Below are 144,179 nucleotides of genomic sequence, written 5' to 3' on the forward strand. Positions count from 1 at the left end.
TAAGATGCACATACACAGTATAGAGTCCCGGTAGTCCTCATAGTTTTAAGCATGGACCCTGGCAAATTGTAGACGGACTTTTATTGTTCATGGGCTTTAAGGGAGAGAGGCTTCCTTTGTGGAGGACACTCATGAATGCCATTCATTTGCAGTGTACACCGTGTCGTGTCATGGAAAACACTCACCCTAGTTTGGCTTTCTACTTCTTCAGCTAATAGCAATGAATTTGCCTGTCGATTTTCTTCTCATCAGAAGATGCTTTTGTTTAGATGTTAACTTCCATCTGACTGATAAGAAAAGCTTTGCTGATCTTCTTGTAGACTTCACATTTTTTGTAAAGAAATTATTTTCTTTCTCAGAAATGTCTTGTGACATTTCTCTTCTATGTGGTACCACTTACCCTTCTCATCAGAGGACGCTTTTGTTTAGGTGTTAACTTCCATAGTCGGCCTGGACGTCTCTGTAAGATGGTTGCAGTTCCATCTTTGTTATAGTTTTGCATCACTTTTGCTACAGTATTCTGACTGATAAGTAAAGTTTTGCTGATCTTCTTGTAGACTTTACATTTATTGCAAAGAAATTATTTTCTTTCTCAGGTTTTGTGACATTTCCCTTCTATGTGGTGCCATTGCTGATAGCATGAAATGGGAAGGAGTTTTCTTTATTAAGTAACTTCCTTTTACAGACACCTGTCTGCTGGACATCTGTTTAATGAATAATTACACTTACCTGTGGTTCAGTTCTTGTTAATTAGAATTTTGTTGTCTAAACTTAGCTTTTCTCTTAAGACTGTTACTGGGATGTTCTCATTTTTGAAACATGATCTTGAATGAGTTTGTTAAGAAAATTACTTTTTTGGGGTCTGCAAAATACCAAATCTTGTTTGCATTCAATGGCTCAAATTTGCGAGAGTATTTTGTAGTATGGTATCCCATATAAAATGATGATTCTGAAAGGAAACTACAGGTTTGCTGACAAATCTATTTGGGTGTACTGATTTATGCTAAACACTGTATATATATATATATATATATATATATATATACAGTACAGACCAAAAGTTTGGACACACCTTCTCGGTTAAAGATTTTTCTGTATTTTCAAGACTATGAAAATTGTACATTCACACTGAAGGCATCAAAACTATGAATTAACACATGTGGAATAATATACTTAACAAAAAAGTATGAAACAACTGAAAATATGTCTTATATTCTAGGTTCTTCAAAGTAGCCACCTTTTGCTTTGATGACTGCTTTGCACACTCTTGGCATTCTCTTGATGAGCTTCAAGAGGTAGTCACCGAAAAAGGTTTTCACTTCACAGGTGTGCCCTGTCAGGTTTAATAAGTGGGATTTCTTGCCTTATAAATGGTGTTGGGACCATCAGTTGTGTTGTGCAGAAGTCTGGTCAATACTCTGCTGATAGTCCTACTGAATAGACTGTTAGAATTTGTATTATTGCAAGCAAAAAGCAGCTAAGTAAAGAAAAACGAGTGGCCATCATTACTTTAAGGAATGAAGGTCAGTCAGTGCGAAAAATTGGGAAAACTTTGAAAGTGTCCCCAAGTGCAGTTGCAAAAACCATCAATCGCTACAAAGAAACTGGCTCACATGAGGACCACCCCACGAAAGGAAGACCAAGAGTCAGCTCTGCTTCTGAGGATAAGTTTATCCGAGTCACCAACCTCAGAAATCGCAGGTTAACAGCAGCTCAGATTAGAGGCCGGGTCAATGCCACACAGAGTTCTAGCAGCAGACACATCTCTTCAACAACTGTTAAGAGGAGACTTTGTGCAGCAGGCCTTCATGGTAAAATAGCTGCTAGGAAACCACTGCTAAGGACAGGCAACAAGCAGAAGACACTTGTTTGGGTTAAAGAACACAAGGAATGGACATTAGACCAGTGGAAATCTGTGCTTTGGTCTGATGAGTTCAAATTTGAGATCTTTGGTTTCAACCACCGTGACTTTGTGCGATGCAGAAAAGGTGAACGGATGGCTCTACATGCCTGGTTCCCACCATGAAGCATGGAGGAGGAGGTGTGATGGTGTGGGGGTGCTTTGCTGGAGACACTGTTGGGGATTTATTCAAAATTGAAGGCATACTGAACCAGCATGGCTACCACAGCATCTTGCAGCGGCATGCTATTTCATCCGGTTTGCGTTTAGTTGGACCATCATTTGTTTTTCAACAGGACAATGACCCCAAACACACCTCCAGGCTGTGTAAGGGCTATTTGACCAAGGAGGAGAGTGATGGGGTGCTACGCCGGATGACCTGGCCTCCACAGTCACCAGACCTGAACCCAATCGAGATGGTTTGGGGTGAGCTGGACCACAGAGTGAAGGCAAAAGGGCCAACAAGTGCTAAGCATCTCTGGGAACTCCTTCAAGACTGTTGGAAGACCATTTCCGGTGACTACCTCTTGAAGCTCATCAAGAGAATGTCAAGAGTGTGCAAAGCAGTCATCAAAGCAAAAGGTGGCTACTTTGAAGAACCTAGAATATAAGACATATTTTCAGTTGTTTCACACTTTTTTGTTAAGTATATAATTCCACATGTGTTAATTCATAGTTTTGATGCCTTCAGTGTGAATGTACAATTTTCATAGTCATGAAAATACAGAAAAATCTTTAAATTAGAAGGTGTGTCCAAACTTTTGGTCTGTACTGTATATATATATATATATATATATATATATATATATATATATATATACATATATATATATATATATATATATATATATAAACCTTATAAGTTTGGTATCACAGTAATCGTACTACTGACTCTGAATCATTTTGTCAGTTTGTTTTTACAACACAATACACACTGTAAAATGAAGGAACCCAAACCTGGCATTTTTTCTCATTTTTCAACACATTATATGATAAAATGAATGGTGTTGTTCAAAACTACAACACTAAGCGTCAGCACACTGTGATTTGCTGATCTGTAAGATGCGTTCTTTGTGCTGTGAAAATACACAGCTGTGATATCTCACCAAATATTCATAGTGGGAACTTAAAATTATGTTTTTCTGCCATGATTAAGGATGGTTTGGATGTATGAAACATGTTGACCTTTTATTTCTATCTTTGTGGAATTAAGGCTGCATGAACCAGTCACCAACCATTATCTGTATATGTACAAATATTAAGTGCTACTGAGTGCTGTAGGAAAAACTTAGAATAGTGAGGTGATTTGACAGTCCTGCCACAAATAATCTGTTTCTACTGCACACTTAAAATCTCTGATAGTGGGAATGAACCTGATTGCCTGCAGTAGTGCACTCCTGAGAGCTGGTGCAGCAGAGAAAATGTCTTGGACATGAGAGTGGGAGGTCCTGATTATGGAGGATGTTAATCTTAGCTCATTGGAGTGTAGATATGGTAGAGATGCAGGACTGTGCAGCAGTGTGGAGAGGTTTGTTGATGAGTGTAATGACTGGTACAGGGTGGATGCACCAGTGTAATTGCTGGACAGAAATATGAGACTGACTGCTGCATTAAGGATAATGAGAAATACATTTAGTGAGAAGAAGAGCAATTAGTGAGTTACAAGTATTTGTGAATTCAAGACAAAAAGGAATCAGAGCAACAGTAACAGATTTTACTTTTTTTTAATTAATAATGGGATGAATAAAATCGTGAACATTGTCAATAGAATAAATCAAAGTCAGGAAGATAGCCGAGGTCAGATACCAGGTGATCAGTAAATGACACGTCAGACGAGCAGTATGAATACCGCGGAGCCCGATGACAGAGGCGTTACTGAAACTTGTCCAGGTTGACCAGTCAGAAGGCCACAGGTAGATGGTGAAGGTCCTTCTATACAGCTCCAGCAGTGATGATGGATCTGCTGGACTTCAGGGCGCTGGATGCTTAGGTGTCCCGTCTTTTAGATGGTTTTAGGGCAACAGTGACAGCATGCAAATGCGCGAGCAGCCCTGGATAATCCACGCCGGCAGGATGATAAGATCCGGCGGAAGATGGAACCTATGAGAAGAGAAATAAATATAATGTAAGTGATGGGACTCCATATTACATGATAATGCTGTGCAGTCACTGTGGCCGGACGGCAGAGGAATATTATCATACAGAGGTCAGGGGTCATTGTCAGCAATCATACATGTGACAATCCCATCACTGACAGATGACATCTACTCCACATGAATTATTCTCACTGACATCACACAACATGGAGTTGATTCTCACACTTACCTCGTCTCTTTTTCCCATTTTTTCCATTTTCTGAGTTTTGTTGCTCCATACTCAGATTTATTGCCGATTTTCTTTCTTCATGAGATGGAAATTCTGATGAAAAATTAAAAAAAAAATCAGTAACAATATATTCTTAGAGGATCTGCTTTGTCATAATATGGATAACATAAGAGACCTATAGTATTGTATAAAACCATGTGGGAATATTTGAGCCTTGAAGTCAACATTCACATTGCTGGTGCTGTAGACATGTACATACCTGGCAATGGGGACGAGGGTGGCAAGATGGTAACAGCATCGTCTGTATTACATACAGGAACAGATACTTTCTGCCTGTTTGAAGAAGAAAAACATGTAAATCTCAAGTAAACTCCGTATAAAAGGGGTTGTCTCACTAGAAGAACACCGACTATAAGGCCTAGTAGGACATATGACTGTCATAGTGGGGAAGGTCTTCTGCTCAAGACTACCTTTTATAGAGAGCTGAGAGGAAAACAACTACCAAGAATGGCCGGCATTTCATACTACATCTCTCCTACAGTGAGGGCAGCACTAAAAGTGCATGACCGGCCACAATTATGGGCTGTTATCTCCAACAATTCCGAAAGCTGAAAGCACAATGACCCATAACCATGGGGCGGTGGATGCTACATTTGATATTATGGTATTTATGTCCTATATTTGGTGTTGTGCACATATATCAGCCTGGAGCTCCCAGTAATGACCCCATAATCTACTCACATTTCTGAGATGTTTGTGTTCGATTCTGGTGTACACTCTGGAGGGGCCTTGGGATCCTCGTTGTTCACCATCCCGTTAGTGGTGGTAGAGTGCTAAATGTGGATAACAATAAGTTATTAAATATACATACTTTTTAATTTTATAGATCCTTTTTTTGTACATATTTTGGATTTATCGATCACATACTTACTTTAGAAAGCCTCTCAGAAGATGATGATGCAAATATTCGGAAGATAAAGTTCTCATCGTCCTCACTTGTGCCCTCCTTATCCTCTGAGATCAGATGGTTGTTTTCATCAGAGTGATCTACAAGACATAGGTAATGAAGGATTGTTAGAGGGTGTCAGTATAACACAGTCGCTATATCTCACTAGGTTAATAGATGATGCAACGTAATATACAGAATACATGAAAAAAAACTCCTGTACAAAATTAGGGAAATAGGGATACAGTACGAACCCATGGTCAACATAGCTGAGATCCATGAAACATGGATAACATAGTAGACCAGAAAAACCATGTGGAAATATTTGAGCCTTGAAGTCAACATTCACATTGTTGGTGCTGTAGACATGTACATACCTGGCAATGGGGACGAGGGTGGCAAGATGGTAACAGCATCGTCTGTATTACATACAGGAACAGATTCTTTCTGCCTGTTTGAAGAAGAAAAACATGTAAATCGTAAGTAAACACAGTATAAAATGGGTTGTCTCACTATAAGAACACTGACTATAAGGCCTAATAGGACATATGACTGTCATAGTGGGGAAGGTTTTCTGCTCAAAACTACCTTCCATGGATCAGAACACAACTACCAAGAATGGCTGGCAAGTAATACTACAGCTCTCCTACAGAGTAGGCAATGCTAAAAATGCATGACCTGCCACAATTATGGGCTGTTATCTTCTGCATTTTCTGAAGCCAAAAGTACAATGACCGTTAACCATGAAGCGGTGAATGCTGCATTTGATATTCTGATATTTATGTCCTATATTTGGTGTTGTGTAAATAGATCAGCCTGGAACTCCCAGTAATGAAGTAATGACCCTTTATAATCTACTCACATTTCTGAGATGTTTGTGTTGGTTTCTGGTGTATACTCTGGAGGGGCATTGGGATCCTCATTGTTCACCATCCTGGTAGCGATGATACAGAGCTAAATACGGATAAAAATAAGATATAAAATATTTTTTTTATGTACTTTTAGAGTTGTTTTACATTTTTTTTACATGTTTTGGATTTATTAATCACATACTTACTTTACAAAGCTTTTCAGAAGATGACGTAAAATTTTGGAAGTCAAGGCTCTCATTGTTCTCACTTGTGCCTTCCTCATCCTTTGAGACCAGATGTTTGTTTATATCAGAATGATCTACAAGAAATAGGTAATGAAGTATTATTAGAGGTTGTCAGTATAACACAGTCACTATTTATCACTAATATTAATGGGAACAGATGATCACATATTAGGGAAGATGAGACAAACAGTCGCTTAGTCTAGATGACGTCTCCTTCTACTTACTGATAAATAAGCTGGTGTCTGCGTCTGAAACAAGCTGAGGAACATACTCCAGCTCCTGGCTCAGAATGTTGTCAAAGTCCAAGTCACTCAGGAATGGATGAACCTTGATCTCAAATGCTCCTCCTAGAAAAAGAAAAACAAAAGTGATGCGGACATAGTCAGGGATGGCTCCATATCTGAACAGTTTATCGTAATCTGAACTAATGACAAAACTGAGCCGACATGAAGGAAATAAACTGAAAGTCTTAGTGTGGAGAACTAGAAATACAGTAGATGAGCTGATAGAGAAATGCTGATCTTCATGGACATGAGCGATATGTCCTTGGTCTAATAAGGGAATATTAATACTAGTATATCTGTTACCTGTCCCAAGTCTACGCACAGGATTTCTTCTGAGCAGCTCAGTGATGAGATTCTGAGCATCCAGGGGTGGAGCGCGATCACAATTCCAAATTAGTTCTCCTGTTACATAGAAAATTACAGAAAATAAAACCTCTTTACTGGACTGTAACTTAGAGCAAAGGAAATAACTAAACAAATGTAACCAATCAACGCAATGATCGGATTATTCTACTCACCAATGACAACCCTTTTATAAAGCTCAGTGAGGGAATCAGCATCAAATGGTACACATCCCAGCAGGAATTTATACAGGATGATCCCCAATGACCACCAGTCAACAGGTCTTCCATAGCCTTCTTTCAGGATGATCTCTGGGGCTATGTAACATGGGGTGCCACAGAACTGGAAACCAACAGAACATAGAGATGAGAATCGATGAAACAATTATTATGACAAGTTATCATCGTTAAAACACAATGCAGAAGATAAAATATTAGTGGAAAAGTTCTCTAGAAAGGAAGAACGTAGAGAAGAGACAATAGTGTGATGAGATTTGCAAATAACAAGCTAAGTTCTTGTAGGTGATGCTGACCTCACGGTCCTGGAACTCTCTGGAGATGTCCACTGCTAATTCCTTGTAGGTGTTAGTTTTCGGTATCATTAGACCAAGTTTTGAAATCCCAAAATCGGTAACTTTAATATGTCCAGTAGATGTAATCAGGAGGCTGCAAAAGAGAAGATGGTTTTAGCCTCACAGACTGAATGATAATAAATGACAACTTTCCCCACTTTATTATACTACGGGGGCACTTACTTTTCCGGCTTCAGGTCTCTGTGCACCACACCGTAACTATGCAGGTATTCCACGGCAAGTACCGCCTCTGCAAAGTACAAGCGGGCCATGGGGACAGAGAAAGGACCCCTGGTGCTTAGAAGGGTCCCACAGTCTCCACCTATAGAAGAAAGGAAATATGACCAGTGAGGGGTTTATACAGCAGATGACCATGATATACCACAAGCAGATAACCATGATGTATAATGAGCAGTGAGCGGAAACATCCTGGGGAGATCACACAGATAATGGCGTACATAGAAATCACAAGACCCCATATCAAAAGTTGTAATTGCCCCCCACCCTAAAAAATAAAAAAGAAATATATTTATATCCCTGTTGAAGCAGCTTGGTGTTCTCACCAGCAATACAACTTTTATGGCCATTTTAGAGTATGATGCTCCCAAAAATGCCCACACCCACACTCAATGAGTATGGTATCCCCACAGTGAATCCTCCTAAGGAGGCCACCACTTAGAAGGAGGCCAGCCACAACCCCCTACTCGGTGTGATGGCACCCACAGCAACCCTCCCACTCAGGATAATGGTTCCCACAGTCCCTCACACAATATAATGGTCCGCATAACTCCCCACTCAGTATGATGTCCCCACACAGAATGGGGGCCTCCATACAGAGTGAGGACCCCCACAGCACCCCACTTAATATGATGACCTCCACTCAGCATTCACAGTCCCCCCATATCTAGTCATACGGCCCCCTTTCAGTATTTTGGCCCCTACTAGCCACCTACTCAGTATTTTTGCCCCCACCAGCCCCACCTCCTTGAAGAAGCAAATACCGCTGAAATTGTGATGACAGGTGGAGGGATGCTGCCCACTGCTGAGCGTCGACAGACCCCCTCCGACTGATGAGCCCCATAGCGCCCCTGCACCAAGATCAATGAATTTACGAGCATCTTGGTAATAGATAACCTATAGTAAATGCTCTGTGGGGAAGTAACCAACAATGTCCTAATGATATGAGCAGTGATAAGATGAAAGCAGACATGGGCTGAATATAATACAATAGATGTGTCTTACCTCCTACATACTCCATGACCATACACAGGTGAGATCTAGTTGGAAAGGAGCAGAGCATGGAGACCACAAAGGGACAATCAGCAAATGTTAAGATGTCCCTCTCCAGAAAGGCCCATTCCAATCTCTGTGCAGTATTTAGGTTCCGCTTAGCCATTTTCTTCATAGCAAAGGTCTGGTGTGAGTCTTTATGATGCACTAAGTAGACGGCCCTGGAGAGAAGGAGAATCCATCGGTTATAATAAATCCTTATTAATAATCCATATATAGAAATCATTATATGTTTAATACTGGTATCCTGGTAACATTTCTCCTTGCGGAGAGTGACATGTTAAGCTTGTCAAGGTGAGGAGACTTTTAAGCCTCAATGATCCTCTGGGAAATATGCAAATTGTCTCTTCAGAGAGGAAGAGAACTAGAACTCTAGTGCCACCTATAGGAAGTAGTAATCCTAAAAGTCAATATCGACCCTTTAACGAGCCTTATCACATGACATGGAATAATAGCCATAACCAAAATCTCAATTTTCGGACACTATGTTTTGGGGTACAAGCACTCATCAGTGCAAAGTGTGAGATATGGTTTGGCTGGGTAAGAGGCATCTGACCGGGATCCAAGCGGTAACGTTTCTCCTTGCGGAAAAAGCCATGTTAAGCATGTCAAGGTGAGGAGACTTTTAAGCTGCAATGCTCTTCTGGGAAATATGCAAATTGTCTCTTTTCAGAGAGGAAGAGAACTAGCACCCTAGTGCCACCTATGGGAAGTAGCAATCCTATTTCCCAGAGGAGCATTGTGGCTTAAAAGTCTCCTCATGTCCGCAAGGAGAAATATCAACCCCTTGGATACCGGTCAGACACCTCTCACCCAGTCAAACCATATTTCACACTTTGCACTGAAGAGGGGCAGTACCCCAGAACACAGTTCCTGCAAATTGAGATTTTGGTTTTGGCTATTATCCTAAGTCATGTGACAAGGCTTGTTAAAGGGTCGATATTGACTTTTAGGATTGCTACTTCCTATAGGTGGAGTTCTAGTTTGCTTCCTCTCAGAAGAGACAATTTGCATATGTTTAATACTAGAAGTCTGGCCGACACTATAAATCCACATCTAGAAATACATAAAATAGCACTACATAGATCACCTATTGGAGGTCTCCACAATGCCACTTCTGCCGGAGCCATCACCCAGGTCACATTATAGATACGAGAATCTACTGAAATTCTCTTTGGGCAGATTCGCTATAACTGACCAAATACAATTTAGTGCAAATAAAATTGGTCCAAAATGAATGTGCTCCAGGGCTCTCTTCTGCTGCTGAGGCCAGTGATTGGGCCCACATGGTCATGGTGGAGGGTGTAGATGTCATTGACGTCAATATGGTGTCACCCTTCATGTGACCATGTGTAGCCAACTTCTCTGATCAGCTTCATAATGGAGCCCCCCCCATCAAAACAAAGATCAGAGTGGAGAGCAGAAAAGCTCAGGTGGAGGAGGCAGCATAAGAACAGATGAGAGTCTAGCACAGGCGAATGTAATAATATTATATTATTATATATTATATTATATGTAATTATATTATTTAAATCGCTTTCCTTACAGTTTGATTTGCTACAGATCACATAATTTCCCTATGATAACACTGAATGGCAGAGTGCAGGGGCAGAAGCATTGTCATAGGGAACCCTGAGAAATGTGGATTATGGCAACAGAAAACTCACCCAAAATTTCCACTGCTGATGAGTTTGGAAGTTTCATAGTCGGTCATATGCGGCTTTCTCGCCGGAACCAATGAATCCATCACGCTCTATAAAAGAATAAGAAATAATACTGATTTATTGAAGATGCAGGAAAAAAGTTACAGATGCAAAAACTTCTCCCCCCATATTATGTCCCAGATGATTTACACTGATATGATGTTGGGAGGATACAAACCGGACGCTGGGCAGACATGGCGCTAGCACCCAGCACACCCAGGCAAGTGCCGGGGCCCTGAGTAGGCGGGCCTTGCTCCCCCCCCCTCAATGCTTGCCCAGGACCACGGCCGGCACAATACTTACCTCTCCACAGCTGGTGAGCAGTGAGGTGAGCATTTGATTTTTTTTTTTATGTATGGAGGTATGGGGCATTATATGGGGGGAGAAGTGACATCCTGCATGGGGCATTATATAGGGGGGTGACATCCTGCATGGGGTATTATATGAGGGGGAGAAGTGACATCCTGCATGGGTCATTATATGGGGGGGGGGGAGTGACATCCAGCATAGGGCTTTATATGGGGTGAGAGGTGACATTCTGCATGGGGCATTATATGGGGAGTGACATCCTGCATGGGGCATTATATGGGGGGAGTGACATCCTGCATGGGGTATTATATGGGGGGAGAAGTGACATCCTGCATGGGGCATTATATGGGGTGAGAGGTGACATCCTGCATGGGCCAATATATGGGGTGAGAGGTGACATCCTACATGGGGCATTATATGGGGGGGTGACATCCTGCATGGGGCATTATATGGGGGGTGACATCCTGTATGGGTCATTATGTGAGGTGGGACATCCTGCATGGAGCATTATGTGGGGGGGGGACATCCTGCATGGGAAATTATATGGGGGGTGACATCCTGCATGGGGTATTATGTGGGGGGGATATCCTGCATGGGGCATTATGTGTGGGGGACATCCTGCATGGGGCATTATGTGGGGTGGGACATCCTGCATGGGGCATTATGTGGAGGGGACATCCTGCATGGGGAATTATATGGGGGGTGACATCCTGCATGGGCCATTATGTGGGGGGGCACAGCCTGCATGGGGCATTATGTGGGGGGCACAGCCTGCATGGGGCATTATGTGGGAGGGACATTCTGCATGGGGAATTATATGGGGGGTGACATCCTGCATGGGCCATTATGTGGGAGGGGGACATCCTGCAAGGGGCATTATGTGGGGGGGGCACAGCCTGCATGGGGCATTATGTGGGGGGTCAAAGCCTGCATGGGGCATTATGTGAGGGTCACAGCCTGCATGAAGCATTATGTGGGGGGTCAAAGCCTGCATGGGGCATTATGTGGGGGGCACAGCCTGCATGGGGCATTATGTGTGGGGTCACAGCCTGCATGGGGCATTATATGGGGGCACAGCCTGCGTGGAGCATTTTATGGGGTCCATTATTCTATATGGAGCAATATATGGAGCTCATAATACGGTATAGAGGACTATGTGGTGCCATTATACTGTGTGGAGGACATTACTGTCCGGTCTGCACTGTGAGCTGTGAGGATTCGCCGCTTTCTGAGTTATTGTGGAATTTACAATAGATATCGCTCATGTAATGTAAGAAGTGAAATCTTCGGCCTTGTACTATATATATATATATATATATATATATATATATATATTTATCTGCGGTATCTGTGCATCATGAATCGTGGTATGTGTTAAAGGGGCCACTGAGACTCTTTCGCCCAGGGCCCACGAAATCCTGGAGCCGCCCTGCAACGGTCATCATACATTACTATAACATTCTGGATAATGTGGGAGATCACACAGAGGAGGACTTACAGGTAATCTGTCACCAGGTGTTTGCTATGTATTCTGAAAGCACCATGATGTAGGGGCAGAGACCCTGATTCCAGTGATGTGTTACTTACTAGGCTGTGTGTGGCTGTTTCAATAAAATCAGTAGATTATCACTAGAAGACTATCTGTCTAGCCAGGTAGTCCTATTGCTCTGTACCCCTGCCTCCACCACTGATTAGCAGCTTTCTGCCTATGCACAGTGTACACAGAAAGCTGCCAATCAATGGTGTGGGCGGGGTTATACAAGACTCAGCATTCAGAGCTCTGCAGCAGAAAAAAATAGTGATTTTATCACAACTGCTCCACCGAGTAAAGTAATCAACACATTGAATCAGGGTCTCTGTCCCTGCATCATGCTTCTCTCAGACCAAATAGCATAAACCTGGTGACAGATTCCCTGTAATTCACATGTAATTAACACCATAGGGTCATCTACACTTAGAATAGAGACGTCCCATGGTTGTATGGGGGATAATACTGGACGAGTCATTCACACCCCATGATCTGATGACACACACGCATCCCCCTCTATGATACTTACGGATTCTTGGATCTCCGGGATCTCACTAATTCCATTGTTAGGATTCAACAGCTCAGTTGTTTCTAAAATAATGATGAAGAAATGAAATGTATTAGAGGATATTATTCCTACATAGATAATACAGCAATATAACGGAGAAATGACAAGATGTCTGTAAATGGGATTAATACTCGTTATATGGGGATTCTAAATATGAGAATATACGGGGAATCCATAGATAAATGTAATGTAAATGATGGAGGAACCCCTTCATAAATAACAAAAGACTGACCATCACTTCCGAAAAGAAAATGGGTGTGAACAGGTGCATACTAAGAGTAGCCATCCAAATACATAACTAACAAAGTTGCACTCTGTAACGCTATAGCATGTAAACATGAAATAAATGAAATTTGAATTGCATTACTGCTGTATAAAATAGGATAAAAGGAAGATACTTAGCGCATAATTTGGCCAATTCATGCATGGCCAGCAGCCACGGCAAGGCGACCTTCTTTTTCTGGGTGCATGCCAAGTAGCCACGGCAAGGTGACCTTTTTTTTTGCTGGGTGCACGCCCAGCAGTCACGGCAAGACGACCTTCTTTTGCTGGGTGCATGCCCAGGAGTCACGACAAGGCGACCTTCTTTTGCTGGGTGCATGCCCAGCAGTCACGACAAGGCGACCTTGTTTTGCTGGGTGCATGCCTAGCAGCCACGGCAAGGCGACCTTCTTTTGCTCGATGCATGCCCAGCAGTCACGGCAAGGCGACCTTTTTTGCTGGGAACCTATCTCCACCCATCAGCCCGGGGTGGTTTTAATTACAACAGGATCCTACCTACCCATATAAATGTAGGCTTCAGCCTAGGAGATGATTCACATTAGGAGAGGATTCCAACAAAAAGATCGCCTTGTCATTGGCTGCTGGGCATTCATGAATTGGCCAAATTATGTGCTCAGTATCTTAGTTTTTTCCCATTTTCTAGAGCAGTAATGCAATTTAAATTTAATTTATTTCATGTTACTTGCTATAGCACTGCAGAATGGACCCTCCAGCACATGAATGAGGAAGCCCCCACCCACGCTGCACATATGAGTGATGGTAAGAGAGCTGAAACATAGGAGAGATTTGCAAATTAGCCTGGAAGTGCACTGGGGGCGTGTCACTGCACTTGGATTTCTTCTTTCACGCCCCCAGTGCACTTCCATTCTAATTTGAATATGGTGTCTACTTTACATTTCTCCTGACTGGCACATTGGATTTCTACAAACAATTATTATTAGGGGACAATGGCCTATACCGTCACACCACTACTTCTATATGTAACAATGTGCTGCCAGGTTCCCATTACACAGAGTAGAGAGTAAATCTAACATTATCCTCCGTCCTCTGTAATATCTGGATATTCCTTGTAGAAGGTCGGGTGATCGCTCACCTGTAATCAGATCGCTGTTCAGCTCCGGCTGACTCCTATTAGGGTCAGGGATTTTCGGGGTCACATTTTGCCCATATTTGGCGTCGCCTCCTGTTGTTTCCTGATAGATATAATATATATAATTACTATGTGGAAGATTTCACTAAATCACCAAATACATAAATCATGAAGGACTAAACCAACATTTACAGATGCACCAATTGTAACGATACAAATCCCGCGCCATCTTCAGACCTTTTCTCAGAAAGTCTCCTCAGATACGGTGGATTAAGATACGTCTATTAATATTGATCCTTACCGGGCGTTCCAATGAGCGTTCTAGTATAGACAGGACTTTTTCGGCCAGTTCTTTAAAGACAGCCAAATCTTCAGTCTGAGATCTTTCTTCAGCCTATAAAGAAGGAAAAATGGAAAGGAGAATTTTGAGATGAGAGCGATCAGAATGGAGGCGGAAATTGTATGTGACATCGGTTCTCTGTCTGCAGATACAATGACTACATACTGTATTTGGGGACTCGTTGTGTTTTACCGTATTTTATGGACTATAAGATGCCTTTTTTTCCAAAATTTTTGACCTCCCTTCTAACACTCTCGCACCCCTCCAATCTATCCTAAACTCTGCTGTCTGACTAATCCACCTGTCCCCCCGCTATTCCCTGGCTTTTCCCCTCGCTCCGCCAATCCCTTCACTGGCTCCACATTACCCAGAGACTCCAGTTCAAGACCCTAACCTTGGCATGCAAAGCCACCCACAACCTGTCTCCTCCATATATCTGTGACCTAGTCTCCCGGTACTTACCTGCACGCAACCTCCGATCCTCACAAGATCTTCTTCTCTACTCCCCTCTTATCTCCTCTTCCCACAATCGCATACAAGATTTCTCCCGTGCATCCCCCCTACTCTGGAACTCTCCACCCCAGCATATCAGACAGATTATTAATAATAATAATTGTCTGAATGTAGCTTACCAGGGGGGTGGCTGTGGTGGAGTGAGGTCACAGGAAGTAGGGTCACTGCTGCAGGAAGCCAGCAGTAGAAGTGGGGCGCTCCTGCGGGCCAGCGGGGTGTCCAGGAGGTGCGAGGCTGCGGGCCCTGGGCTTCAAGGAAATGTTAGCGGTGATTTAGGAGGGGAGTCCCCGCTCTGCCCATTGAATTTCTGGCGGTGGGCTTCAGGCAAATGGCCGCTGGAGGCAGTGCATGTGCAGATTTAGATCTCGGCTCAATGAGGAGCTGAGATCTCAAACTGCGTATTGGCCATCTCCAGCAGCCTACTTCTTGAAGCCCACTGCAGAGAAATCAATAAGCAGAGCAGGGCCTCCCCTCCTGAATTACCGCTAACATTTCCTTGAAGCCCAGGGCCCGCAGCCTCGTACCTTCTGGACACCCCGCTCCTCCCAGCTTGGAGCCCGCAGCAGCTCCCCACTCCTACTGCCGACTTCCTGCAGCAGCGACTCTGCCTCCTGTGACCTCGCTCCACTGCCACCACCCCCCCTCAGTAAGCAACCGAAAATTCGGACTATAAGACAGACCCCCATTTTATTATAATAAATGTTTTTCCTATTTACCTCCCAAAAAATTTTGGTGCGTCTTATGGTCTGCAAAATACGATATATTAGAAGAAAAAGCTTCTATCCGTCCATTATTATCTGTTAATATTGAGATGTTCTGTGCAGAGTGTCCGCCACTTACCTGGTGTAGTAATGTCCTGATGTTCTGAAGTAAATCCGTCAGATAGTCTGACGTTAGACGACGTTGTCGGTGTTTGGTCAGGCAATCCTTTACTAGCTCCATCACCAGCCGGTGAGTGAAGCTGAGGACGCCATCGGGTGGTAGAAGCACACTGTTAGGACGATTGATCATAAGGATCATCAATAGTGCTTTTACCTGAGGAATGTCCAAAACAATTCCAGCCATAGTGAAAAACTGCAAGTGCTATCAGTCACTATAGAGCCAAGAAAGGCACGGGTGAGCCTATGTGCATTGCATATATAGCGACTGTGAGCAGTGATGTCACCATCACCTGTGATGTCATCACGGATTCTTGTGATAGAATCTTCACGGAGCAGCTCTGCGCAAATAGAATGCGGCCTGGTAATATTTAATGTGAAAACACCATACAATTAACTACCCATGTTATCATGGCCGTTCTATTTTATATCCAATTAGAACACAACCAGGATAAAGGTGTGTTCACAAGTTGGATTTTGGCAGTATTTTTTTTCTACCTCATAAATCAAAGGAGGCAGGAAAAACGCTGCTTAAAATTCAGGTGTTTTTACTTGTGTTTTTTTTTCCATTCATTTGAATGGGTGAAAAATGCTGCAAAACCTCTGAAAGACTTGACAAGCTGCAGATTTTAAAAAAATGCAAAAAAAACAGCATGTGAATGAGATTTCAGAAATGTCATTCACTAAGATGGTGCTGTAAAACACAGCATTTATTGCTGCAGAAGAAAAAACAGTGAATACACCCTAAAGATATCCTCAGTCATATTATGGGAAATATTGTATATTTCGCATTTATTATCTCACGTGTTTTTCTTCACCATAGAACTTTTAAGGCTGTGTGCCCACTATGCGTTTTTTAGGCGTTTCTGCAGCGTAACTTTCGCTGCGGAAACACTTAAAAAACGCTTGGTGATAGGTCTGCAATGGTCCCCAATGATAATCCGCATGTGCTGTGCACATGCCGCAGAGATTTCCGCTGCGGATTATCATTGCGGAAAAATCCGCAGCACGTCCTTTAATTTTGCAGAGTCGCTGCGATTTAGCCGCCATTGACTTAAATTGGAACGCATAACATCCGCATGACTACAAATACACATGTGGATATTATGCGACTCAATGCGTGGATGGTACCCGGGTCTGGAGATGAAGAGACTCTCCTCCAGACCCGGGTACCATAGTACCTGTAGTTAAAATAGAATTAAAATAAAAAATAAACATATACTTACCTTCTGATGGCCCCTGTCTGCTCCCGGCGGTGCTGCTGGCTCTTCGGCTGCTCGCGGTGGTAAAAGGACCTTCCATGATGCCATTTAGTCATGTGACAGGTCACGTGACCGCTGACATCGGCGGTTGCGTGACCTGTCACATGACTAAATGACGTCATGAAAGGTCCTTTTACAGCACCGTGATCCGCCAAAGACACCGGACGCACCGGAGAAGGAGATCGAGGACCATCGGAAGATGAGTATAATGTTTTTTTTTTATTTTTCACCATTATTATTCTTTTTTTTCATTATTGATGCTGCATTTGCAGCATTGTAACTTGGTCACACTATATAAATCCATGACGGTTGCATGGAATTATATAGTGTGACCAAGTTGTCAAGCACTTTTCCAAGTGATGCTAAAATCACTTGGCAAAGCGCTTGACAACCCAGGGAGATGCAGAAACGCTTAGGAAAAATCCGCAGCATTTCTGCATCGTGGTCATATATCCTAACTCATTGGCGAACAGTTATACAAGGCTATATTCACACTAGACGTTTTTTTAGCGGGCTTTTTTATGCAAATTTTCAGCTGCGTTTTACAGTACCAACAAAGTCTATGAGATTTCCGAAATCTCATGCACAAAGCTTGCTTATTTGTCCTCAGTATTTTGTGCTTTCCATGGCTTTTTGCAATAGAGTATGTCACTTGTTTCAGCGTTTTTCACCCATTAAAAAAAAGGGTGGTGGAAAAAAATGCTGAAAAAAAGCCTAGTGTGAACATTTTGCTGCGTTTTTAGTGAAAAAAGCAAGTATGTGACACACATTTATTCTTGTGATTTTCCCAAGTTTAAACCATCTTGTCTTGGTCACCTGAGATAGCAGCTTGGATTATTACAGTTTAATTAAATTAGTGATGCCTACAAAGTAAACATTGGTTGAGCTAGGTGTGAGATTGAACAACACGTGTGGCCCTGGGAGGTGTGAAAATGAACAATGCCTGAGCAACTCAATGGCAAACCATAATGTGAAAGTAAATAGTGTCCTACAAATTCAATGCACTGCCAGGGTCTTAGATAAACCATTCCAGACCAATTCACCCCCCACCCGCCCCCTGTTACATTTGTAATGTGTACTTTTTCATGAACATATGTCTTGCAATGGTGACCTGTTTTCATGTGTCTATGGTGGAAGCAAAGCTGAACTTTGGGATCCTGAAAAACGCACCAAAAATGCACCAAGAACCACTGCAAAAAAACACACCAAAACCTGCGTTTTTGACGCTACTTCTTTCCTGCCAAGAGATTATGTTTTGCTGCAGAAAAAAACACCTAGTGTGAATATAGCCTAAGACTTACTCTGCCAGCATTAATAGTCAATATTCTGTATAAAAATAGGACTCCAATCCAGGTATTCAGTTTATCATAAACAAGCCTGAGTTAATCTGCCAAATACACATAGTATGCTTTCTCATAGGTGAAATATAAATCCTGTTAAAGGTCCAAGTTGCAGCAGTTAAGTAGAACAAAACAGACCTCTTCATTCTTTGTAGGTGGAAAAACTTTCGAAATTATCAGTGTATCAAGTACTTATACTCCTGACTGTATATAGTATAATTGCCGCACTGCTACATACAGGTGCTTCTCAGAAAATTAGAATATCATCAAAAAGTGAATTTATTTCAGTTCTTAAATCCAAAAAGTGAAACTCATATATTATACAGAGTCATTACAAACAGAGTGATCTGTTTTAAGTGTTTATTTCTGCTAATGTTGATGATTATGGCTTACAGCCAATGAAAACACAAAAGTCACTATCTCAGTAAATTAGAATTAACAAGAAACACCTGCAAAGGCTTCCTAAGCATTTAAAAAGGTCCCTTAGTCTGTTTTAGTAGGCTTCACAATCATGGGCAAGACTGCTGACTTGACAGATGTCCAAAAGGCAGTCATTGACACACTCCTCAAGGAGGGTAAGCCACAAAAGGTCATTGCTAAAGAAGCAGCTGTTCACAGAGTGCTGTATCCGAGCATATTAATGGACGTGGAAGGAAAAAGTGTGGTAGAAAAAGGTGCACAAGCAACCGGGATAACCGCAGCCTTGAAAGGATTGCTAAGAAAAGGCCATTCAAAAATTTGGGGGAGATTCACAAGGAGTGGACTGCTGCTGGAGTCACTGCTTCAAGAGCCACCACACACAGACGTATCCAGGACATGGGCTACAAGTGTCGCATTGCTTGTGTCAAGCCCCTCATGACCAATAGACAACGCCAGAAGCGTCTTACCTGGGCCAAAGAGAAAAAGACCTGGACTGATGCTCAGTGGCCCAAGGTGTTGTGTTCAGATGAAAAGTAAATTTTGCATTTCATTAGGAAATCAAGGTTCCAGAGTCTGGAGGAAGAGTGGAGAGGCCACAATCCAAGCTGCTGGAGGTCTGGTGTGAAGTCTCCACAATCAGTGATGGTTTGGGGGGCCATGTCATCTGCTGGTGGAGGTCCACTGTGTTTTATCAAGACCAAAGTCAGCGCAGCCGTCTACCAGGACATTTTACAGCACTTCATGCTTCCCTCTGCCCACAAGCTTTATGGAGATGGAAATGTCATTCTCCAGCAGGACTTGGCCCCTGTCCATACTGCCAAAAGTACCAATACCTGGTTTACACACAACAGTATCACTGTGCTTGATTGGCAGCAAACTCGCCTGACCTTAACCCCATAGAGAATCTATTATAGAGAATCTATGGGGTATTGTCAAGAGGAAGATGAGACCCCAGACCCCACAATACAGATGAGCTGAAGGCTGCTATCAAAGCCACCTGGGCTTCCATAACACCTCAGCAGCGCCACAGGCTGATCGCCTCCATGCCACATTGCCGCATTAATGCAGTAATTGATGCACAAGGAGCCCGACCAAGTATTGAGGGCATTTACTAAACATACATTTCAGTAGGCCAGCTTTTCGGATTTTAAAAACATTTTTCAAGCTGTTGTTATGAAGTATTCTAATTTACTGAGATAATGACTTTTGTGTTTTCATTGGCTGTAAGCCATAATCATCAACATTAACAGAAATAAACACTTAAAATAGATCCCTCTGTGTGTAATGACTCTACATAATAGATCCCTCTGTGTGTAATGACTCTATATAATAGATCCCTCTGTGTGTAATGACTCTATATAATAGATCCCTCTGTGTGTAATGACTCTATATAATAGATCCCTCTGTGTGTAATGACTCTATATAATAGATCCCTCTGTGTGTAATGACTCTATATAATAGATCCCTCCGTGTGTAATGACTCTATATAATAGATCCTTCTGTGTAATGACTCTATATAATAGATCACTCTGTGTGTAATGACTCTATATAATATAGGAGTTTCACTTTTTGCATTGAAGAACTGAAATAAACTAACTTTTGATGATATTCTAATTTTGTGAGAAGCACCTGTATATAGTATGAAGCCCCACTGCCCCATATGTGTATGTATAATTTGATGCACATGACTCGCCCCCTGGGCCGTGGGGTACACGGAACCGGGCCTTCTAGTGTACGGTGCTGATGGGGGTAGTAGTGGCAACCCGATCCCGTGGCTCAGGGTGGTCAGACCAAATGGTGGCAGTCTATTTATCAGTGTTTTGAATGTCCGACTACGCCACCAGTGGATTGCGATCAGGGATAACCTCCGCTGCGAGGCAGACTACTGAGGCTGGTGTTGGTGTGCAGCACAGGTGTAGGATAACTCCCCACGGGAAGAGTGTAGCCTCAGGGCAGTGTAGGTGGATGTTGGGGGTGATAGTGCAGGCCGCAATAGTAAGAGTTCAGAGTCCGCTTCAAACAGTTCAGGGTCTTTATTGTAGATATTATTAATGACCCAACAGTACCGGTTAGGAATGGGCCTGGGTGTCTGAGAGAATTCGGGTGAGCCCCACTGGTCAGGGTGAGTGTGTAGGCCTACCGTTTTCTCTATGCTCTTTCTGACTATCCCCCTTTTCGTGGTGTAATAGCCCACGTCCCTGAGCTGGCCGTGTACTTCTCGCCTGTATGGCATGCGACTAGGGCCTTGGGTACCTGTTGCTTGCTCCTCGCTGTACAGGTCCCTCTGTGTGGCGGAGCCTCCAGGCTTCTTAGGCCAAGGGACCTGAAATCCCTCGCAGGTTGGTTCTCTGCTGCTGGGCTTGTAACCCTGACAGCCCCGGACCCCAATGCCCGGTAGATTGGTTCTCTTCCAGGACCGGCTCTCGTCGCCTCTGTCCCTGGCTTGCAGTTTCTCCTCTGCCTCACGGACTCCTCAGCTACAGCTGAACTGTCCCTCCTTCTCTGGGACTAGTCTCACTCCTGAGCTAGGTCTTCCAGTTCTCTCTAACCCTGCCCCCAGTTCCAGCTTTTATAGGGGCAGCCAGCTCCCCCTGCTGGCCTGGGACAGGAGGTGCTGTATGCTAATTGTCCCTAACCAGGGGACCACCCTCCTGCTCTCAGACACAGATTATTGTTTGTGGCATCCAGGCCTGGGGTGACACATTCTCCCCTAGTAAAATGTAGTACTCCGGACTAAACAGGAAACACAAATACAGGGTATAAATGACAACATAACATATATACAAGTATATTTTGTCCTTGAGGTCACGGCGCTTCCGTGACCGGGTGTCCATTTCACCCAACAAGGTGAAGTTTTCCACGGTGTGGGGACCTGTTTTCATAAACCCCAATTTCCTGGCCTTGGGCGTGGCGACAAGGCTGAGCTGTCTACTTTGGGCCACAAGGAGGCCACACCAGACAGATTTTTCTTCCGTGGCCATCTTCGAAAGAGGGCACCAAGTGCAACTATCTACAAGATAGTTCCGGTTATTCAGCGTCCATAACCTGTTAGTCCATGAACTAGAAAGACTGGAAAAACATAATTAGCAACCAGGCAACAAACATAAAACATTTACAATATACAGCATTTAGATCTTCCAGCGAGCTGGTATTTGCCCCCTAGTGCTCCGGGTTGACCTGCGTAACCCACTGTCTGGTGGTGGTCTAACCTGACTTTCCCCACTAGCATTCAGGGTACAGCTACTAGCTGGGTTTACAGGCAGTGCAGGCAGCTATCTGCGGGTCCTTTGGCTTACCGCAGGTATGGCAGGCTCACTGTCAGCAGAGGGTTGACTCTCCTGGGCTGCTGGCATGGGTTCTTCTGCCTCTAGGGCTGCTTGGTCTTCTGATTCCTCCTGCTCTCCTGTAGGTTCCTGCTGGGTTGGTTGAAGGAAGTGTAGGACGGGTACCACTATTGCATCATTTATCCGAGTCCAGGACCGGGGGAACTCTCCAAGAACTGTGCTGATCATTTCTTTCTTGTCTTCTGCGGGTTCAAGGTCATCTTGATCTTCTCCTGCACTCTGTAGTTGCTCGGGGCACCTTTTTAGGTGGTGTCTGGAGACGGTGCTAGTGGTTTCTCCTCCAACCTTGGTAATTACACATACCTTCGGGTTGTTGTGGTTGGACTGCAGTACTGTGTACGGGTCGCTCTCCCACTGGTCATCTAGCTTGTGAAGCCTTCTCTTCCGCTTCAGGACCTGCTCACCAGGTTCCAGGGGACCAGCAGGGGCGTGTTGGTTGAAGAGCCTCTCTTGCTTTTCTCTCGCTTGAGCCAGACTCCTCTCCACACTCTCCTGTACCTTCTTGTACTGTAGCTGCCGTTCCGTATCCCAGTCCGCGTCTGGGGAGGTGTCCTCGGGGGTCAGGACTCCCATCTCCAGGTCTATCGGCAGCTTACCTGGTCTTGCCCTCATCAGGTAAGCCGGGGTGCAATTTGTAGCATTCACCGGGATATGGTTGTATAAGTCTATCAGGTCTGGCAGCTTCTCCGGCCACAGGCTGCGTTCTTCCAGGGGCAACGTTTTGAGGAGATCAATGACGATATTATTCATTTTCTCACACAGCCCGTTGGTTTGTGGGTGGTAAGACGTTGTCCGAATCTTCTTACAGCCGTAGAGGTTGCAGAACTCCTGGAAGATTTCAGCCTCAAACGCTGGACCTTGATCTGTCAAGACCTGTTCCGGATACCCGTGTGGATGGCAGAAGTGTTGTTGGAAGGCTCTGGCCGCTGTTTGGGCTGTCAAGTCTTTAACAGGAACCACCAGCAGGAACCGGGAATAGTGGTCCACTATTGTCAGGGCATAGACGTAGCCCGACCGGCTTGGAGCCAGTTTCACATGGTCCAGAGCTACCAGCTCAAGAGGCTGCCTGGTGACGATGGGCATCAAGGGCGTCTTCTGGCTGGTACCGCCTTCCTTCTGAGGTTACATGGGCCACAGTCCCTGCACCACTTCTCTATGGCCCCTCTCATTCCGACCCAGTAGAACCGCTCTCTCAGTAGGAACTCCAGTTTCTTCCACCCAAAGTGTCCCGCTCTGTCATGGTAGGCCTGCAGTACCATTGCTGCATCTCGTCTCGGGACCACTACCTGCCAGGTCAGCTCGTGCGTCCGGTGGTTGACAAGCCTTCTGCACAGCTTACCTTCGTAGAGGAATAGCCTGCTTTTCTCCTTCCATAACTGCTTGGCTTCCTCTGGAGCGTCCGAGCCAGGGCTAGCGTCTGCCTGGGTCAAGAGGTCTTTCACCAGGCGAATTGCAGGGTCACTATCTTGCGTTTCAGCCCAGCCGTGGTGAGGTAAGGAATTGAACATGACAGTGGTCAAGTCTTTGTCTCTTACAAGGTGGGAGTACTGAGTGGCCCCGTACCGGTGGAATGCAGGGAGCTCTATTTCCTCCAACTCGTCTGGATCTTCTCCCTCATCGGGCAAGTGGGGCATTCTCGATAGGGCATCTGCATTGGCATTGGCTCGGCCTGCCCGGTACTTGATGGTGAAGTCATAGTTTGCTAGCCGGGCCATCCACCGCTGCTCTAGGGCACCAAGTCTCGCATTGTCCAGATGTGTCTACGGATTGTTGTCCGTGTACACAGTGAACTTCACAGAGGCCACGTAATGCTTGAAACGTTCTGTTACGGCCCACACCACTGCCAAGGACTCCAGCTTAAAGGAGCTGTAATTCTCCGGGTTTCTCTCGGTGGGCCTCAGCTTCCGGATGGCGTACGCGATCACCCTTTCTCTGCCCTGTTGGTTCTGTGACAGTACGGCTCCCAGCCCCACATTACTGGCGTCTGTGTGGAGGATAAAAGGCTGGCCATAATCAGGGTAGGCCAGGTTCTCATCCCCCGTGAGGGCCATCTTCAGCTGGCGGAAGGACTCCTCTTCCGGCTTGTCCCACTTGAAGGGTGGCTTTTGGCTTCTGGTCTTAGATTGTCCTATAAGGAGGTCCTGCATAGGGGCTGCCATCTTGGTGAACCTGGGGATGAACCTTCGGTAGTAGCCTACCAACCCGAGGAACTGCCTCACTTCTTTTATGTTAGAGGGGCTTGGCCAGTTCTTTATTGCCGTGATTTTGTCAGGGTCGGGGGCTACTCCTTCTGCACTCACCACGTGTCCCAGGTACTGTACCTTCGGCTTTAACAGATGGCACTTGGAGGGTTTCACTTTCATGCCAAAGCCTGCCAGGGCCTCGAACACCTTGGCCAGGTGCTTTAGATGGTCCTCGTAAGTCTTCGAATAGACAATCACGTCGTCCAGGTAAAGTAGGACCGTCTCAAAGTTTCGGTGCCCTAGACAGCATTCCATCAGCCTCTGGAAGGTCCCGGGTGCGTTGCAGAGCCCGAACGGCATATAGTTGAATTCACTTAATCCCATCAGGGTGGTGAAGGCGGTCTTCTCCTTATCAGCCTCTGCCACAGGAACCTGCCAGTACCCACTAGTAAGGTCCAAAGTAGAGAAGAAATTAGCTGATTTTAGTGCGGCCAAAGACTCCTCTATTCTAGGCAACGGGTATTTATCTTTATGGGTGATACGATTGACTTCTCTATAGTCCACGCACATTGTCATAGTACCGTCTTTCTTTTTTACCAGAACCAAGGGGGCTGCCCAGGGGCTACAACTGTCTCTATTGACCCTGGCTTCCTTCATTTCTCTCAGAATGCCCTTTGCGTTCTGATAGTGTGCGGGGTGGTACAGGTCTGTATCTTTCAGCAATTGGTGGGTGGCTCCCCGTGGGGATGTGGTGTTCTACTCCTTTCACTCTGCCGAAGTCTAGCGGGTGCTTACTAAAGATTCTCTCGTACTCTTGAACCACCCGGTAGAGTCCTTGTTTTTGGTGCAAGGGAGTGGAGTCAGCACCCACGTGGAGTTTCTGGCACCAGTCCTCCTTGGGTTTCTGGGAACCATTACCCTCCGCCTGGGGAGATGGAGGCAAGGGTTCCACGGCCCTGACAGCATTGTGTTCAACAGTATACAATTTGGCTAGTGTAGCGTACCGGGGCAAATGTACTTCCCTTTCCCCAATGTTTAAGATCCGGACGGGCACCCTTCCATGGCGGACATAGACCACCCCCCGGGCTGTCAAAATGGTGGGCCTGCTGTCTGAGTACACGGGTTCTACCATGGCTTGGTAGTCTCTCCCTCTTAACCCGATTGCAGTCCGACACCAGATCATTTCACTTTTGGGGGGCATAGCAATGGGGAACGAGTCGCTCATCCTCACGCTACCGATCTCACCACCAGACAGTTCTACCTGTTGCCATCTCATCAGGGCTCTTATCTCCTTCTGGAGGACCCTCTGTTGGCTGGAGCTCGCATTCATCGCCACCTGCTGAAAAATTACAATTACTTCTGAAAGACAATTTTCAATCACATTAGTACCCAAGGTTATTTTAGGGTGACTTTCTCGATGGTCAATGTCCACAATGATCACTCCCTGTGCCGGCAGTTCAACTTTACCAATCTTAATGGTCATCTCTCTGAACCCCACCTGCGGCACGGGTTGACCATTGCTGGCGATGATGCTCAAGTCATCGTCTGGATAACGAGTTATATCAGTGTCACTCCAGTACTGCTTGAAAAGTACATAGGGGATGGTAGTCACTTGGGACCCGGTGTCCAGCAGTGCACTCATGGGGATACCGTCCAGCACTACGGGTAAAACCGGGCGTCCCCCTACGTACTTATCACGCCAATTAGATGGGCCTGATGACCTTATGCCTGGGGGTTGGCCCTTTGCCCCAGGTCGGACCCATTTAAAGTACAGTACCTGGCTACGTGTCCCGGCTGGCTGCAACGGCGGCAAATCGGCTGTCCATCCTCAGTGTAATGATCGGCGGGCCTCCCTCTGAATGACGGGATCCTCCTCCGTCGACGCCACGGGACATCCTCCGGACTGGAAGCCAGCTTGATTGGTCCTGACAGGTCCATCTGTAACAACTGTACGGTCCTGGTCAATGCAGCAACACTCTTTGTTAGTTCTTGGACCTGATGGTGGAGGTTTGCAGGCGGGGATGGATTTAGGGCCTGCGCATCAGCCCCCACAAGGTTTGCGGGATAGGGCGCCGCCCCCTGGTGGTAAGGGATGGCAGGGCGCCGGGAAGCTACAGCGCCACCCGGTGCAGGTTCTCGGAGCACCTGGATGGCCCTATCTTTGAACTGTGCAAAAGTCAAATCGGGGTTCTGTAGGGCCATGAGGCGCAGCTGGGTTCTGTGGGCGCTGGACAGCAGACCTTCTATGAACTGGTCAGTCAATAGTTTATCTGTATCCTGCACGCTGCCAGGGTCAGCTTGCTTAATTGCCCCTTGGCTTCCTGTAAATTTAGGGCATAATCTCGGATGCTATCTTGAGCTCGCTGCTTACATCCATAGAACCGCATTTTGATTTCTGCTGAGGTACGGGTATCAAAGGTGTCCCGTAGACGGGTCAGAACCCCCCTTACAGTCCTTTTCTCCTCAGCTGTCCAAGACTTTACCTCCCGCTGGGCCGCACCAGTTAACTGCCCTATCAGTATGCTTACCTTCTGTTCTTCTGTCAGGGGATAAACTTTGAACAGTCTATACAGCCTTTCTTTAAAGTCGCCCAAGGTATGCGACTCGCCGGCATACTGGGCATCCAGGCCGCTCCGGGGATATAGGCAGGGGTGGATTAAGAGTAGCAAGGGCCCCGGGCAGTTTAGAAGGCGCGGGCCCCCTCCACACACCTGATTTATCACGTGACATGTCACATGATCCCCTGTGATAGATCATGTGATAGTTCACAGGAAATTTATTTGGCATAATATTAATTGTGCTGCCTCATCTGAGAGCAGCACAATATTGGGGCAGATACCCTGATTCCAGCGATGTGTCACTTTTTCAGCTGCTTGTTGTCATTTTGAGAAAATCACCGTTTTATCTGCTGCAGATCTAGCAGCTCTCTGAATGCTGCGCTCTGTATAGCCCCACCCACACCACTGATTGGCAGCTTTCTGCCCATGCTCAGTGTACACAGAAATCTACTGATCAGTGATGGGGGTGGGGTCCTACAGAACTTACTAGTCATCTAGTGATAATTACCTTCTGACAAATCAATGATTTTATCAAAACAACACTAAGCAGCCCAGTAAGTGACACATTACTGGAATCAGTGCCTCTAACCCTACATTATGCTGCTCTCAGATTAGGTGGCAAAAACCTCATGACAGATTCCCTTTAAAGGAGCTGTAAAGACAAAAAAGTTTGTATTAAAAAAAATACAAGCCATTTGTTAAATTAACTTTTTTTTTATTGTTAATTCACATTAGACTGTATCTTCAACACTTTTGTCAGCAGGTCTTATTACAGACTCTGAATAGGGCAGCTCTCTCCCTCTCCCTCAGCAGAAAGTCACAGCATGGTTAAAAAACGGGATCTTTTATGATTTTCTCATAATAAATAAAAAAGGACATGCAAGTCCTCCAAACTATTTTCCGTTTCTCTATAGGGAAGGTCCTAAATCTTTCTTGTTCTTTAGTTGATCACATGTCAAAAATGCAAAGCATTTACTATGAACTCGCCTAAAAAAATATACACTTGGAGAGTAATATCATCATTTGCATGTAAATATTCCTTGACTCTAAGGGCTCGCTCACACTGTCGTATAACACGGCCGAATGCTATGTGATGTTTTATCGGATAGGACTTGGCCCTATGTTATACTATGGGACAGTGCGATTATTGGCATGAGAAAATAATCTCATTCGATATTCGGACCATGTGCACCCATACAAGTCTATGGGTGCACGTAAAACATTGGACTGCACTCGGATGTCATCCAAGTGCAGTCCGATGAACACTCACAGAGACTATGGAGAAGATGGAGAAATTAAGTTCTCCATCTTCTCCATATCTGTGCTGCGAGAGAATCGGATCACACTCAGTTGAAGCTCTGACAGAGTTTGAGCCCAGTGTCATTAGCATAATTGGCCCTATTCTCTTGCATGAGAGAATATATGGCTTAGTGAGTGGACCCTAAAACTGAATAGTAGTGACGGACAGGCACCTCACAAGCGGGATCCATGTAGCTCTCAGATGTTATGTAGGTAGGGCTTCATTCCATGGGGTAGGGTTTAATTTCAAGGTATATAAAAAAAATGGACTTCAAATGAAAATTAAATGAACACATAAAGCACTAATTGAATTATTTTTTTCGTATTTATGTTTGCAGCCCCTTTAAAAACCCTTTGAGGACCAAGGCACATATATGTCCCATAGTTTTAAACTGGAAAAAAATTTGATTGAATAAAATTTAAGGTCCTCAAAGGTTTAAGTAGGTCATAAATTCATATGAATACTTGCTCATACAATTGCACATGCCAAAAGATAAAGAAGAACAGAATCAAAAATATGACATTAAGTGGAACACTTACAGGTATTCAAGGTGAAAGAGACCAGCAAAGGCATCGTCTCGAATGACAGTAAATGAGTTAGAATTCAGCAAGCTGAAAATGAAGACAGCAGGTTAGAAGCGAACCAGACTTTATGGTGCTCAGAATTAGTCAAGCAGAATTTATTGACTGCTCTTGCAAAGCACTGAGACTCCCGCTGTGTATAGATGGCGCCGTGCGGCCTTCCGCTGTGTATAGATGGCGCCGTGCGGCCTCCCGCTGTGTATAGATGGCGCCGTGCGGCCTCCCGCTGTGTATAGATGACACCGTATAGATGGCTACGTGCGGCCTCCTGCTGAGTATACGTGTATAGATGGCTATGTGCGGCCTCCTGCTGAGTATAGATGCCTCACGGCGCTCCCCCCAGAGACAGCAGGAGGCCGCACAGCGCCATCTATACTCAGCGGGAGACCGCACGTAGCCATCTATACACAGCAGGAGGCTGCACGGCGACATCTATACTCAGCGGGGGGCCGCACGTAGCCATCTATACACAGCGGGGGGCGCACTTAGCCATCTATACACAGCGAGGGGCCGCACGGCGCCGTCTATAATGCACGGAGCCCCACCAGAGACATCAGGAGGCCGCACGGCGCCAACTATACTCAGCAGGAGGCCGCATGCAGTCATACACACACACAAACATATACAGACACGCATAAACACATTTGAAACACAAAAATACATACAAACAGACATCACACAATGACATCTGCCCACACACACACACACAAACAGACAGACATCACACACACACACCTGCCCACACACACACACACCTGCCCACACACACACACCTGCCCACATACACATCTGTGTGTGTGTATGTATTGTGTGTGTGTATAATGTGTGTGTATGTATACTGTGTGTGTATGTATAGTGTGTGTGTGTGTGTATAATGTGTGTGTATGTATAGTGCGTGTGTATGTATAGTGTGTGTGTGTGTGTGTGTGTGTATAATTTGTGTGTGTGTATTTTTTTTTTAAGTTAAAAACAAGTAAAATGCTTGTGGCATCAATATCAAGACTCCAGATATAAGGGCCTATTCACACTGAATTTTGCAATGCATTCATCTCCTCTTTCCAGGCTTCTATCTAAATCCCTGAAAATTGGCATTCAGATGTGCCTTGACATAGCCATTGATTTGAACAAAGGCAAACCAAGGCTAAAGTCTGAATCTTTAGGCTCCATTTTCTCTGCTTTCAGATGTCTCATTTCAGACAGCACAATCCTGAATTTCAGGGATTCAGTTGTAAGCCTTGTGTAAAGACCTGAATGCAGCGCTGAATGTAGTGTGAATAGGTCCTTACATCCTACACCACCTCAGGGGATTGTTGTTATGGAGTATTGCCCCTGGGTGGCCGCAGTTATGACCACCACCAGGGCTCGCGGTCACCCACCCTAACTTTGGTATTCTGGGGAGCTGGTATAATGAATATCTGAGAAGAGCCCTAGAGAAGCAAGAACATTGGACAACCAAGAGGTGGTGGCCTCAAGTCAGGTGTAGTGTTCAACAGGGCAAGACTTTCTAACCTGCCCCCCCCCCCCACACACACACATATACACACACCTGCCCACACAGACACACACACACACCTGCCCACACACACACACACACCTGCCCACACACACACCTGCCCACACACACTCACATATACACACACACACACACCTGCCCACACACACACACACATATACACACACACACGCCTGCCCACACAGACACACACACACCTGCCCACACACACACACACACACACACACACACCTGCCCACACACACACACACATACACCTGCCCACACACACACACATATACACACACACACACACCTGCCCACACACACACACACACACCTGCCCACACAGACACACACACACACCTGCCCACACACACACACACACCTGCCCACACACATACACACCTGCCCACACACACACACACACCTGCCCACACACACACACACACCTGCCCACACACAAACATACCTGCCCACACACAAACACACCTGCCCACACACACACACCTGCCCACACACATACACACCTGCCCACACACACACAAACACCTGCCCACACACACACACACCTGCCCACACACACACACACCTGCCCACACACACACACACCTGCCCACACACACATCTGCTCACTCAGACACCTGCCCGCAAACACACACACACACCCATATACACACACCTGACCACACACACACCTGCCCCCCCCACACACACACACATATACACACACACATATACACACACACCTGCCCACACAGACACACACACATATACACACACACACATATACACACACACACACACACACCTGCCCACACAGACACCTGCCCCCACAGACACCTGCCCACAAACACACACACACCTGCCCACACACACATCTGCCCACACACACACACACACACTCACAATCCCCCGGCTCAATTCCTCCTGCCTGCTCTCTCTCTTTTCCGGTGCAGCACTGCAGGCCGGGGCGCACTGTGTGACGTCACAGCTAGGAGACACAGCCGCGCACAGGGCCATGTCTCCTAGCAGTGATGCGGCCGGGCCAGCACAGGGAAGTTAACTGCTGCAGTGCTGGCCCGGCGGATGAAGAAGTAGCGGCGGCCGCTGCTGGGGGAGCGGTCCGGGCCCCCTCCTCCCGCCACTGCTACCGCTATGTGCCGCGGCGGCCCGCACATATAATGAGGGCAATCCGGATTGCCCTCATTATAATCCGCCTATGGATATAGGGCATGGAAAACGGCATCACAGCTGCAGCGGCTACGCTGGTGGTAGAGGGTCCCTCCGCGTCCGACATCTTCCTCCCCCCTAGTTAACTGTGGCCTACCTTCTGGCGATCCTCTTCTGTAGGCCGCGGCTCCGCTCGCGATGCTCTGAGCGAGGACCTTGCTTTGCTCGGTGATGACGTCGGCATCCGCTGGATCTCCTTCCAGGACCTTGAGCAGCGTCTCAGCGTAGGCGTGGCGTCCCGAAGATGGCGCCCGATGGCAGGAAACGCTCCGATTGGCGGGAAATGGCCCTGAATGGAGGGAAACTTCACTCAGATATGTATAGAGTCTTTTCCAGGCACGCAATACCCGTTTGTTGCGGGTTGGTCACAATTCTGCCAACTACGCCAAAGCTGACTCGCCCCCTGGGCCGTGGGGTACCCGGAACCGGGCCTTCTAGTGTACGGTGCTGATGGGGGTAGTAGTGGCAACCCGATCCCGTGGCTCAGGGTGGTCAGACCAAATGGTGGCAGTCTATTTATCAGTGTTTTGAATGTCCGACTACGCCACCCGTGGATTGCGATTGGAGATAACCGCTGCTGCAAGGCAGACCGCTGAGGCTGGTGTTGGTGTGCAGCACAGGGGTAGGATAATTCCCCACGGGAAGAGTGTAGCCTCAGGGCAGTGTAGGTGGATGTTGGGGGTGATAGTGCAGGCCGCAATAGTAATAGTTCAGAGTCTGCTTCAAACAGTTCAGGGTCTTTATTGTAGATATTATTAATGACCCAACAGTACCGGTTAGGAATGGGCCTGGGTGTCTGAGAGCATTCGGGCGAGCCCCACTGGTCAGGGTGAGTGTGTAGGCCTACCGTTCTCTCTATGCTCTTTCTGACTGTCCCCCTTTTCGTGGTGTAATAGCCCACGTCCCTGAGCTGGCCGTGTACTTCTCTCCTGTATGGCTTGCGACTCAGGCCTTGGGTACCTGTTGCTTGCTCCTCGATGTACTGGTCCCTCTGTGTGGCGGAGCCTCCAGGCTTCTTAGGCCAAGGGACCTGAAATCCCTCGCAGGTTGGTTCTCTGCTGCTGGGCTTGTAACCCTGACAGCCTCGGACCCCAATGTCCGGTAGATTGGTTCTCTGCCAGGACCGGCTCTCGTCGCCTCTGTCCCTGGCTTGCAGTTTCTCCTGTGCCTCACGGACTCCTCAGCTACAGCTGAACTGTCCCTCCTTCTCTGGGACTAGTCTCACTCCTGAGCTAGGTCTTCCAGTTCTCTCTAACCCTGCCCCCAGTTCCAGCTTTTATAGGGGCAGCCAGCTCCCCCTGCTGGCCTGGGACAGGAGGTGCTGTATGCTAATAGTCCCTAACCAGGGGACCTCCCTCCTGCTTTCAGAAACAGATTATTGTTTGTGGCATCCAGGCCTGGGGTGACACACACACACTGCTCTATATTTAGTATGATGCCCCCACTCCTCCATATATATAGCATGATGGTCCCACTGCTCCATATACAGGTGCATCTCACTAAATTAGAATATCATCAAAAAGTTAATTTATTTCAGTTCTTCAATACAAAAAGCTGTCTTTCAGCTCATCTGCATTGTTGGGTCTGGTGTCTCTCATCTACCTCTTGACAATACCCCATAGATTCTCTATAATAGATTCTCTATGGGGTTAAGGTCAGGCGAGTTTGCTGCCAATCAAGCACAGTGATACTGTTGTGTGTAAACCAGGTATTGGTACTTTTGGCCGTGTGGACAGGGGCCAAGTCCTGCTGGAGAATGACATTTCCATCTCCAAAAAGCTTGTGGGCAGAGGCAAGCATGAAGTGCTGTAAAATGTCCTGGTAGCCGGCTGTGCTGACTTTGGTCTTGATAAAACACAGTGGACCTACACCAGCAGATGACATGGCCCCCCAAACCATCACTGATTGTGGAGCCTTCACACTAGACCTCAAGCAGCTTGGATTGTGGACTCTCCACTCTTCCTCCAGACTCTGGGACCTTGATTTCCAAATGAAAATTGGAACTCTAGGACCTTGTGGAGTGTGTCAATGACTGCCTTCTGGACATCTGTCAAGTCAGCAGTCTTCCTCATGATTGTGGAGCATACTGAAACAGTATTGAAGAACTGGAATCAATTAACTTTTTGAAGATATTCTAATTTAGTGAGATGCACCTGTATATACTATGATGGTCCCACTGCCCCACATACATATAGTATAATGGCCCCACTACTCCATATGTAGTATGATGGACCCACTACTCCAGATATATAGTAGGATGGCTCCACTGCCCAATCATTTAAAAAAAAAAATAACGTTTATTCTCACTTAATCCTGATTCCCTACATCACGGCCTCTGTCTCCTCTTCCATGGCGGGACAGCAGAGCAGAGCGATGCAATGATGTCACCGAGCCACCTGCGTGAGTATGCTGACATCTCGTTAACCGCAGGCCTATGGCGATCTGTGGCATATGAAAGAGATAGTGATAGGGCAGGGAGCTTGTGTCTCACTACTTTATCATGCGACGCCTCTGCATAAGAGACATTAGGGCTACATTAGCTACGTCACAGAAGACACTGGAGCTGGAGTATATAGAATAGGAGACACTGGGGCTGGCGTATATTCATCACAGGATACATTGGGGCTAGAGCATATACATCACAGAAGAAGCTGGAGTATATAGAATAGGAGACACTGGGGCTGGAGTATATAGAATAGGAGACACTGGGGCTGGCGTATATTCATCACAGGATACATTGGGGCTAGAGCATATACATCACAGAAGAAGCTGGAGTATATAGAATAGGAGACACTGGGGCTGGAGTACATAGAATAGGAGACACTGGGGCTGGCGCATATACAGTTCTGCTCAAAAGTTTACATACCCCGGCAGAATTTTTCCTTTCTTGGCCTTGTTTCAGAGAAAATGAATGATAACAAAAACACTTTTTCTCCACTCATGGTTATTGGTTGGGGGAAGCCATTTACTGTCACATTTCTGTGTTTTCTCTTTTTAAATCTTAATGACAACTAGTGATGAGCGAGCATGCTTGCTACTGCTCGGTGCTTGCCCGAATATCTCACTGCTCGAGATGCTCTGCGCTCACCGAGTATTTCCGGGTTGGTCGGGCGGGAAGTCGGGTCCCCTCCCTGCATGTTTGGCGCTCTTTACAGAGCCAATGAACATACAGTGATTGCCTGCCATGCACTGTAATGCCATAGCCATGTTGGTTGTGGGCATTACAGTGATTGGCTGGCTGCACAGCGTCATCAGGTCTATATCTGACCTGGCACCGCCATGCTCATCACAGTCACTCTGGATCAGACAGTGTAGGGAGAGCTGCTGCTGCGTTAGGGAGAGATTTGATCGTGCATTAGGTAGTGTAGTGAGAAAAACCGCACATTACACATATCTATCTCAACAAACAGTCCTTCTGAGGACTAATCCATCTGCAGAGATATCAGGCAGGCAGTGTATATAGGCAGGCAGGCAGGGTATATAGCAGACTGCAGTGCATATAGCACAAGAGGCTCCATTCCAATTCTGCCTTCTGCTGCTGTTAGATATTTCTATACAAAGGCCCAGGTCTCAGGGGCGAGGAATACTTTTCTTTGGATCTTAATCCTCATTATTTGCTTATAAAGCAATCCAGAGAACACAGTTTTTCTGCGCCATTTGCTTGTTGGCACTGCAGAATACAGCCAGGTCCTTTCCATATTAGAGCGCTAGAAATCCAGCTATTTAAAACTGTGTTTTCTCCGTCACACGGATCACATATACGTTGTCAGAAAATACTGCCATTTCTGGCCTCCATTTTTTCAGTGTGTCAGTGAAGCAATTCACAGCAGTTTGCTGTTCACACTACTTACCTACAGGCCAGGTATTTAAAACTCTGTTTTCTCCATCACACCGATCACATATAACTTCGCTTCAAACTCAGTCATTTGTAGTGAGCGTGGAAGATACTATCCTCCATTTAAAATGGGCAAGGCACGTGGCAAGGGACGGGGAACTGGACGTGATGGCAATGGTGCATGCAGAGGCCGAGGACAAGGCCGTGGGCAAGCCGAAATTGTGCCACAGCAAACACCCACATCTTCTCGCCTGACCTTCCTGTCCCAATTTCTAGGGGACCGCAGCACACCACTATTGAACCCAGATCAGTGTCAAAAGGTTGTTGGTTGGATAGCGGATAATGCTTCCAGTCACTTAGCCACCACCACCACCACCCTGTCTTCTACACGGTCAAGTCTCAGTAGCCATGAGTCTGGACCTCATATTCCTCACCCTGATCCTCCTTCCTCCCACCATGCTGAGTACCCAGAGACAACTGATCCCACACTTGGACAATCTGAAGAGCTGTTCACTTTTCCATTTATAGATTCGGGCCTCTCGCCCGGTCCACTTGAAGCGGGGCAAGAGGAGATCACGTGTAGCGATGCCCAAATATTTGAGCAGCCACGGTCACATGAAGGCGACGGTGGGAAACTGTCATAAGAGGTGGACGATGATGAGACACAATTGACAGAAAGTCAGGAATAGTACCAGGGTGCAGAAGTGGGAGACGAGGTGGTGGATGATATAGTAACTGACCCAACCTGGCAGGAGGACATGCAGAGCAAGGACAGCAGCACACAGGGGGAGGGAGGCAGAGCACCCCAACAGGCAGGAAGAAGCAGTGTGGTGGCCGCAGACAGAAGGCAGGCTACCGTTTCCCGTAACACCAACATGAAGGAAGTTGCCACTACAACTGTTAGGTCTTCCCGAGTCTGGTTGTTTTTTAAAGACTCTGCCGATAACTCCAAAAAGGCCATTTGCATCACGAGCCAGACCAGCATCAGCAGGGGTGGCAAAACGACCAGCCTGACCACCACCAGCATGATGAGGCACATGGCAGCAAAGCACTCGACTTTGTGGGCCGAACACCAGGGTCCAGGAACAGTGTCTACAGGTGGCACCATTGCTTCTTCTGCTGTTGTGCATGCAAGTCAATCCCCTGTCCATAGTGCATGCAAAGATGCCTCCTGCCCTGCTCCTGTCATTGCACACTCTCAAGTAGCAGCATCAGGAAGCACGTCCATGTCCTTGTCCCAGCGCAGCGTTCAGTTGTTCATACTCCAGTCCTTGGAATGCAAGCGCAAATATGCAGCCAACGTCCCACAGGCCACACTACTAAATTCTCACAATTCACGACTGCTTGGCTCGAAATGTTGCCTTTTAGGCTTGTGGAAACAGAAGCATTCCGCAACCTGATGGCGGCGGCCGTCCCTCTGTACTCTGTCCCCAGCCGCCACTATTTCTCCCAGTGTGCCGTCCCCACATTACACAAGCAAGTGTCCCAAAACATTAGCCGTGCCCTCAACAACGCAGTTACCGGTAAAGTCCACCTAAACACGGATACGTGGACAAGTGCTTGTGGGCAGGGACGGTACATCTCGCTGATGGCACACTGGGTTAACATAGTGGAAGCCGGGACCCAGTCGGACCTTGGGACGGAACACGTCCTCCCGACGCCAAGGATTGCAGGCCCTAGGTCAATCAGGGTTGCCCCCACGGTCTACAGCTCCTGAACCTCATGCTCCTCAGCCTGCTCCTCCTCCTCAGCCTCCATCTCCGAAATGACCACATCAGTCACAAGCTGGAAGCACTGCAGCACTGCCTCGGCCAAGCGGCAACAGGCTGTGCTGAAGCTAATATGCTTAGGTGAAAAAACACACAATGCTGAAGAGTTATGGACAGCTCTGAAAGAGCAGGCAGATCTGTGGCTCAAACCGCTGAACCTACAGCCAGGCATGGTCGCGTGTGACAATGGCTGGAACCTGGTGGCGGCTCAGAGGCGAGGCGAGCTCACACACGTACCATGCCTGGCCCATGTGCTTAACCTCGTGGTTCAGCGGTTACTCAAATCCTACCCGGAGCTGCCGGATCTGCTTGTTAAAGTATGCCGCCTGTGTGCCCATTTTAGAAAGTCAGCTACAGCTTCCGCTGCCCTTGCAGTGTTTCAGCAGCGTTTGCAGCTTCTGGCTCACAGACTGGTGTGTGATGTCCCCACACGTTGGAACTCTACATTGCAGATGTTGGGAAGGATTTGTGAGCAGAAGAGGGCAGTTGTTGAGTACCAGCATCAAAAAGGCTATCGGTATTCAGTTCAGACTCCACACATAAGACCTCAGTAGTGGACGTGGATGTCAGACATATGTACCATCCTCCAAAACTTTGAGGACTCCACCAAGATGGTGAGCGGTGATGACGCCATAATTAGCGTCACCATCCCGCTTCTCTGTCTTCTGAAACGCTCTCTGCTCACAATCAAAGATGATGCATTGCAGGCGGAGAATGATAAGATGGAGCAATTAACCATACAGGGTGATTACACACAGCCAAGCCTCATCTCATCCCAACGTGGATTGGGTGACAATGAGGAAGAGGAGGAGGAGGAAGGACAGGAACTAGTTTCATGCACTATAGACGGTGCTATCTGCACAGCTGTCATACCGTCTGTTCAGCGTGGATGGCCAGAGGACAGAGAGGAGGAGGAGGAGAGCATGGTCAGTCATCCTCTTGGTGAGGACACGGAAGTCTTGCCTGTTAGTAGTCTGGCACGCATGGCTGAGTTTATGTTATGCTGCCTTTCCCATGACCCTCGCATTCTCAAAATTTTAGGTCATTACTGGTTGGTGACACTTCTAGACCCACTCTACAAGGAGAACTTTATATCTCTTATTCCTGAGGCGGACAGGTGTACAAAAATGAGGCAGTACCAGAAGGCCCTTGTTGCGGACCTATTAAAAAAATTCCCATCTGAAAACGCTGGAGGCAGAGGGCACACTTCGTTCGACAACCAAGGAGTACAGGCGAGAGAGACACAACTTCAATCCAGCAGAGGCAGGGGAACACTGTCAAAGTTCTGGGAGAGTTTTCTCAGACCCTCCCATCGCACAGGCCCTGAGGCGCAGGGTACTCTCACAAGGAGTGCAAAGTTTGGGAAGATGCTGAGGGAGTACCTTGCCGTACCGTACCAACGTCCTCCGTGATTCCTCTGTGCCTTATAAATATTGGGTATCCAAGCTAGATATGTGGAATGAACTGGCTCTCTATGCCTTGGAGGTCCTGGCCTACCCTGCTGCCAGCGTTTTATCAGATCGGGTTTTTAGTGCCGCTGGTGGAATTATAACTGATAAGCGCATCCTCCTGTCAACTGAAAATGCTGACAGGCTGACTCTTATAAAAATGAACAAGGGCTGGATTGGGCCAGACTTCTCAACACCACCGAATGATAGTGACGCGCCCCCTGGGCCATGTTCAGGGGATACCCGGAGCCGGATCTGGATAGGGGTAGTAGTCCTTGTGGCGGTGACCCGGTCCGTGCCCAGGGTGTCAAACTAAGTGGCAGTCTATGGCAGTAGATGTTAACTTGATCGACTACGCCACCCGTTGAGCGCGGCTTTGAAGCCGCCGCTGCAGAACAGTCCACTGAGGCCAGGTGTATCAGGATGTGCAGCGTGGTGGTATAACCCCCAACGGGAGGGGTATGGCCTCAGGGCAGCAGATGCGGATGATGGGGGTAGTTGTAGTGTAGAAAGGAGAGTCAGAGACGTGGGATGCAGTTTCAGGGTTTTTACTCACGGGTGTTCCTTTGGTCACTCTGGCCTTGAGTGACCACCCGAGCCGTGCTGCGTCCACCAGGTCCTCGACTCGGCCAACCCCCAGGCAGTTCCGGAGCGTGGTCCTGAGCTTCCCTCTCTCCTCTCTTTCTCCTGGCCGTCCCCACCAGGGATCCACCTTTGGCCGGCTCCCTCGGGTCTCTTGGTGGTTAAACCTTCTCTGGGTTCCCTGACCCTATACTTGGTGTGCCTTTCTGGTGGATTTGGTGGGCGTCGTGGCAAATCTTGACCATGACCTCCGGTTCCTGGCTGAGGATGATTGACCTCCACCAGCTTGGGTTCCGGTACCCGTGTCCGCCAACCCTTCACCCTTCTGGCTTAATTCTGGGTTCTCAGGGTTCCCTCTTGTCTTCCACTCTGGGCCTTCCTTCTTCCTCTCTCCTCACTGCAGGCCTAGCCCTGGAGCTGGGCCCAGACGGAGCCACAGCTCCTGTCAGCCCTCCTGGCTGAACTCTTCCTCAGCTCCTAAAAAGACCCTGTCCTATGATGGTGCCCACCTTATATACTCCCTCTATGTGTGAGCCCAGGTGACCATCACCCAATGAGCTCCTAGCTTTACCCAGAGTGCTCCCCCTATCTGCCCCTACACTACTGGGATGTTCCACCCCCCTTCCCACTCCAGCCAGGGACAGACGCTGTCGTACCTGCACATATATACTTGGTGGGAGTACCGTAGTTCTGTCCCCCGGAAATGGGATGTATGTAGTGCATGCAGCCTACTAAGCTCAGTTCCACACTCCATCCTTACCCGGGAGTGGAATACCACACCTCTGGGTTGAGGTGCAATACCCCTGTAGCAGCCGAGTCCTCAGGGTGCTACATTCCCCCCTGGTAAATCACAGCACGTCCTCGGGCTGTAAAAGAATAAAAACATACCAAAACATACAATTTTTTTTCATAACATCCATAAACATATAAAACATTATATACATTATCAGCAGCATAAAACTTTTTCATAATAAACTTTTCATTGTAAACATTCTTGTTCCTCCGGCTACGGTGCAACTTGTGACCGGGTAAAGTGCAACAGTCTCTTTTAGAAAAAACACAGTTTCCTATAAAACCGGTAGGGGGCGCCTTAGGAAGCGCAACTATATACAAGGGGTTATGGCCGCTCTCAGTCCTCGGCCAGTGGGGATAAGGATTGGCTGTTCACAGTCCTCAGCCTGTTAAGGGATAGGGGACACACGGGTAACAGTTCACACTTGTCCCAACGGGGACTATACTTTTCTGGCAACAGTTCCTGTACCCTTACGGGTAACTATTTACAGTTCCACTTTACCGTACTTCAGTAACGGCGTCCTCCTGCTCCTTCTCGCGGGTAGGCTTCAGACCCGTCCGGGTCCTCTTGTCCTTCCTCACACCGCAGCTCTTCCTCCGTCAACCGGTGTACATGAAGGGCGTAGGGTCCTTTGGCACATTGATGCCGGGTAAAGGTGACCTCGTCACCCAGGTATAGGTCACGACCTCTGTGTCCCTCCGGCAGATGGCTCTCGACGTCCCTGCGGGTCACAAAGACGTCGCCGGGGGTGCGGTGGTCCCGGATGAAGCCCCAACCATGCTGCAGTTGGAATTTGATTACAGTCCCGGTGGCACGGGGACCATGGGCTGCACGGGGGTTCCGTCGGGTCCGGCTCTTCTGCTCTGCACTCTGTACTTGCAGCCGCTCCTCGCGGACCCGCCTCTCTCTCCGTTCCCTGTCGAAGACCTCCAATTGCTGCCGGCAGCACTCCGCACGCTCAGCTGCGGCCGCCCGGGTTTCTTGAGTGAACCCGATGAGGTCTCCTCCAGTGGGGTCCCACGCGAACTGCGCCTCCTCCAACGAGAGTGGGGTGATCTTGACAGGCGCCGGAGCCGGAATCAGGGGCTCGCACAGGGGTCCTTCCTTCCGGAGTCGGAGATGGTAGTACTCCGGTGGCCACACAAAGGGCTGCCCATCTGGGCAAGTGTGTTGGGCGAATAGGTCTTCACCCAGGTGCGGCACTGTGGAAGTTGAGGGTGCGGTGGTGGCAGCGGCGCCCGGGTCTTCCAGGCCTTGCGACCAGGCTTGGGGCACCCTGAAGGTAAAGGGCACCGTGGAGACGGCGGCGCCCGGGGGTACTTGACCTTGCGACCAGGCCGGTGGCTTAGTGGAGGTAGAGGGCGCTGTTGGGTCTGCGGCGCCCGGGGGTACTCGGCCCTGCGACCAGGCCGGTGGCATTTCCTGCTTGGCCGCGCTCAGGGTTGAGGCGCGTGACGTCACAGGGGGCGTGGCCGCGGCTCCTGCCGCTTGAGGCCTAGCTGGGAACGGTGGCGGTGCAGCGACAGGCACGGTAGGGGGAATTTCGGGCTCTGCGACGGGGAGCTGGGGCAGGTTCACGGTTATTAGGCTTGGGGTTGTGACGTCCCCTTTACCTGCCTCCGTCTCTTCAGCTCCTTCCTCGGCGTCGTCTCCGGCCTTCATTCCTCCTGCACCATCCTCAGAGGCGGTCAGACTCCTCGTCTCGGGTGGCGTGCTCCGCTGGCGGGTTCCAGCCTGCTGGGCCATCTCCCTACTCCACTCAGTCAGCATTTCTCGCTGCACCCGGGCCATCCTCCGTGCGAGGCCCTCCAGCGCGGTCTGTGCACGCTCCCGGTCTTGGGGGAGCTGTGCCAGGATCTCCACCAGGCCTAGTGGGGTGGTTGCTTGCAACAGGCTCCTGACCACAGGGTCGGTGCTGCCTGACTCTCCCTCCATCTCCGGGTGCGACCTCTCCAGACTCCTCCAGGCTGCACCCATCCTCGCTCTTTTGTTCTGTATCCGCCCATACTGAGGGCGGTCCCGGGGCAACTCGGTGATTGTCAGTTCCAGGGGCAGTCCCCTCACGCTGATGGACATCTCTATCATTACAGTCTCTGCTGGTGGGGGCGGTTTCCGCTTTTGGCGCCATTCTTGGACCTGGCCCACGATGGGAGGTGGCCTCTTGCCACCCTCTGGCACGCCCATAATGGCGTCCGCTCTGCCAGGGCGGGAAATCTTCTCAGATGGCGGGAATCGTCTCCCAGTGGCGGGAAACTCCGTGGATGGCGGGAAAAGACTGCAGATGACTGGCAAACGGCGGGAAACGATCCGAGATGGCGTCCGATGGCGGGGACCCTCCGGAACCGGCGGGAGACTTCTTTTTGAGGTAAATGTGAACTTTTCTTCAGGCACGCAGTACCCGGTGGTTGCAGGCACGTAATCCTGCCGACTACGCCAAAGTTGACGCACCCCCTGGGCCATGTTCAGGGGATACCCGGAGCCGGATCTGGATAGGGGTAGTAGTCCTTGTGGCGGTGACCCGGTCCGTGCCCAGGGTGTCAAACTAAGTGGCAGTCTATGGCAGTAGATGTTAACTTGATCGACTACGCCACCCGTTGAGTGCGGCTTTGAAGCCGCCGCTGCAGAACAGTCCACTGAGGCCAGGTGTATCAGGATGTGCAGCGTGGTGGTATAACCCCCAACGGGAGGGGTATGGCCTCAGGGCAGCAGATGCGGATGATGGGGGTAGTTGTAGTGTAGAAAGGAGAGTCAGAGACGTGGGATGCAGTTTCAGGGTTTTTAACTCACGGGTGTTCCTTTGGTCACTCTGGCCTTGAGTGACCACCCGAGCCGTGCTGCGTCCACCAGGTCCTGGACTCGGCCAACCCCCAGGCAGTTCCGGAGCGTGGTCCTGAGCTTCCCTCTCTCCTCTCTTTCTCCTGGCCGTCCCCACCAGGGATCCACCTTTGGCCGGCTCCCTCGGGTCTCTTGGTGGTTAAACCTTCTCTGGGTTCCCTGACCCTATACTTGGTGTGCCTTTCTGGTGGATTTGGTGGGGGTCGTGGCAAATCTTGACCATGACCTCCGGTTCCTGGCTGAGGATGATTGACCTCCACCAGCTTGGGTTCCGGTACCCGTGTCCGCCAACCCTTCACCCTTCTGGCTTAATTCTGGGTTCTCAGGGTTCCCTCTTGTCTTCCACTCTGGGCCTTCCTTCTTCCTCTCTCCTCACTGCAGGCCTAGCCCTGGAGCTGGGCCCAGACGGAGCCACAGCTCCTGTCAGCCCTCCTGGCTGAACTCTTCCTCAGCTCCTAAAAAGACCCTGTCCTAAGATGGTGCCCACCTTATATACTCCCTCTATGTGTGAGCCCAGGTGACCAGCACCCAATGAGCTCCTAGCTTTACCCAGAGTGCTCCCCCTATCTGCCCCTATACTACTGGGATGTTCCACCCCCCTTCCCACTCCAGCCAGGGACAGACGCTGTCGTACCTGCACATATATACTTGGTGGGAGTACCGTAGTTCTGTCCCCCGGAAATGGGATGTATGTAGTGCATGCAGCCTACTAAGCTCAGTTCCACACTCCATCCTTACCCGGGAGTGGAATACCACACCTCTGGGTTGAGGTGCAATACCCCTGTAGCAGCCGAGTCCTCAGGGTGCTACAATAGCAGCGTAACATAAACTCAAATCCAGTGTCTTTTCTTGGGAGGTGTATTCCCATGCACCTTTTCACACCCACACATGGGTATACGCTTCCTGATTTTGGCTATTTGCTCTTGTCCTCCTCCTTCTCCTCATCCTCCACCACCATATCACCAGGGTGACCGTGGTCCATGATGCAACACCCACATAATTTTTTTTAAGGGTGTTTGACTCGCCCCTGGGCCGTGGGGCACTCGGAGCCGGGCAATAGGGAGACGGTGGGGGTAGTAGTGGCGACCCGGTTCCGTGGCTCAGGGTGGTCAGACCAGTGGTAGTCCTTTAGCCGTCCTAAGTGATGTCCGACTGCGCCACCCGTGGATTGCGGTTATTATGAACCGCCGCTGCAAGGCAGATCGCTGGGGCTGATGATGTATGCAGCTGAGGTAGTGTGACTCCCCACGGGAAGAGTGCAGCCCCAGGGCAGTGTAGTGGATGGTGGGGGTGATGGTGCAGAGAGTCCCAGTGCCGTTAGTGCTGGAGGAGCGAAAGAGTACACAGACAACGTACTGCAGTCCAATGTCTTTTACTCACAGTTCATGTACTCCGGGTCACTTCTGTCAGCAATGACCGCCCGAGCCGTGCTGCGTCCACCAGGTGAGGGGCTCGGTCAACCCCAGGCAGTTCAGGAGCATGACACAGGACCCCTTCAATCCTTTCTCTGGCCTGCCTCACCAGTGACCCACTTTTGTCCAGCTGCCGCGGACTTGTGCGGGTAAATGTGGTTCCCGTTCCCCGCTGTCCTATATGGTGCCTTCCTAGCAGGTTTGATGAGGTGTCGCACCAATAAATGATCACGACCTCCGGTCTTTGGCTGAGGGCTGTTTCTCCTCCACCAACTTGGGATCCGGTACCCTTAATCTGCCTGACCCTTCACCCTGTATTCTCGTTGGTTCTTAGGGTCCCTTCTGCCGTCTTGTTCCTGAGCCCTTCTGTTTCTCTCTTTCTCTTTCTCTTCTGTTCCTTTCTGTTCTTGTTCCTTTCTGTTCTTGTTCCTTTCTGTTCCTGGCCTTCACCCTAGGCCTGCCTCGTGGAGCTGGGCCCAGACTGAGCCACAGCTCCCTGTCAGCCCTCTCTGGCTGAACTCCTTCTCTTACTCCACTCACTGAACTTCTCTTCTTCTCTTCTCTCTGTGCTGGCTGGGCCTCAGAGGCTAGGCCCGCCTACGGAGAAGAGCCCCTTGCAGAGGCCCCCACTCTGTCACTTCTTCTCTCTGACTGAACACTGTTCTAAGATGGTGCCCACCTTTTATACCTCCCTCTAGAACATGAGCCCAGGTGACCAGCAAACAATGGGCTCCTATCTACGCTCAGGAACCAACCCCTCTCTGCTCCTACATCACTGGGTATTCCTACCCCCTCCCCACTCCAGCCAGGGACATGGTCTGTCGTGCCTGCATTTCTGTCTAATGGGAGCACCGTTGAGCTGTCCCTCGGAAATGGGGTGAGTGTGCTGTATGCAGCTAACTGAACCCTGGTCCATACTCCATCCTTACCCGGGAGTGGAATATCACACCTCTGGCAGAGGTGCAATACCCCTGTAGCGGTCGAGCCCTCGGGGCGCTACATTTTTATGATGCCCTTAAAAAAAATTTTTTATACAGTATGTTCATGTATACCCCCCAGGAGTAAATGTTTGTCAGCCCATACACTTAGTGCATGGCATTACAAGTATAGGAGGCCCGCTCCTTTCTAATGGTAACAATTTTTTATGATGCGCTCCTCCACGTCTCTTCCAAGGGCCATTGAAGTGCCTCCAAATTTTTGGCAGCTCTTGCAGTCACTGCATAGTCCAACACTATGGGAGACTCTCTCCTTTCTAATGGGAATTTGTCATTACTGTGGCCTGGTCTATGTGTCTTTAAATTCTTAGTGGGTTTTTTCCTAAACTTGGTCAGCCGGTGGACTCACTGCATACCCTATAACTGTATAGCAGACCCTCTCCTTTCTAATGGGAACATGTCGTACCTTGTTAATGTGGCCCTGCTCTGTGTGTCCTTAAATTCTTAGTGGGGTTTTTCCTAAAATTTGTCAGCCGTTGGATTCACTGCATACCCTATAACTGTATAGCAGACCCTCTCCTTTCTAACGGGAACATGTCGTACCTTGTTACTGTGGCCATGCTCTTTGTGTCTTTAAATTGTTAGTGTTTTATTCAAAAATTTTGCCCACCCTTGCAGTCACAGCATGGGCATTACCACTATAGAAGACCCGCTCCTTTATAATGGGAACATTTTTTTTACTGAGACCCTCCTCTATGTCTCTTCAAAGGGGTATTAGGTTGCGTCCAAATTTTTGACAACCCTTGCAGTCACTGGATGCGCAATAACAGTATAGGAGACCCACTTGTTAATAATGGGAACAACAAAGCATAGCCCTCTGATGGCTCTCTAACAATAGCTAGGGCCGACTGCTGGCCTTTTAAGAATAGTAAGGGCCGTCTGATGTTCCTATAAAAATAGGCTTTATGACTTTCAGAGTCCCTCCATCATAAATAAAACAGGATGTGTCTGATGACACCACATTGCCAGATTAGGTTGTAAAATGTTAAAATGACTTTTCCCGGTGAATGCATTTGTCATAAAAAATAACATAAAAAAACATAACAATAGGATCTTTCTTTAGTATAAAAAACAGCATCACCAATTTAACCTCAATGTAATCACATTGTTCAGCTCATGCACCTCCTCCTCCATCTCCGAAATGACCACATCAGTCACAAGCTGACAGCACTGCTGCACTGCCTTGGCCAAACAGCAGCAGGCTGTGCTGAAGATAACATGCTTAATGCTTAATTAACAAACCGCCCAGCGCTGCATAGTTGTTGAAAGCTGTAACACAGCAGCTTGATCTGTGGCTCTCACCGCTGAACATACAGCCAGGCATGGTCGTGTGTTACAATGGGCGGAACCTGGTGACGGAGAAATGACAACCGGGGTAAATAAGGTTTCCCTATATGCCAATCCTTTCACAGAGCTAAAGAATATGGCATGCTGTGAAATACAACTCCCACTGAGAAGCTGTTTCAGATTGAAAAACATTCTGCCCACCAGAGGATTTGTTTCTGAGGGCTAACCTTTCTCACCCGCTCAAGAGCCCCATAGCAGCTGCAAAGTTAGCGCTATCATGAACTCTCCTGAGGTAGAAGCCAAGGCACACCAGAGAATTCTCTGGTGGGACTGTCCAACCCTGTGGGAGAACATACAAATTTCTTGCAGATGTTGTCCTTGCTGGGATTTGAACCCAGGATCCCAGTGCTGCAAGACTTCAGTGCTAACCACTGATCCAATGTGCTGCCGTTCACCCTCTAATATCTAGCAGGCTGGAGAAACTTGAACCTACTGCCACTCTATCATCAGCTCCTTTGTGAGAAAATTTATTTTGGCAGCCACTCAGTCTACCAAATAAAATTCCAGAGAAGGAAATTGAGGATGGCTTCGCTGCTGGTACTGGGGGCAGTGCTAATACCATGGTGTTGTACCATAGTTTGCTGGAAATATTCCAGGCTGGTAGGAGGCAAGAAAATTGCCACAGAAAAGTACCAGCAGTAATGTTCAGGCCAGATTTCAAGTGCAAGCAGCTTTAGAGGGCTTCCTGGGAGAAATGACACTCAGGGTAGATACGGTTTCCCTCTATGCCAGTCCTTTCACTGAGCTAAATACAACTCTTATCAAAAAAAGTTGTGGACTGGCTCCGTACCGTCCCTGGCCACATTCACCTGTCCACGTGTTTGTGGTTAGGCAGTCCTTCTTAGTAAGTGCACTGGGTAGGGCATGGGTAATGTTGTGGGACCCGTGCTTGTGGAAGGCGAAGGCGATACCGGAAAAATACTGGCGGCTGGGGACCGAGTATGGACACCCGGCCGCCGCCTGCATGAGGTTGTGAAAAGCTTCCACCTCCACAAGCTTAAAAGGCCATATTTCAAGTGCAAAGAGCTGCCCAGAAATCTGTCAGTTTAGTGTTGCGGCCTGTGGGTGGGTGGGTGGCTGGCTGCATACTTGCAATTGCATTCCAAGTAACAGAAAACTAAGCAGATGATGGCCTCTATCATCATCATGGCCTCACCTCGGCACTATGAACTCTCCTGAAGGAGAAGCCAGGGCCCGCCGGAGGAGTCTCTGGTTCTCTGGTGGGCCCGTGCAACCCTGCCGAAAAGCAGCCCTGGCTAAGAAAAGTGTGGGGGAAGGTTCCTGGACACTCTATGGCTGCTTTTTTAATGCGGATCGGCCATGCTTATGCATGTTATTTCTCAAAACGCATTACGGATCAGGCCATTTTCCAATTCTGTATTCAAGAAATTAAATGCGCAAAGAAAGATGTGTGTGTGTCAAAGCACCATTGACAAGTGCGAGTTGATGTTGGATGGGCTGCCATTGCTTCTGCAACAAGCTCAATTACAGGATTTTCTGGGAGAAATGACACGCAGGGTAGATACGGTTTCCCTCTATGCCAGTCCTTTCACCGAGCTAAATACAACTCTTAGCAAAAAAAGTTGTGGACTGGCTCCGTACCGTCCCTGGCCACATTCACCTGTCCACGTGTTTGTGGTTAGGCGGTCCTTCCCAGTAAGTGCACTGGGGAGGGCACGGGTAATGTTATTGGACCCGTGGTTGTGGAAGGCGGAGGCGATACCGGGAAATATAGTGGCGACTGGGGACCGAGTATGGACACCCGGCCGCCGCCGGCATGAGGTTATGAAAAGCTTCCGCCTCCACGAGCCTAAAAGGCCACATTTCAAGTGCAAGCAGCTGTCAAAAATTTGGCAGTATAGTATTGCAGCCTGTGGGTGGGTGGCTGCCGGCATTCTTGTGCTTGCATTCCAAGGAATGGGGTAGGGACAACTGAACACTGCAGTGGGACAAGGACGTGGACGGTGATTGTTGCAAGTCTGCAACGACAGGTGCATGGCGGGAGGCATCTTCGCATGTGCCAAGGATCACTTATGATGGGCACACATTTAGGCAGTGACCTGGGATTCAGAGATGTTTCCAGAGGTCTTCCCCTTGCTGTTCCCATGTCTTTTCAGCACTGTATGCATGTGTCTGATGATGTGTCACACACCACATGGCCAGATAAGGTTGTAAAATGTTAAAATGACATTTCCTGGTGAATGCATTTGTCTTGGTTGAAAGCAATGCAAAAGTGCAAAAACGTGTCAAAAATGCTACGTGTGAACATAGCCCAAGGTGTGTAGGAGTATTTGTGTTTTTGTTTATTTATTTTGCCTTATATACAAGTCATCACCCTGGAAAGGATGTTCCTTACGCCGTAAAAGTGGCGTAATACTCTGACGACGTTGTTGACAGCAGTGATCTGGGAGTCAGAGATGCTTCCAGGGGTCTTCCCCATGCTGTTCACATGTCATTTGAGCACAGTTCCCATCGATTTGGGCAATTTTTAGGCCCTCTGCAGACCGCCGTGGGGAGCCACCTGAAAAATGCTCAAGTTTCCCCTAGACTTATATTGGGCTCATTGCTCGGGTTGAGCACCCGAGTATTTCAATTTGCTCGACCCGAGCAACGAGTACTCGAGCATTTTAGTGCTCACTCATCACTAATGACAACCAAAAACATCCAAATAATCCTGATCAAAAAGTTTACATACCCTGGTGATTTTGGCCTGATAACATGCACAGAATTTGACACAAATGGGTTTGAATGGCTACTAAAGGTAACATCCTCACGTATGACCTGTTTGCTTGTAATCAGTGTGTGTGCATAAAGCTGAGTGAGTTTCTGGGATCCAGCCACTGACGTTTCTGGATTTTGAGATGGGGAAAGCAAAAGAATTATCAACGGATCTATGGGAAAAGGTAGTTGAACTGTATAACACAGGAAAGGGAGGCAAAAAGAGTATAACACAGGAAAGGGATACAAAAAGATATCCCAGGAATTGATAATGCCAGTCTGCAGTGTTCAAACTGTGATTAACAAATGGAAAATCAGATGCTCTGTAAAAACCAAACCACAGTCAGGTAGACCAACAAAAATTTCAGCCACAACTGCCAAGAAAATTGTTCGGGATGCAAAGAAAAACCCACAAATAACATCAGCTGAGAACACACTTAGGGGTGTACTCACTTTTGTTGCCAGCTGTTTAGACATTAATGGCTGTGTGTTGAGTTATTTTGCAGGCACACCAAATTTACAGTTAAACAAGCTGTACACTGACTACTGTACATTGTATCAAAGTGTCGCATCTTCAGTGTTGTCCCATCAAAAATATATATATGTATTCCGGCCCATTTTTGGAGTTTTGTGTGAAATTATGTCCAATTTGCCTTTTTTTTCTCAGTTTTTTTGTGTTGTTCCAATAAACACAAAGGAAATAAACATGCGTGTAATAAAACATGTGTAATTTTCTGAAACAATTTCAAGGGTGCCAGCACTTTCCTCCATGACTGTATATGCAGGTAGAGTCCTTAACCCCTTTACAACCCAAAGTGGTTTGCACGCTAATGAGAAGGCCAATTTTTACAATTCTGACCACTGTCACTTTATGAGGTAATTACTCTGGAACGCTTCAACGGATCCCCCTGGTTCTGAGAATATTTTTTCATGACATATTGTACTTTATGATTGTGGTAAAATTTCTTCGATATCACTTGTGTTTATTTGTGAAAAAAACAGATATTTGGCGAAAATTTAGAAAATTTTGCAATTTTCAAAATTTGAATTTTTATGCCCTTAAATCGGAGAGATATGTCACACAAAAAAAGTTAATAAATAACATTTCCCATATGTCTACTTTACATCAGCACAATTTTGGAACCCAAATTTATTTTTATTAGGGAGCTATAAGGGTTAAAATTGACCAGCGATTTCTCATTTTTCCAACAAAATTTACAAAACCATTTTATTAGGGACCGCATCACATTTGAAGTCACTTTGAGGGGTCTTTATGACTGAAAATACCCAAAAGTGACACCATTCTTAAAACTGCACCCCTCAGTGAATCGGGTCATCATGGCAACATCCGGGAAGCCGCGGCACACATTGCTGGAAACCGGCAGGAGAGGTGACTATCCCGATCACCTCCCCTTGCCCCCGCAATGCTGCGAACGACTTCGATCCCAGCATTGCGGGGGTTAATGTGCGGGACCTCTCCCAGCACATAGCACCGGGTGTCAGTTGTGACAATCAGTTGACACCCGGCGGCGATCACGCCCGCACAGCCTGTGTGCGGGCGCGATCGCAAAGATGTACTAATACGTATCAGGCTCTTAAGTCCCAGGGCGCAGATACGTATCAGTACGTCTTGGGCTTTAAAGAAGTTAAAATTATGTGAAAATGGGAAAAGTCACAAAACTTTGCAACTTTTCAAGAGCTTTATGCCAGTTTTCTGGCAAAAACACTGGTGAATCGGGTTCATAATCTCTAATCCTTTCAGCTCCCTTTAATTAGACTACTTTCAACAAACTAATTATAAGTATTGGGTCTGTTTTTTTTTTAATGCTTTTAAAATAATTGTAAATATTTTCAATCCCCTTTTGTTATAAGGATTTCCCAAAAATTAGCTAATCATAGGTTGTCCTGCATTCGTGACAGTGATTGACTGCGCGGTCACTTGGAAGTTTACATTGGCATCACTACAGGGCCGGTAAACAAGGACTGTCAGGGACCCCCAGAGTGTGGTAAAATGCGCCAACTAATTCATAATTCATTTAATTCTCACACAATATACTAAGTTAGTGTAAGTCTACAAAAAAGCAACAAAACTTGGTGCTAAAAAAATTGAGCATAACTTTTTGAAAAATGAACCAGGTTATGCCAAATCTTACATATTTTGTGACTTTGTGATCAGTTATCAACACAAATATTTTACTCAAATTACCAGATCGATGGATAAGAATTGGGACTTTTCCCTAAATCTCTCCAAAACATCACCGCTTATAGAAGACCACCCTCATATCCAGATCAGATTTTCTGTGAGAGATGCCCAGATTCACAATATAGTATGCATACTGGCCATCTATGAGAAGTCCACCCCAATGGAAGTCCAGTTATTAAAGAGGATTTTACTGTTTATATAAGGGGCAGACAATGACAGTGAAGGGCCCTTAATCAGGACTTCTGATCTGGGCCCCCCACCCTCCATCAGGCACCACCTACATATACATTTCCATGTATATTTATATTAGGCACACATATAAAATTTGCACATGCTAATACTCTATACACATTTTAACGTATGCATATGTGGCACCCCAGGGGTCTGGTTTCCACAGTAACAGCAATGTTATGTCTAGGAGCAGGTGGGAGGTCTCTTGGTCAGGAATCCTATGCATGCCACACCTCCTGCCCAGTCCTGGGAGGGGAAGGACTTCCCCTATATAAACCTGGGGCTGAGGCAGGGTTAGAGAGTTCAAAGGGAGAGTTGAGCCAGGAGGGCGGACAGGGAGCTGTGGCTTCGGCTGGGCCCAGCTCCCGGGCCATGCCAGAAGTAGAGACAGAGAAGAGAAGCAGCATAGGAAGAAACAACAGGAGCTCTGTGGGAGCAGTGCTACAAGGAGTCAGGGGCTGGCAGCTGCAGAGCTCGCCCTGACTGAGAAGTTATCACCGGACCCGGAGTCCGAGGCTGTGGGGACTAACCCTTACCCAGCAGCAGAAACCATCCGGCAGGGGATTTCAAGTCCTCTGGCCCAGAAACCCGAAGGCACGGTCACACGCGTGGGACCAGCACCGCCGTCGTGGAGCGGAAGGCACTAGAAGGCCCCGAGTCACCGGCCATACGGGTGAGCACCACACGGTACACTCAGGGACGTGGGCTACTTTTACCCGCCTCTAGCAAGGTAGCCAGAAGAGTACAGTTAGTTGGGAAGGCCTACAACTCCACCTGGCCAGGGGAGATCCCATCTGCTCAAGGACTGACCAGGCCCCGATCGCTAGCAAGTACTCCGGGAGGGTCTGTCTTTGTCACCAGTAAAGACCCTGAACTATACCGCATCGTCTCTGAGTGGTTCCTGCTACCCCCATCTTCCACGTCGGCTGCCCTGAGGCCATACCCCTCCCGTTGGGGGTTATACCATCCACGCTGCACCATCCTTCCACTGGCCTCAGCGGTCTGCCCTGCAGCGGCAGCTCCATAGCTGCATTCAACAGGTGGCATAGTCATCCTACATCTACTGCTAATATACCGCCACTTAGTCTGACTCCCTGGGCACGGACCGGGTCACCTCCACGAGACTACTACCCCTATCAGATCCGGCTCCGGGTAGTCCCTGCGTGCGCAACGCTACGTCACATAGGCCCAGGGCGCGTCAACTTTTGGCGTAGTCGGCAGGATTTCGTGCCCGCAACCACCGGGTATTGCGTGCCTGAAAGAGAGACTTTTAAAACTTACCTGTGGTGAAGATTCCCGCCATCCGGCGCCATCTTCAGCCTTCTTCCCGCAATCCGTGAAGTTTTCCCGCCATCCGGCGCCATCTTCAGCCTTCTTCCCGCCATCTGTGGAGTTTTCCCGCCGTTGGACGCCATTTTGAGGACGCCGCGCGGGAAGAAGAGGGGCGTGGACTCCGAAAAGCCCGCGAGAACTGAAGCCCCGCCTCACGTCCGGACGTTGCGTAAGGTCCTGGAAGGAGCCCAGCAGACGCCGACGTCACAGGAGCGCGACGAGAGGTCCTCAACCCTGACGATCCACTGCGGAGCCGCGGCCTACGGAAGAGGATCATCGCAAGGTAGGCCACGGTCCACTAGGGGCGAGGAAGATGTCGGATACGGAGGAGAGCTTCACTGCCTAAACCCCCGCCAGCGCCACCGCTGCTGCAGTCATGCCTTTCACCATGCCCTATATCCCGGGAGCGGCCTGGCTACCCCAGTACTCAGGGGAGTCACATACCCTACATGACTTTAGAGAAAAGCTGGATAGCCTCTTCCAGGTGTACCCCCTCACAGAAGAGCAAAAAGTGAGCATCCTGGTGGCCCAATTAACCGGGGCAGCCCAAAGGGAGGTAAAGTCCTGGCCACCTGGGAGGAGGACTGTCGCAGAGATACTAACCCGGCTAACCGAGGAGGAGCTGCAGTACTACCAATACGAGGAAAGCCAAGAGGACCCGGACGGGTCTGAGGACTACCCTCAGGAGGGAGCACAAAGAGGACATAGCTGCTGAAGGGAAGTAGCGTGAATAAAGAGCTGTACATAGTTACCCGTTAGGGTACAAGGACTGCTGCTAATTAAAATATGGTCCCCGTTGGGATTAGTGAATTGTTCCCCGTGTGTCCCTATCCCTTACCAGGCTGAGGACTGTGAGCAGCCAATCCTTATCCCCACTGGCCGAGGCCTGAGAGCGGCCATATCCTGTAAATAATTATGTGTTTCTAGTTATTTTTAGGAGTCCTTGGTGGATTTACCGGGAATCCTTGTACAGTTAGTGGAGCGTAACCCAGGATGGACTAAAGACTGTTAAGGACTCGGGGCAGGACAGACCCCTACCTGGTTACGTCTCTCTGTTTTGGTGAAATGGACACCTTTGTTTTCTTCAAAGACTGCACCCGGTTGTGGACACGCCGTGACCGTCTTTATGTGTTTCCTTATTGTAATGTTATTTTTTTTTTTATGCCTTGTTATGTTGACAAAAGTATGTTCAGTCCCGGAGTACTAAATTTCACTAGGGGGGAATGTGGCACCCCAGGGGTCTGGTTTCCACAGTAACAGCAATGTTATGTCTGAGAGCAGGTGGGAGGTCTCTTGGTCAGGAATCCTATGCATGCCACACCTCCTGCCCAGTCCTGGGAGGGGAAGGACTTCCCCTATATAAACCTGGGGCTGAGGCAGGGTTAGAGAGTTCAAAGGGAGAGTTGAGCCAGGAGGGCGGACAGGGAGCTGTGGCTCCGGCTGGGCCCAGCTCCCGGGCCATGCCAGAAGTAGAGACAGAGAAGAGAAGCAGCATAGGAAGAAACAACAGGAGCTCTGTGGGAGCAGTGCTACAAGGAGTCAGGGGCTGGCAGCTGCAGAGCTCGCCCTGACTGAGAAGTTATCACCGGACCCGGAGTCCGAGGCTGTGGGGACTAACCCTTACCCAGCAGCAGAAACCGTCCGGCAGGGGATTTCAAGTCCTCTGGCCCAGAAACCCGAAGGCACAGTCACACGCGTGGGACCAGCACCGCCGTCGTGGAGCGGAAGGCACTAGAAGGCCCCGAGTCACCGGCCATACGGGTGAGCACCACACGGTACACTCAGGGACGTGGGCTACTTTTACCCGCCTCTAGCAAGGTAGCCAGAAGAGTACAGTTAGTTGGGAAGGCCTACAACTCCACCTGGCCAGGGGAGATCCCATCTGCTCAAGGACTGACCAGGCCCCGATCGCTAGCAAGTACTCCGGGAGGGTCTGTCTTTGTCACCAGTAAAGACCCTGAACTACACCGCATCGTCTCTGAGTGGTTCCTGCTACCCCCATCTTCCACGTCGGCTGCCCTGAGGCCATACCCCTCCCGTTGGGGGTTATACCATCCACGCTGCACCATCCTTCCACCGGCCTCAGCGGTCTGCCCTGCAGCGGCAGCTCCATAGCTGCATTCAACGGGTGGCGTAGTCATCCTACATCTACTGCTAATATACCGCCACTTAGTCTGACTCCCTGGGCACGGACCGGGTCACCGCCACGAGACTACTACCCCTATCAGATCCGGCTCCGGGTAGTCCCTGCGTGCGCAACGCTACGTCACATAGGCCCAGGGCGCGTCACATATACATAGTGCACACAAACATAAAATACGGACATACACATAAGATTCACATACACAGTATAGAGTCCCGGTAGTCCTCATAGTTTTAAGCATGGACCCTGGCAAATTGTAGACGGACTTTTATTGTTCATGGGCTTTAAGGGAGAGAGGCTTCCTTTGTGGAGGACACTCATGAATGCCATTCATTTGCAGTGTACACCGTGTCGTGTCATGGAAAACACTCACCTTAGTTTGGCTTTCTACTTCTTCAGCTAATAGCAATGAATTTGCCTGTCGATTTTCTTCTCATCAGAAGATGCTTTTGTTTAGATGTTAACTTCCATCTGACTGATAAGAAAAGCTTTGCTGATCTTCTTGTAGATTTCACATTTTTTGTAAAGAAATTATTTTCTTTCTCAGAAATGTCTTGTGACATTTCTCTTCTATGTGGTGCCACTTACCCTTCTCATCAGAGGACGCTTTTGTTTAGGTGTTAACTTCCATAGTCGGCCTGGACGTCTCTGTAAGATGGTTGCAGTTCCATCTTTGTTATAGTTTTGCATCACTTTTGCTACAGTATTCTGACTGATAAGTAAAGTTTTGCTGATCTTCTTGTAGACTTTACATTTATTGCAAAGAAATTATTTTCTTTCTCAGGTTTTGTGACATTTCCCTTCTATGTGGTGCCATTGCTGATAGCATGAAATGGGAAGGAGTTTTCTTTATTAAGTAACTTCCTTTTACAGACACCTGTCTGCTGGACATCTGTTTAATGAATAATTACACTTACCTGTGGTTCAGTTCTTGTTAATTAGAATTTTGTTGTCTAAACTTAGCTTTTCTCTTAAGACTGTTACTGGGATGTTCTCATTTTTGAAACATGATCTTGATGAGTTTGTTAAGAAAATTACTTTTTTGGGGTCTGCAAAATACCAAATCTTGTTTGCATTCAATGGCTCAAATTTGCGAGAGTATTTTGTAGTATGGTATCCCATATAAAATGATGATTCTGAAAGGAAACTACAGGTTTGCTGACAAATCTATTTGGGTGTACTGATTTATGCTAAACACTGTATATATATATATATATATATATATATATATATATATATATACAGTACAGACCAAAAGTTTGGACACACCTTCTCGGTTAAAGATTTTTCTGTATTTTCAAGACTATGAAAATTGTACATTCACACTGAAGGCATCAAAACTATGAATTAACACATGTGGAATAATATACTTAACAAAAAAGTATGAAACAACTGAAAATATGTCTTATATTCTAGGTTCTTCAAAGTAGCCACCTTTTGCTTTGATGACTGCTTTGCACACTCTTGGCATTCTCTTGATGAGCTTCAAGAGGTAGTCACCGAAAAAGGTTTTCACTTCACAGGTGTGCCCTGTCAGGTTTAATAAGTGGGATTTCTTGCCTTATAAATGGGGTTGGGACCATCAGTTGTGTTGTGCAGAAGTCTGGTCGATACTCTGCTGATAGTCCTACTGAATAGACTGTTAGAATTTGTATTATTGCAAGCAAAAAGCAGCTAAGTAAAGAAAAACGAGTGGCCATCATTACTTTAAGGAATGAAGGTCAGTCAGTGCGAAAAATTGGGAAAACTTTGAAAGTGTCCCCAAGTGCAGTTGCAAAAACCATCAATCGCTACAAAGAAACTGGCTCACATGAGGACCACCCCACGAAAGGAAGACCAAGAGTCAGCTCTGCTTCTGAGGATAAGTTTATCCGAGTCACCAACCTCAGAAATCGCAGGTTAACAGCAGCTCAGATTAGAGGCCGGGTCAATGCCACACAGAGTTCTAGCAGCAGACACATCTCTTCAACAACTGTTAAAAGGAGACTTTGTGCAGCAGGCCTTCATGGTAAAATAGCTGCTAGGAAACCACTGCTAAGGACAGGCAACAAGCAGAAGACACTTGTTTGGGTTAAAGAACACAAGGAATGGACATTAGACCAGTGGAAATCTGTGCTTTGGTCTGATGAGTTCAAATTTGAGATCTTTGGTTTCAACCACCGTGACTTTGTGCGATGCAGAAAAGGTGAACGGATGGCTCTACATGCCTGGTTCCCACCATGAAGCATGGAGGAGGAGGTGTGATGGTGTGGGGGTGCTTTGCTGGAGACACTGTTGGGGATTTATTCAAAATTGAAGGCATACTGAACCAGCATGGCTACCACAGCATCTTGCAGCGGCATGCTATTTCATCCGGTTTGCGTTTAGTTGGACCATCATTTGTTTTTCAACAGGACAATGACCCCAAACACACCTCCAGGCTGTGTAAGGGCTATTTGACCAAGGAGGAGAGTGATGGGGTGCTACGCCGGATGACCTGGCCTCCACAGTCACCAGACCTGAACCCAATCGAGATGGTTTGGGGTGAGCTGGACCACAGAGTGAAGGCAAAAGGGCCAACAAGTGCTAAGCATCTCTGGGAACTCCTTCAAGATTGTTGGAAGACCATTTCCGGTGACTACCTCTTGAAGCTCATCAAGAGAATGTCAAGAGTGTGCAAAGCAGTCATCAAAGCAAAAGGTGGCTACTTTGAAGAACCTAGAATATAAGACATATTTTCAGTTGTTTCACACTTTTTTGTTAAGTATATAATTCCACATGTGTTAATTCATAGTTTTGATGCCTTCAGTGTGAATGTACAATTTTCATAGTCATGAAAATACAGAAAAATCTTTAAATTAGAAGGTGTGTCCAAACTTTTGGTCTGTACTGTATATATATATATATATATATATATATATATAAACCTTATAAGTTTGGTATCACAGTAATCGTACTACTGACTCTGAATCATTTTGTCAGTTTGTTTTTACAACACAATACATACTGTAAAATGAAGGAACCCAAACCTGGCATTTTTTCTCATTTTTCAAGACATTATATGATAAAATGAATGGTGTTGTTCAAAACTACAACACTAAGCGTCAGCACACTGTGATTTGCTGATCTGTAAGATGCGTTCTTTGTGCTGTGAAAATACACAGCTGTGATATCTCACCAAATATTCATAGTGGGAACTTAAAATTATGTTTTTCTGCCATGATTAAGGATGGTTTGGATGTATGAAACATGTTGACCTTTTATTTCTATCTTTGTGGAATTAAGGCTGCATGAACCAGTCACCAACCATTATCTGTATATGTACAAATATTAAGTGCTACTGAGTGCTGTAGGAAAAACTTAGAATAGTGAGGTGATTTGACAGTCCTGCCACAAATAATCTGTTTCTACTGCACACTTAAAATCTCTGATAGTGGGAATGAACCTGATTGCCTGCAGTAGTGCACTCCTGAGAGCTGGTGCAGCAGAGAAAATGTCTTGGACATGAGAGTGGGAGGTCCTGATTATGGAGGATGTTAATCTTAGCTCATTGGAGTGTAGATATGGTAGAGATGCAGGACTGTGCAGCAGTGTGGAGAGGTTTGTGGATGAGTGTAATGACTGGTACAGGGTGGATGCACCAGTGTAATTGCTGGACAGAAATATGAGACTGACTGCTGCATTAAGGATAATGAGAAATACATTTAGTGGGAAGAAGAGCAATTAGTGAGTTACAAGTATTTGTGAATTCAAGACAAAAAGGAATCAGAGCAACAGTAACAGATTTTACTTTTTTTTAATTAATAATGGGATGAATAAAATCGTGAACATTGTCAATAGAATAAATCAAAGTCAGGAAGATAGCCGAGGTCAGATACCAGGTGATCAGTAAATGACAAGTCAGACGAGCAGTATGAATACCGCGGAGCCCGATGACAGAGGCGTTACTGAAACTTGTCCAGGTTGACCAGTCAGAAGGCCACAGGTAGATGGTGAAGGTCCTTCTATACAGCTCCAGCAGTGATGATGGATCTGCTGGACTTCAGGGCGCTGGATGCTTAGGTGTCCCGTCTTTTAGATGGTTTTAGGGCAACAGTGACAGCATGCAAATGCGCGAGCAGCCCTGGATAATCCACGCCGGCAGGATGATAAGATCCGGCGGAAGATGGAACCTATGAGAAGAGAAATAAATATAATGTAAGTGATGGGACTCCATATTACATGATAATGCTGTGCAGTCACTGTGGCCGGACGGCAGAGGAATATTATCATACAGAGGTCAGGGGTCATTGTCAGCAATCATACATGTGACAATCCCATCACTGACAGATGACATCTACTCCACATGAATTATTCTCACTGACATCACACAACATGGAGTTGATTCTCACACTTACCTCGTCTCTTTTTCCCATTTTTTCCATTTTCTGAGTTTTGTTGCTCCATACTCAGATTTATTGCCGATTTTCTTTCTTCATGAGATGGAAATTCTGATGAAAAATTAAAAAAAAAATCAGTAACAATATATTCTTATAGGATCTGCTTTGTCATAATATGGATAACATAAGAGACCTATAGTATTGTATAAAACCATGTGGGAATATTTGAGCCTTGAAGTCACCATTCACATTGCTGGTGCTGTAGACATGTACATACCTGGCAATGGGGACGAGGGTGGCAAGATGGTAACAGCATCGTCTGTATTACATACAGGAACAGATACTTTCTGCCTGTTTGAAGAAGAAAAACATGTAAATCTCAAGTAAACTCCATATAAAAGGGGTTGTCTCACTAGAAGAACACCGACTATAAGGCCTAGTAGGACATATGACTGTCATAGTGGGGAAGGTCTTCTGCTCAAGACTACCTTTTATAGAGAGCTGAGAGGAAAACAACTACCAAGAATGGCCGGCATTTCATACTACATCTCTCCTACAGTGAGGGCAGCACTAAAAGTGCATGACCGGCCACAATTATGGGCTGTTATCTCCAACAATTCCGAAAGCTGAAAGCACAATGACCCATAACCATGGGGCGGTGGATGCTACATTTGATATTATGGTATTTATGTCCTATATTTGGTGTTGTGCACATATATCAGCCTGGAGCTCCCAGTAATGACCCCATAATCTACTCACATTTCTGAGATGTTTGTGTTGGATTCTGGTGTACACTCTGGAGGGGCCTTGGGATCCTCGTTGTTCACCATCCCGTTAGTGGTGGTAGAGTGCTAAATGTGGATAACAATAAGTTATTAAATATACATACTTTTTAATTTTATAGATCCTTTTTTTGTACATATTTTGGATTTATCGATCACATACTTACTTTAGAAAGCCTCTCAGAAGATGATGATGCAAATATTCGGAAGATAAAGTTCTCATCGTCCTCACTTGTGCCCTCCTTATCCTCTGAGATCAGATGGTTGTTTTCATCAGAGTGATCTACAAGACATAGGTAATGAAGGATTGTTAGAGGGTGTCAGTATAACACAGTCGCTATATCTCACTAGGTTAATAGATGATGCAACGTAATATACAGAATACATGAAAAAAAACTCCTGTACAAAATTAAGGAAATAGGGATACAGTACGAACCCATGGTCAACATAGCTGAGATCCATGAAACATGGATAACATAGTAGACCAGAAAAACCATGTGGAAATATTTGAGCCTTGAAGTCAACATTCACATTGTTGGTGCTGTAGACATGTACATACCTGGCAATGGGGATGAGGGTGGCAAGATGGTAACAGCATCGTCTGTATTACATACAGGAACAGATTCTTTCTGCCTGTTTGAAGAAGAAAAACATGTAAATCGTAAGTAAACACAGTATAAAATGGGTTGTCTCACTATAAGAACACTGACTATAAGGCCTAATAGGACATATGACTGTCATAGTGGGGAAGGTTTTCTGCTCAAAACTACCTTCCATGGATCAGAACACAACTACCAAGAATGGCTGGCAAGTAATACTACAGCTCTCCTACAGAGTAGGCAGTGCTAAAAATGCATGACCTGCCACAATTATGGGCTGTTATCTTCTGCATTTTCTGAAGCCAAAAGTACAATGACCGTTAACCATGAAGCGGTGAATGCTGCATTTGATATTCTGATATTTATGTCCTATATTTGGTGTTGTGTACATACATCAGCCTGGAACTCCCAGTAATGAAGTAATGACCCTTTATAATCTACTCACATTTCTGAGATGTTTGTGTTGGTTTCTGGTGTATACTCTGGAGGGGCATTGGGATCCTCATTGTTCACCATCCTGGTAGCGATGATACAGAGCTAAATACGGATAAAAATAAGATATAAAATATTTTTTTTATGTACTTTTAGAGTTGTTTTACATTTTTTTTACATATTTTGGATTTATTAATCACATACTTACTTTACAAAGCTTTTCAGAAGATGACGTAAAATTTTGGAAGTCAAGGCTCTCATTGTTCTCACTTGTGCCTTCCTCATCCTTTGAGACCAGATGTTTGTTTATATCAGAATGATCTACAAGAAATAGGTAATGAAGTATTATTAGAGGTTGTCAGTATAACACAGTCACTATTTATCACTAATATTAATGGGAACAGATGATCACATATTAGGGAAGATGAGACAAACAGTCGCTTAGTCTAGATGACGTCTCCTTCTACTTACTGATAAATAAGCTGGTGTCTGCATCTGAAACAAGCTGAGGAACATACTCCAGCTCCTGGCTCAGAATGTTGTCAAAGTCCAAGTCACTCAGGAATGGATGAACCTTGATCTCAAATGCTCCTCCTAGAAAAAGAAAAACAAAAGTGATGCGGACATAGTCAGGGATGGCTCCATATCTGAACAGTTTATCGTAATCTGAACTAATGACAAAACTGAGCCGACATGAAGGAAATAAACTGAAAGTCTTAGTGTGGAGAACTAGAAATACAGTAGATGAGCTGATAGAGAAATGCTGATCTTCATGGACATGAGCGATATGTCCTTGGTCTAATAAGGGAATATTAATACTAGTATATCTGTTACCTGTCCCAAGTCTACGCACAGGATTTCTTCTGAGCAGCTCAGTGATGAGATTCTGAGCATCCAGGGGTGGAGCGCGATCACAATTCCAAATTAGTTCTCCTGTTACATAGAAAATTACAGAAAATAAAACCTCTTTACTGGACTGTAACATAAAGCAAAGGAAATAACTAAACAAATGTAACCAATCAACGCAATGATCGAATTATTCTACTCACCAATGACAACCCTTTTATAAAGCTCAGTGAGGGAATCAGCATCAAATGGTACACATCCCAGCAGGAATTTATACAGGATGATCCCCAATGACCACCAGTCAACAGGTCTTCCATAGCCTTCTTTCAGGATAATCTCTGGGGCTATGTAACATGGGGTGCCACAGAACTGGAAACCAACAGAACATAGAGATGAGAATCGATGAAACAATTATTATGACAAGATATCATCGTTAAAACACAATGCAGAAGATAAAATATTAGTGGAAAAGTTCTCTAGAAAGGAAGAACGTAGAGAAGAGACAATAGTGTGATGAGATTTGCAAATAACAAGCTAAGTTCTTGTAGGTGATGCTGACCTCACGGTCCTGGAACTCTCTGGAGATGTCCACTGCTAATTCCTTGTAGGTGTTGGTTTTCGGTATCATTAGACCAAGTTTTGAAATCCCAAAATCGGTAACTTTAATATGTCCAGTAGATGTAATCAGGAGGCTGCAAAAGAGAAGATGGTTTTAGCCTCACAGACTGAATGATAATAAATGACAACTTTCCCCACTTTATTATACTACGGGGGCACTTACTTTTCCGGCTTCAGGTCTCTGTGCACCACACCGTAACTATGCAGGTATTCCACGGCAAGTACCGCCTCTGCAAAGTACAAGCGGGCCATGGGGACAGAGAAAGGACCCCTGGTGCTTAGAAGGGTCCCACAGTCTCCACCTATAGAAGAAAGGAAATATGACCAGTGAGGGGTTTATACAGCAGATGACCATGATATACCACGAGCAGATAACCATGATGTATAATGAGCAGTGAGCGGAAACATCCTGGGGAGATCACACAGATAGTGGCGTACATAGAAATCACAAGACCCCATATCAAAAGTTGTAATTGCCCCCCACCCTAAAAAATAAAAAAGAAATATATTTATATCCCTGTTGAAGCAGCTTGGTGTTCTCACCAGCAATACAACTTTTATGGCCATTTTAGAGTATGATGCTCCCAAAAATGCCCACACCCACACTCAATGAGTATGGTATCCCCACAGTGAATCCTCCTAAGGAGGCCACCACTTAGAAGGAGGCCAGCCACAACCCCCTACTCGGTGTGATGGCACCCACAGCAACCCTCCCACTCAGGATAATGGTTCCCACAGTCCCTCACACAATATAATGGTCCGCATAACTCCCCACTCAGTATGATGTCCCCACACAGAATGGGGGCCTCCATACAGAGTGAGGACCCCCACAGCACCCCACTTAATATGATGACCTCCACTCAGCATTCACAGTCCCCCCATATCTAGTCATACGGCCCCCTTTCAGTATTTTGGCCCCTACTAGCCACCTACTCAGTATTTTTGCCCCCACCAGCCCCACCTCCTTGAAGAAGCAAATACTGCTGAAATTGTGATGACAGGTGGAGGGATGCTGCCCACTGCTGAGCGTCGACAGACCCCCTCCGACTGATGAGCCCCATAGCGCCCCTGCACCAAGATCAATGAATTTACGAGCATCTTGGTAATAGATAACCTATGTAAATGCTCTGTGGGGATGTAACCAACAATGTCCTAATGATATGAGCAGTGATAAGATGAAAGCAGACATGGGCTGAATATAATACAATAGATGTGTCTTACCTCCTACATACTCCATGACCATACACAGGTGAGATCTAGTTGGAAAGGAGCAGAGCATGGAGACCACAAAGGGACAATCAGCAAATGTTAAGATGTCCCTCTCCAGAAAGGCCCATTCCAATCTCTGTGCAGTATTTAGGTTCCGCTTAGCCATTTTCTTCATAGCAAAGGTCTGGTGTGAGTCTTTATGATGCACTAAGTAGACGGCCCTGGAGAGAAGGAGAATCCATCGGTTATAATAAATCCTTATTAATAATCCATCTATAGAAATCATTATATGTTTAATACTGGTATCCTGGTAACATTTCTCCTTGCGGAGAGTGACATGTTAAGCTTGTCAAGGTGAGGAGACTTTTAAGCCTCAATGATCCTCTGGGAAATATGCAAATTGTCTCTTCGGAGAGGAAGAGAACTAGAACTCTAGTGCCACCTATAGGAAGTAGTAATCCTAAAAGTCAATATCGACCCTTTAACGAGCCTTATCACATGACATGGAATAATAGCCATAACCAAAATCTCAATTTTCGGACATTATGTTTTGGGGTACAAGCACTCATAAGTGCAAAGTGTGAGATATGGTTTGGCTGGGTAAGAGGCATCTGACCGGGATCCAAGCGGTAACGTTTCTCCTTGCGGAAAAAGCCATGTTAAGCATGTCAAGGTGAGGAGACTTTTAAGCTGCAATGCTCTTCTGGGAAATATGCAAATTGTCTCTTTTCAGAGAGGAAGAGAACTAGCACCCTAGTGCCACCTATGGGAAGTAGCAATCCTATTTCCCAGAGGAGCATTGTGGCTTAAAAGTCTCCTCATGTCCGCAAGGAGAAATGTCAACCCCTTGGATACCGGTCAGACACCTCTCACCCAGTCAAACCATATCTCACACTTTGCACTGAAGAGGGGCAGTACCCCAGAACACAGTTCCTGCAAATTGAGATTTTGGTTTTGGCTATTATCCTAAGTCATGTGACAAGGCTTGTTAAAGGGTCGATATTGACTTTTAGGATTGCTACTTCCTATAGGTGGAGTTCTAGTTTGCTTCCTCTCAGAAGAGACAATTTGCATATGTTTAATACTAGAAGTCTGGCCGCCGCTATAAATCCACATCTAGAAATACATAAAATAGCACTACATAGATCACCTATGCGAGGTCTCCACAATGCCACTTCTGCCGGAGCCATCACCCAGGTCACATTATAGATACGAGAATCTACTGAAATTCTCTTTGGGCAGATTCGCTATAACTGACCAAATACAATTTAGTGCAAATAAAATTGGTCCAAAATGAATGTGCTCCAGGGCTCTCTTCTGCTGCTGAGGCCAGTGATTGGGCCCACATGGTCATGGTGGAGGGTGTAGATGTCATTGACGTCAATATGGTGTCACCCTTCATGTGACCATGTGTAGCCAACTTCTCTGATCAGCTTCATAATGGAGCCCCCCCCATCAAAACAAAGATCAGAGTGGAGAGCAGAAAAGCTCAGGTGGAGGAGGCAGCATAAGAACAGATGAGAGTCTAGCACAGGCGAATGTAATAATATTATATTATTATATATTATATTATATGTAATTATATTATTTAAATCACTTTCCTTGCAGTTTGATTTGCTACAGATCACATAATTTCCCTATGATAACACTGAATGGCAGAGTGCAGGGGCAGAAGCATTGTCATAGGGAACCCTGAGAAATGTGGATTATGGCAACAGAAATCTCACCCAAAATTTCCACTGCTGATGAGTTTGGAAGTTTCATAGTCGGTCATATGCGGCTTTCTCGCCGGAACCAATGAATCCATCACGCTCTATAAAAGAATAAGAAATAATACTGATTTATTGAAGATGCAGGAAAAAAGTTACAGATGCAAAAACTTCTCCCCCCATATTATGTCCCAGATGATTTACACTGATATGATGTTGGGAGGATACAAACCGGACGCTGGGCAGACCTGGCGCTAGCACCCTGCACACCCCTTGCTCCCCCCCACCTCAATGCTTGCCCAGGACCACGGCCGGCACAATACTTACCTCTCCACAGCTGGTGAGCAGTGAGGTGAGCATTTGATTTTTTTTTTTATGTATGGAGGTATGGGGCATTATATGGGGGGAGAAGTGACATCCTGCATGGGGCATTATATGGGGGGGAGGTAGGGACATCCTGCGTGGGGTATTATATGGGGGGGAGAAGTGACATCCTGCATGGGGCATTATATGGGGGGGAGTGACATCCTGCATGGGGCATTATATGGGGTAAGAGGTGACATCCTACATGAGGCATTATATGGGGGGGACATCCTGCATGGGGCATTATATAGGGGGGTGACATCCTGCATGGGGTATTATATGAGGGGGAGAAGTGACATCCTGCATGGGTCATTATATGGGGGGGGGAGTGACATCCAGCATAGGGCTTTATATGGGGTGAGAGGTGACATTCTGCATGGGGCATTATATGGGGGGTGACATCCTGCATGGGGCATTATATGGGGGGAGTGACATCCTGCATGGGGTATTATATGGGGGGAGAAGTGACATCCTGCATGGGGCATTATATGGGGTGAGAGGTGACATCCTACATGGGGCATTATATGGGGGGGTGACATCCTGCATGGGGCATTATATGGGGGGTGACATCCTGTATGGGTCATTATGTGGGGTGGGACATCCTGCATGGAGCATTATGTGGGGGGGGACATCCTGCATGGGAAATTATATGGGGGGTGACATCCTGCATGGGGCATTATGTGGGGGGGAGATCCTGCATGGGGCATTATGTGTGGGGGACATCCTGCATGGGGCATTATGTGGGGTGGGACATCCTGCATGGGGCATTATGTGGAGGGGACATCCTGCATGGGGAATTATATGGGGGGTGACATCCTGCATGGGCCATTATGTGGGGGGGCACAGCCTGCATGGGGCATTATGTGGGGGGCACAGCCTGCATGGGGCATTGTGTGGGAGGGACATTCTGCATGGGGAATTATATGGGGGGTGACATCCTGCATGGGCCATTATGTGGGAGGGGGACATCCTGCAAGGGGCATTATGTGGGGGGGGGCACAGCCTGCATGGGGCATTATGTGGGGGGTCAAAGCCTGCATGGGGCATTATGTGAGGGTCACAGCCTGCATGGAGCATTATGTGGGGGGTCAAAGCCTGCATGGGGCATTATGTGGGGGGCACAGCCTGCATGTGGCATTATGTGTGGGGTCACAGCCTGCATGGGGCATTATATGGGGGCACAGACTGCGTGGAGCATTTTATGGGGTCCATTATTCTATATGGAGCAATATATGGAGCTCATAATACGGTATAGAGGACTATGTGGTGCCATTATACTGTGTGGAGGACATTACTGTCCGGTCTGCACTGTGAGCTGTGAGGATTCGCCGCTATCTGAGTTATTGTGGAATTTACAATAGATATCGCTCATGTAATGTAAGAAGTGAAATCTTCGGGCTTGTACTATATATATATATATATATGTATATATATATATATATACATATATGTATATATATTTATCTGCGGTATCTGTGCATCATGAATCGTGGTATGTGTTAAAGGGGCCACTGAGACTCTTTCGCCCAGGGCCCACGAAATCCTGGAGCCGTCCTGCAACGGTCATCATACATTACTATAACATTCTGGATAATGTGGGAGATCACACAGAGGAGGACTTACAGGTAATCTGTCACCAGGTGTTTGCTATGTATTCTGAAAGCACCATGATGTAGGGGCAGAGACCCTGATTCCAGTGATGTGTTACTTACTAGGCTGTGTGTGGCTGTTTCAATAAAATCAGTAGATTATCACTAGAAGACTATCTGTCTAGCCAGGTAGTCCTATTGCTCTGTACCCCTGCCTCCACCACTGATTAGCAGCTTTCTGCCTATGCACAGTGTACACAGAAAGCTGCCAATCAATGGTGTGGGCGGGGTTATACAAGACTCAGCATTCAGAGCTCTGCAGCAGAAAAAAATAGTGATTTTATCACAACTGCTCCACCGAGTAAAGTAATCAACACATGGAATCAGGGTCTCTGTCCCTGCATCATGCTTCTCTCAGACCAAATAGCATAAACCTGGTGACAGATTCCCTGTAATTCACATGTAATTAACACCATAGGGTCATCTACACTTAGAATAGAGACGTCCCATGGTTGTATGGGGGATAATACTGGACGAGTCATTCACACCCCATGATCTGATGACACACACGCATCCCCCTCTATGATACTTACGGATTCTTGGATCTCCGGGATCTCACTAATTCCATTGTTAGGATTCGACAGCTCAGTTGTTTCTAAAATAATGATGAAGAAATGAAATGTATTAGAGGATATTATTCCTACATAGATAATACAGCAATATAACGGAGAAATGACAAGATGTCTGTAAATGGGATTAATACTCGTTATATGGGGATTCTAAATATGAGAATATACGGGGAATCCATAGATAAATGTAATGTAAATGATGGAGGAACCCCTTCATAAATAACAAAAGACTGACCATCACTTCCGAAAAGAAAATGGGTGTGAACAGGTGCATACTAAGAGTAGCCATCCAAATACATAACTAACAAAGTTGCACTCTGTAATGCTATAGCATGTAAACATGAAATAAATGAAATTTGAATTGCATTACTGCTGTATAAAATAGGATAAAAGGAAGATACTTAGCGCATAATTTGGCCAATTCATGCATGGCCAGCAGCCACGGCAAGGCGACCTTCTTTTTCTGGGTGCATGCCAAGTAGCCACGGCAAGGTGACCTTTTTTTTTGCTGGGTGCACGCCCAGCAGTCATGGCAAGACGACCTTCTTTTGCTGGGTGCATGCCCAGGAGTCACGACAAGGCGACCTTCTTTTGCTGGGTGCATGCCCAGCAGTCACGACAAGGCGACCTTGTTTTGCTGGGTGCATGCCTAGCAGCCACGGCAAGGCGACCTTCTTTTGCTCGATGCATGCCCAGCAGTCACGGCAAGGCGACCTTTTTTGCTGGGAACCTATCTCCACCCATCAGCCCGGGGTGGTTTTAATTACAACAGGATCCTACCTACCCATATAAATGTAGGCTTCAGCCTAGGAGAGGATTCACATTAGGAGAGGATTCCAACAAAAAGATCGCCTTGTCATTGGCTGCTGGGCATTCATGAATTGGCCAAATTATGTGCTCAGTATCTTAATTTTTTCCCATTTTCTAGAGCAGTAATGCAATTTAAATTTAATTTATTTCATGTTACTTGCTATAGCACTGCAGAATGGACCCTCCATCACATGAATGAGGAAGCCCCCACCCACGCTGCACATATGAGTGATGGTAAGAGAGCTGAAACATAGGAGAGATTTGCAAATTAGCCTGGAAGTGCACTGGGGGCGTGTCACTGCACTTGGATTTCTTCTTTCACGCCCCCAGTGCACTTCCATTCTAATTTGAATATGGTGTCTACTTTACATTTCTCCTGACTAGCACATTGGATTTCTACAAACAATTATTATTAGGGGACAATGGCCTATACCGTCACACCACTACTTCTATATGTAACAATGTGCTGCCAGGTTCCCATTACACAGAGTAGAGAGTAAATCTAACATTATCCTCCGTCCTCTGTAATATCTGGATATTCCTTGTAGAAGGTCGGGTGATCGCTCACCTGTAATCAGATCGCTGTTCAGCTCCGGCTGACTCCTATTAGGGTCAGGGATTTTCGGGGTCACATTTTGCCCATATTTGGCGTCGCCTCCTGTTGTTTCCTGATAGATATAATGTATATAATTAATATGTGGAAGATTTTACTAAATCACCAAATACATAAATCATGAAGGACTAAACCAACATTTACAGATGCACCAATTGTAACGATACAAATCCCGCGCCATCTTCAGACCTTTTCTCAGAAAGTCTCCTCAGATACGGTGGATTAAGATACGTCTATTAATATTGATCCTTACCGGGCGTTCCAATGAGCGTTCTAGTATAGACAGGACTTTTTCGGCCAGTTCTTTAAAGACAGCCAAATCTTCAGTCTGAGATCTTTCTTCAGCCTATAAAGAAGGAAAAATGGAAAGGAGAATTTTGAGATGAGAGCGATCAGAATGGAGGCGGAAATTGTATGTGACATCGGTTCTCTGTCTGCAGATACAATGACTACATACTGTATTTGGGGACTCGTTGTGTTTTACCGTATTTTTTGGACTATAAGATGCCTTTTTTTCCAAAATTTTTGACCTCCCTTCTAACACTCTCGCACCCCTCCAATCTATCCTAAACTCTGCTGTCTGACTAATCCACCTGTCCCCCCGCTATTCCCTGGCTTTTCCCCTCGCTCCGCCAATCCCTTCACTGGCTCCACATTACCCAGAGACTCCAGTTCAAGACCCTAACCTTGGCATGCAAAGCCACCCACAACCTGTCTCCTCCATATATCTGTGACCTAGTCTCCCGGTACTTACCTGCACGCAACCTCCGATCCTCACAAGATCTTCTTCTCTACTCCCCTCTTATCTCCTCTTCCCACAATCGCATACAAGATTTCTCCCGTGCATCCCCCCTACTCTGGAACTCTCCACCCCAGCATATCAGACAGATTATTAATAATAATAATTGTCTGAATGTAGCTTACCAGGGGGGTGGCTGTGGTGGAGTGAGGTCACAGGAAGTAGGGTCACTGCTGCAGGAAGCCAGCAGTAGAAGTGGGGCGCTCCTGCGGGCCAGCGGGGTGTCCAGGAGGTGCGAGGCTGCGGGCCCTGGGCTTCAAGGCAATGTTAGCGGTGATTTAGGAGGGGAGTCCCCGCTCTGCCCATTGAATTTCTGGCGGTGGGCTTCAGGCAAATGGCCGCTGGAGGCAGTGCATGTGCAGATTTAGATCTCGGCTCAATGAGGAGCTGAGATCTCAAACTGCGTATTGGCCATCTCCAGCAGCCTACTTCTTGAAGCCCACTGCAGAGAAATCAATAAGCAGAGCAGGGCCTCCCCTCCTGAATTACCGCTAACATTTCCTTGAAGCCCAGGGCCCGCAGCCTCGTACCTTCTGGACACCCCGCTCCTCCCAGCTTGGAGCCCGCAGCAGCGCCCCACTCCTACTGCCGACTTCCTGCAGCAGTGACTCTGCCTCCTGTGACCTCGCTCCACTGCCACCACCCCCCCTCAGTAAGCAACCGAAAATTCGGACTATAACACAGACCCCCATTTTATTATAATAAATGTTTTTCCTATTTACCTCCCAAAAAATTTTGGTGCGTCTTATGGTCTGCAAAATACGATATATTACAAGAAAAAGCTTCTATCCCTCCATTATTATCTGTTAATATTGAGATGTTCTGTGCAGAGTGTCCGCCACTTACCTGGTGTAGTAATGTCCTGATGTTCTGAAGTAAATCCGTCAGATAGTCTGACGTTAGACGACGTTGTCGGTGTTTGGTCAGGCAATCCTTTACTAGCTCCATCACCAGCCGGTGAGTGAAGCTGAGGACGCCATCGGGTGGTAGAAGCACACTGTTAGGACGATTGATCATAAGGATCATCAATAGTGCTTTTACCTGAGGAATGTCCAAAACAATTCCAGCCATAGTGAAAAACTGCAAGTGCTATCAGTCACTATAGAGCCAAGAAAGGCACGGGTGAGCCTATGTGCATTGCATATATAGCGACTGTGAGCAGTGATGTCACCATCACCTGTGATGTCATCACGGAATCTTGTGATAGAATCTTCACGGAGCAGCTCTGCGCAAATAGAATGCGGCCTGGTAATATTTAAAGTGAAAACACCATACAATTAACTACCCATGTTATCATGGCCGTTCTATTTTATATCCAATTAGAACACAACCAGGATAAAGGTGTGTTCACAAGTTGTATTTTGGCAGCATTTTTTTCTACCTCAAAAATCAAAGGAGGCAGGAAAAACGCTGCTTAAAATTCAGGTGTTTTTACTTGTGTTTTTTTTTCCATTCATTTGAATGGGTGAAAAATGCTGCAAAACCTCTGAAAGACTTGACAAGCTGCAGATTTTAAAAAAATGCAAAAAAAACAGCATGTGAATGAGATTTCAGAAATGTCATTCACTAAGATGGTGCTGTAAAACACAGCATTTATTGCTGCAGAAGAAAAAACAGTGAATACACCCTAAAGATATCCTCAGTCATATTATGGGAAATATTGTATATTTCGCATTTATTATCTCACGTGTTTTTCTTCACCATAGAACTTTTAAGGCTGTGTGCCCACTATGCGTTTTTTAGGCGTTTCTGCAGCGTAACTTTCGCTGCGGAAACACTTAAAAAACGCTTGGTGATAGGTCTGCAATGGTCCCCAATGATAATCCGCATGTGCTATGCACATGCCGCGGAGATTTCCGCTGCGGATTATCATTGCGGAAAAATCCGCAGCACGTCCTTTAATTTTGCAGAGTCGCTGCGATTTAGCCGCCATTGACTTGCATTGGAACGCATAACATCCGCATGACTACAAATACACATGTGGATATTATGCGACTCAATGCGTGGATGGTACCCGGGTCTGGAGATGAAGAGACTCTCCTCCAGACCCGGGTACCATAGTACCTGTAGTTAAAATAGAATTAAAATAAAAAATAAACATATACTTACCTTCTGATGGCCCCTGTCTGCTCCCGGCGGTGCTGCTGGCTCTTCGGCTGCTCGCGGTGGTAAAAGGACCTTCCATGATGCCATTTAGTCATGTGACAGGTCACGTGACCGCTGACATCGGCGGTTGCGTGACCTGTCACATGACTAAATGACGTCATGAAAGGTCCTTTTACAGCACCGTGATCCGCCAAAGACACCGGACGCACCGGAGAAGGAGATCGAGGACTATCGGAAGATGAGTATAATGTTTTTTTTTTATTTTTCACCATTATTATTCTTTTTTTTCATTATTGATGCTGCATTTGCAGCATGGTAACTTGGTCACACTATATAAATCCATGCCGGTTGCATGGAATTATATAGTGTGACCAAGTTGTCAAGCACTTTTCCAAGTGATGCTAAAATCACTTGGCAAAGCGCTTGACAACCCAGGGAGATGCAGAAACGCTTAGGAAAAATCCGCAGCATTTCTGCATCGTGGTCATATATCCTAACTCATTGGCGAACTGTTATACAAGGCTATATTCACACTAGACGTTTTTTTAGCGGGCTTTTTTATGCAAATTTTCAGCTGCGTTTTACAGTACCAACAAAGTCTATGAGATTTCCGAAATCTCATGCACAAAGCTTGCTTATTTGTCCTCAGTATTTTGTGCTTTCCATGGCTTTTTGCAATAGAGTATGTCACTTGTTTCAGCGTTTTTCACCCATTAAAAAAAAGGGTGGTGGAAAAAAATGCTGAAAAAAAGCCTAGTGCGAACATTTTGCTGCGTTTTTAGTGAAAAAAGCAAGTATGTGACACACATTTATTCTTGTGATTTTCCCAAGTTTAAACCATCTTGTCTTGGTCACCTGAGATAGCAGCTTGGATTATTACAGTTTAATTAAATTAGTGATGCCTACAAAGTAAACATTGGTTGAGCTAGGTGTGAGATTGAACAACACGTGTGGCCCAGGGAGGTGTGAAAATGAACAATGCCTGAGCAACTCAATGGCAAACCATAATGTGAAAGTAAATAGTGTCCTACAAATTCAATGCACTGCCAGGGTCTTAGATAAACCATTCCAGACCAATTCACCCCCCACCCGCCCCCTGTTACATTTGTAATGTGTACTTTTTCATGAACATATGTCTTGCAATGGTGACCTGTTCTCATGTGTCTATGGTGGAAGCAAAGCTGAACTTTGGGATCCTGAAAAACGCACCAAAAATGCACCAAGAGCCACTGCAAAAAAACACACCAAAACCTGCGTTTTTGACGCTACTTCTTTCCTGCCAAGAGATTATGTTTTGCTGCAGAAAAAAACACCTAGTGTGAATATAGCCTAAGACTTACTCTGCCAGCATTAATAGTCAATATTCTGTATACAAATAGGACTCCAATCCAGGTATTCAGTTTATCATAAACATGCCTGAGTTAATCTGCCAAATACACATAGTATGCTTTCTCATAGGTGAAATATAAATCCTGTTAAAGGTCCAAGTTGCAGCAGTTAAGTAGAACAAAACAGACCTCTTCATTCTTTGTAGGTGGAAAAACTTTCGAAATTATCAGTGTATCAAGTACTTATACTCCTGACTGTATATAGTATAATTGCCGCACTGCTACATACAGGTGCTTCTCAGAAAATTAGAATATCATCAAAAAGTGAATTTATTTCAGTTCTTAAATCCAAAAAGTGAAACTCATATATTATACAGAGTCATTACAAACAGAGTGATCTGTTTTAAGTGTTTATTTCTGCTAATGTTGATGATTATGGCTTACAGCCAATGAAAACACAAAAGTCATTATCTCAGTAAATTAGAATTAACAAGAAACACCTGGAAAGGCTTCCTAAGCATTTAAAAAGGTCCCTTAGTCAGTTTCAGTAGGCTCCACAATCATGGGCAAGACTGCTGACTTGACAGATGTCCAAAAGGCAGTTATTGACACACTCCTCAAGGAGGGTAAGCCACAAAAGGTCATTGCTAAAGAAGCAGCTGTTCACAGAGTGCTGTATCCGAGCATATTAATGGACGTGGAAGGAAAAAGTGTGGCAGAAAAAGGTGCACAAGCAACTGGGATAACCGCAGCCTTGAAAGGATTGCTAAGAAAAGGCCATTCAAAAATTTGGGGGAGATTCACAAGGAGTGGACTGCTGCTGGAGTCATTGCTTCAAGAGCCACCACACACAGACGTATCCAGGACATGGGCTACAAGTGTCGCATTGCTTGTGTCAAGCCCCTCATGACCAATAGACAACGCCAGAAGCGTCTTACCTGGGCCAAAGAGAAAAAGACCTGGACTGATGCTCAGTGGCCCAAGGTGTTGTTTTCAGATGAAAAGTAAATTTTGCATTTCATTTGGAAATCAAGGTCCCAGAGTCTGGAGGAAGAGTGGAGAGGCCACAATCCAAGCTGCTGGAGGTCTGGTGTGAAGTTTCCACAATCAGTGATGGTTTGGGGGGCCATGTCATCTGCTGGTGTAGGTCCACTATGTTTTATGAAGACCAAAGTCAGCGCAGCCGTCTACCAGGACATTTTACAGCACTTCATGCTTCCCTCTGCCCACAAGCTTTATGGAGATGGAAATGTCATTCTCCAGCAGGACTTGGCCCCTGTCCACACTGCCAAAAGTACCAATACCTGGTTTACACACAACAGTATCACTGTGCTTGATTGGCAGCAAACTCGCCTGACCTTAACCCCATAGAGAATCTATTATAGAGAATCTATGGGGTATTGTCAAGAGGAAGATGAGACCCCAGACCCCACAATACAGATGAGCTGAAGGCTGCTATCAAAGCCACCTGGGTTTCCATAACACCTCAGCAGTGCCACAGGCTGATCCCTCCATGCCACATTGCCGCATTGATGCAGTAATTGATGCACGAGGAGCCCGAACAACTATTGAGGGCATTTACTAAACATACATTTCAGTAGGCCAACTTTTCTGATTTTAAAAACATTTTTCAAGCTGTTGTTATGAAGTATTCTAATTTACTGAGATAATGACGTTTGTGTTTTCATTGGCTGTAAGCCATAATCATCAACATTAACAGAAATAAACACTTAAAATAGATCCCTCTGTGTGTAATGACTCTATATAATAGATCCCTCTGTGTGTAATGACTCTATATAATAGATCCCTCTGTGTGTAATGACTCTATATAATAGATCCCTCTGTGTGTAATGACTCTATATAATAGATCCCTCTGTGTGTAATGACTCTATATAATAGATCCCTCTGTGTGTAATGAGTCTATATAATAGATCCCTCTGTGTGTAATGACTCTATATAATAGATCCCTCTGTGTGTAATGACTCTATATAATAGATCCCTCTGTGTAATGACTCTATATAATAGATCACTCTGTGTGTAATGACTCTATATAATAGATCCCTCTGTGTAATGACTCTATATAATAGATCACTCTGTGTGTAATGACTCTATATAATATAGGAGTTTCACTTTTTGCATTGAAGAACTGAAATAAACTAACTTTTGATGATATTCTAATTTTGTGAGAAGCACCTGTATATAGTATGAAGCCCCACTGCCCCATATGTGTATGTATAATTTGATGCACATGACTCGCCCCCTGGGCCGTGGGGTACACGGAACCGGGCCTTCTAGTGTACGGTGCTGATGGGGGTAGTAGTGGCAACCCGATCCCGTGGCTCAGGGTGGTCAGACCAAATGGTGGCAGTCTATTTATCAGTGTTTTGAATGTCCGACTACGCCACCCGTGGATTGCGGTCAGGGATAACCGCCGCTGCGAGGCAGACTGCTGAGGCTGGTGTTGGTGTGCAGCACAGGTGTAGGATAACTCCCCACGGGAAGAGTGTAGCCTCAGGGCAGTGTAGGTGGATGTTGGGGGTGATAGTGCAGGCCGCAATAGTAAGAGTTCAGAGTCCGCTTCAAACAGTTCAGGGTCTTTATTGTAGATATTATTAATGACCCAACAGTACCGGTTAGGAATGGGCCTGGGTGTCTGAGAGCATTCGGGCGAGCCCCACTGGTCAGGGTGAGTGTGTAGGCCTACCGTTCTCTCTATGCTCTTTCTGACTATCCCCCTTTTCGTGGTGTAATAGCCCACGTCTCTGAGCTGGCCGTGTACTTCTCGCCTGTATGGCATGCGACTAGGGCCTTGGGTACCTGTTGCTTGCTCCTCGCTGTACTGGTCACTCTGTGTGGCGGAGCCTCCAGGCTTCTTAGGCCAAGGGACCTGAAATCCCTCGCAGGTTGGTTCTCTGCTGCTGGGCTTGTAACCCTGACAGCCCCGGACCCCAATGCCCGGTAGATTGGTTCTCTTCCAGGACCGGCTCTCGTCACCTCTGTCCCTGGCTTGCAGTTTCTCCTCTGCCTCACGGACTCCTCAGCTACAGCTGAACTGTCCCTCCTTCTCTGGGACTAGTCTCACTCCTGAGCTAGGTCTTCCAGTTCTCTCTAACCCTGCCCCCAGTTCCAGCTTTTATAGGGGCAGCCAGCTCCCCCTGCTGGCCTGGGACAGGAGGTGCTGTATGCTAATTGTCCCTAACCAGGGGACCTCCCTCCTGCTCTCAGACACAGATTATTGTTTGTGGCATCCAGGCCTGGGGTGACACATTCTCCCCTAGTAAAATTTATTACTCCGGACTAAACAGGAAACACAAATGCAGGGTATAAATGACAACATAACATATATACAAGTATATTTTGTCCTTGAGGTCACGGCGCTTCCGTGACGGGTGTCCATGTCACCCAACAAGGTGTGAAGTTTTCCACGGTGTGGGGACCTGTTTCCATAAACCCCAAGTTCCTCGCCTTGGGCGTGGCGACAAGGCTGAGCTCTCTACTTTGGGCCACAAGGAGGCCACACCGGACAGATTTTTCTTCCGTGGCCATCTTCGAAAGAGGGCACCAAGTGCAACTATCAACAAGACAGTTCCGGTTATTCAGCGTCCATAACCTGTTAGTCCATGAACTAGAAAGACTGGAAAAACATAATTAGCAACCAGGCAACAAACATAAAACATTTACAATATACAGCATTTAGATCTTCCAGCGAGCTGGTATTTGCCCCCTAGTGCTCCGGGTTGACCTGCGTAACCCACTGTCTGGTGGTGGTCTAACCTGACTTTCCCCACTAGCATTCAGGGTACAGCTACTAGCTGGGTTTACAGGCAGTGCAGGCAGCTATCTGCGGGTCCTTTGGCTTACCGCAGGTATGGCAGGCTCACTGTCAGCAGAGGGTTGACTCTCCTGGGCTGCTGGCATGGGTTCTTCTGCCTCTAGGGCTGCTTGGTCTTCTGATTCCTCCTGCTCTCCTGTAGGTTCCTGCTGGGTTGGTTGAAGGAAGTGTAGGACGGGTACCACTATTGCATCATTTATCCGAGTCCAGGACCGGGGGAACTCTCCAAGAACTGTGCTGATCATTTCTTTCTTGTCTTCTGCGGGTTCAAGGTCATCTTGATCTTCTCCTGCACTCTGTAGTTGCTTGGGGCACCTTTTTAGGTGGTCTCTGGAGACGGTGCTAGTGGTTTCTCCTCCATCCTTGGCAATTACACATACCTTCGGGTTGTTGTGGTTGGACTGCAGTACTGTGTACGGGTCGCTCTCCAACTGGTCATCTAGCTTGTGAAGCCTTCTCTTCCGCTTCAGGACCTGCTCACCAGGTTCCAGGGGACCAGCAGGGGCGTGTTGGTTGAAGAGCCTCTCTTGCTTTTCTCTCGCTTGAGCCAGACTCCTCTCCACATTCTCCTGTACCTTCTTGTACTGTAGCCGCCGTTCCGTATCCCAGTCCGCGTCTGGGGAGGTGGGGAGGACTCCCATCTCCAGGTCTATCGGCAGCTTACCTGGTCTTGCCCTCATCAGGTAAGCCGGGGTGCAATTTGTAGCATTCACCGGGATATGGTTGTATAAGTCTATCAGGTCTGGCAGCTTCTCCGGCCACAGGCTGCGTTCTTCCAGGGGCAACGTTTTGAGGAGATCAATGACGATATTATTCATTTTCTCACATAGCCCGTTGGTTTGTGGGTGGTAAGATGTTGTCCGAATCTTCTTACAGCCGTAGAGGTTGCAGAACTCCTGGAAGATTTCAGCCTCAAACGCTGGACCTTGATCTGTCAAGACCTGTTCCGGATACCCGTGTGGATGGCAGAAGTGTTGTTGGAAGGCTCTGGCCGCTGTTTGGGCTGTCAAGTCTTTAACAGGAACCACCACCAGGAACCGGGAATAGTGGTCCACTATTGTCAGGGCATAGACGTAGCCCGACCGGCTTGGAGCCAGTTTCACATGGTCCAGAGCTACCAGCTCAAGAGGCTGCCTGGTGACGATGGGCATCAAGGGCGTCTTCTGGCTGGTACCTTCCTTCCTTCCGTACCGGTGGAATGCAGGGAGCTCTATTTCCTCCAACTCATCTGGATCTTCTCCCTCATCGGGCAAGTGGGGCATTCTCGATAGGGCATCTGCATTGGCATTGGCTCGGCCTGCCCGGTACTTGATGGTGAAGTCATAGTTTGCTAGCCGGGCCATCCACCGCTGCTCTAGGGCACCAAGTCTCGCATTGTCCAGATGTGTCTACGGATTGTTGTCCGTGTACACAGTGAACTTCACAGAGGCCAGGTAATGCTTGAAACGTTCTGTTACGGCCCACACCACTGCCAAGGACTCCAGCTTAAAGGAGCTGTAATTCTCCGGGTTTCTCTCGGCTGTCGTACGCGATCACCCTTTCTCTGTCCTGTTGGTTCGGTGACAGTACGGCTCCCAGCCCCACATTACTGGCGTCTGTGTGGAGGATAAAAGGCTGGCCATAATCAGGGTATGCCAGGATCTTATCCCCCGTGAGGGCCATCTTCAGCTGGCGGAAGGACTCCTCTTCCGGCTTGTCCCACTTGAAGGGTGGCTTTTGGCTTCTGGTCTTAGATTGTCCTATAAGGAGGTCCTGCATAGGGGCTGCCATCTTGGTGAACCTGGGGATGAACCTTCGGTAGTAGCCTACCAACCCGACGAACTGCCTCACTTCTTTTATGTTAGAGGGGCTTGGCCTGTTCTTTATTGCCATGATTTTGTCAGGGTCGGGGGCTACTCCTTCTGCACTCACCACGTGTCCCAGGTACTGTACCTTCGGCTTTAACAGATGGCACTTGGAGGGTTTCACTTTCATGCCAAAGCCTGCCAGGGCCTCGAACACCTCGGCCAGGTGCTTTAGATGGTCCTCGTAAGTCTTCGAATAGACAATCACGTCGTCCAGGTAAAGTAGGACCGTCTCAAAGTTTCGGTGCCCTAGACAGCATTCCATCAGCCTCTGGAAGGTCCCGGGTGCGTTGCAGAGCCCGAACGGCATATAGTTGAATTTACTTAATCCCATCAGGGTGGTGAAGGCGGTCTTCTCCTTATCAGCCTCTGCCACAGGAACCTGCCAGTACCCACTAGTAAGGTCCAAAGTAGAGAAGAAATTAGCTGATTTTAGTGCGACCAAAGACTCCTCTATTCTAGGCAACGGGTATGCGTCTTTATGGGTGATACGATTGACTTCTCTATAGTCCACGCACATTCTCATAGTACAGTCTTTCTTTTTTACCAGAACCAAGGGGGCTGCCCAGGGGCTACAACTGTCTCTAATGACCCCGGCTTCCTTCATTTCTCTCAGCATGCCCTTTGCGTTCTGATAGTGTGCGGGGTGGTACAGATCTGTATCTTTCTTTTATTGGTGGGTGGCTCCCCGTGGGGATGTGGTGTTCTACCCCTTTCACTCTGCCGAAGTCTAGCGGGTGCTTACTAAAGATTCTCTCGTACTCTTGAAACACCCGATAGACTCCAAGTTTTTGGTGCAAGGGAGTGGAGTCAGCACCCACGTGGAGTTTCTGGCACCAGTCCTCCTTGGGTTTCTGGGAACCATTACCCTCCGCCTGGGGAGATGGAGGCAAGGGTTCCATGGCCCTGACAGCATTGTGTTCAACAGTATACAATTTGGCTAGTGTAGCGTACCGGGGCAAGTGTACTTCCCTTTCCCCAAAGTTTAAGATCCGGACGGGCACCCTTCCATGGCGGACATCGACCACCCCCCGGGCTGTCAAAATGGTGGGCCTGCTGTCTGAGTACACGGGTTCTACCATGGCTTGGTAGTCTCTCCCTCTTAACCCGATTGCAGTCCGACACCAGATCATTTCACTTTTGGGGGGCATGGCAATGGGGAACGGGTCGCTCATCCTCACGCTACCGATCTCACCACCAGACAGTTCTACCTGTTGCCATCTCATCAGGGCTCTTATCTCCTTCTGGAGGACCCTCTGTTGGCTGGAGCTTGCATTCATCGCCACCTGCTGCAAAATTACAATTACTTCTGAAAGACAATTTTCAATCACATTAGTACCCAAGGTTATTTTAGGGTGACTTTCTCGACGGTCAATGTCCACAATGATCACTCCCTGTGCCGGCAGTTCAAGTTTACCAATCTTAATGGTCATCTCTCTGAACCCCACCTGCGGCACGGGTTGACCATTGCTGGCGATGATGCTCAAGTCATCGTCTGGATAACGAGTTATATCAGTGTCACTCCAGTACTGCTTGAAAAGTACATAGGGGATGGTAGTCACTTGGGACCCGGTGTCCAGCAGTGCACTTATGGGGATACCGTCCAGCACTACGGGTAAAACCGGGCGTCCCCCTACCTACTTATCACGCCAATTAGATGGGCCTGATGACCTTATGCCTGGGGGTTGGCCCTTTGCCCCAGGTCGGACCCATTTAAAGTACAGTACCTGGCTACGTGTCCCGGCTAGCTGCAACAGCGGCAAATCGGCTGTCCATCCTCAGTGTAATGATCGGCGGGCCTCCCTCTGAACGACGGGATCCTCCTCCGTCGACGCCACGGGACATCCTCCGGACTGGAAGCCAGCTTGATTGGTCCTGACGGGTCCATTTGTAATGACTGTATGGTCCTGGTCAATGCAGCAACACTCTTTGTTAGTTCTTGGACCTGATGGTGCAGGTTTGCAGGCGGGGATGGATTTAGGGCCTGCGCATCAGCCCCCACAAGGTCTGCGGGATAGGGCGCCGCCCCCTGGTGGTAAGGGATGGCAGGGCGCCGGGAAGCTACAGCGCCACCCGGTGCAGGTTCTCGGAGCACCCGGATGGCCCTATCTTTGAACTGTGCAAAAGTCAAATCGGGGTTCTGTAGGGCCATGAGGCGCAGCTGGGTTCTGTGGGCGCTGGACAGCAGACCTTCTATGAACTGGTCAGTCAATAGTTTATCTGTATCCTGCACGCTGCCAGGGTCAGCTTGCTTAATTGCCCCCAAGGCTTCCTGTAAATTTAGGGCATAATCTCGGATGCTATCTTGAGCTCGCTGCTTACATCCATAGAACCGCATTTTGATTTCTGCTGAGGTACGGGTATCAAAGGTGTCCCGTAGACGGGTCAGAACCCCCCTTACAGTCCTTTTCTCCTCAGCTGTCCAAGACTTTACCTCCCGCTGGGCCGCACCAGTTAACTGCCCTATCAGTATGCTTACCTTCTGTTCTTCTGTGAGGGGATAAACTTTGAACAGGCTATACAGCCTTTCTTTAAAGTCGCCCAAGGTATGCGACTCGCCGGCATACAGGGGCAGCCAGGCCGCTCCGAGGATATAGGCAGGGGTGGATTAAGAGTAGCAAGGGCCCCGGGCAGTTTAGAAGGCGCGGGCCCCCTCCACACACCTGATTTATCACGTGACATGTCACATGATCCCCTGTGATAGATCATGTGATAGTTCACGGGAAATTAATTTGGCATAATATTAATTGTGCTGCCTCATCTGAGAGCAGCACAATATTGGGGCAGATACCCTGATTCCAGCGATGTGTCACTTTTTCAGCTGCTTGTTGTCATTTTGAGAAAATCACCGTTTTGTTTTATCTGCTGCAGATCTAGCAGCTCTCTGAATGCTGCGCTCTGTATAGCCCCACCCACACCACTGATTGGCAGCTTTCTGCCCATGCTCATTGTACACAGAAATCTACTGATCAGTGATGGGGGTGGGGTCCTACAGAACTTACTAGTCATCTAGTGATAATTACCTTCTGACAAATCAATGATTTTATCAAAACAACACTAAGCAGCCCAGTAAGTGACACATTACTGGAATCAGTGCCTCTAACCCTACATTATGCTGCTCTCAGATTAGGTGGCAAAAACCTGATGACAGATTCCCTTTAAAGGAGCTGTAAAGACAAAAAAGTTTGTATTAAAAAAAATACAAGCCATTTGTTAAATTAACTTTTTTTCATTGTTAATTCACATTAGACTGTATCTTCAACACTTTTGTCAGCAGGTCTTATTACAGACTCTGAATAGGGCAGCTCTCTCCCTCTCCCTCAGCAGAAAGTCACAGCATGGTTAAAAAACGGGATCTTTTATGATTTTCTCATAATAAATAAAAAAGGACATGCAAGTCCTCCAAACTATTTTCCGTTTCTCTATAGGCGAGGTCCTAAATCTTTCTTGTTCTTTAGTTGATCACATGTCAAAAATGCAAAGCATTTACTATGAACTCGCCTAAAAAAATATACACTTGGAGAGTAATATCATCATCTACATGTAAATATTCCTTGACTCTAAGGGCTCGCTCACACTGTCGTATAACACGGCCGAATGCTATGTGATGTTTTATCGGATAGGACTCGGCTCTATGTTATACTATGGGACAGTGCGATTATTGGCATGAGAAAATAATCTCATTCGATATTCGGACCATGTGCACCCATACAAGTCTATGGGTGCACGTAAAACATTGGACTGCACTCGGATGTCATCCAAGTGCAGTCCGATGAACACTCACAGAGACTATGGAGAAGATGGAGAAATTAAGTTCTCCATCTTCTCCATATCTGTGCTGCGAGAGAATCGGATCACACTCAGTTGAAGCTCTGACAGAGTTTGAGCCCAGTGTCATTAGCATAATTGGCCCTATTCTCTTGCATGAGAGAATATATGGCTTAGTGAGTGGACCCTAAAACTGAATAGCAGTGACGGACAGGCACCTCACAAGCGGGATCCATGTAGCTCTCAGATGTTATGTAGGTAGGGCTTCATTCCACGGGGTAGGGCTTAATTTCAAGGTATATAAAAAAAATGGACTTCAAATAAAAATTAAATGAACACAAAAAGCACTAATTGAATTATTTTTTTCGTATTTATGTTTGCAGCCCCTTTAAAAACCTTTTGAGGACCAAGGCACATATATGTCCCATAGTTTTAAACTGGAAAAAAACTTGATTGAATAAAATTTAAGGTCCTCCAAGATTTAAGTAGGTCATAAATTCATATGAATACATGCTCATACAATTGCACATGCCAAAAGATGAAGAAGAACAGAATCAAAAATATGACATTAAGTGGAGCACTTACAGGTATTCAAGGTGAAAGAGACCAGCAAAGGCATCGTCTCGAATGACAGTAAATGAGTTAGAATTCAGCAAGCTGAAAATGAAGACAGCAGGTTAGAAGCGAACCAGACTTTATGGTGCTCAGAATTAGTCAAGCAGAATTTATTGACTGCTCTTGCAAAACACTGAGACTCCCGCTGTGTATAGATGGCTCCGTGCGGCCTCCCGCTGTGTATAGATGGCGCCGTGCGACCTCCCACTGTGTATAGATGGCGCCGTGCGGCCTCCCGCTGTGTATAGATGGCACCGTATAGATGGCTACGTGCGGCCTCCTGCTGAGTATACGTGTATAGCTGGCTACGTGCGGCCTCCTGCTGAGTATAGATGCCTCACGGCGCTCCCCCCAGAGACAGCAGGAGGCCGCACAGCGCCATCTATACTCAGCGGGAGACCGCACGTAGCCATCTATACACAGCAGGAGGCCGCACGGCGACATCTATACTCAGCGGGGGGCCGCACATAGCTATCTATACACAGCGGGGGGCGCACGTAGCCATCTATACACAGCAGGAGGCCGCACGGCGACATCTATACTCAGCGGGGGGCCGCATATAGCTATCTATACACAGCGGGGGGCGCACGTAGCCATCTATACACAGCGGGGGGCCGCACGGCGCCGTCTATAAACAGCGGGGGGGCGCACGTAGCCATCTATACACAGCGGGGAGCCGCACGTAGCCATCTATACACAGCAGGAGGCCGCACGGAGCCCCCCCAGAGACATCAGGAGGCCGCACGGCGCCAACTATACTCAGCAGTAGGCCGCATGCAGTCATACACACACACAAACATATACAGACACGCATAAACACATTTGAAACACAAAAATACATACAAACAGACATCACACAATGACATCTGCCCACACAAACACACACACAAACAGACAGACATCACACACACACACCTGCCCACACACACACACCTGCCCACACACACACACCTGCCCACACACACATTTGTGTGTGTGTATGTATAGTGTGTGTGTGTGTATAATGTGTGTGTATGTATAGTGTGTGTGTATGTATAGTGTGTGTGTGTGTGTATGTATAGTGTGTGTGTGTGTATGTGTAGTGTGTGTGTATGTATAGTGTGTGTGTGTGTGTATAATGTGTGTGTATGTGTAGTGTGTGTGTATGTATAGTGTGTGTGTATGTATAGTGTGTGTGTGTGTGTGTATAATTTGTGTGTGTGTATTTTTTTTTAAGTTAAAAACAAGTAAAATGCTTGTGGCATCAATATCAAGACTCCAGATATAAGGGCCTATTCACACTGAATTTTGCAATGCATTCATCTCCTCTTTCCAGGCTTCTATCTAAATCCCTGAAAAATGGCATTCAGATGTGCCTTGACATAGCCATTGATTTGAACAAAGGCAAACCGAGGCTAAAGTCTGAATCTTTAGGCTCCATTTTCTCTGCTTTCAGATGTCTCATTTCAGACAGCACAATCCTGAATTTCAGGGATTCAGTTGTAAGCCTTGTGTAAAGACCTGAATGCAGCGCTGAATGTAGTGTGAATAGGTCCTTACATCCTACACCACCTCAGGGGATTGTTGTTATGGAGTATTGCCCCTGGGTGGCCGCAGTTATGACCACCACCAGGGCTCGCGGTCACCCACCATAACTTTGGTATTCTGGGGAGCTGGTATAATGAATATCTGAGAAGAGCCCTAGAGAAGCAAGAACATTGGACAACCAAGAGGTGGTGGCCTCAAGTCAGGTGTAGTGTTCAACAGGGCAAGACTTTCTAACCTGCCCACACACACACACACACACACACATATACACACACACACCTGCCCACACAGACACACACACATATACACACACACACACACACATATACACACAAACACCTGCCCACACAGACACACACACATATACACACACACACACACACACAGCTGCCCACACAGACACAGACACACACCTGCCCACACAGACACACACACACACCTGCCCCCCCCACACACACATACACCTGCCCACACACATACACACCTGCCCACACACACACACACAAACACACCTGCCCACACACAAACACACCTGCCCACACACACACACCTGCCCACACACACACACATACACACACCTGCGCACACACACACACAAACACACCTGCCCACACACACACACAAACACACCTGCCCACACACACACACAAACACCTGCCCACACACATACACACCTGCCCACACACAAACACACCTGCCCACACACAAACACACCTGCCCACACACACACACCTGCCCACACACACACACATACACACACCTGCCCACACACACACACATACACACCTGCCCACACACACACACAAACACCTGCCCACACACACACACACCTGCCCACACACACACACACACATACACACACCTGCCCACACACATACACACCTGCCCACACACACACACACACATACACACACCTGCCCACACACATACACACCTGCCCACACACACACACACACACACACACACACACACACACACACACACACTGGGGGAAATAAATATTTGATCCCTTGCGGGTTTTTCTAAGTTTGGCCACTGACAAAGACATGAACAGTCTATAATTTTAAGGGTAATTTTAACATTGAGAGATAGAATATCCCTGCCCAAAAAAATCAAGAAAATCACATTGTATAAATTAGATAATTTTTTTTGCATTTTGCAGTGAGAAATAAGTATTTCATCCCCTACAAACCATTATGAGTTCTGGCTGCTACAGACCAGTTAGACGCTCCTAATCAACTCGTTACCTGCAGTAAAGACAGCTGTCTTACATAGTCACCTGTATAAAAGACTCTTGTCCACAGACTCCATTAATCAGTCAGACTCTAACCTCTACCACATGGGCAAGACCAAAGAGCTTTCTAAGGATGTCGGGGACCAGATCATAGACCTGCACAAAGCTGGAATGGGCTACAAAACCATAAGTAAGACGCTGGGTGAGGAGGAGACAACTGTTGGTGCAATTGTAAGAAAATGAAAGAAATACAAAATGACTGTCAATAGACATTGATCTGGGGCACCATGCAAAATCTCACCTCGAGGGGGTATCCTTGATCATGAGGAAGGTGAGAGATCAGCCTAAAACTACACGGGGGAAACTTGCTAATGATCTCCAGGCAGCTGGGACCACAGTCACCAAGCAAACCATTGGTAACACATTCCGCTTTAAAGGTTAAAAATCCTGCAGTGCCCGCGAGGTCCCCCTGCTCAAGAAGGCACATGTGCAGGCCCATCTGAAGTTTGGCAATGAATACCTGGATGATTCTGTGAGTTATTGGGAGAAGGTGCTGTGGTCAGATGAGACAAAAATTGAGCTCTTTAGCATTAACTCAATTGGCCGTGTTTGGAGGAAGAAGAAGGAAGTACAACCCTAAGAACATTGTTCCAACCGTGAAGCATGGTGGGGGAAACATACTTTGGGGGTGCTTTTCTGCAAAGGGGACATGACGACTGCACCGTATTGAAGGGAAGATGGATGGCGTCATGTATCGCGAGATTTTGGCCAACAACCTCCTTCCCTCAGTAAGAGCATTGAAGATGGGTCGTGGCTAGGTCTTTCCAGCAAGGCAATGACCCAAAACATACAGCCAAAGCAACAAAGGAGTGGATCATAAAGAACTACAGTAAGGTCATGGAGTGGCCTAGCCAGTCTCCAGGCCTTAAACCCATAGAAAACTTATGGAGGGAGTTAAAGCTCCGATTTGCCAAGCGACAGCCTTAAAATCTTAATGATTTAGAGATGATCTGCAAAGAGGAGTGGACCAAAATTCCTCCCGACATGTGCACAACCCTCATCATCAGCTACAAACAACGTCTGACTGCTGTGCTGCCAACATGTGTTTTACCACCAAGTATTAAGTGTTGTTTTCCAGAGGGATCAAATACTTATTTCTCACTGCAAAATGCAGAAAAATCATCTAATTTATACAATGTGATTTTCTTCATTTTTTTTTGGGATATTCTATCTTCTATCTCTCAATGTTAAAATTAACCTACCCTTAAAATTATAGACTGTTCATGTCTTTGTCAGTGGGCAAACTAAGAAAGACAGCAGGGGATCAAATAATTATTTCCCCCACTGTGTATATAATTATATATACAGTTATATGAAAAAGTTTGGGCACCCCTATTAATCTTAAGCTTAATGCTTTCTTAAAATTGGTGTTTTTGCAACAGCTATTTCAGTTTGATCTATGTAATAACTGTTGGACACAGTAATGTTTCTGCCTTGAAATGAGGTTTATTGTACAGAAAATGTGCAATCCGCATTATACAGGAAGAGGAGGTGAGCTGTGATATCACCTATTGTGAATGGTGGATCCTGTGTTATCTACTGTATATAGAGGTGTTATCAGTCATTGTACAGGAGGAGGTGAGCTGTGATCTCACCTATTGTGAATGGTGGATCCTGTGTTATCTACTGTATATAGAGGTGTTATCATTCATTGTACAGGAGGAGGAGGTGAGCTGTGATATCACCTATTGTGAATGGTGGATCCTGTGTTATCTACTGTATATAGAGGTGTTATCAGTCATTGTACAGGAGGAGGTGAGCTGTGATCTCACCTATTGTGAATGGTGGATCCTGTGTTATCTACTGTATATAGAGGTGTTATCATTCATTGTACAGGAGGAGGAGGTGAGCTGTGATATCACCTATTATGAATGGTGGATCCCGTGTTACCTACTGTATATAGAGGTGTTATCAGTCATTGTACAGGAGGAGAAGGAGGTGAGCTGTGATCTCACCTATTGTGAATAGAGGATCCTGTGTTATCTACTGTATATAGAGGTGTCATCAGTCATTGTACAGGAGGAGGAGGAGGTGAGCTGTGATCTCACCTATTGTGAATGGTGGATCCCCTGTGTCATCTACTGTATATAGAGGTGTCATCATTCATTGTACAGGAGGAGGAGGAGGTGAGCTGTGATCTCACCTATTGTGAATGGTGGATCCTGTGTTATCTACTGTATATAGAGGTGTTATCAGTCATTGTACAGCATGAGGAGGTGAGCTGTGATATCACCTATTGTGAATGGTGGATCCTGTGTTATCTACTGTATATAGAGGTGTTATCAGTCATTATACAGGAGGAGGAGGTGAGCTGTGATATCACCTATTGTGAATGGTTGGTCCCCTGTGTCATCTACTGTACATAGGGGTGTTTTCAGTCATTGTACAGGAGGAGGAGAAGGAGGTGAGCTGTGATCTCACCTATTGTGAATAGAGGATCCTGTGTTATCTACTGTATATAGAGGTGTTACCAGTCATTGAACAGGAGGAGGAGGAGGTGAGCTGTAATACCACCTATTGTGAATGGTGGATCCTGTGTTATCTACTGTATATAGAGGTGTTATCATTCATTGTACAGGAAGAGGTGAGCTGTGATCTCACCTATTGTGAATGGTGGACCCTGTGTTATCTACTGTATATAGAGGTGTTACCAGTCATTGAACAGGAGGAGGAGGAGGTGAGCTGTAATACCACCTATTGTGAATGGTGGATCCTGTGTTATCTACTGTATATAGAGGTGTTATCAGTCATTGTACAGGAGGAGGAGTAGGTGAGCTGTGATATCACCTATTGTGAATGGTGGATCCTGTGTTACCTACTGTATATAGAGGTTATCAGTCATTGTACAGGAGGAGGAGGAGGTGAGCTGTGATCTCATCTATTGTGAATGGCGGATCCTGTGTTACCTACTGTATATAGAGGTGTTATCAGTCATTGTACAGGAGGAGGAGGTGAGCTGTGATCTCACCTATTGTTAATGGTGGATCCTGTGTAATCTACTGTATATATAGTTATCATTCATTGTACAGGCGGCGTAGATGAGCTGTGATCTCACCTATTGTGAATGGTGGATCCTGTGTTATCTACTGTATATAGAGGTGTTATCAGTTATTGTACAGGAGGAGGAGGAGGAGAGCTGTGACATCACCTATTGTGAATGGTGGGTCCCCTGTGTCATCTGCTATATATAGAGGTGTTATCAGTCATTGTACAGCATGAGGAGGTGAGCTGTGATATCACCTATTGTGAATGGTGGGTCCTGTGTTATCTACTATATATAGAGGTGTTATCAGTCATTGTACAGGAGGAGGAGGAGGAGGAGAGCTGTGACATCACCTATTGTGAATGGTGGGTCCCCTGTGTCATCTGCTATATGTAGAGGTGTTATCAGTCATTGTACAGCATGAGGAGGTGAGCTGTGATATTTCCTTTTGTGAATGGTGGATCCTGTGTTATCTACTGTATATAGAGGTGTTATCATTCATTGTACAGGAAGAGGTGAGCTGTGATCTCGCCTATTGTGAATGGTGGATCCTGTGTTACCTACTGTATATAGAGGTGTTATCAGTTATTATACAGGGGGAGAAGGTGAGCTGTAATACCACCTATTGTGAATGGTGGGTCCCCTTTGTTATGTACTGTATATAGAGGTGTTATCCGTCATTGTATAGGAGGAGGAGGTGAGCTGTAATACCACCTATTGTGAATGGTGGAACCTGTGTTATCTACTGTATATAGAGGTGTCATCAGTCCTTGTACAGGAGGAGGAGGTGAGCTGTGATATCACCTATTGTGAATGGAGGATCCTGTGTTATCTACTGTATAAAAAGGTGTTATCAGTCATTGTACAGGAGGAGGAGGTGAGCTGTGATATCACCTATTGTGAATGGTGGATCCTGTGTTACCTACTGTATATAGAGGTGTTATCAGTCATTATACAGGGGGATGAGGTGAGCTGTGATACCACCTATTGTGAATGATGGGTCCCCTTTGTTATCTACTGTATAAAGAGGTGTTATCAGTCATTGTACAGGAGGAGGAGGAGGTGAGCTGTGATCTCACCTATTGTGAATGGAGGATCCTGTGTAATCTACTGTATATAGAGGTTTCATCAGTCATTGTACAGGAGGAGGAGGAGGTGAGCTGTGACATCACCTATTGTGAATGGAGGGTCCCCTGTGTCATCTACTGTATATAGAGGTGTTATCAGTCATTGTAGAGCATGAGGAGGTGTGCTGTGATATCACCTTTTGTGGATTGTGGATCCCGTGTTATCTACTGTATATAGAGGTGTTATCAGTAATTGTACAGTTGGAGAGGTGAGCTGTGACATCACCTATTGTGAATGGTGTGTTCCCTGTGTCATCTACTGTATATAGAGGTGATATCAGTCATTGTACAGGAGTTGGAGGAGGTGAGCTGTGATATCACCTATTGTGAAAGGTGGATCCTGTGTTATCTACTGTATAAAGAGGTGATATCAGTCATTGTAAAGGAGGAGGAGGTGAGCTGTGATCTCACCTATTGTGAATAGTGGATCCTGTGTTATCTACTGTACATAGAGGTGTTATCAGTCATTGTACAGGAGGAGGAGGAGGTGAGCTGTGATATCACCTATTGTGAATGGTGGATCCTGTGTTATCTACTGTATATAGAGGTGTTATCAGTCATTGTGCAGGAGGAGGAGGAGGTGAGCTGTAATACCACCTATTGTGATTGTTGGGTCCCCTGTGTTATCTACTGTATGTAGAGGTGTTATCAGTCATTGTACAGGAGGAGGAGGGGGTGAGCTGTGATCTTACCGATTGTGAATGGTGGATCCTGTGTAATCTAATGTATATAGAGGTGTTATCATTCATTGTACAGGAGGAGGAGGTTAACTGTGACATCACCTATTGTGAATGGTGGATCCTGTGTTATCTACTGTATATAGAGGTGTTATCATTCATTGTACAGGAGGAGGAGGTGAGCTGTGATATCACCTATTGTGAATGGTGGATCCTGTGTAATCTACTGTATATAGAGGTGTTATCAGTCCTTGTAGAGGAGGAGGAGGAGGTGAGCTGTGATGTCACCTATTGTGAATGGTGGATCCTGTGTAATCTACTGTATATAGAGGTGTTATCGTTCATTGTACAGGCGGCGTAGGTGAGCTATGATATCACCTATTGTGAAAGGTGGATCCTGTTATCTACTGTATATAGAGGTGTTATCAGTCATTGTTCAGGAGGAGGAGGTGAGCTGTGATGTCACCTATTGTGAATGGTGGATCCTGTGTTATCTACTATATATAGAGGTGTTATCAGTCATTGTACAGGAGGAGGAGGAGATGAGCTGTGATCTCACTTATTGTGAATGGTGGATCCTGTGTAATCTACTGTATATAGAGTTGTTATCATTCATTGTACAGGAGGGGGAGGTGAGCTGTGATCTCACTTATTGTGAATGGTGGATCCTGTGTAATCTACTGTATATAGAGGTGTTATCGTTCATTGTACAGGAGCCGGAGGTGAGTTGTGATATCACCTATTGTGAATGGTGGATCCTGTGTAATCTACTGTATATAGAGGTGTTATCGTTCATTGTACAGGAGGAGGAGGTGATCTGTGATATCGCCTATTGTGAATGGTGGGTCTCCTGTGTTACCTACTGTATATAGAGGTGTTATCAGTCATTGTACAGGAGGAGGAGGAGGTGAGCTGTGACATCACCTATTGTGAATGGTGGGTCCTCTGTGTCATCTACTATATATAGACGTGTTATCAGTCATTGTACAGGAGGAGGAGATGAGCTGTGATCTCACTTATTGTGAATGGTGGATCCTGTGTAATCTACTGTATATAGAGGTGTTAATAGTCATTGTACAGGAGGAGGAGGAGGTGAGCTGTGATATCACCTATTGTGAATGGTGGATCCTGTGTTATCTACTGTATATAGAGGTGTTATCAGTCATTGTACAGGGGAGGAGGTGAGCTGTAATACCACCTATTGTGAATGGTGGGTCCCCTGTGTTATCTACTGTATATAGAGGTGTTATCATTCATTGTACAGGAAGAGGTGAGCTGTGATCTCGCCTATTGTGAATGGTGTATCCTGTTTTATCTACTGTATATAGAGGTGTTATCAGTCATTGTACAGAGGAGGAGGTGAGCTGTGATCTCACCTATTGTGAATGGTGGATTCTGTGTAATCTACTGTATATAGAGGTGTTATCATTCATTGTACAGGAGGAGGAGGTGATCTGTGACATCACCTATTGTGAATGGAGGATCCTGTGTTACCTGCGGTACATAGATTTGTTATCAATCATTATACAGGAAGAGGAGGTGAGCTGTGATATCACCTATTGTGAATGGTGGGTCCTCTGTGTTATCTACTGTATATAGAGGTGTTATTAGTCATTGTACAGGAGGAGGAAGGGGTGAGCTGTGATCTCACCTATTGTGAATGTTGGATCCTGTGTTATCAGTCATTGTACAGGAGGAGGAGGAGGTGAGCTGTGATATCGCCTATTGTGAATGGTGGATCCTGTGTTAACTACTGTATATAGAGGTGTTATCAGTCATTGTACAGGAGGAGGAGTAGGTGAGCTGTGATATCACCTATTGTGAATTGTGGATCCTGTGTTACCTACTGTATATAGATGTGTTATCAGTCATTATACAGGGGGAGAAGGTGAGCTGTAATACCACCTATTGTGAATGGTGGGTCCCCTTTGTTATGTACTGTATATAGAGGTGTTATCTGTCATTGTATAGGAGGAGGAGGTTAGCTGTGATATCACTTATTGTGAATGGTGGATCCTGTGTTACCTACTGTATATAGAGGTGTTATCAGTCATTATACAGGAGGAGGAGGTGAGCTGTGATATCACCTATTGTGAATGTTTGGTCCCCTGTGTTAACTACTGTATATAGATGTGTTATCAGTCATTGTACAGGAGGAGGTGAGCTGTGATGACACTTATTGTGAATGGTGGATCCTGTGTTATCTACTGTATATAGAGGTGTTATCAGTCATTGTACAGGAGGAGAAGGTGAGCTGTGATATCACCTATTGTGAATGGTGGATCCTGTGCTATCTACTGTATATAGATGTGCTATCAGTCATTGTATAGGAGGAGGAGGGGGTGAGCTGTGATCTCACCTATTGTGAATGGTGGATCCTGTGTTATCTACTGTATATAGAGGTGTTATCAGTCATTATACAGGATGAGGAGGTGAGCTGTGATATCACCTATTGTGAATGGTGGGTCCCCTGTGTTATCTACTGTATATAGAGGTGTTATCAGTCATTGTACAGGAGGAGGTGAGGTGTTATCAGTCATTGTACAGTAGGAGGTGAGCTGTGATATCACCTATTGTGAATGGTGGGTCCCCTGTGTTATCTACTGTATATAGAGGTGTTATCAGTCATTGTACAGGAGGAGGAGGTGAGCTGTGATCTCACCTATTGTGAGTGGTGGATCCTGTGTTATCTACTGTATATAGAGGTGTTATCAGTCATTGTACAGGAGGAGGAGGGGGTGAGCTGTGATCTCACCTATTGTGAATGGTGGATACTGTGTTACCTACTGTATATAGAGGTGTTATCAGTCATTATACAGGAAGAGGAGTTGAGCTGTGATATCTATTGTGAATGGTGGATCCTGTGTTACCTACTGTATATAGAGGTGTTATCAGTCATTATAAAGGAGGAGGAGGAGGAGGTGAGTTGTGATCTCACCTATTGTAAATGGTGGATCCTGTGTTATCTACTGTATATAGAGGTGTTATCAGTCATTGTACAGGAGGAGGAGGGGGTGAGCTGTGATCTCACCTATTGTAAATGGTGGATCCTGTGTTATCTACTGTATATAGAGGTGTTATCATTTATTGTACAGGAGGAGGAGGTGGTGAGCTGTGATATCACCTATTGTAAATGGTGGATCCTGTGTTATCTACTGTATATAGAGGTGTTATCAGTCATTAAACAGGAGGAGGAGGTGTGCTGTGATATCACCTATTGTGAATGGTGGATCCTGTGTAATCTACTATATATAGAGGTGTTATCAGTCATTGTACAGGAGGAGGAGGTGAGCTGTAATATCACCTATCGCCACGGAAGACTATCGCTGGGGGTTGTAGTCTTCAGTGGCGGTGACCCGGTCCGTGCCCAGGGCTTTCAAACCAGTGGCAGTCTTAGTGTAATAATAAGTGTCCGGCTACGCTACCCGTGGATTGCGGTCAGTGGAGACCGCCGCTGTGCCGCAGACTGCTGATGTTGTATGCGCAGCCAAGTATGGGATAACTCCCCACGGGAGAAGCATTGCCTCAGGGCAGCTAGTGTGCATGATGGGAGTGATGGTGTGAGCGTCCCAGTACTAATGGTGCTGGTGCGGCGATGAAACACAGAGACGTGTGGTTGCAGTTTCCAATGCTTTACTCACAGTTCTTTACTGGTCCTAGTCACGTCTGTACCGGCGGTGACTGCCCAAGCCGTGCTGCGTCCACCAGGCAAGGGGCTCGACCAACTCCCAGGCAATTCCAGAGCGTGGCACAGGGCTCCCTTCTCTTTCTTGCTCTAGCCGTCCCCACCAGTGACCCACCTTTGTCCAGCTTCCTCGGGCCTTCTCTTGGCGAAACCTCTCTCCGGTTTCCCTGACCCTATGTGGTATGCTTTCCTGGTGGATGTAGTGAGGGGTCGCACCAAGATGTGGTCACAACCTTCGGTCTTTGGCTGAGGAATTTGTTGCCTCCACCAATTTGGGTTCCGGTACCCTGCTCTGCCAACCCTTCACCCGCACTCTCCTGGGCCTATGGGGTCCCTTCTTCTCTGGTGTCTCTGAGCCTCTCTTAATGTGCTGTTCCTTGTTTCCTTTCTGTTCCAGTTCCTTGCTGTTTCTGTTCCTCTCCTCTGGCTCTGGCCTCCACTCCAGGCCGGCCTCGTGGAGCTGGGCCCAGACTGAGCCACAGCTCCCTGTCAGCCCTCTCTGGCTGAACTCTCCTTCTCTCTTCTCCTCCTGACTGGACTGAACTGACTACTCTAAGATGGTGCCCACCTTATATACCTCCCTCTATGTGTGGGCCCAGGTGACTAGCAACCAATGGGCTCCTACCTATGCCCAGAGAGCCACCCCTATCTGCTCCTACACCACTGGGTTTTCCTCCCCCTCCCCACTCCAGCCAGGGACATGGTCAGTTGTGCCTACATATATATATAAATGGGAGCCCCGTAGAGCTGTCCCTCGGAAATGGGGTGTGTGTGGTGTATGCAGCTTACTGAGTCCTGGTCCACACTCCATCCTTACCCGGGAGTGGAATATCACACCTCTGGGTCGAGGTGCAATACCCCTGTAGCAGCCGAGCCCTCAGGGTGCTACACATGTATGACCGGCCGCTCTGTTAACTCCTCCTGGCGGAGGCAGGGTGCATGTATGACCGGCCGCTCTGTTAACTCCTCCTGGCGGAGGCAGGGTGCATGTATGACCGGCCGCTCTGTTAACTCCTCCTGGCGGTGGTCTTCTGGCTACAGGAATACTGAGGCCGCCAGTGGTGGTATCCGCTGCATAGGTTATGATTGATCTCATCTCTTCCAATCATCATGTAATTCACCAGATTTTTAATATACCGTATATACTCGAGTATAAGCCGAGTTTTTCAGCACATTTTTTGTTCTGATAAAGCCCCTCTCGGCTTATACTCTGGTATATACTCGAGTATATAGAAATTCTGGTGGTGGATAGTGCTGGGGGAGGTTGCGACGGTGGAGGAGCGGGGCACACGCAGTAGCCGCTGCTGCAGCTACCACGTGTGCCCGCGCTAAAGAGAAATTAATATTCCCTCTTCTCCACTCCCATGGGCGTGGAGAAGAATGAATATTCATTCTCTTTAGTAGCGGACACAGAGAAGCGTTGAGCCGCAGATCCTGCTGACAGTGCCCGCTACTAAAGAGAGTGCATATTCACTCTTCTCCACGCCCATAGTCCCGGGGTGGAGAGGAGTGAATGTGCCAGCAGCTCAGCGTCTGAGAGCGCATGGCAGTGACGTCATGCGCTGCTCAGATGCTGACATGAGCTGCTGCAGCAGAAAAGGACGCAGAGCAGAGGTGAGGAAGGAAGGTGAGTATAAGGGTATGTGCACATGGGCGTTATTGGCAGCGCTTTGAACGCAGCATACTTTATGCTGCGTCCAAAGCGCTGCACGCTGGTAAATCCGCATGTGTTCATTGAGCCATGCGGATTCACCGCATCCTATACATTGCACTGATAGAATTTCTCTTGCGGAGACTAGTGTCTCAGCAAGAGAAATTGACATACTGAGGTCTGGGAAGACGCGCCGCATGTCCGTGTCTGCGGGTGAGCCGCAGGTGTATGGAGACGCATAGTGGGCATGGGATCTGTATAAATCCCATCCACTATTCTATAACATCTGGCATCTGCGGATTGCACGCAGCGCAAGTGCGCAGCGTACAATCCGCAGCAATTACTGATCGTGTGCACGTACCTTCAGTGTTTGATTATTTTTTTGTGTGTGCAGTAATGCGGCCATGCATACCAGGATTGGGGAATGAGGGGGTCCATACATACCAGGATTGGGGATGGGAAGGCCATACATACCAGGATTGGGTATGAGGAGGCCATGCATACCAGGATTGGGGATGGGGGGCATACAATCCCGGATTGGGGGATGAGGGGGCCCACACATACCAGGATTGGGGATAGGGGTGCCATGCATACCAGGATTGGGGATGAGGAGGCCATGCATACCAGGATTGGGGATGAGGGGACCATACATACCAGGATTAGACATGAGGGTGCCATGCATACGAGGATTGGGGATGGGGGGGCATGCATACCAGGATTGGGGGATGAGGGGTACCGTACATACCAGGATTGGGGGATGAGGGGTGCCATACATACCTGGATTGGGGGATGAGGGCTGCCATGCATACCTGGATTGGGGATGAGGGCTGCCATGCATACCTGGATTGGGGATGAGGGCTGCCATGCATACCAGGATTGGGGATGAGGGGGGCATGTATACCAGGATTAGGGATGAGGGGGCCATGTACAACAGAATTGGGGATGAGGGTGCCATGCGTACCAGGATTGGGGATGAGGGGGCCATGCGTACCAGGATTGGGGATGAGGGGGCCATGCGTACCAGGATTGGGGATGAGGGGGCCATGCGTACCAGGATTGGGGATGAGGGAGCCATGCACAACAGAATTAGGGATGAGGGGTCCATGCATACCAGGATTGGGGATGAGGGGGCCATGCGTACCAGGATGGGGAAATTTACCAGTAGCTGCTGCATTTCCCAAATTAGGGTTTATACTCAAGTCAATAAGTTTTCCCAGTTTTTTGTGGTAAAATTAGGTGCCTTGGCTTATACTCGAGCATATACGGTAATTTATATTTCTATTTTTTCAGCGTTTTCAGATCTCTGCTTGCCATCAATGAATGAGAATATTCTTAATTACATCGCGAGGCATAAAATCTGTACAGCATATTGCGTAGACCCCAGTTAGTAAATGATTAGCAGTGAGAGGAATCCGGTCTGTGTAACAAACATGGTCCCATTCACTGAAAGCAAGCCGAGATATTGAAATCACTAATAATTCAGTTACTTTTTTGTTTTCCTCTTTTTCCAGCGCTCAGATTTTGAATGATCAGATGGTTATACTGAATGCATACGGGGGTCCGCAAGAAACGCCATCACTTGAGCCCCCCAAACCTGTCCCAGCGATCTGCGAGAAAGCCCCTTCCGCCGCCGCCAGGGACACCGTCCACTCATTCTCCGCGTACACGAGGATGAAGCCGGACTGGGCTCTGAAGTGAGTGAGACCGCGGTGCGCGGCACTGGGCGCGGGGGGTTCTGTAACCTCATCATACACTTTGTATCCAAGATCTCTGCTTTCTGTCACTGAATAGGAACATTTCACTTTCCATTAAGGTACTGAAAACCTGTGCAGCCCCGACACTTCTCACAGCTGAGGTTTTGCCTCTATATCATGTAACTTTAGGTGACACCAGCCACGGGCGATGGGCTTCCTGCCGCCGTGGTCGGTGTCTTTTGATAAAATCTCTTTTCCCCATACAGATGTCTTGACGACAACAACTGGGATGTGCATCAAGCAAAGAAAGTGTTTCATCACCTGAAGGTAAATGGTTTTATTAAGCAACCTACTTGCTGACTGTCTCCAGTGACCTGAAGCCGACACCTGCACTGTATCTCTGAAGGTCTTTGCATGTGTCCTGTGGAGGTGTTTAGAGGTTCAGTGCTGCCCTCTATTGGCCAGAGCTGATTACAGCTGCAAAGATCAGTTCTTGCTCTATGGAATCACTGTACATACAATATCTGGAGAAAAGTATGTGCCCCCTCCACATTCACCTCCAGGGAGCTCTCACCTCCCATCTTACACCCATAGACATTAATATGGAGTCGCTCCTCCACAGATAGAACGGCTTCTGCTCTTCTGGGAAGGATTTCTATAAGATTTTGGAGGCATTGGTGGGAATTGTTGCCCCTTCATCCAGAAGACATCACACCGCAACGGGACCAGATGTTACACCGGGGGACGATGGGGTCGGAAGTTATGCATGGGGGGCGATGGCACTGAATGTTATGCACAGCGGGGGGAAGGGCCAGACGTTATGCATCGGGGGTCGATGGGACCGGACGTTATGCACAGGAGGAGCAATGGGGCTGGATGTTATACACCAGGAAGGGGGTAGATGGGACCGGACATGATACATCCGGGGAGGGGACGAAATGGGGCAGGACATTATACACCGGGGGGGCAAGATGGTGCCGGACGTTATGCACAGGAGGAGCAATGGGGCTGGATGTTATACACCAGGAAGGGGGGAGATGGGACCGGACATGATACATCCGGGGAGGGGACGAGATGGGGCAGGACATTATACACCGGGGGGGGGCAAGATGGTGCCGGACGTTATGCACCGGGGGGGATGGTGGGGCCAGGTATTATTCTAGCTCACAGCTGGGGGTTCGGGGCGGGAGACCCCTCTATAATATCTATAAGCACTAATACGGTATATAGAGAGCAGTCGTCTTGATAAGAGAATCCATTTAATGTTTATCTCCATATAAATGGAGAACCCCTTTAAGAGCGCTCACCCCCTGACTGTATAAAGGGGTAAATGATGCTTCTGTCTGGTCTCCAGGTTTACACGTATGATTTGGTTTTCCTTTATTATCGGTTTCCCTTTACAGAGTCGGGGTGCCATTCCTCCGGAGGCCTTTGAAGTGAAGGCGCTGGCGGCCGCCATGTCTGGATAAGGTGTGCGAGGACGAGTCTCCGCTGATCCGACTTCTGGTTACACGGAGGAGATTCCTGATTTCTTTTGTCCTTCTGTTCATGTCCTCGTGTTTCTTGTCTGTTGTTCGGGGTCTTGTGGTACAAATGGTAAAATGTGGCCTCGTTCCTGTCGTGTAGACGGCACCAAAGGTTTCTGCAGAGAATCTGCAGCGTTCTGTTACTGCTGCTCTGTGAGAAGGAAATTGTGCGATGTGGACGGAGGAAATATTGTTTCTTGTATTATAGGGTTTTATGGCTTCACTTTTGTATAAAACATCCATTAAAGGAAGCGTTCTGTTACTAGATGTTATATTGTGTGACTCCACCGCGCCCACGACTCACGCTCTACACCCGTCCTCACTATTGTGTGACTCCACCGCACCCACGACTCACGCTCTACACCCGTCCTCACTATTGTGTGTTACCACCGCACCCACGACTCACAATCTACACCCGTCCTCACTATTGTGTGTTACCACCGCACCCACGACTCACGATCTACACCCGTCCTCACTATTGTGTGACTCCACCGCACCCACGACTCACGATCTACACCCGTCCTCACTATTGTGTGACTCCACCGCGCCCACGACTCACGATCTACACCCGTCCTCACTATTGTGTGACTCCACCGCACCCACGACTCACGATCTACACCCGTCCTCACTATTGTGTGACTCCACCGCGCCCACGACTCACGATCTACACCCGTCCTCACTACTGTGTGTTACCACCGCGCCTACGACTCACGATCTACACCCGTCCTCACTATTGTGTGACTCCACCGCACCCACGACTCACGATCTACACCCGTCCTCACTATTGTGTGTTACCACCGCGCCCACGACTCACGATCTACACCCGTTCTCACTATTGTGTGTTACCACCGCGCCCACGACTCACGATCTACACCCGTCCTCACTATTGTGTGACTCTACCGCGCCCACGACTCACGATCTACACCCGTCCTCACTATTGTGTGAATCCACCGCGCCCACGACTCACGATCTACACCCGTCCACACTATTGTGTGAATCCACCGCGACCACGACTCACGCTCTACACCCGTCCTCACTATTGTGTGAATCCACCGCGCCCACGACTCACGATCTACACCCGTCCTCACTATTGTGTGAATCCACCGCGCTCACGATCTACACCCGTCCTCACTATTGTGTGAATCCACCACGCCCACCACTCACGCTCTACACCCGTCCTCACTACTGTGACACTACCGCGCCCACGACTCACGATCTACACCCGTCCTCACTATTGTGTGACTCCACCGCACCCACGACTCACGATCTACACCCGTCCTCACTATTGTGTGTTACCACCGGGCCTACGACTCACGATCTACACCCGTCCTCACTATTGTGTGACTCCACCGCACCCACGACTCACGATCTACACCCGTCCTCACTATTGTGTGTTACCACCGCGCCCACGACTCACGATCTACACCCGTTCTCACTATTGTGTGTTACCACCGCGCCCACGACTCACGATCTACACCCGTCCTCACTATTGTGTGACTCTACCGCGCCCACGACTCACGATCTACACCCGTCCTCACTATTGTGTGAATCCACCGCGCCCACGACTCACGATCTACACCCGTCCTCACTATTGTGTGAATCCACCGCGCTCACGATCTACACCCGTCCTCACTATTGTGTGAATCCACCACGCCCACCACTCACGCTCTACACCCGTCCTCACTACTGTGACACTACCGCGCCCACGACTCACGATCTACACCCGTCCTCACTATTGTGTTACCACCGCACCCACGACTCACAATCTACACCCGTCCTCACTATTGTGTGTTACCACCGCGTCCATGACTCGCGCTCTACACCCGTCCTCACTATTGTGTGTTACCACCACATCCACGACTCACGATCTACACCCGTCCTCACTATTGTATGATACCACCGCGCCCACGACTCACGCTCTACACCCGTCCTCACTATTGTGTTACCACCGCGTCCACGACTCATGATCTACACCCATCCTCACTATTGTGTACCACCATGTCCACGCCTCACAATCTACACCCGTCCTCACTATTGTGATACCACCGCGTCCACGACTCACGCTCTACACCCGTCCTCACTATTGTATGATACCATCGGGTCCACGACTCACGATCTACACCCGTCCTCACTATTGTGTGTTACCACCGCGTCCACGACTCACGATCTACACCCGTCCTCACTATTGTGTGTTACCACCGCGCCCACGACCTCACGATCTACACCCGTTCTCACTATTGTGTGTTACCACCGTGCCCACGACTCACGATCTACACCCGTCCTCACTATTGTGATACCACCATGTCCACGACTCACGCTCTACACCCGTCCTCACTATTGTGTGATACCACCGCGTCCACGACTCACGCTCTACACCCGTCCTCACTATTGTATGATACCACCGGGTCCACGACTCACGATCTACACCCGTTCTCACTATTGTGTGTTACCACTGCGCTCACGATCTACACCCGTCCTCACTATTGTGTGTTACCACCGCGCCCACGACCTACACCCGTCCTCACTATTGTGATACCACCGGGTCCACGACTCACGATCTACACCCGTCCTCACTATTGTGTGTTACCACCGCGTCCATGACTCACGCTCTACACCCGTCCTCACTATTGTATGATACCACCGCGCCCACGACTCACGATCTACACCCGTCCTCACTATTGTATGATACCACCGCATCCACGACTGACGATCTACACCCGTCCTCACTATTGTGTGACTCCACCGCGCCCACGACTCACGCTCTACACCCGTCCTCACTATTGTGTGTTACCACCACATCCACGACTCACGATCTACACCCGTCCTCACTATTGTATGATACCACCGCGCCCACGACTCACGCTCTACACCCGTCCTCACTATTGTGTGTTACCACCGCGTGCACGACTCGTGATCTACACCCGTCCTCACTATTGTGTACCACCATGTCCACGCCTCACGATCTACACCCGTCCTCACTATTGTGATACCACCGCGTCCACGACTCACGCTCTACACCCGTCCTCACTATTGTATGATACCATCGGGTCCACGACTCACGATCTACACCCGTCCTCATTATTGTGATACCACCATGTCCACGACTCACGATCTACACCCGTCCTCACTATTGTGATACCACCGCGTCCACGACTCACGCTCTACACCTGTCCTCACTATTGTATGTTACCACCGCGTCCACGACTCACGATCTACACCCGTCCTCACTATTGTGTTACCACCGCGCCCACGACTCACGATCTACACCCGTCCTCACTATTGTGTTACCACCGCGCCCATGACTCACGATCTACACCCGTCCTCACTATTGTGATACCACCATGTCCACGACTCACGCTCTACACCCGTCCTCACTATTGTGTGTTACCACCCCGTCCACGACTCATGATCTACACCCGTCCTCACTATTGTGACACTACCGCGTGCACGACTCACGATCTACACCTGTCCTCACTATTGTGTGTTACCACCGCGTCCACGACTCACGATCTACAATCGTCCTCACTATTGTGATACCACCGTGTCCACGACTCACGATCTACACCCGTCCTCACTATTGTGTTACCACCATGTCCACGCCTCACGCTCTACACCCGTCCTCACTATTGTGATACCACCACGTCCACGACTCACGCTCTACACCCGTCCTCACTATTGTGATACCACCGTGTCCACGACTCACGCTCTACACCCGTCCTCACTATTGTGATACCACCGCGTCCACGACTCACGCTCTACACCCGTCCTCACTATTGTGATACCACCGCGTCCACGACTCACGATCTACACTCGTCCTCACTATTGTGATACCATCGCGTCCACGACTCACGATCTACACCCATCCTCACTATTGTGATACCGCGTCCACGACTCACGCTCTACACTCGTCCTCACTATTGTGATACCACCGCGTCCACGACTCACGGTCTACACTCGTCCTTACTATTGTGGTACCACCGCGTCCACGACTCACGATCTACACTCGTCCTCACTATTGTGATACCACCGTGTCCACGACTCACGATCTACACCCGTCCTCACTATTGTGATACCACCGCGTCTACGACTCACGATCTACACCCGTCCTCACTATTGTGACACTACCGGGTCCACGACTCACGCTCTACACCCGTGCTCACTATTGTGATACCACCGTGTCCACGACTCACTATCTACACGTGCATTTCGTATGGAGGAAATAGTTTCTTGAATTATAGGGTTTTAAGACTTCAGAGCGAATGTTCACTTTTGTATAAAACATCCATTAAAGGTTCTGTTACTAGATGTGATTATATTGTGTGACAACACAGAGTCCACGCCTCACGCTCTACACCCGTCCTAACTATTGTGTTTCCACCATCTCCATGCCTCACGCTCTACACCCGTCCTCACTATTGTGCTACCACCATGTCCATGCCTCACGCTCTACACCCGTCCTCACTATTGTGCTACCACCATGTCCACGCCTCACACTCTACACCCGTCCTCACTATTGTGCTACCACCATGTCCATGCCTCACGCTCTACACCCGTCCTCACTATTGTGATACCACCATGTCCACGCCTCACGATCTCACCCGTCCTCACTATTGTGATACCACCATGTCCACGCCTCACGCTCTACACCCGTCCTCACTATTGTGATACCACCATGTCCACGCCTCACGCTCTACACCCGTCCTCACTATTGTGATACCACCATATCCACGCCTCACGATCTCACCCATCCTCACTATTGTGATACCACCATGTCTACGCCTCACGCTCTACACCCGTCCTCACTATTGTGATACCACCATGTCCACGCCTCACGCTCTACACCCGTCCTCACTATTGTGATACCACCATGTCCACGCCTCACGATCTCACCCGTCCTCACTATTGTGATACCACCATGTCCACGCCTCACGATCTCACCCGTCCTCACTATTGTGATACCACCATGTCCACGCCTCACGATCTCACCCGTCCTCACTATTGTGATACCACCATGTCCACGCCTCACGCTCTACACCCGTCCTCACTATTGTGATACCACCATGTCCACGCCTCACGCTCTACACCCATCCTCACTATTGTGATACCACCATGTCCACGCCTCACGCTCTACACCCGTCCTCACTATTGTGATACCACCATGTCCACGCCTCACGCTCTACATCCGTCCTCACTATTGTGATACCACCATGTCCACGCCTCACGCTCTACACCCGTCCACGCCTCACGCTCTACACCCGTCCTCACTATTGTGATACCACCATGTCCACGCCTCACGCTCTACACCCGTCCTCACTATTGTGATACCACCATGTCCACGCCTCACGATCTCACCCGTCCTCACTATTGTGATACCACCATGTCCACGCCTCACGATCTCACCCATCCTCACTATTGTGATACCACCATGTCTACGCCTCACGCTCTACACCCGTCCTCACTATTGTGATACCACCATGTCCACGCCTCACGCTCTACACCCGTCCTCACTATTGTGATACCACCATGTCCACGCCTCACGATCTCACCCGTCCTCACTATTGTGATACCACCATGTCCACGCCTCACGATCTCACCCGTCCTCACTACTGTGATACCACCATGTCCACGCCTCACGCTCTACACCCGTCCTCACTATTGTGATACCACCATGTCCACGCCTCACGCTCTACACCCGTCCTCACTATTGTGATACCACCATGTCCACGCCTCACGCTCTACACCCGTCCTCACTATTGTGATACCACCATGTCCACGCCTCACGCTCTACATCCGTCCTCACTATTGTGATACCACCATGTCCACGCCTCATGCTCTACACCAGTCCTCACTATTGTGATACCACCATGTCCACGCCTCACGCTCTACACCGGTCCTCACTATTCTGTGATAACACAGGCGCTTAGTGCACCTTTGGCGAGGCCAAACATTTAAAACGAGTCTGACAGCACAGAACGACTGTTTAAACCAAGCACCGGCCCTCGGTGCACCGTGATTTGGCCAAACATTGCTCTATGAAGCCAGAGCTATCATCAAAGGTGGGGGGGGGCGAGGTGTGCAAATGGAGAGAAAACAAGCACGTGGGAAGGCGACCTTCAATGTTTGGCTGCACCATGATGCACTAAGCGCCTGCGCTTGGTTTGAACAGTCATTCTGTGCTGACTCCCTTTTAGGTTGACTGCACAAGTCCATCAAGTTCAACCAGTACAATAACACGTTGATCTAGAGCAGTGTTCCCCAAACCCCATCCTCACGGCCCCCACAGGTCACGTTTTCAGGATTTCCATAGTGTTGCACAGGTGAGAGAATTCCTGATGTCTTGATGATACTTCCATCACCTGTGTAACACTAAGGAGATCCTGAAAACATGACCTGTGGGGCCATGAGGACTGGAGTTTGGGAAACACTGATCTAGAGGAAAGAAAACAAAAACCCCGGGAGACAGATGCTAATTGCCCCATATCAGGGGAAAATTCCTTCCTGACTCCACAAACGGCAATCAGGCGAGTTCCCTGGATCACCATCATCACACAATCTAGAAACTATAAGATTATATTCTTCAAGAAAGGTGTCCAGGCCCTCCTTGTATACTGGTAGTGAATCCACCATGACAGCATCATGTGACAGAGAGATCCATAGTCTTAATGCTCTTACAGTAAAGAATCCCCGTCTGTTATTATGATTAGACTAGATGGTGGCCCGATTCTAATGCATCGGGTATTCTAGAATAGGTATGCGGCCGACCGGGCGCAATCAGCAGAGCTGTGTTTCAATTTTGCGGCAAAATCGCTGATTGGTCGAGGCCGGCAACCGTAACCAATCAGCAAAGTGGTGTTAAAATTTGGCGCCTATATCGCAGATTGGTCGCGAGTAATCAGCACAGCGGTGTTTAAATTTGGCACTAATAATGCTGATTATTCGAGACCGGTAACCGCGACCAATCAGCAGAGCGGTGTTTAAATTTGGCGCCAATTTCGCTGCTTGGTCGCGGCCGGCCACCGCGACCAATCAGCGAAGCGGTGTTTAAATTTGGCACCAATATGGCTGATTGGTCACGGCCGGCGGCCTCGACCAATCAGCAGAGCGTTTAAATTTGGTGCCAATTTCGCTGCTTGGTCGCGGCCGGCCACCGCGACCAATCAGCGAAGCGGTGTTTAAATTTGGCACCAATACTGCTGATTGATCTCGGCCGGCGGCCTCGACCAATCAGCAGAGTGGTGGTTGAATTTTGCGCCAAAATCGCTTAGTCGCGGGCGGCGGCCGCGACCAATCAGCAAACCGTGTTAGTGAGGACTGGAGAGCATGTTTAAATTTGGCGCCAAAATCGCTAATTAATCGCGGCTGACGGCCGCGACCAATCAGCAGAGCGTTGTTTAAATTTGGCACAAAATAACGCAGATTGGTCGCGGCCGGTGGTTGCGACCAATCAGCAGAGTGAGGTTTAAATTTGGCCCCAATACTGCTGATTGATCTCGGCCAGCGACCGCGATCAATCAGCAGAGCGGTGTTTAAATTTGGCGCCAAAATCGCTGATTGGTCGCAGCTGGAGTCCGCGACCAATCAGCAGAGCGTTGTTTAAATTTGGCGCCAATCTCGGTGATTGGACGCGTCTGGCGTCCGCATCCAATCAGCACAGCGGTGTTTAACTTTAGCGCCAAGATCACTGATTGGTCGCGCTCTCTGCACGCGACCAATCAGCGAATCGTATTGGTGAGGAGCGGGGAGCGGAATCGTATTAGTGAGGACCGGGGAGCGCCGCCGCCTGTGCGGCTACTTCCACTGCGAGAACCCGGGACATGAGCGGGCGCTCGCAGCAGAAATATCCCGACCGGCAGCGCCGCTCCCCGGTCCTCCCTTCACACCCTAGCCGCTGATGTCTCCACAGTATCCGCATGGTGTTACAAAGGACCTTTGTAACACCATGCGGATACTGTGGGGACATCAGCGGCTAGGGTGTGAAGGGAGGACCGGGGAGCGGCGCTGCGGGTCGGGATACTTCTGCTCCGAGCGCCTGCTCATGTCCCGGGTTCTCGGAGCGGAAGTAGCTGCACAGGCAGCGCCGCTGACATCCATGCGGCTAGGGCGTGAAGGGAGGACCGGGGAGCGGCGCTGACATCCAATTGGTCGTGGCCGGTATTTAAATGTGCCGCACAAATCGTTGATTGGTCGCGGACTTGGCCCGCGACCAATCACTGATCTTGCGGCCAAAGTGAAACACTACTGTGCTGATTGGTCTCGGACGCTGCCCGCGACCAATCACCGATTTGGGCACCAAATTTAAATATCGGTCGCGACCAATCACAGATCTTTGCTCCACATTTAAACACCGCTGTGCTGATTGGTCGCGGCCGATATTTAAATGTGGCGCCCAAATCGGTGATTGGTCGCGGGCAGCGTCGGCGACCAATCAGCACAGCGGTATTTAACTTTTGCGCTAAGATCAGTGATTGGTCGGGTCCGAAGACCGCGACCAATAATCGAATCGTCTTGGTGAGGACCGGGGAGCAGCGCTGCCTGTGCGGCTACTTATGCTGCGAGAACCCGGGACATAGCGGGCGCTCGCAGCAGAAGTATCCCGACCCGCAGCGCCGCTCCCCGGTCCTCCCTTCCGCATGGAGGTCAGCGGCGCCGGCGGTCCTTCCCCTGCTACCGGCCGGGAGATGAGCGCCTCGCGCCGCTCATCTCCCGGCTGCATCTCCGTCCCGCAGATGGGTCCGGCGGTCGGGTTCCTTCTGCTGTTGCCGGCCGGGAGATGAGCCGCTAACTGCCGCCATCTTTTTTCAGAAATCCCGCGGCGTTGATTGACCGCTGCCGGACCAATGAGCGACGCGGGATTTCCTTGACTGACTGACTGACTGACTGACTGACTGAATTATATATATAGAAGATGGAGAGGACGCCTCCTTGTCATTGTTGCAGATCAAGGTGTAGAAAGATCATCAGAAAATCTGGGTCCTGTCCCCTCATCCATTTCTCCATTGTAATGAGATTTCCCGTCAGCCGTCTTTTCTCCAAACTGAATAACCCCCAGTCTGATCCCTCGTCCTCTGCAGTCCCTCATTCCCTTCATCACCTTGGTTGTTCTGCACCCGCTCTAGTTCATCTATATCTTCCTTATAGACTGGAGCCCAAAATTGTCCCCAGTCCTGTGTGGCCGCAATAGGGACTTGTATAAAGGCAGAAGGACGTTCTCCTCAGGAGCAGCTCGGCCTCTTTTAATGCATCCCATCATTTTATTTGCCGGCCACTGGTCACTAAAGTGGACTTCAACTTCCGCCCATACACGCAAGTCTATAGCGACTATTTTACCCATTGTTTTACCATTTAGTACATAATTGTACGTTTTATTTCCTCAACCCAAGTCATTGATGTTACATTCTAGGTACCTGCAGCCAACACTAGGGGGAGTTCTTTGCATTCTGTTTATATAAGGAACACAAATCTGTATGCATGTGGCACCCTCTAGTGGTGGCTATGAGCAAAGCAGAAAGAAATTTATAATTTACATGGGGAATTTTGATGCTATTAAAAAATAATATAGCACAGAACAACCTAAAAGTTACAAATATTCTGCATGATAGCCATAGGAAGTAATAGGGCATATAGAGAGGCTTTTAAGCAGAACAGACAAGCTGGTGTCGTACTAATAAAGGGAGCATGACCAACCCCCATTAAATGCCATCACTGCCCCCCATCCCCTTATAGGGGGGGGGTATATAAAAGTAGACAACCCCTTTAAGCATCAGGTCTCTATAACAGATTGTAAAAGCTCCTCGTGGGGTGATTGTATTACACCGTAATGAATCATCTCAGGCGCAGTTTTTACATCATAAGAAAATCAAAAAGCCGCTAATTCCATCTTTAATGAGGAGAAAGGTAAATTATCTATATATATATAATCGTCTTATCCCATCTGTCTGTCTGTCTGTCTGTCTGTCTGTCCAGGAAATCCCGCGTCGCTCATTGGTCCGGCAGCGGCCAATCAGCGCTGTGGGATTTCTGAAAAAAGATGGCGGCCGTTAGCGGCTCATCTGGGGGACGGAGCTGAGCGGCGATGCAGCCGGGAGATGAGCTCCGCGAGGCGCTCATCTCCCGGCCAGCAACAGCAGAAGGAACCCGACCGCCGGACCCATCTGCGGGACGGAGATGCAGCCGGGAGATGAGCGGCGCAAGGCGCTCATCTCCCGGCTGGTAGCAGCGGAAGGACCGCCGGTGCCACTGACCTCCATGCGGAAGGGAGGACCGGGGAGCGGCGCTGCGGGTCGGGATACTTCTGCTGCCAGCGCCCACTATGTCCCGGGTTCTCGCAGCGTAAGTAGCCGCACAGGCAGCAGCGCTCCCCGGTCCTCACCAAGAAGATTCGATGATTGGTCGCGGTCTTCGGACCCGACCAATCACTGATCTTGGCTCCACATTTAAACACCGCTGTGCTGATTGGTCGGCGACGCCGCCCGCGACCACTCACCGGTTTGGGAGCCACATTTAAATATCGGCAGCGACCAATCAGCACAGCGGTGTTTAAATGTGGAGCCAAGATCGGTGATTGGTCGCGGCCGATATTTAAATTTGGCGCCCAAATCCGTGATTGGTCGCGGGCAGAGTCCGCGACCAATCAGCACAGTAGTGTTTAACTTTGGCCGCAAGATCAGTGCTTGGTCGCGGGCCAAGTCCGCAACCAATCAACGATTTGTGCGGCACATTTAAATAGCGGCCGCGACCAATTGGACCCGCAGCGCCGCTCCCTGGTCCTCCCTTCACGCCCTAGCCGCATGGATGTCAGCATTTGTGTTAAAAATTGCTGATTGGTCGCTGGCGCTGCCCGCAACCAATCACCGATTTCGGCGCCAAATTTAAATATCGGCCGCGACCAATCACCGATCTTGGCTCCACATTTAAACACCGCTGTACTGATTGGTCGCGGACGCTATTTAAATGTGCCGCCCAAATCGGTGATTGGTCGCGCACAGCGTCGGCGACCAATCAGCACAGTGGTGTTTAACTTTAGCGCCAACATCACTGATTGGTCGCGCTCTCCGCACGCGACCAATCAGCGAATCGTATTGGTGAGGAGCGGGGAGCGGAATCGTATTAGTGAGGACCGGGGAGCGCCGCTGCCTGTGCGGATACTTCCACTCCGAGAAGCCGAGAGCGGTGTTTAAATGTGGAGCCAAGATCGGTGATTGGTCGCGGCCGATATTTAAATTTGGCGCCCAAATCGGTGATTGGTCGCGGGCAGCGCCAGCGACCAATCAGCGATTTTTAACACAAATGTCCGGACCTTTGTAACACCATGCGGATACTGTGGGGACATCAGCGGCTAGGGTGTGAAGGGAGGACCGGGGAGCGGCGCTGCGGGTCGGGATACTTCTGCTGCGAGCAGTCGCTCATCTCTCGGCTTCTTGCAGTGGAAGTATCCGCACAGGCAGCGGCGCTCCCCGGTCCTCACCAATACGATTCGCTGATTGGTGAAGAGCTGGAAGGCAGCAACGAGACGAGAGGGGGCTCACGGGGAAAGAAAGGGTTAACGTCCGGCCCCGGCAGGCAGCGCTGACAAGGGGCGATGGATGCTATATGCTGGGAAACCTTCCATCATGGGGACATTCTGCATCTGGGGGTCTTCAGGGGAACTCGTCAAGATCCTGAGGCCCCAAAGGACGAGAGGCTGAAATACAGATTCAGTGCAGGTATAACACACGGACGCCCTGCAAAGGCTACGGGGATTTAGGGTTACTGCAGGGTAATGGGGGGGTTTTCAGGAATGATTGACTAATAAGGGGTTAAGCACATATGTGCTGCTCAGCGAGAGCTCATTGATGGGAATAGCTGATTTTTCAGGGCAAATTCAATATTGGAGCCCATTAGTGACCTGTCCACCTTTCCAAGTTGTACACAATTTTAATTTATTTTATCTTTTTACATAAGACTTTAAAATGCTGATTACTCACAGCCACCACTAGGGGGAGCTCAGTGCATACAACACACCACAGGCGCCCTCTAGTGGTGACCGCAGGCAGCATGAAGCTCATTATATACAGCAGGTGCCCTCCAGTGGTGGCTGCAGCTAGCGCAGAGTTCAGTGCATACAACATACCGTAGGCGCCCTCTAGTGGTGGCTGCTGGCAACGCAGAGCTCTGTCCATACAACAGCGCAGGCAATGCAGAGCTCAGCGCATACACCACAGGCGCCCTCTAGTGGAGGCTGCTGGCAGCGCAGATCTCAGTGCATACACCACAGGCACCCTCTAGTGGAGGCTGCTGACAGCGCAGATCTCAGTGCATACACCACAGGTGCCCTCTAGTGGAGGCTTCTGGCAGCGCAGATCTCAGTGCATACACCACAGGCGCCCTCTAGTGGAGGCTGCTGGCAGCGCAGATCTCAGTGCATACACCACAGGCGCCCTCTAGTGGAGGCTGCTGACAGCGCAGATCTCAGTGCATACAACACATCACAGGCACCCTCTAGTGGTGGCTGCTGGCAGCGCAGAGCTCAGTGCATACACCACAGGCGCCCTCTAGTGGTGGCTGCTGACAGCGCAGAGCACAGTGCATACACCATACCACAGGCGCCCTCTAGTGGTGGCTGCTGGCAGCGCAGAGCACAGTGCATACATCATACCACAGGCGCCCTCTAGTGGTGACTGCTGGCAGCGCAGATCTCTGTGCATACACCACAGGCTCCCTCTAGTGGTGGCTGCTGGCAGCGCAGAGCACAGTGCATACACCATACCACAGGCGCCCTCTAGTGGTGACTGCTGGCAGCGCAGATCTCTGTGCATACACCACAGGCGCCCTCTAGTGGTGACTGCTGGCAGCGCAGATCTCAGTGCATACACCACAGGCGCCCTCTAGTGGTGGCTGCTGGCAGCGCAGATCTCAGTGCATACACCACAGGCGTCCTCTAGTGGAGGCTGCTGGCAGTGCAGATCTCAGTGCATACACCACAGGCGCCCTCTAGTGGTGGCTGCTGGCAGCGCAGATCTCAGGGCATTCACCACAGGCATCCTCTAGTGGAGGCTGCTGGCAGCGCAGAGCTCAGTGCATACACCACAGGCATCCTCTAGTGGTTACTGCAGGCAGTGCGGAGCTCAGTACATACAACAGGCGTCCTCTAATGGTGACCGCTGGCTGCATGGAGCTCAGTACATAACGAAAGTGCCCTCCAGTGGTGGCAGCAGCCAGCGCAGAGTTCAGTGCATACAACATACCGCAGGCGCCCTCTAGTGGTGGCTGCTGGCAGCGCAGAGCTCTGTCCATACAACAGCACAGGAAAGGCACAGCTCAGTGCATACAACAGCACAGGTGCCCTCTAGTGGTGGCTGATGGTGGTATGGAGCTCAGTGCATTCAACATACCACAGGTGCCCTCTAGTGGTGGCTGCTGGCAGTGCAGATCTCAGTGCATACACCACAGGTGCCCTCTAGTGGAGACTGCTGGCAGCGCACAGCTCAGTGCATACACCACAGGCGCCCTCTAGTGGAGACTTCTGGCAGAGCAGAGCTCAGTGCATACACCACAGGTGCCCTCTAGTGGAGGCTGCTGGCAGTGCAGATCTCAGTGCATACACCACAGGTGCCCTCTAGTGGAGGCTGGTGGCAGTGCAGATCTCAGTGCATACACCACAGGTGCCCTCTAGTGGAGGCTGCTGGCAGTGCAGATCTCAGTGCATACACCACAGGTGCCCTCTAGTGGAGGCTGCTGGCAGCGCAGAGCTCAGTGCATACACCACAGGCGCCCTCTAGTGGAGACTGCTGGCAGCGCAGAGCTCAGTGCATACACCACAGGTGCCCTCTAGTGGAGGCTGCTGCCAGCGCAGAGCTCAGTGCATACACCACTGGTGCCCTCTAGTGGTGGCTGCTGGCAGCACCTTAATTCTTGTATTAGAAGACAGACTTTAGACATAGTAAATAAATTGGTGCAGATTCCTGAACATTCACATCACACTGAACCACATGATCAGAAACTGGCACCTGAGATTTTTCTTGCTTCCAGGCTGAAAGTTGAGTACCAGGGGCCCCTAATGTTACAGCCCACCCGTCCATAGCTCTGATCACTGCTCTGCTGAAGGGGATGGGTGGTCTCATTTCTGCAGGGAGAAGTGCAGCTGCTGGCAGCAAAGTCCAACACCCGACCTGTATAGCGCCTTATAATAGGAGCCGTATACGATACCTGCGCCCCCCAATGCAGAGCGGAAACCATCTGCACGGCCCTGTCCTGTGACCAGCCTGATCCCCACCGTCCACAATCTCTACAGTCTGGATCTAAATGTCTGGCCATTAATCCCTACAGCTCATAGTATCATTTGCAGGGGCAAATTCTATCCCTCCGTTCAGTTTCTGGGAAAGCTGAGTGATGAGCAATATGGCCGCCCTGACTGCTCCCACATAGGTGCACTGAGCGATACACAGAGCCGATCAGCCATCTCCCATGGTAAATGTATGGCGGCCGTATTCTGCCCTCATCCAGCTCATTGGACGCGATATAGAAAAGCGACGCCTTCATAGAAAACAACCGAAATTACATAATGTATTAGTGCAAGTCAGACTAAAGTCAAGGAGCTGTCCGGGCATGCTGGGAGTTGTAGTTTCACAACAACCAGAGACCGTTGCCCTGTGACTTACCCTTATACGGCAACAAGGCGTAGTGCAGCATCATACAGGTAAAATCTATAGGAAATGCTGTTATCACCTCCAGAGCAGCAATCGCAAGTCTGCCAGATTCCTCCTAGCTTCTCAGGCTTCGTGAACCCCCCCCTCCGCCCTGCGGCCCACCCCTGGTGGTCTCACATAGCGCATGCTCTGCTGCGGGGCATTGGGGGAGGTGCAGTGTTTCCACCAGATCACACAGGACAGATTATTCCATATGATTATTATTATTATAAACCATTTCTCATATTTGTTACATATTTTACATGGTACAAGATCAGACAAATCAGACTGATGAGAGAAGAGATAAGAAACTTTCCCCACTACCCTCTCCTGCCCGCTACAGACGGCTGATACCAGAGAGGCAACAGCACATTTCCGATTTGCCCTGACCTATAGTGGAGGAGAAACCGTTGCTGTTTGCGATGGCGCTGAGCTACCTGCGTGTGGTACAGAATAGGGCAGACCGAGGGGAACGCATGGGACCTTTACCCTTCCACCAGTCTTGAGGGGGCGCCCACTACCCTGGTACCCAACACAAAGGTGCCCCCTCCTCCATGACGCTTCTCATGCGCGTTCATCTTCTGAACAGATCATGAAATGCCCCCGAGTGGGCGCACAGAGAATAGAATTAAAAACCCCTTTCATGTCCACCAATCGTAGTGGCAAAGAACGGGTTAAATCACAGCACTCTGAATTAGTGTCGGCCGCCACGAGGAGCGATGAGGAGGCGACACTTATCGAAAAGGATCCAGGTCATGTGAGCGACTTACTGCCCTGGCCCCTCCCCCTGATTGCAGGCCCCGCCCCATGATCACTTGCCCCTCCCCCTGATTGCCGGCTCCTCCCCCTGACCGCAGGCCCCTCCTTTATCTAGTATAATACACTCTGTAGTACACAGATTTTGAACGCCACAAGGAATAAGAGTTGTCAAATTTGAGCAGGTAGAGCCCCCGGCCGGGGTACTGGTGGCTGCCGGCGTCCACCTCTTCGTGACAATCCCGCCTGTAGACCGGCACAATCTCCTCCAGCTGAGGCTTGTTGGCGTCTTTTCGGCTTTCTCTTCGTTGTTGGGATTCTCTGTAAAGAACAGACACAAGTCAGGAGTGAGTCCAGGATATCAGAGTGGGACAAGTCATGGGCGCGGAGCTAAAACAGAAGCATAAAGGGGTCTTCCGGGAATAATCCGGAAACAAGCAGTCTTACAGAAATCCCGCAGAGAGAGTACAGGGCGACTCATGCTGATCTGATCCGTTTTTGGTGCGGTTTTTCCTCCATCTTCGCTGGGTAAAATTGCAAAGTGCTTGTAAACACCAGGAACTTTACATTTCACTCTTTATTAAAAAGTATCTCTGTTGTCAAATATGGAGGTATTCTTAATTCTATAGTTTACAGCTGGTTGCCTAGGATACCGGCCACCTCTACAAACTATCAGTGGTGACTGGTTTCCTTGGCAAGGAGAGCACGCTCGCAAGCTTTTTACTTTAAAGTGTGAATGAGCCTCTCTGACGCTAGATGCGGCCCGTTTTCCCTCTGCAGAGGCACAGCTCCTCCACTACTGGCATTGGGGAGAGGATAAATTAGGCAGCGACTCAACCATCCCGCCAGTCTGATAGGTCAATCTTAACCTACGGAAAGCAAGAGAGACCACAGTAACGCCCCAGAGAGCACATTGTTGGTTTTTGATCTCCTGCAGAGGTGAACATCCATGACCAGTTGGTGCTTCTCCAGAAGCCTCCGACCTCCTCGGAACAAGGGGGTGGGACGCTGCTTCTCAAGAGGCCCCGACCTCGTCCGGATGAGGGGGTGAGACGCTGCTTCTCGAAAGGCCCCCTACCTCGTCCGGATGAGGGGGTGAGACGCTGCTTCTCGAAAGGCCCCCTACCTCGTCCGGATGAGGTGGTGAGACGCTGCTTCTCAACAGGCCCCCAACCTGCTCAGGACGAGGGGGTGAGACGCTGCTTCAATAGGACCCCCAGAACTCTTCAGGGCGAGGGGGTGAGACCCCCTAACTCCTCAGGACGAAAGGGTGAGATGCTGCTTCTAGAGAGACCCCCCGACCTCCTCAGGACGAAGGGGTGAGATGCTGCTTCTCAAGAGGCCCAAACTCCTCAAATCAAAGGGGTGAGACGCTGCTTCTCGAGAGGCCCCAACCTCCTCAAGACGAGGGGGTGAGACACTGCTTCTTGAGAGGCCCCAACCTCCTTAAGACGAGGGGGTAAGACACTGCTTCTCGAGAGGCCCCAACCTCCTTAAAACGAGGGGGTAAGATGCTGCTTCTCGAGAGACCCCCGACCTCTTCAGGAAGAGGGGGTGAGATGCAGTGAAGACCTGCTACAGTATTTATTGTACAGGAATGAAGTATGAAAATTGTACAAAGTACCTTCGTCCTCGTCCTCGCTGGACTCGCTGACGTGCACGCTCACAGCCGTGTTTGGGGAGTCTGTCCATTCAAAGTAAACCCCAAAACCAATGTCAAAGTTATCTGTGGCAAACTCCCAGAAAAGATAGGAGCCCTCCTCGTGTGTGGGGACCCGGACTGTGACCACCTCTCCTCTTCCGACGGTGATGACTGAATCCGCGTCCTGCCGGATCTTCTCTTTGAAGTCTTTAATTTGGGGTCTTGTCCACATGGATGGGGCAGCAATGACCGGCGTGGACTCTGTAGAGAGAAGGAAGTGGAAAAATAATGAGCAAACATAAACCATTAGCCAATGTCCAGGTATCGTCTGTTTGTCCACCCAACAGACCCCAACCCCACTGGGGTCAATAGGACGCACCTTTAGGCGCGTTCTCCAGCAGGTCTTCCAGCGGGGTCGGCCTCCAGTTCTTTCTCAGCATTGTCTATGTGTGGGTGGGTTTGTCCATTGACCGAGGGGGCTTCTCCGGAGCCGGTGATGCTTCCCATGTTCATCTTGGATGGAGAACTGACAGGGGAGCTGGTTCCAGCCGAAAGTGCCTCCTGCTGTTTCTGTAAGGCCGAGAGGGTAAGGAGAGGGTAACACCACGTCATTTATGAGCATTCTTCATTTCTTGTATGCTGCAAAGCAAAACTGCAGTGTAAAGCATGAGGGGAAGAACAAAGAAGCTTAACTTCTAATGAGGCAGCGTTTCAGACAACCACAGGCTCCAATAGACGCTGCACACAAATCCCACTGTCTTCCACTTATAAACGCTGCATCTAATCAACCAGCTACTCAGCGCACCACCACCATCAAGAGCAAGACTCAGCCGCGCAATTTTTTTATTTTTTTCTTACTAAAAACAATTAGTTAATTAGTTCAGGTTCCAGGGAGCGTAAAGTGCAGGGTTTATTTTCTACATCAAAACCCGCAATAGCAATCTACTCTGATCATTGTATTTTTACAGCTGTTTTTACCCCATTTATTGTTGAAGATCTGAAGGTTTTATTAATTCTGTACAAGAAGCGAGGGCATTTTTTCATGCATTTTTTCGGCTCCACAGGAAAAAATAAACAAACCAAAAAAACACAAATTTCAGCAACGTCTTTAGATGCACAGCGGCCAGGAGTTTTCCGGGAAGCACAAGAAGTTTCCTCAAACTTTTAAACCAGTGTTTCCAAAACTCCAGTCCTCACGGCCCCCACAGGTCATGTTTCAGGATCTCCTTCGTATTACACAGGTGAGAGAATTCCTGATGCCTTGATAGTATTACACAGGTGATGGAAATACTAAGGAAATCCTGAAAACATGACCTATGGGGGCCGTGAGGACTGGAGTTTGGGAAACACCGTTTTAAACACAGGGGATTTTCTGCAAAAAAAACCAAACCCTGCAGCATTTATGCTACGTGGGAACATGGTCCGACAGGTAAATGCAGCTCAGAGCAGCGAGGCTCGGGGGTCTGTGCGCTGCGTCTACCTGTTGCTGAGCGAGCTGCACTTGGTACAGCTGCTGCATGTACTGCTGGTAGTGCTGTTCCTGCAGCTGCCGGATCAGGAGCTGCTGTTGCTCGAAGTTCCCCGGGTACTGCTGCGCTGCGTACTGCTGAAACTGCACCGCTGTCTGCGAGTTCAGGGCGGCCGTGATCTGCTGCCTGCAAAAAAAAAAAATAGAATTAAGATTTGAAACACAAATGCACGATCCTGCCCTAATGACTGCTGCACCCGCCATTGCCTGTGGCCGGCAGAGCTTTAGTAATTTTCCATTAAAATGAATGTGACAGGGCTCCGTGGACCCCATTGTTGGTGACCCCAGCGCATGTACCCTCCAACCGGTCACCAGCATTGCATACAACAGACTGCTCCTTGCACTATGGCTCATACTACGAGGGTCCTGAATGAGTGACCCACCCAAAAATATCCTTTAAGAAAGATGAGTGACTTCCGATGGGAGTACTTACTTCTGCTGTTCCATTCTAAACCGTTCATCCTCCGCTCGCATCCTCTCTTCCTCCTCTCTCCGCAGCCTCTGCTCCTCTTCTTTCCTCCGCTTCTCCTCCTCTCGCAGCAGCCGCTGCCGCTCCTCCTCTTCCCGCCGTCTCCGCTCCTTCTCTTCTCTCCAGTAAAGTCAGCAGATGACGCTTTACACTGAACTATGTCGGACATGATTTTTGCAGCAGCGTCAACCGTTCTCACTTCCTGGGACTTAAAGCAGAAGTCCGGTCCATGATCCCTCCGGTCTTACATACCGACTGCTCCGTAAATCCATAATCACTGACTCCAGCTATACTGCAATTAGTACTGGAGTAGGAGGTAACCTGAAAGATGCCTCATGTCCTGTCAGTCTCATACTGCTGTTTTGTCCCCCATGCTTTACACTGCAGGTTGGATTCTATGTATCAAACTTAGTCAAAGTTTAAGAACTGCTGCGGCTTTAAGTTAGTGATATGATAGGGATTTGATACCACTTAAGGCAGTTGGAAATTTTACAAAATTGACCCATAAAAAACAAATATTTCTCGCCTGATGACTCCTTCGCTTCTCCCGTGCTCACACTCTGGCGGCCATCACTTTTTTTCCTGCAGCGATGATGTTGTATAATCCATGTGACTGCTGCAGTCGATCACTGGTTTCTACGGTCTCATGCTGTACATGCCAGTGATTGGCTGCAGCAATCTGATAGAGTGACGTGACGTTATCCCTGCAGGAAACAGAAAGCTCCTTTAAACTAACAGACAACCCCTTTAAGTGTGGAAAAACGTGACCCAGATGTCGATCATCATCTATCTTGTGAGATAGCGACTGCCGCTAACCTCTGCTATAGACTGGAGCAGAAAGATTTGCAGGACCCAGGTCCGGCATCCATAGAAAACCGCTGCAAACCATCTCCTATCTATCAGCATCACCAGCGCCTCTTCTGGTAGAGTTGGGGTGGGTTCACTGCACAATCTGCAGAGCGGTCCCTTTAAGAACGTCTCCAGTAACTATTAGTGCTGGAGTTGTTTTCAGGTACCTGTCTGCAGGTTGTGCATCACCTTGCCGCTCAGCCCCACTCACTTTAATAGTACTGAGCTGCAATACCAGGCACAGCCTGTGGACACGTGTGGCGCTGTTTCTGGAGGAAACCAGCAGTTACCGTGCCCCACCGATGCCGGATGTACGGATTGTAGGGATTAGTACCTTTTTCTCTCCTGCTCTTCTTTCTCTATTTTATGGGATGTGACGTATGTGGAGAAGAGGTGGCAGCATCTGTTCAGGAGGGTGATAAACTCCGTCATGGCTTCCTGCTTGCTCAGGTTGCCCAGGGCCGCCCATTCTTTCCTGTGAGAAAGACGACAGTGTGTGAACGACACTCAGAGGGAGCAAAGGCTTCTATGAAGAGGTTAGAAACGCATCGTCGTTCAGTTTTATGCAAGAAACAGTCTGCAGTTTTCTATTAAACTTTGCATTTCAATTCCTATTTTTTTTTTTTGGACACATCAGATCGATGCATGCCCATGATGGAAAATCTGTTGCCGTTTTGCGTACACAGCTCCCATAAATGCTCATGGTAATGAGGTTCACCCTGCAGTCACTGACGGCTACTTTAGTGGTGAAAAATATACAATGGCAGGATCAGACTACATATGTAGTGTAGTCTGTAACCATGGAGACACACAGATCTGCATCAGTGCTGTGTATACAAAACGGTAAGAAAACGTTAGGCTATTTACAAAGTGGCTACTTTTTTATAGGAATGTGATACAGTGAAACAAACCACACGACGTTCGTTACCTCCTATCGTTGCCCAGGACATCGAAGAAGCCGACTTCGGGGCACGTGTCGGGGTTGTACGGTCCCAGGAGGACTTGTTTGTACACAGCCACCAGCCTCAGCTTCTCCTCGTAGGTTGGATGGAAAGCCTTCCCGTCCTTCTCTGTAAAAAAATACAGAAGGAAAATGGTTAGGAGACCCATCACATGTACCAAACTGCGTGTGCCGCCATATAATGCTCCACAAAAACTGTAATAAGACAGTGATAGGACCACTAAAGCCACCTGACCCCAGTGTGCAGTAATCAGACCCTGCAATACTGAGTAATATCTGTGCACAACACATAATACAATCCACTTTCCAGTAATTGGACCCAGAACGATAAAATTCAATTCTTACAGGGTGATTCCTTAAATACCTTGTAAAAGTCCCTGAGCTCCCCTGATTCTGCAGCTCTTTTCCGTTTTTCGCTGCGTCGCTCCATTGCAGAGATATTCACATTTGCGTCTTTTGGAGCACTGCATGTGAAATCTCTGCTTGTAGTGCAACGGGCTGTTTCTTCTCTGCTTCCACAGATCAGGAGAAGATCTAGTAGTCGAGCATGTGATCATTGGCAGCGTCTTGGAGGGAGGGCTGAAAGTGCGCACTCCCAAATAAGACTGAAAAAATGCAAAGTTGGACTGCAAAGCAGAGATTTCACATACTGCACTCCGAAAGCAACAAATGTGAGTATCTCTGCAATGGAGCGACGCAGTGCAAAACGGCAAAAAAGCAGCAGGGTTCAGGAGAGCTCAGGGATTTTTACCAGATATGTAACTAAATTTTTTGAGGCCGAGTGACAAAACCAAAAATATTTTTATATGCATCTCCAAAAGTACAGCCTAGTTTCCCTGCAGCCACATTAAATGTTGTGATACTGTACTTTGTGCCAAATGATAAAGGCAGCTCAGCTAAACCTGACTGTATGAATACAGTAGCCACCAAAAGTTTAGCATTTTTTTTTTAAATTGTGATTGCTTCTGTTTGGTTGTTGTGAGGCCATTTTTCTGGTGATTTTAGTTAACTGGAAGCAAATGATTGTCAGCTATCAGGACAAAAATTGTGTTGGACATTGTTTTATCCCTTTATGTGTTAGTTTTCAACATTTGCTGGGCCAAATGTTTTGCATATTTTGTTATGGGCAGTCGAATTTTGCCTAAATTTTTTTTTTTGCGTTTTAAGGTTAAAAACATGGCAGAGACAAAGCCAAATTTATCACCAGATGTCAGGAAGCTTATTATTCTGGGAGTGAAGTCAGGGAAAAGCCATAAAGAGGCAGCTATGGAATTCACCTGTTCTCAGAGTCAAGTGTCAGATATATTAAAGAAAGAAAAAGAAGGTTCTGGAACAGCCGGCAAACCTAGAAGTGGACGACCAAGGAGAACTTCCTCCAGAGTTGATCACATTATAAAGAAAAAGTCAGTATCTGATGTCCACAAAATGAACAAAGAATATGGGGTCAAAGTGAGTCGCGAGGACTAAGCAGTAGGGCTGAATGCACGAGTTCCAGTCAAGAAGCCTTTCATCTCTGCAAAGAACCGGAAGGTCCAACTTGTTTTTGCCAAAGAACACAGCCAACGGAAAGAGACAGATTGGTCTAAGGTGTTGGGGTCGGTTGAATCCAAGTTCAATCTGTTTGGTAGTGATGGCAGCACTGTATATACTGCAGAGTTGGAAAACGTAATGATGTAAGGTACCAAACGCATACAGTGAAACATGGTGGCGGCAATCTCATGGTTTTGGGCTGCTTTTCTGCATCTGCCATTGGCCCTTGGCATAGAATTGATGGAAATATGAATGCTACCATGAACAAGGATACAGTTGTGCTCAAAAGTTTACATACCCCAGCAGAATTTTTCCTTTCTTGGTCTTGTTTCAGAGAATATGAATGATATTCAAAAGCATTTTGGTTACAATTAAGGTCTTGTATGATGACAACTTCATGCACTTTCAATTCCTCACCAGGGAAATTACATCACAACAACCAGACAGAAGTTATCACATTTTAAAAAAAAAAAGCAAAACTTTTGGACTCTATAGTATAATCTATATGTGCGCTGTATCGGCCATAGTATCAGAGATAATGCGGTGTCTGACTATCTGTATGATCTGAATCTAAGTGAAGGAGGCAGGAAACATTTCCGTAAGAACGGTCCAGTCACGCTAAAATTCACAACGGAACTTTAATCATTGCAAAATGGAATTTTCTGAACTTTCTAACACTGTTTGATGTACAATACAAAGTTATATTGTGGCACCGTGATAGCCAGAAAAATCGATGTAAATACTTGTATGCCAAAAATGACAAAAGTATTCTCGGAGTGATACCTTTATTGGCTAACCAGAAATTATATATATATATATGCAAGCTTTCAGAGCACAGAGGCTCCTTCTTCAGGCAAGATTACAAATGAATTCATGAGACAAAAGGCACAGCATTTGAGAGATGTTACAACAAGACATTTGTTCATGAGGTGTAAGTTGTGATGTCTCCTACAGATAAGTTAGGGAGAGCAAATTAGTTGTTTTTTTTTTTTTTGCAAAATGAGAGGCCTTGGGAATGTTTAATTATCTGGAGGTGTGAATTGTGTCCATGTAGTGAGTCATAAAGCCAGGTGTTATATTTAGTTCTGTTGTCAGTGAATTGAACATCCTTATCAATTTGAATTCCCAAATTTTTCTTTCTCTGTTGCCCTTGAAGTGACCTTTTAGTATTAAAACTTTTAGATCTTTCATACAGTGTCCCCGGCCAGAGAAATGTTTTCCCACAGGTGTGTCCTGTTCATTCTTAATTGTGTGTCTGTGTAAATTCATTCTTGTTTGCAGTTTTTGCATCGTTTCTCCAATATAAACTCCTTCCGGACACCTTGTACATTGTATCATGTCACCACACTGGAGGATGTACATGAAAAGACATCCATGATTTTGTAGTCCTGATTTGTGTTAGGTATACAGACTGTATTTGATGGTGATATGTGGGTACAAGTTTTGCATTTTTTGTTTTTACATGGGAATGTGCCCGTCACTGATGGTGATCAGAGGACACTTCTGACAAGGAGATTCCTTAAGTTAGGGGGCTGTTTGTAGGAGAGAAGTGGTAGTTCTGGGAATATTTCTTTCAGTTTGTGGTCTCTGTGGAATATGGGTTGGAGATCAGCACCAATTTTCCTTAGGATGTTCATGTGGGAGTTGTATGTGACCACAAGAGAAGCCTGTTGTTGTCCTCCCTTTGTCTGTAATCCAGGAGGCTACTTCTTGGTATCCTTGTAGCTCTGTGAATTTGTTCATCTATTACCAGTGGATGGGATCCTTGTTGTAGGAATGTATTCCTCAGGGATAGTAGCTGCAGTTTTCTGTCCTTGCTGTCTGAACAGATTCGAATGTACCTCAGAGCTTGACTGTAGATGATGGATTTTTTTGTGTGTCTTGGATGAAAGCTGTTCCATCTAAGATATGCTGGACGTCCTGTGTAGTGTTGAGCCACCCCCGTAGTGTTCGAGTTCGGTTCGGTTCGTCGAACACCCGTGTGTTCGCCGAACTGTTCGTCGAACACCTTCGAACACCGTTAAAACCAATGGCAGGCAAACAAAAACACATAGAAACACATAGAAAACACCTTCAAAGGTGTCCAAAAGCTGACAAACTGCTCAGAAGACACAACTAACACATGGAAAAGTGACAAGTACATATAGTCATGCGAAAAGAAAAGAGGTGGAGGAGTAAAAGGAGGGGGAGACACAGATATAGGCATGTCATGCCCTTCTAAAATCCAAAAAGTGAGAAGCCGACACGTTCAGTCCGCTCCTGCCCATGCCACCTCCGCGTCGCCGGGTTTGTGCCAGAGCCGCGGTGAACCCTGACGGCCAGCCCCCCTCTCCCAATACTGGTGCCTGTCCGCTGGTGGGTCGAGCGAGCCCCCCTGTGGTGGAGGCAGCTCTAAGCTTTTTAATTTAAATTGTCTCTCTAATTTGAATGAATACACTTTAAATCCATTTACAAGGATCTATTGGAGGGCAAGTCTCATGCAAGCAGCCGCGTAATTCCAGCTCCAGTAGCGTCCACTAAAGCTGCTGCAGTTAAAAAGCTTTTATAAGGATCGAGCTCGGCGGTCCACCGCAAGGTATCCTACTGCCAGTCCCAGCCCCTATGCCTTGGGGTGCCTCCTGATGCTCTTCACTGAGTATCCCGTGGTCCCGAAGCATTTCCTTTGAAAAAAATAAGTGTCCAAACTACAGGTGGTGTAGCTTGCTTAACAGCCAGGATAATCCGCTGACTAGCAGACACTGCTACTAGGCACAAAGTATTTCCTGGGCTAGATGCAATTAAAAATTTGTAATTAGATACTCTCGTTGGATGCTGAGAAAGCATTCCATAGAGTCTCCTGGCACGCCATATATGATTCTCTTAAAAAGCTTGGGGTAGGGGTCTAGGGGACCCTTTTATAGCCAAAATCACGGCCCTGTATCGCAATACGTCACCTAGGCTGAAGATGAATGGAACTGTAGCACCCTGAGGGCTCGGTTGCTACAGAGGTATTGCACCTCACCCAGAGGTGTGATATCTCACTCTCAGGTAAGGATGTAGTGTGGATCAGGACCCGACACCTGCATGCATTACACCACATTGCCGTGGGGCAGGGCGACCAATATGCCCCTGAGATGGGCACGACAGTCCCTGTCCCTGGCTGGAGTGGGGGGAGGGAACACTGAGGAAGGGGAACCCTGTAGTGCAGGAGCAGGGAGGAAGCAGTTCCTGGGTGCATTGAGAAGGGAGTATAAAAGGTGGGCACCATCTTAGCTCAGTGCAGAGAAGTCTGAGCAGAAGTGGCAGGGAGCAGGGGCTCTGCATGAGCTCTGCTCCGGAGGCGGGCCTAGTAACAGAGGCCCAGGCCTGGAAGAGGGAGAAGGAAGGAAGAGGAGCGGAGAAGGCTCCAGGAACGAGGAACGAAGGGATCCCAGGGGTGCGGACGGGCGAGTCAGTCGCCACCGCACGCCCGAATCCACCTGCGTGGAGGGGTCAGGCCAAAGGGGGAGACCGGTCCCCGAAACTAGTGGAGGCAGGAAACGACCCTCAGCTAGAAACAGGAGGCTGTGACATTTTATGTGGCGCAGCCCCTCGCTACACCCGCTAGGAAGGCACCACATAGGGTCAGGGAAACTGGCGCCAAGTTTACCAAGAGGAGGCCCGAGGCAGCCGGACAGAAGGGTTGGTAAGAAAGGCCAGACAAAGGACACACAAAGGGGGTCCTGTGAAGCGCTCCAAAGTTATCTGGGAGTTGTCTGAGCCCCTCACCTGGTGAGCACAGTACGACGTGGGCAGCCGTTACCTGCAGACGTGGTCTGGATAATAAGAACTGTGAGTAAAGGCCCTGGACTGCATCACTGACTCCGTGTCGTTACTGCTGCTGCCCTGCACCATCACCCCCATCCTCCGCATACACTGCCCTGAGGCTATACTCCTCCCGTGGGGAGTTATGCTACGCTCTGCTGCACCCACAACACCAGCCTCAGCGGTCTGCCCTGGAGCGGCGGTTCACTCTGACCGCAATCCACGGGTGGCGTAGTCGGATATTTAAACATCAAAACCACATAAATAGTTCCGCCACTGGTTTGACCGCCCTGAGCCACGGAACCGGGTCGCCGCCACGGAGACTACAACCACCAGCATCCACCAAAAAGGGTCCGGCTCCGGGTGTCCCAAGGCCCAGGGGGCGCGTCAGAACATTTTCATCACCTTTCACAATCACCAATGGGACAAGGCAGGGATGTCCTCTGTCCCCTCTCTTATACATCCTAGTGACGGAGCACCTGCTCTCATCAATTCGTCATAACCCCAATATTAGGTGGAAGGCACCGAGTACAAGTGCTCTCTATTTGCTGATGATGTCCTAGTATATATCACTCAATCACATATATCCATCCATGCTGTTATGGCTGAAATAGATCACTTTGTTACATGGTCAAATTTTAAAATCAATGCAGCGAAGTCTGAGGCCCTCGATGTCTCCCTCCCCAAATCCATATAGGATTCCATCCAGTTCAACTTTCCCTTTGCCTGGCCCTCACAGGGTATCAAATACTTAGGAATTCCTATTCATAGAGACCTCTCCCATCTATGTTATCTTAATTTTGGGCCCTTTATTGAACAACTCCATACAGACCACGGTTGGCAAGTTAGAACTGTAAGATTCACTACGTGAACCACTGGTGTTTTGTGGAAAAGCACATGTACACTGTGTTCCAAATTATTATGCAAAAAGTGTTTAGGAGTGATAAGGGAAGAATTTGTTTGTTTGTCAGTTAAACTCATTGATGGTGATGTGTGTCAGGGCTCTTTATATCACTGTAAGCAATTGCAGACACCTGTGCTAATTAGTTTGGCAGGTGTGTCCAATGAAAGGCAAGACTACTTAAGAAGGCTGTCTCACATTATTAAGCAGCCTACATTTTCTGCCAAAATGGGAAAAAAAAAGGATGTGTCGGCTGCTGAGAAGCAACAAATTGTGGAGTGTTTAGGTCAAGGCATGACTACAATCAACATTGTGCGATGATCAGGATGAAGTGTCTTGGCAATCAAGAAGTATGTAGCTGATTCACAGTACACACGTGTGCGTGCTGATAAGGGCAAATTGAGGACTCTTTCCTACAGGCAATTACGTCAGGTTGAAAGAGCAGCGGCAAAAAAGCCTTGTCATAGCAGCAGACAAGTTTTTGAAGCTGCTGGTGCCTCCAACGTCCCCCGAACAACAAGATGCAGGGTCCTTCAGAGGTTTGCAGCTGTGCATACGCCATCCTGTCGACCTCCTCTATCCACTTCACACAAGCAGAAACGGCTCCAGTGGGCCAAACATTACATGAAGACTGATTTCAAAACTGTTTTGTTCACGGATGAGTGCCGTGCAGCGCTCGATGGTCCAGATGGATGGAGTGGAGGATGGCTGGTTGATGGACACCCCACGTAAACACGGCTACAGCGCCAACAAGGAGGAGGTGGAGTAATGTTTTGGGCTGGAATCATGGGGAGAGAGATTGTCGGCCCCTTTAGGATCCCTGAAGGCGCTAAAGATGAACTCCATAATGTATGTGGATTTTCTCAAACAGCACTTCCTGCCATGGTTCAAGAAGAAGAACCGTGTATTTCACAGCAAGATCATTTTTTTGCATGATAATGCACCATCTCATGCTGCACATAAAACATCTGCATCTCTGGCTGATATGGGCATAAAAGGGGACAAACTTATGGTGTGACCCCATGCTCCCCTGACCTCTACCCCATTCAGAACCTTTGGAGCATCATTAAAAGGAGTGTCTATGATGGCGGGAGGCAGTTCACATCTAAGCAACAGCTCTGGGAGGGTACTCTGTCCTCATGCAAAACAATTGAAGCAGAAACCATCCAAAACCTGACAAATTCAATGGACGAGAGAGTTCAGAAGCTCCTTTCGAACAAGGGGTCCTATGTGAAAATGTAACATCACCTAGAATAAAGTTTTGAGTTGAAAACTGTTTGATTTCAGTTTCTAACAACCTGCTAATGCTTATAATTTCAAAAATGACCATTTTTTTGGTCTTTATTAAAATGAAAAGGTTGATCGAAAAGTTTGGGGGATCTAAGAGTGTGGCAACCCAGTAGTCATGATTACTTCGAATTCTGACAATATGAGGGTCATGCTGCAGGTAGTGCAGCAAGAAGGCACTTATGTGTCTTGCGCATCTCGGAGCCCCAAAATTATTTTCCGGGCTAGATGCAGCTAAAAATTATTGTTAATTTTAAATCTGGTGAAGCTTTAGTATAGATGGCCTAATAGGATCAGTGCTGCACACTGCTACAAAGCCCAAATTATTTTCCAGCCAAGATACAGATAAACATGATTAGTAATTTTAAATCTGGTGGAGCTTATTATAGATGGCCTAATAGAATCAGTGCTGCACACTGCTACAAAGCCCAAATTATTTTCCAGCCAAGATACAGATAAACATGCTTAGTAATTTGAAAGCTTAAAACGGTTGGTAGGGTGATTTTAACCAATCATCAAGCTTTTACTCTCCCCGGGATGACACAGGGGTAGAAAAGTCGTTTCGGATCCATGATTTGTTCATCTTTATGAACGTGAGTCTGTCTACATTATCAGTGGAGAGCCGCGTGCGCTTATCTGTCAGCACACCACCAGCAGCGCTGAACACACGTTCAGACAGAACGCTGGCTGCGGGGCATGACAAGATCTCCAAGGCGTAAGTGGCTAGCTCCAGCCATTTATCCAGATTGGAAGCCCAAAAAGAGCAAGGGTCCAGTGACACAGTCGTGGCTTCAATGTTTACTTGGAGATACTCCTGTACCATCGTCTCTAGGCGTTGACTATGTGTCAGACTTCTTGTCTCCTGGTGCCTTGCAAAGGATGGGCTAAAAAAGTGGTGAAATGATTCCGCAAAATTGATGTTACCAGCAGATACTGTGGTTCTGTTACGGTTTGAGTGCTGAACACTTGACGGTCCCACGGTTGGCAAGTTGGAACTGTGAGATTCACTACGTGCACCACTGGTATTTTGTGGAAAAGCACATGTAAGATTCTGCAACAGTCTCTGCTGATACTCCTGCATGCGTGCATCTCTTTCTATGGCAGGAATAATTTCTGCAAATTTACTTTTGTACCGGGGATCTAACAGTGTGGCAACCCAGTAGTCAGGATTATTTCTAATTCTCACAATTCGAGGGTCATGTTGCAGGTAGTGCAGCAAGAAGGCACTCATGTGTGTTGCGCATCCAGGAGCACCAAGTCCCTGTTGTGTTGGTGGCGAGGTAACAATCATGCTTCCTTCCTCTGTCCTCTCCCCCCAACCTCGCACAACAGAAATGTGATCAAGGTCTCCCTCATCTGATGAGTCTTCCATCAGTTCGTCCTCCACTTCTTCCTGGGCTCCTGCACCTTCCTCACTAGTTTGGCTGCTACCATGCGCCCTGGTAAAACCATCTCCCCCACCCTCACATGCCTGCCGCCTTGGTGCTGCCGACCGTCTGGACCTTGCAGATGTTAGCCCTTCCGCATACAACTCCTCCTCCTCTACTTCCTCCACCTCCTCTTGTGCCACCACCTGACTCCGAATTCTGTTTAACATGTGCTCCAGCATGTAAATCACCGGAATAGTCATGCTGATAATGGCATCGTCAGCACTAAACATCTTCGTCGCCATTTCAAAACTGTGCAGAAGGGTGCATAGGTCCCTGATCTGAGACCACTCCTCCAGCATGATTTGCCCCACCTCTGGATCTCGTTGGCCCAGGCTATACGTCAGAACGTATTGCACCAGGGCTTGTCGGTGCTGTCACAGTCGCTGCAACATGTGCAGAGTTGAATTCCACCGGGTAGGCACATCGCATTTTAGCCGGTGAAGTGGCAGGCCCAACGACTTCTGTAGAGATGTAAGTCGCTGAGCTGCGGGATGCGAACGGCGGAAGTGAGCACACAGCGACCGTGCCCTCTGCAGAAGGCCATCTAGTCTGGGATAGTGGGCTAAAAATTGCTGGACAACCAGGTTCAACACGTGAGCCATACAAGGCACGTGTGTGACATTGCCCCGGCGAAGGGCCGCACCCAGGTTTGCAGCATTGTTGCACACGGCCTTCCCTGGTTTCAGGTCCAGTGGAGACAACCATTCATGAAATTGGTTCTCCAGAGCTGACCACAACTCCTCAGCTGTGTGACTCACATTTCCCAGACATTTCAATGTAAAAACCGCCTGATGACGTTGAGCCCTACTGCCAGCATAGTAAGGAGGTGTGCAGGATCCCTTCTGCGCAGTTAGAAAGCTTGTGGCATGACCAGACAGGCTTTGGGTGCAGGTGGAAGACCGAGAGGAGGTTGAGGAGGCAGAAGCAGTGGAGGAACTTTGACATAAAGAGGATTGACGCACAACTCGTGGGGACGGCAAGACTTGGACAGCAGCCCCTTGTCCTGCTGTCACCATAGTTACCCAGTGCCCAGTCAGCGACATGTAACGCCCCTGTCCATGCCTACTCGTCCAAGTGTCTGTGGTGAAATGCACCCTGTCACACACAGAGTTTCTCAAAGAAGCGGTGATGTTGTGTGCGACATGCTGGTGGAGCGCAGGCACACCTTTCTTTGAGAAGTAGTGCCGACTGGGCATCTGGTACTGGGGCACTGCGACGGACATAAGGTCTCGAAAATCCTCTGTGTCCACCAGGCGGAAAGGCAGCATTTCTGTAGCCAAGAGCTTGCAGATGGTGAAATTCAACCTCTTAGCTTTCTCATGGCTACGAGGAAATGGTCTTTTACTTGTCCACATCTGAGGGACCGAGGGCTGGCTATTGTGCTTAGACGGGGTTGATAAGGGTGTCCCCGGCAAACTGCCGGTCTGTGAGGAAGATGCAGACGGACATGTTAGGTTGCCTTGATCCAAAGGTGGTGCTATCGATGTCGGACAGCGCTCAACACCAGCTGGTGTTACCACCTCCAAAGAAAATGATGACCTGCCAATCACGCTGGCTGTTGCGTGTAAAGAGGTGGCAGGTCTGCGCCCCAAAACAGGTGTGACTGCTGTCCCCCCAGTCACAGAGGATGAAGAGGCTGCGGATGCACAAGATATGGCAGACGGTGGTTGGCCCGGCCGGCTAGGCCGCATTGTAGCACACTGAGCTTCCCACTGCAACTTATGCTTCATGTCCATGTGCCGGTTCATGCATGAAGTACTCAAACTATGTATTTTTTGGCCTCTACTTAGCTTTTGCTGACAAATGTTACAGATAACACGAGTTGGGTCATCTTTATCGATCTGAAAAAATGCCCAGGCTATGCAAGGCTTAGCACCCATGCGACCTGAAGAGCCACCACGACTTGTGGTGAGAGGCAGAGTTGTGTTTGAGGATGCAGTTGTTGACGTGCTTCCAGTACTACGTCTCTGTCCAGGAAGGCGCAACCTGACCTCGTCGTCACTAGCATCTTCCTCCACCTCCTCTGCTGACCTCATCTCTTGGCTGACTGTGGGTTGACAGTAAGTGGGATCTCCAACCTCATCATCATCACCCTGTGCGTTATCACACCCGTCGTCCTCAGAGCCAACCTGTTCCTGCCCTGACAAAAAACTAAAGTTGTCGCTCCAATCAGGTATTTGAGTCTTATCATCGTCTTCCTCATTGTCTCCACCAACAGGAGTTACAGTTTGGGAATGAGGGTCTACATTATGGTCAGAACCTTCTGCGTCTGGTCCTGGATCCGACTCATAAAGATTCTGGGCATCAGTGCAGATTATTTCCTCGTCTGGATTCACAGAAGCGCTGGAGTCGACCTCTGATTCCCAGGCTATAGTATGAGTAAACAGCTCTGCAGACTCAACCATCTGTTCTACCTCATACTCAGACGGGCAGCTGGAGATTTGGGAGCTGTGAGGAAGCAAGTGCGATTGGGGTGACACCTTTGAGGACTGGAGTATTTGTGATGTTGAAGTTGATGTGGAGGAGAGCCCACTTAAAGGAGCACTTGATATCCGTTGAAGCACCTGCTGTTTTTGTGCCTCATCTGGAATTTGTAGCGATTGGCGTGGCCGTAAGAAAGGGATCTTATCACATTGTCCGCTAAAAGTAGACATTTTAGTTTGGCTGGAAGATGGTCTTTCTTCTGCAGATGTTACTGTTGCTTTAACACCTACCCCACGGACACAACCTTTTTTCCCCTTCCCAACACGCCTATTCCCCTTTCCACCAGCAGCAGGCCTTTTTCCACTCATTTTGGTGGTTAACTAATTCACAACTCTGGAGTTGTTTGCACAAAAAAACAATGGATGGGAACCGAGCAGAGCTGAGTGGCCAAACTGTGGTATTAGGCCAAAACTATTGGCTGGGTTAGATGCAGAAAAAAATTATATTCAATTTGCAACCTGATGGAGGTCAGTATAGATGGACTAATAGAACAAGTCCCACACACAGCTAGAAGCCCAAATATTTTTTCAGAGGTAGATGCAGAAAATTTTTTTATTCAGTTTGCAACCTGATGGAGGTCTGTATAGATGGATTAATAGAACAAGTCCCACACACAGCTACAAGCCCAATATTTTTTCAGAGGTAGATGCAGAAAAAAAAATATTCAGTTTGCAACCTGATGGAGGTCAGTATAGATGGACTAATAGAGAAAGTCCCACACACTGCTAGAAGGCCAAATATTTTTTCAGAGCTAGATGCAGACAAAAAATTATTTTGAATTTGCAACCTGATGGAGGTCAGTATAGGTGGACTAATAGAACAAGTCCCACACACTGCTAGAAGGCCAAATATTTTTTCAGAGCTAGATGCAGATAAAAATTATATTCAGTTTGCAACCTGATGGAGGTCTGTATAGATGGACTAATAGAGAAAGTCCCACACACTGCTAGAAGGCCAAATATTTTTTCAGAGCTAGATGCAGATAAAAATTATATTCAATTTGCAACCTGATGGAGGTCAGTATAGATGGACTAATAGAACAAGTCCCACACACAGCTAGAAGCCCAAATATTTTTTCAGAGGTACTGTAGATGCAGATAAAAATTATTTTTAATTTGCAACCTGATGGAGGTCAGTATAGATGGACTAATAGAGAAAGTCCCACACACTGCTAGAAGGCCAAATATTTTTTCAGAGCTAGATGCAGAAAAAAATTATATTCAGTTTGCAACCTGATGGAGGTCAGTATAGATGGACTAATAGAGAAAGTCCCACACACTGCTAGAAGGCCACATATTTTTTCAGAGGTAGATGCAGAAAAAAATATATTCAGTTTGCAACCTGATGGAGGTCAGTATAGATGGAGTAATAGAACAAGTCCCACACACAGCTAGAAGCCCAAATATTTTTTCAGAGGTAGATGCAGATAAAAATTATTTTTAATTTGCAACCTGATGGAGGTCAGTATAGATGGACTAATAGAGAAAGTCCCACACACTGCTAGAAGGCCAAATATTTTTTCAGAGCTAGATGCAGATAAAAATTATATTCAATTTGCAACCTGATGGAGGTCAGTATAGATGGACTAATAGAACAAGTCCCACACACAGCTAGAAGCCCAAATATTTTTTCAGAGGTACTGTAGATGCAGATAAAAACTATTTTTAATTTGCAACCTGATGGAGGTCAGTATAGATGGACTAATAGAGAAAGTCCCACACACTGCTAGAAGGCCAAATATTTTTTCAGAGCTAGATGCAGAAAAAAATTATATTCAGTTTGCAACCTGATGGAGGTCAGTATAGATGGACTAATAGAGAAAGTCCCACACACTGCTAGAAGGCCACATATTTTTTCAGAGGTAGATGCAGAAAAAAATATATTCAGTTTGCAACCTGATGGAGGTCTGTATAGATGGAGTAATAGAACAAGTCCCACACACAGCTAGAAGCCCAATATTTTTTCAGAGGTAGATGCAGAAAAAAATATATTCAGTTTGCAACCTGATGGAGGTCAGTATAGATGGACTAATAGAGAAAGTCCCACACACTGCTAGAAGGCCAAATATTTTTTCAGAGCTAGATGCAGATAAAAATTATATTCAATTTGCAACCTGATGGAGGTCAGTATAGATGGACTAATAGAGAAAGTCCCACACACTGCTAGAAGGCCAAATATCTTTTCAGAGCTAGATGCAGATAAAAATTATATTCAATTTGCAACCTGATGGAGGTCAGTATAGATGGACTAATAGAACAAGTCCCACACACAGCTAGAAGCCCAAATATTTTTTCAGAGGTACTGTAGATGCAGATAAAAACTATTTTTAATTTGCAACCTGATGGAGGTCAGTATAGATGGACTAATAGAGAAAGTCCCACACACTGCTAGAAGGCCAAATATTTTTTCAGAGCTAGATGCAGAAAAAAATTATATTCAGTTTGCAACCTGATGGAGGTCAGTATAGATGGACTAATAGAGAAAGTCCCACACACTGCTAGAAGGCCACATATTTTTTCAGAGGTAGATGCAGAAAAAAATATATTCAGTTTGCAACCTGATGGAGGTCTGTATAGATGAAGTAATAGAACAAGTCCCACACACAGCTAGAAGCCCAATATTTTTTCAGAGGTAGATGCAGAAAAAAATATATTCAGTTTGCAACCTGATGGAGGTCAGTATAGATGGACTAATAGAGAAAGTCCCACACACTGCTAGAAGGCCAAATATTTTTTCAGAGCTAGATGCAGATAAAAATTATATTCAATTTGCAACCTGATGGAGGTCAGTATAGATGGACTAATAGAACAAGTCCCACACACAGCTAGAAGCCCAATATTTTTTCAGAGGTAGATGCAGAAAAAAATATATTCAGTTTGCAACCTGATGGAGGTCTGTATAGATGGATTAATAGAACAAGTCCCACACACAGCTAGAAGCCCAATATTTTTTCAGAGGTAGATGCAGAAAAAAATATATTTAGTTTGCAACCTGATGGAGGTCAGTATAGATGGACTAATACAACAAGTCCCACACACAGCTAGAAGCCCAATATTTTTTCAGAGCTAGATGCAGAAAAAAATTATATTTAATTTGCAACCTGATGGAGGTCAGTATAGATGGACTAATAGAATGATGCTATGGCGAAAAGATTTTACTTCACTAGGTGCAGTAAAAAAATTGGTATTCTATACACAGGTGGTATATCTTGCAACACAGATAGGCTACTCCACTGACTAACACACTCTGCAATAGGCCAAAAAGGATTAGCTTTGCTAGATTCAGCCAAATGCTGTGAAAAAAACTTGCACAGCACTGGCACAGACCTGCCTGGCAAAAACTGATAGGAACTGATGTAACCTAGTCCTGAAAAGGACTGCAATTACAATTAGTCTTTACTCCCACAATCTATCTATTTAAGAGCACAGACCTGCCTGATAAAAGTCGTAGGAAATGCTGTAACCTAGTCCTTAAAAGGACTGCAATCACAACTATTCCCTACTCCCAAGCTATCTGTAGATTTGTGCGAAAATTGGCTTGAAATTAACAAGGTATAGCACACACAGCAACAGCGGTGCCGTCTAACACGCAGCTGCAGCAGTGAGAAAATGGTGGCGACGGGGAAAATGGCTTGGTCTTATAGGGCAAGGACATGTGACATACACTGCCAATGACACATGCCCTTGCTTGTGTGAAAAAAAGCACTTCGCTCCGTGTGTGCGCTGCTGATAGGCTGACAGATTGCACCTCCCCACTGTAAATGCGGGAAAGAGAAAAAAAAAATGGAGATCTTCATTGTTCCTGCAGAGATCCATCCCCTGCCCCTCCCCCCGCCCTGCTGTACACTCAAACTGCGTATTAACATTAATTTTCATCATTACTGAGAAAAAATCCAGTTATGATTTTGGTGCACGAACAGTTATCAAACATAACCTCGAACAGCCAAATTTTTCTCAAATTGTTCGTGTTCGCCGAACGGCTCGAACACCGCCCAAAACAGCTCGAATTTGAGATTGGCGAACAGTTCGAGTAGAACAACGCTCATCTCTAGTCCTGTGGGCTTATGGTAAATTGATGTCTGTATGGTGTTGTCTTTGATGTATATGGTCATGTCCAGAAAATGTATTTGGGATTTTGAGAAGTTGAGGGTGAGCTTGATGGTTGGGTGGAACCTGTTGAAGTTATCGTGGAAGGTCAGCAGATCATCTTTTGAGCCTGTCCAGATTATTAGCAGATCATCAATGTAGCGGAAGTATGCTAGAGGTTTAATAGAGCAAGATGACAAAAACTCCTCCTGTAGTTTAGCCATAAATAGGTTAGCATATTGTGGGGACATTTTGCTTCCCATGTCGCTACCCATACATTGTTGGTATAAATTGTTCCCAAAGGAGAAATAATTGTGATGGAGCACAAACCTGATGAATTGCAGAGTTGGTTCTGTAGCCAGATTGTTTTTTTGTAGGAAATGTTTGCTTGCTACAATCCCATCCTCATGAGGAATGTTGGAGTAGAGAGACTCTACATCCATGGCGGCTAGTATTGTGTCCTCCGGAAGTGGGCCGAGAGCTGACAGTTTGCAGAGGCTATCCGTGGTGTCCTGGATATAGCTGGGTGTGCGTCTCACCAGGGGTTTCAGAATGTTCTCCACCCAGCCTGAGATATTTTCCGTTAATGTCCCAATGCCAGAAATGATTGGCCTGTCAGGATTACCTCCTTTATGTATTTTAGGAAACATGTAGAAGGTACCTGTTTGGGGATTGTCTGGTATTAGTTCCAGTAGTGAGGATGAAGTAGAATCAAACCCATTGATGATATGTGTTAGTTCCTCTGTGTATTTTTTGGTGGGATCTTCCTGAAGTGGAGTGTAGTATTTTATATCCAAGAGTTGTCTGTGTGCTTCTTGGATGTAATCTGACATGTTCATAATGACTACAGCTCCTCCTTTGTCTGCTGGTTTGATGATGATATTGTTATTTGCTTTTAAAGACTGTATGGCTTTTCTTTCCTCCATACTGATATTGTGCGGCACTTTGTGGCATCTGTCCAAAATGTCAGATTTAACTTTTTTACGGAAACAGTCTACGTAGTGATCTAGAGTTTGGTTGTGCCCAGGTTGGGGGGTCCAGTTTGTCCTCTTTTTCTTTTTTGATGTGTTGTTCAGATTATCTTGTGGTGTGATATCTGCATGGTTGTGAAAGAATTCTTTAAGCCGTAATCTGCGGAAGAATTCCTCAATATCACTACAAAATTGAGCCGTATCAAGTTGTTTTGTAGGACAGAATGTTAGTCCCTTTGATAAAACATTCATTTCTCCTGCGTTTGGCTCATACTGTGAGAGGTTCACAACAGAGGACGATGTATTAAAATGATTTTGTAAATTGGGCTTACCTTCAACTACATTGAGACCTGCTTTCTTCCTCAGTCTGTCAAGTTTCTTTTTCTTATTGATAATAAGGTGATGTTGCAATTTTTTGTAAAAATCCTGTAATGTCTCCTTGATTAGACATGAATCTGGTCCTTGTATTCGGCCCTGTAGAGAAGTTATCTCTTTATGGATGGTCCTCTTCTTCTTCTTGTTGTAGAAAAATCCAATGCGGTGATTCCGCAGTCTCTCAGATGATCTGTAGCAAAGTTTCTGTGAAAAATGAGTATTGTAGGTAAACTGAGTCGGATTCCTTATTATGAGGCCTTTGGGGATTAAGTTTTCTTTTTTGCATCTGGATAGAAAGAAAATGTCGCTGTTCATTTGTGCCAGTTTCTTCAGGAGGTTTTTCAGATCCATCTGTGATCGATACATTGGGGTATCTTCCATTATCATGATGTACAATACAAAGTTATATTGTGGCACCGTGCTAGCCAGAAAAATCGATGTAAATACTTGTATGCCAAAAATGACAAAAGTATTCTTGGGGTGATACCTTTATTGGCTAACCAGAAAATATATATATATGCAAGCTTTCAGAGCACAGAGGCTCCTTCTTCAGGCGAGATTACCATCTGTTTTTTTTTTCACTTTTTCATTTTTACGAATCAATTTGTGAAGCACCTGGGGGTTCCAAGTGCTTACTATGCATCTAGATAGGTGCCTTGGGGGTCTAGTTTCCAAAATGGGGTCACTTGTGGGGGAGCTCCAATGTTTGGGCACACAGGGGCTCTCCAAACGCAACATGGCGTCCGCTAACAATTTGAGCCGATTTTCCATTCAATTCGTTAGCGGACACCATGTCGCGTTTGGAGAGCCCGTGATGTGCCTAAACAGTGGAGCTCCCCCACAAGTGTCCCCATTTTGGAAACTATACCCCTCAAGGATTTTATTAAGGTGTATAGTGAACATTTTGAACCCAGAGGTACGGCACAGAATTTGTTTACATTAGGTCATCATATTGAATAAGTTGTCATTATTCTTGAGCGCAAGTGCTCGCTACTTGAGTTTGCATCGGGTACTCAGGTATGCACCATGTACAGCGTGTGCTCGAGTGACATGCTCGAGTCCCTGCTCCGCATGTTTCACGGTTATTAGACACCCAAAAAAAAACATGCGGGGATCGCTCGTGCATGGCAGGCAATCCCCGTAAAGTTTTTTTGGCCGCGAAGCATATGGGGCAGAGACTCGAGCATGTCACTCAAATACCCATGATACTCAATGCATACCAGAGCACCCGATGCAAACTCAAGTAGCGAGCACTTGCGCTCAACACTAGTCGCCATATCGTCATCTTTTTTTCTTACTTTTGAAAAAAATCCCAACCCCAGCCCTAACCCTAGCACAACCCTAACCATAGCACAACCCTAGCCCCAGCACAACCCTAGCCCCAAACCCAGCCCAAGAGTTTATTTTTGACGCCGTTCCTTGTGCGGTATAAGTGATTAGACGACTTTATTCTTCAGGTCGGTGTGATTACAGCAATGCCAGAATCAAATGGGGTTTTTATGACTGACAGCTGTCACACACTAAAAGACGCATTTTTTGTAAAATCTAGTTTTTGCATCGCCATATTTTGAGAGCTATAATTTTTCCAGATTTTGGCAGACAGTCATGTGACGGCTCGTTTTTTGTGGGATGACTTGACGTTGTTATTGGTGCCATTTTCAGGCACGTGACATTTTTTGATCGCTTTCTATTCCGATTTTTGGGAGGCAGAATAAACAAAAACCAACAATTCAGGAATTGTTTTTTTTTTTTTTTTTTTTTTATTCTGTTCCGCGTGTGGTAAAATTGATGAGGTAGCTTTATTCTTCGGGTCAGTACGTTTACAGCGGTACCACATTTGTATCATTTTTCTATGTTTTGGCGCTTATACACAATAAAAGCTATTTTATAGAAAAAAATATTTTTTAGCATCGCTTTATTCTGAGAGCTATAACTTTTTTATTTTTCGGCTGATGGAGCTGTATGGCGGCTTGTTTTTTGCGGGACGAGATGACGTTTTCAGCGGTACCATTTTTATTTATATGTGTCTTTTTGATCGCGTGTTATTCCACTTTTTGTTTGGCGGTATGGTGATAAAGCATTGTTTTTTTGCTTCGTTTTTTTTTTTTTTCTACCGTGTTCACTGAAGGGGTTAACTAGTGGGACAGTTTTATAGGTCAGGTTGTTCCGGACGCGGCGATACCAAATAAGTGTACTGTTATTGTTTTTTTTTTGTTTTTTTTATAATAATATTTATTGATGGGTACATTAAATTTTTATTTTTGGTGGATTATTTTTTTTATTTTTTTTTTATATTTTTGCAATTTTTTTTTTTTTTTTTTCCACTTTCAGACAGTTTATACACTTTATTACTTTGTCCCATTCTGGGACTTTCACTTTTTTTTCTCTGATCGCCTGCATGGCACAGGAATGCAGCACCATCCCTATGCCATGCAGGCTATCAGCGGTGCACAGTGTGAAGATTGTTTGGAGATGCACTGCGCATGTCCAAACAATCTTCCTGCTGTCTGGTGACCCGGATGTTGTCATGACGACATCGGGTCGTCATGGCAACACCCGGGAAGCCTTTGCAGACTGCGCTGGAAGCCGGAAGAGAAGGTGAGTATCGGCGATCACCTCCCCTTGCCCCCGCAATGCCGCGATCGACTTCGATCGCAGCATCGCAGGGGTTAATGTGCTGGAGGCGGTGCAGGACCGCTCCCTGCACATAGTACCGGGTGTCAGCTGTGACAATCAGCTGACACCCGGCGGCGATCGCGATGACGTACTAATACGGGTCTGGCTCTTAAGTCCCAGGTCACAGACGCGTATTAGTACGTCAGATGTTATTAAGGGGTTAATGTACGTCACAGCTTCTCTCACCAGCAGCAATGAGTCCTCTATCGTCCGACCCTTCACACCACACGTCTGGTTGGCGATGATCAGCTCACCCGCCACCTCACTCAGCCGATAATACAAGATCTTGGCCAGGATTTTATAGTCAGTGTTTAGCAAAGACAGTGGACGCCAGTTCCTTACATCTTTTAGATTTCCCTTCTTTGCTAAGAGAACCAGAACAGATCTATACTGGGACTGTAGAAGCTTCCCTGCAGAGAGGCAATCATTATAGACCTGCACCAGGTCCGGAGCCAACAAGTCCCTGAACTCTTTGTAAAACCCGCTGGTCAGGCCGTCTAGTCCTGGGCTCTTGTTGGCCTTTAAGGAGTCAATGCTCCTCTTCACCTCATCCTCAGTTATGGGATCGGCCATACTATCTGCCTGCACCAGGTCTAACGTTGGTAGGGACACCCCCTTCAGATAAGCTTTAATGTCATCCTTATTAATATGAGCCCCTTTATACAGATCTCTATAATAATCCCCAATGATCCTGTGGACTTTCTCTGGCTCAGACTGCTCCACCCCATTCTCATCTAACAAGCCAGTGATCAGCTTCTTACTAACCCTGTTCTTACAGGCAATAAAGGGATCTGGGTTATGGATGCCCCAACTATCAAACTGTCCCTCCGCCTTGAGAGACTTGAGGCGATCGTACTGCAGCTCCCTCATCCGCTGCTTTATATGGCTGACGCTCCGTCCGTCCACCTCCTCACCACCATTCATCCTGCTGTATAGCCGGCTGAGGTGCAGTCTCAGGGCTGTGTATCTCATATAATCCATATTACTACGTCTCCTGGCTGCTCGTATAATAAACTGCTTGATGTCACTCTTCATGATCTCCCACCACTCGGCTGTGTCATCACACATACACTGGGTGGTCCTACGTTTATTATAGAATGTGGTGAAGGCCTCTCTGAACCGAGGATCTTGGACCACAGAGCTGTTCACCTTCCAGTACCCCTTTCCACAGACCACAGCTTGGGCCAGATCCAGCGTCACACTCACCATACAATGGTCCGAATACTCCAGGGGGCTGATCCTGTACTGAGAGCATCTCACCTCCCTCTTTATATACACCCGGTCTATCCTACTGGCATTACCACCCTTATGGTAAGTGTACGTCTTACTGGTATGATGAGACCCATAGGGGTCTACTAGGTGGGCCTGCTGGACTATATTATTAAGGAACGTCTCATCATATCTTAGTTGCTTATGACTGCTGGATCTGTCCACATTACAGGACACATTATTAAAGTCCCCACACAATATAAATACTTTAGATGTAAAGCAATATGGTTTCATGTGGTCAAATAGTTCCCTCCGCTCTTTCCTGGTCTGCGGAGCATAAATGTTTATCGCTCTATAATGGATGGAGTCCAATGTAAAGTCCAGCATCAGACAGCGACCCGGACAGATCTCCAGGACTCTGTCCACCTGGACATTCATGGTATTAAAGAGGACCCCCACACCGTCATTTCTCTCCAGACCGAAGGACCAGTATGACGGCCCAAGTCTCCAGTCTCTCTTGGCTGCATACACATGAGCATTGCTCTTCAAATACGTCTCCTGCAAGAAGAAGACATCAGATCTCTCGTCAGACAAACGCTGGTAAATCGTCTGCCGCCGGCTCACAGTCCTCACACTGTTCACATTAATGGAGTTTATTCTCAGCCGCATCCTGATCACTTAGACTTTTTGGTCTTCTTCCTCCTTCCACTGCCGTCACCTGTAGTGCCCCATCTCTTTGTGGACACGGGAGGGTCAGGATCCCCCTCATCAGAGACGTTTTCGAGGACGCATGAAGGACTTTGCTCCATTTGTGACTCTTCATCTTGGTCTTCTCCCAGCACATTGTAACGTCCAGGACTTATCGCCAGCACTGGAGGCTCAGAGGTTTTCTGTACTGTTGTGACTTTTCTGGTGGGATCCACAGATGCATTTTTTCTTTTTACGGTCACAAAGCCTTCCTCATCCACACTGGACAGTGCAGGCGGACTAACTGCTTCCACAGATGTACTGGGCTGATGTTTGGTTGGTTTGGTGGCAGGCTTTCTGGACCCCTTAGGCCTCTCTTTAACAACTGGCATTTTAGGCCCTACTTTAGTGGCTGATCGAAGCTTAGGTCTTATTATATTGGCTGATGGCGGTTTAGGTCTTTCTTTAGTGGCTGGTGGGCCTTTAGGTGGTTCTTCAGTGGCTGGTGGTCCTAGTAGTGCAGCATCCGTTAGTACCTCAGACTCTGGAGCAGGTTCACTGATACTGTGACTTCTGTCCTCATCCATACCAGCTTCTGGGACATCAGAACCTCTGGTGACATCTTCCTGTACAACTTCTGAGGAGGTCTGGCCATTATATTTATTGTGTTCTGCATGCCGGCAATCCCGGAACGTATGCCCTGGTTCTGAGCACAGATTACAGATGACGGGTCCTGTGCAGTTGTCCTTTGTATGACCTGACTGTCCACATAATGAGCATGTGATACGAGAGCAGTTTATGGCGAGATGCCGGCCCCCACATCTATGGCACAGACGTGGCTGACCAGGGTAGTAGCAGATCCCCCTCTCTGAGCCCAGGTAGGAGTGCGGCAGATGTCTGGTCACACCGCTCTCTTGTATCAGCTGGATTTTCAGTGTATATCCTCCATTCCATATCTGCTCCTCATCATAGATCTTGTCAGGATGACTTCTCACTATGCACTGCCGGTTCAGCCAGTGCTGCAGATCCGCCACCGCCACCACCTCAGACTGGAACAGGACAGTGGCCGTTATCTCCTGCGGCTTAGACAGCTGGATACAATGGAGGTGATCCCAGATCTCATCTTCTCTGGTGTCATTATAGATGTTCCAGAACAAATCCAGATCACACTGGAGCTTAAAGCTGATGTCATAGATCCTGCTGGATGGGATATGGATCAGAGCGTAGACCTCAGACGCATTGAACTTCATGAAGTCTTTTAGGAGAACTTTCCCAATGTAAATTCTGGATGGGATGTTCTCCTCTGGTCCTGTGTATTTTATCCTGACTGCGTTTCTCCTCTGAGGCGGGGGGTTCACTGGTCTGGTGACATTAGAGAACAGTCTCCTGAACTGATGGTCAGCAGATGGGTCAGTGCCGGAGCTTTCACCAGCCGCAGATGCGTCAGTGCCGGAGCTTTCACCAGCCGCAGATGCGTCAGTGCCGGAGCTTTCACCAGCCGCAGGTGGATCAGTGCTGGAAATCTCCACCGCTGCTGGAGGATTAGTGCTGGAGCTCTC

Source organism: Phyllobates terribilis, unplaced genomic scaffold, assembly GCF_046119375.1.
Source record: "Phyllobates terribilis strain yellow unplaced genomic scaffold, ASM4611937v1 Scaffold_399__1_contigs__length_1738980, whole genome shotgun sequence".
NCBI lineage: Eukaryota > Metazoa > Chordata > Amphibia > Anura > Dendrobatidae > Phyllobates > Phyllobates terribilis.